Source organism: Vigna unguiculata, chromosome 11 (assembly GCF_037176805.1).
Source record: "Vigna unguiculata cultivar grain cowpea cultivar isolate G323 ecotype 2 chromosome 11, ASM3717680v1, whole genome shotgun sequence".
NCBI classification, from domain to species: Eukaryota; Viridiplantae; Streptophyta; class Magnoliopsida; order Fabales; family Fabaceae; genus Vigna; species Vigna unguiculata.
Window position 1 is genome coordinate 40,219,237 of NC_140802.1, and position 114,954 is coordinate 40,334,190.

Here is a 114,954-nt window from a genome sequence, read left to right on the forward strand (position 1 = left end):
TTTATAAAAAGATAATTACAAAAATAAATAATTTTTATAATTTTAGTATGGATGATTTTTTATTATAAAAAGGTAAAATCGAAAAATAATTTTTCATTATAAATAGTTATTTAAATTTAAAAAACTATGGACGTAGAAAAGGTGAATCATTTATTAATAATATAGATTTAAAAACGTAATTATTAAAAGGTAAAACACAGAAGAAATTATAAATAAAAAAGGTAAATCTTCTTCATTAATAATTTAGATTCAACTTTTTTGTGTTTATAATTTTTTTTTTCAATTTTACCCTTCAATAATTACTATTTTAAATTTAAATAATTATTTATAATAATTTTTTTTCTTCTAATTTTACTCTTTGCACATTTGTGCTTGATCCTTTGAAATTCATTGGTACCGGTAATTGTGTTGAAATTTAGTTTGGTATTACTTAGACAGGACTGGAATAACATAATTATCTAGAATTAGGTTATGTATAATTATGCAGACTCACTGAACAAATCTAAGTTAGAGAGTTTCTAACTTGGTAGTCGCTCGCTTTGTGAGAATATACTCGCTGAGGGAACCTAAAGTCAGGGAGCTTCTGACTTGGTAGTCACTTATTGAGTATATGCTCGTTGAGCGAATCCAAAGTTAGAGAGTTTACTAACTTTGTAGTCACTAGTATACACTCGTTGGACGAATTTTGAAAGAAGGCTTAAATACCTTTTTGATCCTCATTTTCGTAATATTTATTGCGGATGGTCCTCATTTTGACAGAATATTTAAAATGGTCCTCATTTTTGCCGAATGTTTAAAATGGTCCTCATTTTCACAATTCGTGTTTTATTTGGTCCTTTTCTGTAACGTCGTTTAAATCATTAACGGAGGATCGTACAGGTGGCACGGTTTGTATTAGGGTGTGTTACGTGTACTGTACATATGGCTAATTAACGTCGTTAATTTTTCAATTTAGGGGAAATTTTGCAATCAGGGAAATTTTTTCATCTTCGTTTTTCTTGAACTCGAATTTGTAAAGGAAGTAGCTAATATTTGTCATTTCATCATTGGATTGCAGTTGCGCTCTTTATTTCAATTTTCCAGTTAATCATCATCAACGAGTTAAGTGGGTTTAGGATTTTCTAGGTTGTGTTTGCTCGTGGGTTAGGGTTTTCGTAATTCTATTTCGGGGTTTGTTTGCACCAACTGCTGAAACTCAAACAACTCAACGACCAAGGAATTAAGTGGAGAGTCAAGCAGCACCACTACCAACACCAGAAGAATCATCTCAGCAGTTTAGGATGAAATTACAAATTAGGAGGAGACCATGATAGCAGCTACAAACGTCTTAGTTATTTTTTGGAATTTCTGATGTAGAATTCATTATTGATGTACTGCATTTTGACTTTCCTTAAACTTCGTTCAATTTCACTTTTGCCAAACATTGATGTAGTGCATTTTGATGAGGATGAATTAATGTTATGAATTTAATTTCTTCCAAACTTAGATCAATTTAATTTTTCCCAAGCTTAGATCAATATCACTTACTTCAATGCTTAGATTAAGAAGTCATTTTGAACATGTTGGGACTAATATCAACATAATCAAACTAATTCATTTCTTCATTTAACAATAGTACAAAACAGATTGGCCTTTAAAAGATTACATACAATAACAGTACGAATAATACAATAACAACTCAAGTGAACCCTATTACTGATTGCAGCCTCTTCTCAGCAACCTTCAATGACTTCTCCAAATCATTAATCTGCCTCATTTGTGTATGATGATGACATCCTTCTCATTAACACCACCATTTGAAAAAGTTGCAGTCCACCTTATTGGAATCACCACTCTGTAAATCAATAAACCAAAAATTAAAATAGATTGTACCCAAAATTTTCTACCAATATTCTTTGGAGTTTTTGTCATCCTCAAAGCTGCCATCTCTCCGCAGCTACAAATCGGGGTTAATCCATTTCTCGTTGAACCACCAACAGTGCACGAAGTGATACAACACAGTTGCCTCCAACGATTACAACCAGAGGTAAAGGAAGAAGATTGGGATTGTAACATACCTATATAATGGGATTGCAGGAAGAAAAGATTGCAGCAACACCAATTGGGAATGGAGGAACAAGATTGTCAAAACTCACCAACTGCTCAAACATTCCTTACCGAAATCCTAGTTCACTTATTTATCCCCAAATATCTAATTATCACACATGTACAGTACACGTAACACACTCTAATATAAACCGTGTCACCTATACAATGTTCCGTTAATGATTTAAACGGCGTTACAGAAAAGGACCAAATAAAACACGAATTGAGAAAGTGAGGACCATTTTAAACATTTGGTAAAAATGAGGACCATTTTAAACATTCTGTCAAAATGAGGACCATCTGCAACAAACACTACGAAAATGAGGACCAAAAAGGTATTTAAGCCTTGAAAGAATTTACCTCTGAGAAGTTTTAGTGATTCACTCGTTGGGCAAGTCATTTAGTCGTTGGATGAGTGGGGCCTATAGGCACCACTCCCTGAGCAAATGGATGATTTCGCTGAGCAAATGCGTAAGAGTCTAGTAGTCATTCTTATGCTCAATTTCGGTGTGTTGTAGCAGATGTGGATTAATGCTTAGGAAATGGTTGGTGATGAAATTAAATTGAGATTGAATATGTGGTTGTTGAGCATGAAATATAATGTGGTTGAAAGAATTTCAAGAAGAAATTTTAAGTGGTGGTATTTTAGTATATGCATAGATATAAGGACTCAATATGGAGGTATCTTTTCTCTAATAACTACTCACACTCAAGTAGAGTCGAGTATGTTATGTGGTGAAAAGAAGAAGGAGGTATATATATATATATATATATATATATATATATAATTTTTTCAGATTTATTTGTATTAGATTTGAAAAAAATTTAAAATATAAATAAAATTATATAAAAACAAAGAAGATAATAATGTATTAAAAAAGTAAAAAAAAATAATTATATATATACACAAATTTTGAAATGTGTTTGAAATTTTTGAAATCTCCTTAATTTGTTTATGAAATCTGGTAATTTCTTTAACCGTATTTCAAAATTCAGTGCATTTAAATTTTATACGGATTTTACTTTTGTGTATCGGATTTCGAAATCTAGTATTTTCTAAATAGGATTTCACTTTAATTGAAAAATGAATTTCATATTTGTCTATCAAATTTTGAAATTCGATAGTTTTTTAGTTTGGGTTGTGGATTGAGAGAGAGAGGGAGAGAGAGAGAGAGGAGAGAGAAGGGTATTAAATAGTTATTGGTCAAAGTAAGAGGAGTATTATGGGAAAATTAAAAAAATTTAGAGGTTCAAAAGAATTGTTTGGAGGTTCAGGGGAAAAGTCCCAAACCGTAATGAATACCTCACACAAACCAATTTCATTTTTTCTCATTAATTGAGGTAGAAAATTACTCCATGAAGCACATGCAAAAAGTTAATGAGTCAAAATCAATAAACCAAGATAACGGTAAAAGTAAACACCTATACTTTTCTAAGAACAAACCTGCCCTCTCATAAAGGTTAGTCGAGCAATGAGCAGGTCACATATAATTTCCCAAGAATACTACATCACAGTAGTAGTCTTTTTGTTTCTCTCTTAAGTCACACGTGACATAATTGTAAACATCTTTAATCCATCCAGCCAATAAATCACAGTATCCAGAACGATACCTTGGACTGATACCTTAGAAAATCAATAAAACAATGACTCATAATTAAACAATGTTAATGTTCAACTATAATAATAAATTTTTGTCTTAAAATTGATTCTTATTTTGGTTGAAAAGTTTCAAATTGGTTCCACTTTTGAAAACCCATCATAAAATCGATAAAACAATGACCTTGTAAATAAATAGTGTTAAATAGATGTTCAAGTCCAATAGATGAGTATATATATATATATAAAGTGTGTGTGTTTTCGGATTTTGAAATCCGTTTGAAATTTTTGAAATTTTCGTAATTATATTTTGAAATCTGATAATTTCTTTACCCGAATTTTGAAATTCGGTGCATTTAAATTTAAAACAAATTTCACTTTTGTGTACCAAATTTTGAAATTTGGTATCTTATAAAAATGAATTTAACTTTAATTGTAAACAAATTTCATATTTGTCTACAGAATTTTGAAATTCGATAGTTTATTAGTTTTGGAGTGTAAAGTGAGGACAACGATAATGAATAAATAGGAGAGAAGAGAGAGAAGGGTAATTAATATTTATTGATCAAAGTAAAAGGGTATTGTGGGAAAATTTTAAAAATTGTAGGTGTATAAGAATTGTTTAGAGGTTCAGGGAGAAGCTCCCAAACAGTAATGAGTATCTCACACAAACCAATTCCATTTTGTCTCATTAATTTAGCTAGAAAATTAGTTCAGAAAACACATGAAAAATGTTAATGAGTCAAAATCAATAAACCAAGACAACGATAAAAGTAAACACCTATAGTTTGCTATGAACAAATATGTCCTCTCCTAAAAACAAATCGGTTAGTCGAGGATTGAGCATGTCACATATCATTTCCTAAGAATACCACATCACTATTGTAGTCATTTTGGTCTTTTCTTAAGTCAAGTGTGGTACAATTTTAAACATCTTTAATCCATCTAGCCAATAAATCATAGTATCTACCTTAGGAAATAAATAAAACAATAACCTCGTAATTAAACAGTGTTACATGTTCAACTATAATAATAAATGTTTGTCTTAAGTTTGATCCTCAATTTGGTCGGAAAGTTTCAAATTGGTTCCACTTTTGAAAAAGTTTCATAAAATCAATAAAACAATGCCTCGTAAATAAACAATGTTAAACATATGTTCATGTACATTAATAAATGTTTGTGTGTGTATTTGTGTGTTCGGATTTTGAAATATGTTTAAAATTTTTTAGATCTCTGTAACCAGATTTTGAGATCCGGTAATCTCTTTAATCGAATTTTGAAATTCAGTGCATTTAAATTTAAGACGAATTTTAATTTTGTGTATCGAATTTTGAAATTCGATACCTTCTAAAATTGGATTTCACTTTAATTGGGAAACAAATTTCATATTTGTCTACCGGATTTTAAAATTCGATAGTTTAATAGTTTGTGTGGAATGAGGGCAATGATAGTGAATAAATAGGAGAGAGGAGAGATAAGGGTAATTAGTATTTATTGATCAAAGTAAGAGGAGTGTTATAGGAAAATTAGAAAATTTTGGAGGTATAGAAGAATTGTTTGGAAGTTCAAGAGAAGCCCCCAAACAATAATGAATACCTCACATAAACCAATTCCATTTCGTCTCATTAATTGAGCTAGAAAATTAGTCTAGAAAGCACATGCACAAAGTCAGCGAGTCAAAACCAATAAACTAAGACAACGGTAAAAGTAGACACCTAAAGTTTGCCATGCACAAATATGCCCTCTCATAAAAACAAAATCGATCAGTCGAGCATTGAGTAGGTCACATATAATTTCCAAAGAATATCACATCACACTTGTAGCCTTTTTAGTCATTTCTTAAGTCTCATGCGACACAATTTTAAACATGTTTAATCTATCATGCTAAAAAATCACAATATCCAGAGTGATGCCTTAGGAAATCAATAAAACAATGACCTCGTAATTAAACAGTGTTAGACATTCAACTATAATAATAAATGTTTGTCTTAAGTTTGATTCTCATTTTGGTCGAAAAGTTGCAAATTGGTTGCACTTTTGAAAAAGATTCATAAAATCGATAAAACAATGATCTCGTATATAAAAAGTGTTAAACAGATGTTTAGGCACATTAATTGATGTGTGTGTGTATGTATATATATATATATATATATATATATATATATGTGTGTGTGTGTGTGTGTGTGTGTGTGTGTGTTTGGATTTGGATTTTGAAATCCATTTGAAATTTTTAAAATCTCCTTAACCAAATTTTGAAATCCAATAATCTTTTCAACTGTTTTTTGAAATTCGTTGCATTTAAATTTAAGACGACACTTTTGTGTGTCGAATTTTGAAATTTGGTATCTTCTAAAAACATATTCACTTTAATTGGGAAACAAATTTCATATTTGTCTATCAAATCTTGAAATTCAGTAGTTTATTAATTTAGAGGAGTGAAGTGAGGATTTTGAAATCCATTTGAAATTTTTGAAATCTCCTTAACCAAAATTTGAAATCCGTAAAACTTTTCAACTAATTTTTGAAATTCGTTGCATTTATATTTAAGACAGATTTCACTTTTGTGTATCGAATTTTGAAATTTGGTACCTTCTAAAAACATATTTCACTTTAATTGGGAAACAAAAATCCAGTAATCTTTTCAACTGGTTTTTGAAATTCGTTGCATTTAAATTTAAGACAAATTTCACTTTTGTGTATCGAATTTTGAAATTTGGTACCTTCTAAAAACATATTTCACTTTAATTGGGAAACAAATTTCATATTTGTCTATCGAATCTTGAAATTCAGTAATTTATTAATCTAGAGGAGTGGAGCGAGGATTTTGAAATCCATTTGAAATTTTTGAAATCTCCTTAACCAAAATTTGAAATCTATAAAACTTTTCAACTGATTTTTGAAATTCGTTGCATTTATATTTAAGACGGATTTCACTTTTGTGTATCGAATTTTGAAATTTGGTACCTTCTAAAAACATATTTCACTTTAACTGGGAAACAAGTTTCATATTTGTCTATCGGATCTTGAAATTGGGTAGTTTATTAATTTAGGGGAGTGGAGTGAGGACAAGGCAGTGAATAAATAGGAGAGATGAGATATATGAGTAATTAATATTTTTTTAGTTAAAGTAATATGTGTATTGTGGGAAAATTAAAAAAATTAGAGGTGTAGAAGAATATTTTGGAGGTTCAGGGAGAATCCCCACACAATAATGAATACATCAAACAAACAAAATCCACTTAATTAATTGAACTAGAAAGTTATTCCAGAAATCACATGCAAAAAATTAATGAGTCAAAATCAATAAACCAAGACAATGATAAAAGTAAAAACCTATAGTTTGCTGTGAACAAATTTGCCCCCTTATAAAATCAAAAATGATCAGTCGAGCATTGAGCTGGTCACATATCATTTTCCAAGTACACCACATCAAAGTTGTAGTCCTTTTGGTCTTTTCCTAAGTCATGCGCGATACAATTTTAAACATCTTTAATTCATCTAGCCAATAAATCATAGTATCTAGACTGATACCTTAGATTGATACCTTAGAAAATCAATAAAATAATGACCTCGTAATTAAATAGGGTTAGATGTTCAACTATAATAATAAATTTTTGTCTTAAGTCTTACTCTCATTTTGGTCAAAAATTTTCAAATTGGTTCCACTTTTGAAAAACTTTCGTAAAATTGGTAAAACAATGACATCGTAGATAAACAGTGTTAAACAGATGTTCAAGTACAATAATTGATATATATATATATATATATATATATATATATATATATAGGTTAAATATGTTTTTGGTCTCTTAACTTTAAGTGAATTTTGAAATTAGTCAATTTTGAAACTTTGAATCAATTTAATCTTTCATCTTTCGAAATACGTGAATTTAGTCATTTTAATCAAATTATGTTAAGTTTATTTGACATTTCAAGCGCATTTCATAATAGTATTTGACTTAACATAAAAGTAAAAAATGTGTCGAACAATATAAACAACTCAAATACAATCCTAAAATGCGTACGAAACATCAAATAAACCTAACAAAATTTGATTAAAAGGACTAAATTCACGTATTTCAAAAGATGAAAGACTAAATTGGTCCAAAGTTTCGAAATAGAATAATTCCAAAATTCATTGATAGTAGAAGGACCAAAAACATATTTAACCCTATATATATATATATATATATATATATATATATATATATATATATATGTGTGTGTGTGTGTGTGTGTGTGTGTGTGTGTGTGTGTGTGTGTGTGTGTGTGTGTGTGTGGGTGGGTGGGTGTGTGTGTGTGTGTACACGTATGTGTGTATGTTTGAATTTTGAAATTTTTGAAATCTCATAATCTGTTTAACTGAATTTTGAAATTCGTTGCATTTATATTTAAGACGGATTTGACTTTTGTGGATTGAATTTTGAAATTTGGTACCTTCTAAAAACATATTTCACTTTGATTGGGAAACAAATTTCATATTTGTCTATCGGATCTTGAAATTCAATAGTTTATTAGTTCAGAGGAGTGGAGTGAGGGCAACGACAGTGAATAAATAGGAGAGAGTAGAGAGAAGGGTAATTAATATTTTTTACTTAAAGTAAGAGGGTGTTGTGGGAAAATTAAAAAAATTAGAGGTGTAGAAGATTGTTTGGAGGTTCAGGGAGAATCCCCACACAATAATAAATACATCACACAAACCAAATCCACTTAATTAATTGAGCTAGAAAGTTAGTCCAGAAAGCACATGCAAAAAATTAATGAGTCAAAATCAATAAACCAAGACAATGGTAAAAGTAAAACCTATAGTTTGCTATGAACAAATTTGCCCTCTCATAAAATCAAAAAGGTCAGTCAAGCATTGAGCTGGTCACATATCATTTTCCAAGTATACGACATCAAAGTTGTAGTCCTTTTGGTCTTTTCCTAAGTCATGCACGATACAATTTTAAACATCTTTAATCCATCCAACCAATAAAGCACAATATCTAGACTGATACCTTAGACTGATACTTAGAAAATCAATAAAATAATGACCACGTAATTAAACAGGATTAAATGTTCAACTATAATAATACATTTTTGTCTTAAGTCTTATTCTTAATTGATTTAATTAGTCGAAACATACCCAATTTCATTTCAAAGTTTCAAAATGGTAGCCACTTTTAAATTTGTGTCAATTTAGTACCTAAATTTGTTAATTTTAATCAATGTAGTACATCCCGTTAATTTTTCACAAATGTCGTTAAGAGTGAGGTGATGTGGCATAGGATAATTGAAACGTGTCACAAATCTTAATTGTACAGTGCCATTTTTGGTGTTATGTGTGCAGTGGTTTGTTTTTAAATGGATGTCTTCATTTTTTTGCCCTAATCTTCGTTTTACCCCAATCTCCATTTTCCTATGCATCTTCATTGCAGAGCAGAACAAAGGATTTGTTGAAGACAATGTCTTACGGTCGCAGTCATTCTTGTTCTTCTCCTCGTGGGTGGTGTGGGTCATTGGTTGGATCTCCAATTTTTAATATTCAAACACACAAACCCTAAATAGAAGAAAAAAAAACCCTAAACCCCATAATCGCAACATCACAACCTTCAATCAAAACATAGAAACCAAAAATTGGACAGTTGCCCACCTTTGATTGAAGCTGAAATCCACTTCCTTCTCAACAGCAACTTCAATTGTCTTCAACAACGGCTTCTACCTTCACTTTCTCGTCGCCATTAACCCCCCCCCCCAATTTTTTTTCTACGATTTTCACTTTTCATTTCTGATCAGCCCCACCACTAATACACATTAGACAACCCAAACGTGGCACGTCATACCTACATTAGTAAATTACGACGACTAATACCACAGACGTTATCCAACTTAACGACGTCAAAAGAAAAGGGACTGCATCGATACTAATTAACAAATTTGGATACTAAATTGACATAAACTTAAAAGTGGGTACCATTTTGAAACTTTGAAACGAAACTAGGTATGTTCCGACTAATTAAGCCTTCTCAATTTGGTCAAAAGTTTTCAAATTGGTTCCACTTTTGAAAAAATTTCATAAAATTGGTAAAATAATGACCTCGTAAATAAACAATATTAAACAAATGTTCTATTACTGCCATGTGGCACAAAGACAACTTGACACATAACAAATTTGTTATTTTTTAAATTCAAAAAATTTAGAAACTGACACGTGACACCCCTTTTAATAATGTTACTGGACCACTAACGAAAAAGACTCAATTACATCACATTTCCCAAAACATGAACTAAATTGAGATAAGAAAAAATAGAGAGTCTAAAATGATATTTTGCTATGAAAATGGAGATCAAAAACATAATTAAACGTTAGGTTAATTATGCAATTCATAGACCTAAGCCACACAGTTGTTTCTTCTTGCACCTCCTTTCTTTTTGTTACACACCCTTCTTTTTCCCCTTTACCCCATAAAACTTAATAACCCAATTTTGCCCTTCACTATAATTATATCAAAATTCCCAAATTAGATATCTAATTCTAATTGATTAAATATGTTATTACTCCACAAAACTTAATAACTCAATTTTACCCTTCATTAAAATTATATCAAAATTCCCAAATTATATATCTAATTGTAATGGATTAAATATGTTATCAGTCTCTAACAAACAATTGAAATTTATTTATATTTCAAACTTTGATAATTTTTGTTCTTAAAGTTTAAAAATTAATATATATATATATATATATATATATATATATATATTAACTCAATAACATTAATTTTTTTTAAGTTTTAAATAGTGTTTTAGATTGACATTTGAACTATTTATACTTTATGACATGTTTCAACCTTGCAACTTGATACATCGTTTAACATATACAAAAAGTGAACTTTGTTGGAATAAAAGAATACATTCATTTATTTTTTAAATTTAGAAATCATAATATATGAAATTTGGAAAAAAACAAAATTTAATTTCACGATGACCTAATAAGTTATTTTTTGACGAAAAAAGAAAGTTGTGTTCCTCTTCATTTTAAAATGTAAATTTTATATACATCCCAAAATGTAAATTGTATAAAATATTTTTTTTATCTCCTTTCAGAATATACATTCCGAAATAAGTACTTGCATAATGTAATTTTCTTAAAAAGATTTCAAATTGTTTAATACGAAAAGTAATTTTAGGTCTCAAAATATTTTTCAAAATGTATCTTTTAGACATATTCCTAAATGTATATTTTGAAATATGTTTCCAAATTTCCAGATTGAACAATCTCAAAATGTCTTCCAAATTGAAAATTTTGGAATTCATTAAAAAGGGGTATAAGGATGATTTTTATCTTTTTGTTATAATTTTTAATGAGGGATAAATTTGAGGTTATAAAATATCATAGGGGTACAAGAAAAAAAGAGAGGTGCAGGATGTAAAAGCCGAGTCACAAAAACTCATTTTCAGGGGGCCTTTAAACAGGACCAAACTATTATACAAATTTCGGAACAGAAGAAAGAAAGAAAGATGTTTGAAAATTATTTCAATTTTGTAACTTTTATTTTATTCTATTTTCTGAGGAAAATCCCAAAGGCTGCCGCGTGTACTAAAATAAGGTTTTGTTTTAGTTTATGTGAAAACACATTTTAGATGTGTTATTTTAAATAGTGTATAATATCGCTTTTATCGCAATTGATTATTTTTAAGTATCACCTTTCACTTCTATAAGTTGACAGTATAAAATAAATAAATAAAAATCTTAAATTTTAATATTGAGGTTGGAAATTTAAGTGTAAGTCTAAGTCTCATATTAAGTAAAAATAAAAAAATTAAATATTATATAAAGATGAAAGTCCATAAATTTATTGTCTTAAGATTTTTGTTGAGAGCAGTGTCAATATCTTATATATGAATTGAACTCATGTTCATTAGTGTTATATTTCTTCAATAATCCTCCTTCGAAAGATTCAAAGTATTCTACTCAATTAATCACTGGAAATCTATGTTAAATAACCTATTAATAGTTTTATATTAAATTAAGTAACTAACTAAATTTCCAACCACCAAACTAAAGTTTTGCCCTTTAACTTTATGACTTGAGATAGGATAGGAGGGAAACAACTGAAGAAAAAGAAAAGAAAAGAAAAAGAAAAGTGGAGTCTTGCAAAGATAACCCTCCATAGACCCTACTCACTAAAGAATAAAGATAATATTTTTATTTTTCAGCAAAACAAAGCTCTCGTTTATGACAGAAAAAAAAATCCATAAATATTGGCAAAATAAAAAATAAAATAAAAAAGTTCATGGATGTGTTTCAAGCGCCATAATTATGATTCAAATATTCAAAATGTAAATGATGAAGCATACGAAATGTTGATACAAAGGGAAAGTGATAAAGATGTTGCAAACAGAGACTTCTGGTGTCTTCTATAAAACCAATGGTGTTGATGTAATTATGAGTAAAATATTGTAGGGTATAATAAATTTTAACATAAAGGAAATTATATAGACAATTGGGATTAGAATATTGGTGAAGTTTGGATGATATGCACAAATTTTAATTTAGTAAAGTTGAAATCTCATAGGATTCCAAAATAATTACATATAAGATAGTTTTACATTATATAAATGGATACAAAATTTCGCTTTATATTTAGATATTTTAAACTATTTATTTACACTTCCACAAATCTAAAGAGTTTGTCTTGAATACATCAGAAGTATTGATATAATTTCTTGAATCAACTCAAATTCTCCTATAAAATAATTTTTTTTATAAAAAATTGATTATTATATAATTAAAATATTCCTTATAAAAATGGGATAATTTTGTCTCTTAACCTCGTTAGATTTTTTTTCTTTCTAACATTAAAGATAAAGAAGATTTTTCTTATGATTAAGAAGTGAGTACTTATTTATATTATTTATTTAAAATTTATGTAGTAAGAGAAGTTTGTCTTTCTACACAGATAATGAACTTAATTAATTTTGTATAGAAATTAAATATTATAATCACATTTAATTTTAAGTATGAGTTAAGTATATTTTTAGTCCCTGAACTTTGATTTAAAATTGGAATTCGTCCCTATCCAAAATTTTAATATATTTTAGTCCCTAAATTTTGAAAATGAATAAATATAATCCTTTTAAGTCAATTAGGTTAACTTTTTTTTGAAGTGTCGAACATATTTATCAGTAGATACTGAATCAATAATGTGTCAAACGGTGTAAAAAAACTCCAATATTAGTATGAGAAGTGTTCGACCAAAACAAAAAAGTTAACATAATTGGGTTAAAATAATTGTATTCATTCATTTTTAAAGTTTAGGGACCAAAATATATCGAAGTTTTAGACAGAGACAAATTCTAATTTTGGGACAAAGTTTGGGGATTAAAAACATACTTAACCTTTTAAGTATATTATTTTTGTTCAAAATTATTTGTCATTATTTTTTAAATAATTGGTATTTTTTTTCTTAAAGGTATCAATGAAAATATTTATAGAAATGAATAAATTATAAATTTTAAGAAATTTTAAGTGTATCTCAACCATAAAAAAAATTAAGAATGGGTCTGTGAACTTTTATTCCACTCACACTTAAATTTTAAATGATAATGAAGAAAAAAAAGGTTCAAAATACGTCAAATTGAAATGGCACTTTAGTGTAGCCACCATTTTATGCAATAATGAAGTTGTCTCAACACTTTTGGTGAATTTTTGGGATAAGAAAAGAAGAAAAAAAATTAGCATTAGCTTTATGTATAGATTTCGGTTCTTAAATGGCTTTCAAACATAAATAACAACACCTAAATCATGTTTGAATGGTCATTGACAACTATAATTATTTTTAATAAAAATAATAATAAAATAGTAACATAAACTTTTTACAAAATTAAAATTAAGTTAAAAATAACTATTAAGAGAAATTACATTAACAGATTTTGCAAATTAGTTTTTATAATATAAACTTGTTTTAACTTACAATGAAACTCATTTTATTTTTTCTTCTTATAGTTTTTCTTTCTAAAAATGTTTACGATTTTTTTTTTTAATTTTTGTTATGTCTCTTAGTAAATAGTTTGTTTTTTAATATATTGACAAAACGGGTTGAGTTTGACAGTAAAAATAGTATTTTTAGTTCATTAGTCCAATAAGTAGTTTAAATAAATTAAAATAAAAATAAAAAATAATTTAAATATTATTCACTGATTTATATATTATTAATATTATTATAAAAAAATTCCTGAATTCCCTATAACGTTTATAATATTTTTTATAGCAGTATATATTACAATGTCAAATAAAGAAATTTGTGTAATATACAGGCGAGAGTGTTCTTTAAACAATTGCAGACGAAAATTAAATAAAACCTATCGCCTGAAATATTAAAAATTTACAAGTAATTCATTCTTAAATTGTTGCTTTAATAAAATTATAATAAATAGTATTTTAAGTTATTCTTTATGAAGTTAGTAGCATATATAATAATTTATAAGGTCAAATTACTCTGGTTTTATAATTATTCAAGAATTTTTAAGATTACAGTAACTTTTAATCGTTTATATAAACCAAAAACCAAGTTTCTGAAAATTTGAAACTTGCAAAACTGATGATATATGGTGATTATGAAAGTCTCGAAATTCAATAAAGAAATTCACAAGACTCATAACCCAACTAAGAAAATAGTTTGAAAGTCAATTTACAAAATTTCTAATACTTTTTTATTTTATTTTATCGTAATGCTGCTTTTTTATTCATTTTAATAGATTCATTTATTTATATATATATATATATATATATATATATATATATATATAATATATAAAGAATTTTATTTTTTTTCACATTTTAATACAAATTATACTTTTTATAATATAATTATTTATTAATTTTTTAAAATTAACAGTTTCTTTTATCTACTTTTTATAAAACTATTTTTTTTCTATTTATTAATAATTATTTTCTTTATTTATTTTATTTTATTTTTAATAAATATAAATTTATTTTATATATTTACTTAATAACATCATATTATTATCAATTACTAATATAATATCATTCATATTTAAATATTTAAAAAATTATGTAGATAACACCTATATGTATTTTAATCGGAATAAACTACAGGTCTTTAACAATAGACAATACTGAGATAATTGACGAAGATGGATATTGCAAATTTTAATGTTATTTAAATTGTTCATGCATTATTTATAATATTCACAGTGAAATCAATTGAGATAGCAGATTCCACATCAATCTTTAGCAATCTTTTTTTTAGATAAGAATTAAATAATCATCATCGAAATCCATTCAAATCTTCATAGCATGCATATCTCTAAAAAAAACATTATCCTAACTATACTAACAAGATAATATATATTAATGATTATTTATTTATTTACATTTAGTTTATTGACAATTATTTTAAAAACCGATCATATGTGTGTTTAATTTAACCTGAGAACTATATATCTTTCTCTATTTTGATTTATTGATCAAATAATAATCTATCATTCAAACTTAAATATATAATCACTTATTTATTTACAAATTAACTGTTAATTTATCATCAAAGCAACATAAAACGTTGAACATTAACTGCATTATCTCATGTTTAAGAAAGTTACAAGAAATAAAAATTGTAAGTTACTCGGATTCTGTGTTAAGTTTTGTGTGCTATCTTTACACAATCTTTGACATTTACTAATTTTAATATATTTTAAAATATTAAATCCAATTTATGTTAATTTATTTTAAGAACTAGAATAAAAAAACCATTAAAAAATCCAGATTGGATTACGACTTAGTTGGTTGAATAAGAGCAACTAACTGCACTAACTTTGAAAAGATAAATAATCCAATGATAGTGCTTTGGAAGAAGTTAAAAGTCAATTATTTTAATGGGTAATGAAAGACAAGTGTCGACGAATAAGTAAAAGCAATTTACCTTTCCTAGGAAATCAAAAGCAATTTACCTGGAGATTTGTGTCAACTTTCAAAATTAAGAAGATGACTTAATCATTAAGCTTGATATGTAAAATAAAAAATATTAGTTTTATAATTTATTTTGAAAATTTAATTCATATCTTAAAGACATTAACACCTTAACACTGAGAATAATAGTTAAAACATAATAAATAAAAATACGCCAGTATCAACTGAAAATATATACTGATAATATTAAATGCCCAATTTCTTAGAATAATAGCGTTTTAACTAAGATGGCTATGTGGGATATTTTTTTCTCCTATTTGTTGTACTATTTTTGTAACGTCTAGTTCGTTTTTATTTGGACAAAATCGTATAAAGAGACACCCAACAACTCTACTCTCCACTATTGACCTAAAAACATTACATATTTTGGTCTCTATCATTTTCTCTTTCCAACTTTTAGAATGTCCCTTATGGTATGTTGACTTTTAAAGTGTTTAGTTAAAGTATTTGATTTTAATTGAAGATTATATAGATATTTTTAACCTGTTAATTTTGGGACTTGAGTTATAATGTTATCAAATTAATTGATTGACACTATCTTAGAATGTTTGAACTAAATTATACCCATTAAATGCTTGAGTATAACTAACTCAAATATGCTAATGAATCCAATCTTATATGCATTATTGAATGTTGGTATTTGATGTGATTAGTGATATGTGATATTGATTGACTTGTTTTGGTTGAATTGAAAAGGTTATTTGTGGAAGTGATTTGATTTTGTTATGACTATCCATTTTTCTCTATTTGATGGTTATTTTTAATTAAAACGAGTTATTTTAAACTAAGGAAAAGTTAGAATTGCCTAGATAGGCAAGTTGGATAACCTAACCTAGTTAAATCATGTATGTTTTTTCTGATATGATGTTAGGCGGTACCACAAAATAGTTGAACGGTATCCTGATTGCGTCAGGCGCTCACTTGACAATGATCATGAATGACTTTGGTGTCGGGCGCTACCTTAACTTTGATTTTTGGCTGTCTCGCTAAAATTATGATGTTCGCTTCGTTAATCGCTAGATCATACTAGAATTTTGTGAGATCATTCTTCAAATATGGTTCTTCACTTTGACCATTGAAATTGTCAATTATAGGTTCATGGTTAGAGAAATACATCTTGTTGTTTTTATATGCTTGATTGAAATATTGAAATTGAATATTATGCTAATGCAAGAATAAGTAAATGATGAATTATTAACATGTCAATTGAAATAAATAAAATGCGATTGATGATATGTGATGAATTTGGATTGAGGTCAAATACATATGTATGACATAATTTAAGATTATAGGAGAATGTGACATATGAGTTATGGTGTGAATCTAGTAAATGTAGTGACTCCTAAAGACGAAGTACCGTATTTATGTGATGTTAGGTAGTGTATTGAGAGGGATTTTGTATAGATATTACTCTGACTCCACTGGTACCATATTTATATATAGGAAGATATCTAGTTCTAAGAGTGGAAAAAGGTTCATATCTAGAGCTTCTTTGGTAAGAGATTGAACTCGCAAATATAAACTTCACCCTGTCATGTCCTATGGAAGGGATGTTGCCTAACCTTAATATATAACTATAGATCTTGTGAGGTAAGAGAAATGACATGTAATAAATATGTAATTGCTTAAAATTAGTAAAATGATGGTATTACACAATTGCCTAAAAATATAAATGACTATCTAACGTATATCAAAATTCAAAATCAAATAAATCACAAAAATATTTATCTAGTATAAATCAAATTTGCAAATATTAAATTAGGTTAATTTAAATATTTGTTTAATTCATTTGAATCATAACATTTTTAACTAAAACTACATATGATTACAAATTACCAAAGGTTATTATAATAATTGATTTAATTTATATTTTGTTATAAGTGAGTTTTAAGCCTAACTCAATCCCACAAAATCGGCTTGTAAGGTGAGGTTTGCATCCCACTTATATACTATGAGTTAGGCTTAAAACTCACTTCTAACCTAGTATTAGAGCCAAGTTATAGTTTATCTTAATGAGCTTTTTTGGACATTTTATTCCACCTAATGTTGGACCGTTAACGGACCACCCATTTAGATTTATGCACGAGATATATATACCTCAGCGTGAGGGGGGTGTATTGGAAGTCTCACACCGAGTAGAGATAAGGTTATTTAATAGTATATAAGTGAGGTGCAATCTCACATTACAAGTCGATTTTGTGAGGTTAAGTTAGGCTTAAAACCTACTTCTAACACATTTTCTAATCTAATACTATCGAATGAAATTATAGAGCACGAAATAAAATATTGTATTATAACATTTATAACTTTAAATGTTTGATTGTTGTGTGTTATAATAATAATAATAATAATTTGTATTAATATTTAGCTTATGTTGTGCTTGGATTAGAGTGTGGATTTGAGGGAGTGGATTTACGTTGATTTGTAAGTAAAGATGAAGTTGTTTGGATTAAAGAAAAGATGATATGATTTGAGTGGAAATTTTAAGAAAGTTTGTGTATTATGTGATTGATAAAATTTAATAAATTATAATTTTAATAGAGTAAATTGTATGATTACCATTTTACCCTTTAATATAAATAGAAGAAATGATATTAAAATAAAATTAAAAATATTATTTAAATTAGAAAAATATAATTTATTGATATCATTAATAACTTAAAATAAATTATTATTATTCTTAATGATAATTTAAAATAATTTATAATATAGACTATTTAATTTATATCTCCACATTTATTTAAATTTATTTTATATAATTAATTCATTTACAAAAGATGTTTATTTGAATAATAATAATAATTATTATTATTGAATAATACTAATTATTATAATAATTAAAATTAAAATTATATATATAATATACAATATTATCAATATCCATATAATTAATATATTTTTTTATTATATAATACTAATCATTATATGCATGTAACATGTTGGAACCTATGCAGGTGTATAGTCACTCAGAAATCTTTCTTGCATACGGAAAAAAAAGAAACTAATAAATATAATAAATATAAGTAAATTAAATTGTTAAAAAAGATGAACAATAAAGTAATTTTAAAACGATAATCTGACTTACATTTCTTTATTTTAGAGAGTGTCAAATTTTACAACTCACCTACAAATTTACACTCACAAATCAGCACAAACAATCATATCCAAACACAATATTAGTCTAGCATACTTTAGTAACTCAATTTAAAAATATTTATGTTGTTGCTTGTTTATAATTCGTGTTTTCCCAATAGTTGTTATTATTATCATTAGTGAAAATAAAAACTTTATATTTTCACTCTTAAAAAATAATTTAATAATAAATAATAAGTGATTTATAATATATTCTTACCAAATATAAATGATATAAGAAAACGATAAACAAAGTTATAGAAAAATAATATAATAGTTAGATACAAACCTCTAAAATACATAAAGAAAACAATTAATGTATCTTCATTTTATTTTATACATTTATATATATATTTTTCTTATAACTGTCTCTCTACATAATTTAATTTACTTAATTATTTTTAGTAAATTCTCTCTTTTGGATCATATTTTTCTATCTTCAAAAGTCCTTGTTTCACTATTAAATTTTCTGTTGTTCTCAAATTTTTTCAATCTCTCAAACCTGGGTTAATATTCCCCTTCCGGAATTGTGAAGTTTTTTTCTTCACCTAAATATAGTTAACTTTCATTTTGTTTTATTCATATTTTCACCCTTTCGTTATTTTCATTTAACCCGTTTCTTTCTTTCCTGGGTGGAAAACATGTTCTGTTTTACCATGGCTATGAAGAAATGTTCTTTAATGTTCTGTTTTTTCATACGAAATTTAGTATATATAGTATAACAGAATAATAAAAATATTCCCGCAGTATAAACTTTTTTTTTTTTCTTTGATGGTGGAAGAAGAAGGTGGAGTATATTACAAAAATGTATGTAGCGGTAGTGCAGTAATTGTTACGATGGCTTCATATAAAAATGGCAGTAACTATACGTAATCCATTATTGTTGTGTTATGTGAACCAAATTCGCAACCTGCAACTTGCAGGTTCGTTCAGGTTACAATTCTCTCTCATCACGATCATGAAGAACAGCAACACCAACACCAACAATTTTTGCCCTGCGTTGCTTTTTGTTCTCATATTTCATTAGTGTCACTGTCTCAATTCCGCTTCACTTTCCCTTCTTGTACACTTCCCAACCGACACTAAATGGAAGCGGTGGCCGCCGTTTTTCTGTTCGCCGCCGCGCTTCTGTCGGCGGTGGAGGGGTCGCCGGTGACTCTGACACTGGAAAGAGCGTTTCCTTCGAATCATGGCGTGGAGTTGAGTCATCTCAGAGCGCGGGACAGCCTCAGACATCGTAGAATGTTGCAGTCTACTAACTATGTTGTAGATTTCCCTGTCAAAGGCATCTTCGATCCCTCACAAGTCGGGTAATTCTATCACCCCTTTTGCAATCATGCTTTTTTATGTGTTTTTTGGATCAATTTCTCTCATGGGTGTCTTCAAATTTCTTATCTTGGTGATTCAATTACAAATGAAAAATTAAGTGGTTTGGTCATGTATGGCTGGCTCTCAATTCTGAGCTTTCTTTCTATCCTATTTGAATTTCTCTCCTCGCAATTCCAATCTTGTTGTTTCTGTTATATGCTTTGTGTTCTCAATTCAATGTTTTATTTTTTTGAAAAATAAAAATAAAACAAAATAAAATTTTTGGCTTTTTCCACAGGCTTTACTATACCAAGGTAAAAATGGGTACTCCTCCAAGGGAATTTTATGTGCAGATTGACACTGGGAGTGATGTTCTCTGGGTTAGTTGTGGGTCCTGCAATGGTTGTCCTCAGACAAGTGGGCTGCAAGTAAATTTAACTTCCCTGTTCCTTATTTGTTAGTTAGTTGATTCAGTTTAGTACACAGTTTGAATGAGACTATAACAATGTACTTTTGGGATTTGTGAATGATACTGATTGAACATCATCTTTGCTGGATTTGGTTGCAGATTCAGCTCAATTACTTTGATCCTAGGAGTTCATCAACATCTTCATTGATCTCTTGTTCTGACCGGAGGTGCAGGAACGGAGTTCAGTCCTCCGATGCGAGCTGTTCCGGTCAGAACAACCAGTGCATTTACACGTTCCAGTATGGAGATGGCAGTGGGACATCAGGCTATTATGTGTCAGATTTGATGCATTTTGCTAGTATTTTTGAGGGAACCTTGACAACAAATTCTTCGGCATCTGTAGTTTTTGGGTGAGCTATCATGAATTTGAAATAGCCAATCTCATGTAGTAGGTTAAGACTGTTGTTATTGTTGTATTGTGAGTCTCAAATGGCTCAAAATAGCATTCTTATGTTTCAACAGGACAATGGTATTTTGATACCAGAAGGTTTTTAAAAATCATTTGACACTATCTTTCACTATCCTTTTCGTTCTCTCTTTCTTTAAACATACAAAAGTTAACATTGGTTAAGACGATTTTATCTCTATAAAAATTGTCAGATGGTAGTCAAATTGAACCTTTTACCTCTCAAAAAGCACCCCACCCTTATCTCCCCTTTTGAATTTGCTGGTTTAAACTTGAAAAACATCGTCTTATAATGTTTTACTGTGGAACAGTTGTAGCATCCAGCAGACTGGGGACTTAACAAAGTCTGATAGAGCAGTTGATGGGATATTTGGATTCGGGCAACAAGGCATGTCTGTCATTTCCCAACTCTCATCGCAAGGAATTGCACCAAGAGTGTTCTCTCATTGCTTAAAAGGAGATAACAGTGGTGGAGGTGTCTTGGTTCTTGGTGAAATTGTGGAGCCAAACATAGTTTATACTCCACTTGTTCCATCGCAGTACGTTTATTTGTTAGAGTACATGCTACATTTCAAAATTTCTTTATGCCAATTTTTATTTGTGGTTCAGTCATGTGCTGTATACATTCTGCTTAATGGATTCAGTGAAATTTCAACATGGTATTTATCCTTTAGATTATCTGTTTGACTTGAAGATTGAAACTTTTTGTCAAGTGTTGACTTCTGTTGATTTTTTTGTATGAGATGAAAAAAGTTGATGAGTTGATGGAGCTTCTTGTGTTTGTTCTTAGGAGCCTAATAAAACAAATAAATGAAATCAATTTATAACATCTTGGACACTAGTTAGTACTATGTTGTGAAAACTGGTTTGAGTAACTGCTTCCTTGGCAAATATTTCAGGCCTCACTACAATTTATACCTGCAGAGCATCTCTGTCAATGGCCAGTTTTTGCAAATTGATCCTGCAGTTTTTTCTACATCAAGCAACAGAGGTACCATTGTTGATTCTGGAACAACCTTGTCGTACCTTGCAGAAGAGGCTTATACAACCTTTGTGAATGCGGTGAGTTATGTTAGGTAATTTCTTTTCATCCAATCGATTAATAATAGATGATGCTGTGATTCTTCATAAGTGATTAGCAATAGTGGCATTACTTTTTCTTTTTAAGAAATTTATCGATAATTAACAGCAATATTATTGTTGATGCAGATTACAGCTGCTATTCCACAATCTGTACGCAGTGTTCTTTCCAGGGGAAATCAGTGTTACTTAATAACCACCTCCAGGTTAAGTGGAGCTGTTCATATATATTTTGTTGATTTCAAGCATTCTTCTTTTCATGTTTGGATAAAAATAATTTTTTTTGACACTGTTTATCTGTCTCTCTGGCCATACTTTGTTCAGCAATGTTGACATTTTTCCACAAGTAAGTCTGAACTTCGCTGGTGGTGCATCTCTGGTTTTAAGACCACTGGACTATCTTATTCAACAGAATTATATTGTAAGCATTCAAGCTTTAATTTCCTTTTATTCAATTTTCTTAGAAATAATATCTGATTACATGATTTGCAAAGATATCAATAGATGTAAGTATTCAATAATTTGTAGTGGCATAGCAAAATTATTGTGCAGTAGCAACTGCTGTGAAATTCCCTTTGTAGTTATTCGAGATAACATCCCTATGTTTGATTACTTCATTCAAGATATTGTCTGTATTTGAACGTAGAATTCCTTAATAGTTTTGTTCTTAAAAGTATCTTAAAGCATTAAAGAAGAAAGAAGTATTTAAATTGTCTTTTACCTTGACTCTTAAACGATATTGGAACAGTAGTTTTACTATATTTGTTTAAATATTATCATTTGTACACCTTGCTTGGTCCCTTTTGAGTAAAGGTGGGTGTGGAGAAGAAAACTCCTTGCTTTTTCATATAATTATTTCTGCAACTGAACTTTTATCATTGGGAAATTTACGACACATCTCAGAGCAACCATTCGGATATTTATTCTGCATCTATTTTGCATATGCATGTTTTCTCACTTACAAGGGTATCAATTAACCTGTGTGTTGCAGGGTGAGGGTTCAGTGTGGTGTGTTGGCTTTCAGAAAATCCCGGGTCAAAGTGTAACTATTCTAGGAGGTATAGTGCTAGTTTGGAAACTTTAGTTCCTATATGCATGTTTTTTTGTGATATAAGGATACATAAAACAAGTTGATAATAGCAAAGTTAGACCTTAAAGTATATATTTAGAAAGAAAATTTTTATATTGAGTAATTTTTGGTATATGGCCACAAATAGTATAGAATCAAAAATAGAAACCCTTGTACTCTTTCTTATTGTGGGGCTGAGATACTAGAACTAGTATTTTGTATATTCTTGTTTATACATTATTATTCATCATCATCAAGTAACTATCATTTATGATGTAGTAACAACATTGGATTCTTTTGCGGCAGATCTCGTATTAAAAGACAAAATTTTTGTCTACGATGTTGCTGGTCAACGCATTGGATGGACTAACTATGATTGTAAGTTTCACCTACACTTCTTTGTAGACACATACCAAACAACGCGTAAAGATTCTACGTCGAAGGATAAGACTACTAAAACTCAAATTGTAGACCTACAAACAAATAATTATTCGTTATTAGTGTTTGTGAATAAATCATTAACAAAAGGGTCTAACATATAAGTCTCTTATTTAAAATGGTGTCTTCAATTTTGTTTTAGATTTTCAGTCATCATTAGTTTTATAAAGCTAGAAGGGTCCAACGTTATTTAAAGTAAAAAGATGATTCTAAAGTTTTAACTTTAGGTTGTGTTGCATTGTATTTGTATATGTTTGAAGGGTACATCATAGTCTAATGAGGTTTACAATTTAAATGCATTAATATAGGTTCACTGCCAGTGAATGTATCTGCATCAGCTGGTAGGGGCAGAAGTGAGTTTGTAGATGCAGGAGAGCTAGGTGGAAGCACTTCTTTATGTGATGGACCTTACACTTTGATAAGGACATTGTTGCTTGCTCTGTTCATGCACATAACACTAATTTTGTAGCATGTGGAATTGGAATTTCATATTCATTTTTGCTTTGTATTTCTCTTGCCGGTATATAATTGGTGCAATCGGCAAAGATCACACGTTATTACTTTGATCGTCACTTGTTTGTGTTTTCTTTGTGCACAACAGGGTTGTCTGTTTTATAGCTTCAGGTGCTTATGTGAGTCACTCTTTGTCAGCCATGTTTATCGAGTTTTTTTGCTTTTCTGGTACATAGTATTGTAAATTAACATGTTTTTTTTATTGAAGGAAGATACAAGTTATAACACATTTTTGGAATTTGACAAACTCGATTTCTGCATAAAAATCATCGTTGTTAAGCTTTTGGTCAACATAGTTTTTGTTGTAAATGGCTTATTGTAAATTGTAGGAGCCTTCTTTAGAAAAATAATAATGCAGATCATGTGGATGTAGCACTAAATTAACATCATTATTATTAGCAAAAATTAATCAAAAGATGTGTATCCAGTCAAATTATAATTACAGCAATTTACATACACATTTTACCAGATCTATAACATAAAACTTTGATTATATTATACGCACCCGTAGTTATCTACAGCCTCAAAATAATTACATTAACAATGAAAATCACAACTCATGATGTGATAATGCAATTTTGCATATTCCGTCACATCCACATAAAATCAAGAACTAGAACAAAAGCAATCCCAACATATCATTTCAACTTCGGTTAATTCACCTTCACCCATCATAAATTTGAGCATATTTTAATTTTTTATTATCCAAAAATCAGAAATCAATAATATATTTGTTGTGCAAAGTAAACCATTAATTTGATCGTATTCAGATATGACCTACCATAACATTTTAGGATGATATATTACTCATTTTGATTACATAAAAATAATATTTCATGTCTTCATTATAAAACACTATCAATAACACATTTAATTAAATCATAGCGAACAAGAAACTAACTAAAAAACACAACATATGTTGTGCCCTTGCGATGACAATAATTACAATAAATTGAAACGAGAAAAGGTGGAAATATTCGTGCACTCCCAAGAAATGTTAACAAATCATAAATAATAGTTAATAATGAAGCTGAGATTTTTCTTTATAACTTGGGTATTACTATCAGAATTGTTCAAGAGCACCAGAGCTGCTATGTTAGAATAAAAACACAAGATGCCAAAATGTTGTTAACACCAAAAAAGGTACGAAGACAAAGATTTGGAAACAGAGATTTCCACACGGATCTTTACAAAACAACGCCTTCACCTTCAACAGAAAAACATGACGTCGGCGACATTACCCTTGACGGAGGGCAATTTTACCTCAAAGCTGGCTGTAGTACTCTTGCCTCCAGTTGAAGAACCAGCATCAGAGGTGTCACCTTCAATGTAATAGCGAGCACGGAAAGCTGCCAAATGGGCATAGTATGCGGGAGGAACTGCAAGCAAACAATAAAACTCCGAATGAAAGTGTGAATACGTTAATATCGTCAAGATATAGGAAACGAATTTGATGTAACTAACCTATTGAAACTGATCGTGTACACCTTGCATAGCTGAAAAAAGAAATTCAAATTTCAATCAAACTTGACAAGACGATAAACCAAAAGAAACAGCAAAATAGGAAAAATAGCATGGGAGTAGAATTTTACGTATAACACAAATTATTGGTTAAAATTTGCAACTCGTCAGCAGTAAACTTATTCTCATCGAACAATACGTGGTAATGAGTTGGTCTGCTTGTTCCCTGCAATATTCAGAAGGTACAATCCAAGCAGATAACTTGTCAAATGCCTTTAGAAAATAAATAACAAAAGTTGAATGCGCGTCTTAAGAGTACTGCATTACTTGGATTCCAGCATGACTATTCAGATAAAAGTCAAACTCCCGAGGATGACATATGGTTGTGTCAACTACAGTCCCTGTAAGAAAATGTACACAAAATTAGCAAATTCAGGCGTGAACAAACGAACCTGCAATGTAGCCAAACATAACTTGAGATATAAAACCTGGCATTATATTTCCACTTTTATCTGTAGAATCACGACCTCCGTGATCCATAGGGAACAAACGAGTGTGGTGCCTCTTCTGGACCACCACAAAAGTAACCGGGGGTAAGTAATCCGCTTCTAGAGAGTTACATGCCTGAAACAAGATGTATCAAACTCGCAATTAATAAGGATGGAATAAATCTCCAACAACCACGTTAGGCATACACACAAAAAGAGTATTGCTCAAGAGTTTCCTTTGAGTGTGCAATTTGACGTGGATGTTATAAAACATGTTGCTTATCCTCTCTTCAAAAACATCACCCATATCCAACATACCCGTCTAATGGCATCCATCTCATAAAGAAGCACTTGATTGAACTGTCCTTCGCTGACCCCATCTCTGTCGAGAACAATTTGAAAAAGGAATTACATACACAATAAGAGCCTAATAGCACAAATGTCCCATTATGTTCAATCAAACCCAACCTGTAGAATATAATTCTCTCCGGTTTACGACGAGTTGAAAGCCGAAAAGCTCGAAACAACTCCCTGAAAAAGAGTAAAAATAATAATAATTGGGTTGGCTATACAAAAGTGGCCACAGCGACAATCAACAATACCTGATAATTCCTGAATGTGCATTTCCCCCGGCCGGATCCTGAATAAAAAGATCTTGTATAATTTCTTCCCGATGTTTCTGAGCAGACACAACTCCTTTGTACCTTGTTACGAAAGGCCAATCCATGGATGCCACCACCTACACCATTGAGCAATTAAACACAATAAAATCGTCACCCAGTAATGCATCTACAAATCAAATAAGACAGAAAAAGAGAGCTTACTGCAGCAATGGAAGGACTACTGTCCTCTCCAGGCTGGGGATGCGTAACATCTGCACCAAATATTATAGTCGGTACATCGGATACATGAGGTATTCTATTAGCAAATGCATCATTCAATATCGTATTCGTTCCTCCCACCTATATAAAGTCAACAAAGACACGTTTACAATTTAAAAGAAACAAAAGGTTCACAGAAACATATATATTGTCTAGCTTAAGCAACAATATGATCAACTCAAACAAGGTTTTTAAGTGAATAACTTCAACCTTCACATTTATCTTGAGGGCCAGATTTTCAAGATATTGCTTGTTCATTTTGACCACTTGCTTGGGCTGACAACACTGAGATACTATTCCTAATTCTGTTTCACAAATGCGCTTTATTTTCCCTGTCAGAACGAAATGATTACACATGATAGAGCCACATTAAGAGTACAATATTTGATAATAGAAATCACTCACCATAAGAACCCTTGATGTCAGGTAAAATTATTATTAAGAGTTGGAGCCCTACGTTCGCCTGTTTGCACTGCTTATGCAGGTTCATAAGAGCATTCTCTATTTGACCACTTGGAGATGATGTTATAGGCACTACAGGACTTTCTTTGAACCGCTGGCATAAAAATCAGTTCAAATAAAAAATACTCAACAATCTATCCATTAGATAATCTCAATAGCAAACTGTACAAGCTACCTTACCATTCCCTTGCTGTTACACATTTCAGCCAAATTCTGACAAAGTTGATATGGCAGATCCCTGTGTATTCTTCCAGATAGGTTTAGGCAAGTCCAGTGTTCAACAGTGCCACCAGCAATCATTTTCTACAAAATATTACAAGTGGTTACATCTTTTTTTTATGGTGTAGTAAATTATCATAATATTACTTGGAATACAATACTTAGACATTAAATTTACTTTATAATTCCCTGTGTATACTTGAACAATGTATAATATTAACCATATCTAAGGTACATGATAACACAACTTCCACCGGAAAAATAACAAATGATGATGAAGAATGAGATACAAAAAGGTACTAGGCTATGGAACATTGTAATCAATCATACAAACAGCACCGAATTAAACCACATTACTCACACGTATTAATGACCACCAAACACGAAATTATTCACAGATTTACCTTATTAATCATATTCCATTGACCCATCCTTGGCTGAACCTGTGATTCACCACCCGATCCATGGTATTTAAGCTGCAGAAACAAAAATAAAATCAGATATTCTAAACAAAAGAATTGGCCAAAACGTGTCAAGTATAATCATATCATACCATAGGGGGAGGTAAAACACGAGCTTCAAGCAATGCCGGATCCTCCCTGACTTTAATTTGAAAGTGCTGGGCAAATTTGTCCGTACTGAACTTGCTCTGCCTCACAATCTGTCAAAACAGGAAAAAAAAATTACCACGAGTAAAGAACTAAAGAAGCAACACATGCCAATTCATAACGATGCAGGTACCTGTCTGATGGAATCCTCCCTATCACGAGGACGCTGGCATGTTGCCCTTAAAAGGGCGGTTACTTGATCCTCATTTAATTTTTTGGTATATCTCTGTCCAGCCACAATTTGACAAAGCTACAATATATAAAACAAGTACATTGAACCAATGTTAAGTCTCAGCAAAAATATTCATACATAATATATACACTCGTATAAAGATGGAGTAATGCAGAGAGAAACCTCCATTGGCAAAAAAATTGGCTTGGTGTCACTACCAGCTTGAAGAGCAGAAAGCTGGGTATACTGTAATGAAATATTATATTTCTCTTGAAAATACTGAGGAACGGATTTTTTTGTTCCATTGTCATCAGTAAACCTAAAACATACAAATAACAAAATCAAACACTTGGATTATTCATACTGAGATTGCGCACTTTATATATAAAAACAGAGAACAGTTTTGTAAGCTAACTCATGAGCGGACTAAATGAGAATATGATTAAAATGTAAATGAAAAACAACAATTAAAATGAAACCAAAGCAAAAGTTCCTTACATTAAGGCTCTGAGGGGTTCTTTGGAAAGTCCACTAACTTTGTAACGCCTAATATTCTGTCCATGATTAACTTGGACCTTGACTCCTCTCAAAGCTTTCTTAATCTGTATATTAAGAACCAAAAGACATACATGATTTCTAAATTAATTATATACATTTCAACATGCCCGGACTGAAAATCAATCAAACGATCTCAGGAAAAATTTGGTAACAGATCTTTACTCTCAGCACAAACGAAAAGATCATTAGTATGTATTCAAAAGCAAAATATAGCTCAATACGAATAAAGAACCACACAATCTACGAGCACAACAGAAAAAAAATCATTGCTATGCATTTATGAGCAAAATGTAAGTCAATAAGAACAAAGAACCACACAAATTTCCAGAACAATACCTTAACTCGGTCCTGATCATGCAAAGGCCTGCGAAGATCGAGTCTAAAATTCTTAGAAATAAAGTCAAGGACAGGAATGGGCTCATAAAACGCCCTGGCTGACACATCTGCAGCGCAAAAATAATCAGTTGTCAAAGACTGTGTTATTCAAGACACTCATAACTTAACCAGCATTGAAAAGTTAAACCAACCAATATTAAGAGACAGGCCCATCTGAGTTGGGCGGAGACTCTGGTAATACCCCCGCCAATATTCAGTCCCATTACCCAAAGGTCCTTTTGGTCCCAATGCGGGAGAAAAAAAGGATCTCCCAACCACATCAAACCTATATTTTAAAAAACAAACAAATCAGTAAAAGAGAACACAGAATGTTTCAAATCAAAATTCAAACAACACAAAATAAAAAAACAACTTCTCAGAAGGTGTAGCCCGGAGTACAACATCAAGAGCCTGAATCGTTTCCTGTGGGCAGTCCAACTGCCGGCGAGCAAGAAACTGAGTCAGATGATGAAGGTCGGTCTTCGAAGCAAATCGTATTGTGACCCTAAACTCACGTTCACGCTTTTTCCTATGCATTCAGAAACAAAACTGACCATTAGTCAATGAAATCTTAAAAATATATTTACATTTAAATACATGTAAACAATAAGAAATTATTACACATAAAATAATTAAAAAAAAAAAAAACCTATCAGAAGTAGGAGTGGCAGAAGACCCTGGTTCATCGTTATCTCCCAGCTTGACCTTAAATTCCTTAACTTCAAAAGGCAAAGGTCCAGCGGTGAAAAGACTCTTCCGTCCGTCATACGCGGGCATGCGATTTCCCAGAATCGATTCACGGTGTGCTCGAACCAACAAATTAATAATATCTCTGGAGATCTTTTTCGAAGTAATCTCAGGAGAGATCGCTACCTAATCACACAATGAACTCACTCAGACACACATCTCACTTCACTCTCAACCGCATAAGCAACAAAAAACACTAACATGCAGCGACTAAAGCAGAACAGAACAAATACGATTCAATTAACTAACATCGTAGTGATAAATGTCCAACATCGCAACTTGGACTTGAAAATGATTGGCTCGCACTTGGATCTTCTTTCCCGCTCTTCCTATTCCTGGCCGGTCCGGGAATCTCACAGCCTTCGACGACGACGGTGCCGACGGCGCCAATGACAGTTGCTTCTCGAGCGCCGAAGTAACTGCTTCAACCGCCGGAGACGGCGACGTTGTTGTAGCAACCGCTGGCGATCCAGAAACTGGCGCCGGCGAGGATTGAACCGGCGGGGGGCGGGATGGACCCGGCCCCGTTGATGCAGGGACAGGCGCCACCGCTCGGGGAGGAGCGGCGGTGGGCGGGGCCGGAGAAGCAGCGTATGAAGGAGGGTGCGATGTTTGAGTCGGAGGAGACGGCGCGGAATGTGCGCCGCGGCCGCGACCACGGCCTCGGCCTCGGCCTCCGGCAGCGGAAGAAGAAGCCGCGGATTGCGGCGGACGGTTGAAATCCGATTGCTTAGAGCCGCGGCCAGACATTGTTGCAGGTGAGGGAGGTTTGGCAGTGTCGTTTGCGAGTTTTATGGAAAATGGCTTGTCAAGTGATTCCTTTAAGTACTGAACTGCATTGCGGGGAAGGTAACCGTTTGGTATGGAAACATAGAAGCAAGGAAGAAAGAGAGAAAACCAATTGACAAATTTCAAAATTCTCCCATTTCTTTCAATAACAACTATTTTCTGCAAATTAAAAACTGCTTGCAGCTGGTAAAATCTGAAATAACAAATTACAAATAAAAGAAAATAAGATTAATAATTAAAAAAAAAATAGTTTCCAACATTGAAACTCATTCTTTCATGATAGTTCAATTTCTTTTCTTCCTTCTATTTTATTTATTCTTTCACAGGAAACTGACTAGACTAGGGTGTATTTAAAGGAAAATATAAATGTACTTGATAATAATAATTATTATATGTTCAGAATAAACAGCAGCAGAGTTTAATTTTTTTGTTTGGTTTTGAAAGAGTACTAATATATAACTATGTTTGGAATAGAGTGCCAGTTTAAAAGGTAATAGAAATAGTAAAAAATAAAAATTTCTAAAATTACAAGTAAAGAAATAGATAATATAACATAATATTTATATTGTTAATCAATGCTATAGTTTTTTTGTATTTATTATCATTGAAGAAATTAGTAAATGAATTCATTACACAGTTTTCTACATTAATCATTTCAGGAAAAATATTAAATGTGATCAAATTGAAGAGTAAATGTTATTAATCATTTATCATTAATCATTTATCGTCCCTGAATACTAAAATTGCAATGAGAATAGAAAAAATCTATTTCATGTATGACTGTTGCGTATGTAGATTGTTTTTTTTAATAACCATAACTTTGAGCAGAAAACATTCTCTATCCAAATTTAGTTTACCGGAAAAATAATTCCGGTATAATATTTTTATTTGTTTATATTAAATAAATATGATTATTAAAATAATTTGATGAAATAAATATGACTATTAAATAACCTTTTTAGAAGTTAAAAGGTTAGGCAGCTAATTTTAATTGAGGAATTACAAAAGTCTATATGAATAAAAGTAAAGAGATTATTTAAAAATAATACAAGTACTTATAAAAATGATATCCTTTGCTGGATTATTGGCTAAAGTATAACAAATATTCCGTATTTATTTTATTTTATTTTCTTTTATAATAATTATAATTACGTAAAAACCAAACTCCACACGTAGCGGAAAAGGTTTACCCACACTCTCACGTTCAACGATCTTTGTACTCGCGCATGAATCTCTAAGCGTACCTGAGAAGTTTTTTGGTTACACACGTTTCGCGAAAACAGCGCGAGTAGATGTGACTTTCAAAGGAGGCGCGTGAGGAATTGGAAAAACCACTAGGTTATCATTCCTTTGTGCTAAATAGGCGGCGTTACTGGACACAGACACGATTCGCTCACTCCTTGTCGATGTCGACCGGTGATTATGAATCTTAGTGGACCCTACAATTGTTTTTTATTTATATATTATTTATTTATTAATAATAATATTAGACCAATTATATTTATATTTCAATTTAATATTTTTTTCCATAGTATTTAATAAATTTATGTATCAATTTTTCTTTCATTTATTTTGTCTTCTATCACAAATTGACGGTTATATTATAAATATTAGGGTTGGAATTCCAAAAGATTTTCTTAGGCTCTAGAATATTCCCCCGTTCCGTACAACTTCAATTTTTGCTGTCTGACGATAACTTTTCAGTAGTGAAGCCTCGTAGGAAAAGAATTTACTTTTTTCTGTTTCATTAACTTTTTCCTTTTTCTCTCTATTATCTGACGACGTGTCTCGTGTTTCGACGAAAGAGAAAATTGAGGACAAAGATATGTCCTCATTTAATTTTAATTAAAATTATTTTTAAAATAATATTTCAAGCGTTTATTCTATTTTTCTTCTATTTCAAGTTTTCATGTTTGATAAATAAAATAGAAAAAATTCCATCAGCAATGAGATAAAAAAAGTTAAAATGAGAAAGAAAGAAGAATATAACAATTTCCAATCTTAGAATATTTGTTGTCATTTTGTTATGTTTCTCTTTTATTCCTTTCAAACAGTAATTTCTTAAGTTACGCGTATTACTATATGCTTGAATTCTAGTGGACTTTTCATTCACGCGCTTATACAATTAAATATTATATTTAACAAGTTTTATTTATTTCACTTCATTATCATATACAAGTAAAAACGCAATTTTTTAAGAAAATAATAAAATTGGACAAAAGTTCAATTTAGTTAATTAATACATTTAATTTGTTTTGTTATGAATAAAATATGAAGAAGTAGAGTATTGTTGTGACATATTTTATAATAGAATTGAGACTATGGTGTAGAAGATAGGAAGAAAACAAGGTAGTGGTTGAAATGCCACGCTAATTTGTGAGTTCTTAAGTTGGGTGTCCGTACAATTGTCTCCTTGCTATGGAAGTTTTGGTGGGCCAGTTCTAGAAAGTTCGAAAGACGAAGAGGAAACGAAATGTTGACGACGTTAGCGTTTACCAACGTACCTGGAAGGTGAAGCGAAAGAGGTGTGAAACAAACAATGTTGATGTTGGTGTTTGTGATCGTGACGCTTCCCTTTACCTTTTTCTCTTTTTTTTTTTTCTATCTTCACTCGTACTTTTTTTTTTCTTCACTCGTACCAGTATGTTTGACTAGTGGGACTTTTTTTTTTCTGAAAAAAAAAAAGTTTATTATTTATTACTAAAAGAAATTATTACATATAAAAAATGATAAGATTTATATAATAATTAATTTAATATTTTTAATTAATGGATATCGACTGGTGCTTGTTTCGGTATACCTAATAAGTCTTATATTGTTTAAAAATTAAGGTAAAGTGAAATTTAAATACTTCTACCTTTTTCTATCTTTCGAGACATCTTTTAAAAACAAAATCATGACGAAATTGTTGTTTCTAACTTCAGTGCATCTATTTGTATTTCATCTACTAGGCAAACAAGAAAAAAGAATAAATACAAATTATATATATTATTATAAATTTATGCTTTTTATTTTTATTTTTCGAAATAATTAAAGTTCAGTGTCAACTTTTTTTAAAATGTATATTTTTGCATTATATAGTTTCTTTTTAACTTTTAATGTGGTATGTGGATGGATGTGTAGTTAGGCTTCAACAGAACACATGTAAATATGCTCAATATCGTAATGGTAACGTGTGTAGCCCTACGAGATGTTGTTATATAAATAGAGAAATTATTTTGGTTTTAAAAAATAAAAATTTGTTTTTTTTAGTTATACAATTGTGAAATCTGTTTTAGTTTTTAAATGTTTGAAGTAGGGATGGCAACGGGGCGGGGCGGGGACGGGTTTCGCTATCCCATACCCATCCCCGCATAAAAAATTCATCCCCATCCCCATACCCAAACCCAACGGGTATCAAACTTTTTTCCCATCCCCATCCCCACCGGGTAACAGGTATAATCTCGTACCCATACCCGTACCCGTGTTCTAACTACTTCAATATTAATTTTTATAAAAGAAAAAAAATTACGGTAAAGAAAACATAATATTATGAAATATTCAATATTAGGAGGATTTTCTTCGATGCCAAATACCTTAAAATAAATTATAATTGTTTACATTTTATATTAGAATACCAAATAAAATTTCATGTGAACCAAAACATTTGTTAAATTTGCAAACTACAACATTGATGAACTTAGTTGATAAAATTAAAAAATATTTCAAAAAAATATAAAAGGAAAACAAATATTTAAATTAAAATATATTTTAAATGTTTGTTTACTTCAATTTTTTAAATTCTAATGAATATCTTTTTTATACACTAATAAAAGTTATAATATATCACTTGATCAAAATGACACAAAGAATAAATAATAAACATAATAATAAAAGGAAAACAAATATTCAAATTAAAATATATTTTAAATGTTTGTTTACTTCAATTTTTTAAATTATAATGAATCTCTTTTTTATACACTAATAAAAGTTATAATACATCACTTGATCAAAATGACACAAAGAACAAATAATAAACATAATAATAAAATTTTGACATAGATTTTGTATCTTTTGAACTTCAATATATGTTGGATAGTGACAAAAAAATATTCATAGCAATTACATTAAATTTTTATATTGTAGTAAATAAAAGTTATTTATACAATTAAAGTGGAAAAAATTACAGTATGATTAATAGTGAGTTATAAAATAACAAATAATTATATAGAATATATCGAAATATTATTCTACATGATGAAAATAAACAATAAATAAAAATATTAAAAGACTAACAAATGTGTGTTTTAGAAATAATTTGAGAGACTATCGAAAGAAATCGCACAAAGGAAATCAAATGTATAATTAAGGTATGATAAAATGAAAAATACCTTACAGAACTAGAGATGGCAAATAAACCCGTCCCCGTGGGTATTGTCCGAACTCGTCCCCGTTTTGACGGGGAATCCCCGCATTGACTGGGTATGGGTATGGGGAATCCCCGACTTTTTCAGTTGGGTATGGGGATGGGTATGGGGATGTACATATACCCGCCATAATACCTGTCCCCGCCATATCTCCATTATCGTTTAAATTATTAAAATATTCACAATTAATCAAGTAACCCCTATATATATATATATATTTTTTTTTCTATTTTTTATTTCTTTTAATTATTTCATTTGTCATGAAACTCATTCTCATCTCCAATATATTTTTTATCTTATCATAACCTTTATGTAATTATGTTAAAATGATGTATGTTAATTAAAAAAAAATTATGCCTCACATTTGAATATTTATATTATTTTTTAATATTTTTATTTATTATAAATTTTTCTTTCACATGAGAATGTTTATACTCTCAATTTAAGATAATATAAAAAAAATTCTTTACTTATTATTATTATTAATTTTTGTTTAATTTGAAGAACTCTTTTGTTTCATTAAAATAATTTTCGTTATTTTTCAACCATTAATTATATGTTAATATTTGAAAAGTTTTCTTAATTCTCTAAGATATTTTTCGTCTTATCATACCTTAGTTATACATTTGATTTCCTTTGTGTGATTTTTTTCGATAGTCTCTCAAATTATTTCTAAAACACACATTTGTTAGTTTTTTAATATTTTTATTTATTTTTTTTATTTTCATCATGTAGAATAATATTTCGATATATTCTATCTAATTATTTTTTATTTTATAACTCATTATTAATCATAATGTAATTTTTTCACTTTAAATTCTGTTTGAAGTGGTTAAAATTATATATATATTATGATTTTAATTTGAGTTTTAAAAATCATAAAATTATATATATAATGTAATTTTTATTTTAACCACTTCAAACAGAATTTAAAGTGAAAAAATTACATTATGATTAATAATGAGTTATAAAATAAAAAATAATTAGATAGAATATATCGAAATATTATTCTACATGATGAAAATAAAAAAAAATAAAAATATTAAAAAACTAACAAATGTGTGTTTTAGAAATAATTTGAGAGACTATCGAAAAAAATCACACAAAGGAAATCAAATGTATAACTAAGGTATGATAAGACGAAAAATATCTTAGAGAATTAAGAAAACTTTTCAAATATTAACATATAATTAATGGTTGAAAAATAACGAAAATTATTTTAATGAAACAAAAGAGTTCTTCAAATTAAACAAAAATTAATAATAATAATAAGTAAAGAATTTTTTTTATATTATCTTAAATTGAGAGTATAAACATTCTCATGTGAAAGAAAAATTTATAATAAATAAAAATATTAAAAAATAATATAAATATTCAAATGTGAGGCATAATTTTTTTTTAATTAACATACATCATTTTAACATAATTACATAAAGGTTATGATAAGATAAAAAATATATTGGAGATGAGAATGAGTTTCATGACAAATGAAATAATTAAAAGAAATAAAAAATAGAAAAAAAATATATATATATATATATATAGGGGTTACTTGATTAATTGTGAATATTTTAATAATTTAAACGAGAATGGAGATATGGCGGGGACAGGTATTATGGCGGGTATATGTACATCCCCATACCCATCCCCATACCCAACTGAAAAAGTCGAGGATTCCCCATACCCATACCCATACCCAGTCAATGCGGGGATTCCCCGTCAAAACGGGGACGGGTTCGGGCAATACCCACGGGGACGAGTTTATTTGCCATCTCTAATTTGAAGTATGGTTTTAGTTTCTGAATAAAAATTTTGATCAAAGGCTTCCTAAAATTAAAAATGTTAATTTTTAGTTCTCCAAAAATATTTTATTGAAATTAAAAGACTACCTTGTTCAATCATTATCCACCCATAAAAGGTTATTCAGTGAAAAGCAAAGTAAATAGAAGAAAAAAAGGAAGTTTTATATGATCTGAACTTTAGCGGTGGATCTGTGTACATCAAAATAAAGTGTAAGATGTCAAACAAGCCCACATAAATTTTGTATTTGATCTGTATGTTATAAATTTAAATTGGATTAAATGCGTTTTTTTTTTCCTTAATTTTCGGTAAAATTAAAATTTGTTTATTTTTAAAATTTTAAACAAATTTAATCTCCCATCTTTAAAAGTTTTCAATTATCATTGAAGCAATAATAAATCAAACGATGTAAACAACTCAAATATTATCATGAACGTGAAACATTACACAACTTATAAAAATTTAGTTAATATGACCAAATCCACACATTTTTTTAGACTAAATTAGATTAAAGTTTTAATAAAAAAAATAATTTCAATCTTCATTGAAAGTTAAGGGATTAAAAACATATTTAACCCATTTAAATTTAATTATAGGGATTGATAAGTTATTTTGAATTGTTTTCTAATAATAAAAATTAAGTCTTATTAGTAAAATTAAATTATATATATATATATATATATATTGATGAAATAATACTATTTAAATATATAATTATTGATTAGGTTAAATATATTTTTAATCTCTAAACTGTGACGCAAAATTAAATTTTGTCTTTGTCCCAATTTGATACATTTTTTATCCTAAAGTTTAAAAATGAATGGATGTAGTTTTGGTAACCAAACATCGTTAAGGATTGTTGATGTAGCAAATTACGTTGTTACTATTGTATGTGGTCATTGGTTTTAAATCAATTGAATTTATTATAACTATTTTTCTTCGAGCATACTAGCTTACCCTAGTTTGAAATTGTATTTATTTCTACCATAATTGTGTGTTAGATGTGTTAAAATAGGTCAACTCAATTAGTTTTGACTCAGTCCATTTTTGACCTACTATAAACGGGTTGGGTTGACCCGTAAATGGAAAACAGGTTTGTTTATTCAACCCGGCCCATGGGTTGGCAGGCTGGACTACCAGCTTTGAATTTTATTTTTTGAATTGGAGGCCCAAAAGCTTTGATTTTTTTTTCTTATCAAATCGTTTTTTTTTCATCAATTTTTTTTGTTAATAATGTTAATTTTAATTAATGTAATGACAAAACCTGGGATAATAACAAAGATAGACCTATGTGCTTTTACATATGGACATGTTTTATCGCAAAAACAAAAAAAAAAACTTAAAAATAGTTCTACCAAATATAGAGTTTAGGAAAAACATTATAATTATTTAATAAATATGTAAAAGTTAAGAAGATTCATACATTCGAACAAACAGTGAAAGTAAAGTAAAAACATAAAAAAAAAATGACAAAAACAAAAATAAAACAAAACTTGTGTTATGATTATTGGTTTGTTGTAGATAAAATCCCAAAAAACTTATGATTGAACTAAGTGTTGTAGGTGTGTACATATATAACCTCAAATGAAATGTGTTCCTAAATTTAACTGAGGTAAATATATATATATATATATATATATATATATATATATATATATATCATATGGTGTGAACTCGCGGACTAAGTGGATTGGGTTGGTATAGGTTGGCAGGTTTTGTTCTCTAACCCGCTATTTTTTGGCAGGCCTGACCCGTTTTGACAACTCTATGTATTACAAATGAATAAATGATGACGCAGGTGGGGAACTTAGCACTGTGATCTAGTCGTAGAATATAATAGATGTGAACAACTACCAATGTATATCTTATTTCGTATTACATGACATTCTTCATTTCTTTTAAAAAATGTATATTTAAAGAATTGTGCATATATATTTTGAGGAATATCGTAAAACATGATAAAATTGAAAAAATAAATGTTTGTGAAGTTTGTAGGTTTTGTTTGGATACAAGGAGTGTCTAACAACTTTGTTTAAGTTGGAGGGGTGAAAAGATTTCATAACAACTCGTTATATGTCTTATATACAAGTTTTGGCTTTTATATTGTGCACTTCTACAATAAAGAGAAATCAAACAATGGATTGGGTTTTGTAGACTTTAGATTGCATATATCACATTTTAGGTTTTCCTTATTTTAATAAGAACACAACCACCTCCTCCCTCTTTATTTTTTTTCAACATTTCCTTCTTCCTTCCACACAAAACCATGCATTTTCTTGTTCTCTTAACTTTGTTATATAATTGATATAAACTAGTAACTTTATTATTGCTGGATTTTTATGTGTGATGATTTTAATCAAATTGAGATTTTGTTGGTGCTCTCGTATGAATGAATTTTTTCCTCAAATTTATAAATCGATGTTTGAAAATACGAAAAAACTAATAGAAGATAATCGAGTGTTGTTTGGACTATATTATTTGATTAGTAATGATTACGACGATGTTTTAAGACAATAAAAAAATAAAAGTACAAATATATTATTTGGTTTTATATAATATATATATATAGAAAGCCTATAATTTCATTTCTTATTTTAAAAACCAGGGGCGAGCTTAACAGGGTCCCCAATCCGCTGCATAATCTATTGTTTCGGATTTTTTATTTATGTTTTAAGTAAAGTCAGCAATTAGTTTTGTTAGTAATTAAGGAAAAAATAGTTATTTTAATCATTTGTTCATCTTCAATATAAATATATATAATATATTACACGTATGAAAGAAATAAAAATTTATTTATATTACCTTGAGACTTAAAGAAAGAAGACTTTCGCATAAAAAGTATTAATTTAATTTCTTTAAAATCATTAATCAAAATTCACCATTATTTTGAACAGTTTGACTTTAGTTATAAAGTCTAAAGTCCTAATTTTCACTCATGTTCCATGTCTTGAGTAATACTGTAGCGATTTGATTTTTCCTAATTTATTTTCTCTAAACAGTGCATTGATATGTTAATCACTTAAACTATGTAAAATTGGGTTGATATATCTTTTTTTTTAATATAAATTAGGGTATTAAGAAGATTCATAGTTTTTCTATCTCAAAATCTTAATTTCACGAATGTGTTAAGGTATCTGTGGTTTGGTTCTCAGGACCATTCAGAGGCAAAATGAAGAAATGTGGTAAAAAGTCAACCTGACTCAGCATGCATAAGAACTTCGTTTTGGATTAAAGAGACAAACATTATCAGAGCAATATCAGAACAAAAGCAATAAGGCAAAGAAAAACTATATTTGGAAAACATTGGAAGTTGAAGGAAGAAAAAAAAATACAGCGCAGCAGGAGTTTGAAAATGTGTTAGGAATTTCGCTGACTTTTCTGAAAAAATATAGTTTATGATAATTTATTGGAATGAATATACTTGTTTGTCTTTTAAATTTTAGTAAATTTTAAATTTTTTTTATTTTAAAATTTTGGATTAATTTAGTTGTTCATCTATCAAATATATGTATTTAGTTATTTTAATCAAATTTTATTAGATTTATTTGATGTTTTGTACACATCTTAGAATTGTGTTTGAATTGTTTATACTGTGTGATACAATTTTACTTTAATGTTAAGTCAAATATTATTATAAAATGCTTTTAAAATATTAAATAAATTTAATAAAATTTGATTAAAATTATTAAATCTACATATTTCAAAAAATAAAAAATTAAATTATTAAATTTTTTAAAATAGATTAATTTCAAAACTTACTTAAATTCACATGAGAAAAAATAAATTAGGTAACGCCAATTACGCTTAATTTTATTTAATTTGATTTCTTAATATTTTTATCTTCAATTCAATTTTTGTTTTATTTTAAAAATAATAATTTTGTTTTTTAATTAAATCGGTGTTAACAAAAATTAAATCTCTTACACAGCGCCTAGTAAAAAAATTTCATTTGTAGCACTCATTTACTTTTTCCTGTAACATAATGCCAGCGAAGCTTTTCAATCAGTCAATCAAAACTGTGCAAGATTTGAAGAATTAAAGATAAAAGGATACAGCAAGAAGTAACATTAAATGGCATTAAATGGTTCAATCTATTTGATAACTATGTTTTGTTACAGCAGCAGCCAATGCAGAAGAGGCAAAAGGACCAAAGTGGTGCAATTTTTTCAAATTTATTATGATGCTGTAAATTGTTAAAAAGTTATAAAAATGTGTTGTAATTTTTTGTAAAAGATGGCGTAAAATGATGCAGAGTGTTGTAATTTTTTTAAATTTTTCATTGAAGTTACGTTAATTTGGTGTGGTTTTAGATTTTAGTAAGTTAAAATCACGTCAGTTGGTATAATTTTAAGATATTGTAACTTTTTTTTTTAATTTTAAAATATTGTTAAAAATATAATGATTAATAATATATATAAAATAATAGTAAAATAGAGGAAGAAGAATAGCAATTATCGTTTCAGGAAAAAGAAACAAACAACAAAAACATAAAAAAACTAAAAGGAAAAATAAAATATTGATATATGATTATCTTTTAAATTATGTTAACATTATTGTTTTATCCTTTGGTGGTTTCTTTGTTTTTTTTACAATATGCTTTGATTTAATATTTTTGTTTTGACATTATATTTGTGTAATAATAGTCCTTCAAAGGATTTTAAATTTTTTGAATTTTATATGGATTGAAACATTCCATATACTTTTTATATTTTAATTATTTCTTGTTAATAAGAAAATTTTAACATCAACTTAAATAAAATGAAGATTGGATTGAAAGAAAGAAAATTAAAAAAGCACATTAAATAAAATTTTAAAATATTATGATTAAAATACTAATTAAACTTATATATTATATAAATTAAGATAATTTTTATTTTACAAATCAATTTTTTAAGTATGAACTATGTGTAAATTTACTTTTTATCATGATATTAAAGTATCATAACGAAGTTTTACAAAAATTATCATATTACTTATAAATTAAACATAAATGAATTAGAATTAAATTCATTTTTTAATACTATTTTAAAATATCATAAAAGCCTAGAGTTAAGCTTAAGAGAGAAACACAAACAAAGAGCATGCAAAATATGAAATGAAACCACAATATGAGATTTATTTATTTATTTCTAATTGTTTCTGAATATTATATCATTATACAACTGTGTTAACATTTTTATATTTTTCTATTTGTGATGCTAATCTTGCATTGTTTTGGCCACTATGTGCTTGGAAATGTTAGGTTAATCACAAATCACTTTTTACTATTTTTATTTTCAAAATTACCATATCTTATGCTGGTAACATATCTAACCTTTTTGTTGAGTTTCACCAAATACTACACATGTATAAATTAAACTATTTACTAAATTTTTTTCTTATACTTTATGGAAATCATATAAATCGTTATAACTACAATTTGTTAAAGAGAATATATGACTTTCCGTAAAAATAAAAACAAAATAAATGTATAATTAAATTTAAAATGAAACTTAACTTTAAAAGATATCTAGATGACCAAAAATACTCGCTTGTCTAATAGAAATCACAGATTTTCGCAGAAAATTGCCACTAAAAGTGCTATTTTGGCTTATGTTCTCTTTTCATATCTGTGAAGACCAAGACAAAAGTGAATAAAAATCCATGTTGACAATTTTTTTTTTCATAAATTTGACAAAATTTCTATAAATAAAATTAAATAAATTATTTTTTATTTTTCAATCAAAATAAAATAATAAAATAATACTTTTTTATCTAAAAAAATAGTTTGCCATACTTTATTAAAATTTTGTTCGTCAAAACATCGTGATCCTATGAGCCAATTTCTGCAATGATCCATATCATTCCCACACATTAGAAACGTTCAAACGTCATTATATTTTAATGATAGTGATAGGCAGTGTTAAAGGAAAAAATAGTGTTAAAGGTACAAAAGTATGAAATTGTTTGTATTTTTTATGATTAACAAATGAAATTAAACATGCTTTAAAATAAATACATTTTCATAAGAAAAACAGAGGGTAGGAAAAGCGAAGCCCAACATCCAACTAAAATAAATACAAAGAAAACAGAAAACGACAAAAGAAATAAAAGTGATACATAAGCCGAAACAAATCTTAGTTTCACGAATGTGTTAAGATTTTGTGGTTTGGTTTTCATAACCATTCTGAGGCAAAATGTAGTAACCTGGTAAGTCAACCTGACCCAGCATGCATAAGGAACTTCATTTTGGATTAAAAGAGACAAACATTAACAGAGCAATATCAGAACAAAAGAAATAAGACAAACAAAAGCTATATTTGGAAACATATTAGGAAGTTTAAGGGAAGAAAAGAATACAGCACAGCAGGAGTCTGAAAAAGTGGTAGAACTTTTACTAACTTATATATCATGGAGATCTCATTTATTATTTATTAAATTAGACTTAATATATATTATATAAATGAAGATAATTCTCATCAATTTTATACGGATGAATCGTACTTAAACTTACTTTTTATTAATATATTATGATATTAAAATTTATCGTAGTAAGATTTCGTGATTTTTTATAAGTAAAATGAGTTAAATTTAAACCTATTTTTTAATAATATTTTTAATTGCTATGAAAGTTTGGAGTTAGACTTAAACACAAACAAAGGTTATACAAGTTACGGAATAAAACCATAATATGAGATTTTATTCTTTATGTTTTTATTGTTTGAATGTTATATGATTATACAACTGTGTTTACATTTTTATATTTTTTTCTATTTGTGATGATGTTCTTGTATTGTTTTGGCCACTAAGTGCTTGAAAACGTTGGGTTAATCACAAATGCTTGATAATGGTGTTCCATAGTCCTTGCCTCTGTTGTGTAACCTTTTTTCTTTACTTGTTATTTAACACTTTTTGTTTTGTTTTGTTTCACTTCTCTTTGCCTTATTTTTCTCCTACGAGATATGCTTGTTTTTCTAAAATAATATTATTAAAAAGTATATAATATAAAAAACATTATTAATATATGTTATGTTAATTTTAAATTCACTATCAATTTATTTTGTAATAAGTTTATTCTTTTGTTTATTAACTTATAATGTTTGTGAAATTTTTTATTTGTTAAATTGTAAAATTATATTTTTCTATCTTTCCACCTTTTAATACGAGTTAATTGGGTTTAAAATAATTATGAACTGTGATTTATTTTTTTTATTAATTTAAAAAAGTGAAAGTTAAGTACAATCGTTTATGTATCACTTTCCTATTGAAACTATTATAACACTAATATTTAATGTTAATTTTTATTACGATGTTACTAAGATGAACTTTAATTTCAATTAAAAAATAACAATAAAACCACTTAAAGAATTAAACATTATTTTTCTTTTAAGATCTGTATAAGAAGTTTTGCAAGAATAAGTATATGGTTTAACTATATTGGTTGTTCTTAAAAATGCTATAACCTTTTCTTTTAATCCCTATAAAATCTTAATGTGTTTAATTTGTATATTCAAACATTGAGACAGCATGGACAATATAACGAATTTGAAACTAAAGAGAGAATCATCCCATACACAAAGTTTAAACTTCATTACGTGGTTGGTAACATAGAAAATACACATGGCATAAATAATTTTATATGATCAAAGATATGAAATACACAAGACATCGAGACAATGCAAAAAATGGGGAGTGAAACCCGTGATTAATTATATTGATAAAAAAAAAATTGACAACAAATGAAACCACAAATGCTCTTGGTGCATGGAACTACGAACTAAAAGATTAACCATGCAAACACAAACTGTGGACACATACAAAAACACACTCAACTAGAAGCAGTAGTACACAATATACAGCGCATTCGTGGGCCACCCGATTTGGTTTCTTCATCTTCAGCGTCATCGCTAGCATCGTCCTCATAACCATTGTAATCATCATACATTCCTGCCTTTAGGGACGTGGTTTCTTTCTTGTTACTACTAGTGTAAGATGAATCCATGAGACAAGTTGTATGATAACCATGACAGCAAAAGAAAACAATGACCGATACATTCTGAATAGAAAATGGATCAAAACATATACAACATCTTCCACCTCCCCGAGTCTTTGACTTCATCTCCATAGTTCTCAGATTCGGGGATTTCTCAAATAGTTGAGAAGCACGAGTGTCACTCATTTTAACCCGTGTCTCATCTTCTTCATTACCTAAAGAAACTCCATGCCTTGCCTCTTTGTAATACTTGATTAAAAGATTGACACAATCCGCCTATTTCAATAACACCAAGTCAGTGGGATATTGATCAGATTCAAGAATTTGGACTCCAAAGGTCGAGCCAGAGGGAATAGGGAAGAAAAAACACCTTAAGGATATCATTGCACCCATGCCTGAGTGATGTTTCAGTCCTGTAGTCAGTGATAATCTTAACCAGTCGATCCCGGAGCCTATAGAAAGTAGATAGAGATATTACAGTCAGTGAACATAGTGCTTACTGACACATACATATCTGTATGACTTTAGGCCAGCACAAATTCTAATAGTATTTTCGAATACAATCTGATAACAAAGTTCACATTAATTACTTACCGAGGTATTTCCAACCCATTAGGAACCTTATTTACAATGTAAAGGGGATCCAGATTTCCAACCGTGTGCTCCAACAATATGCCCACCTATTAATTACAAAAATCAAGCTTAAAATAGAACGAGAAAGGGTAGAAGTACAGAATACTAGCAGAATTGGTCAGTTATTTCTCTCTTTTCTTTTTTCAATTTCTACTAATCAAGGTTCTAAAGGTTAAATAAAAACAAATTTAGGGTATTATTTTGGTAAAAATAAACAAAAAAATATGCCTAGATTTTTTTTCTGGCATTATATTTGTCTTTTTGTCATTTTTAAAGCAATGTAGAGCACTAATTTACAAAAGAAGCTGATCTTTACATGGATAACAAGTAGTAACTAATCCCACTAAAACATCATATATGTGTGGTAAATCATCATATATTCTAGTACAACACAATGATTTCACATTCAAGCCTGTCAAAAAGTTAAGTTATCATGGTACCATTTCAGGTTTGTGAAGGCATTGCTTGATCAATTCTTCCCAAAGCTCATCATCATGCTGCATGGTGACAAACTCTACAGCCTGCAAAATATCATGACAACTTCAAACATAAAATCACCACAGTTTTGGTTCATGATTTAGACGTTGGTTGAAACCAAACTCATTCAATTGAAAAAGAAAACAATTACCTCCTCTATATCCCCCAAATGGTTTATAATAACAGCTAGGGCTTGTTTTGAGTTTCCCATCCTTCCTAAAATGAAGACTTGCTCCCTCAATAGGTCCCTTTTAATGCAAATTTCATAAGCCTGAAAAACAACTTTCAGAATTTGATTCACAATCATACAGTACAAATTACTGTCAAAGTTTTCCATTGGTTCATCACCTTCTCAAGGGTGTAGTGCTGACTGCTACGGAGAAAAGGTAGTAGCATCTTTGGATCATAGTCTGCGTAGAGTTCTACCTATGCGCATTATACCAAAAAGAAATTATATTAAATGACTGAAAACAATAGTTTAATGACGTTTACAAACCATTATTACAAACCATTATTATACCAGGCAAAACCGATGAGAGAAGAGTAGAGCAGTAAAGACTCGGCAAGAATCAGTATTAATACTAACAACATAACCCAGGCGCCAAAAGGCAAAAAGGCTTCCTGTTGCTATGCGAAGGTATACGAAGGGTCATATTATGCAGTCTTACCCTCGCATGTGCAAAGAGACTGTTTCTGGATTTGAACTCATGACCAAGTGGTCACCAAGATGCAACTTTACGCTGCACCAGAGGTTGTCCTCAGCAATCAGCACTGATATTATTATGCTATTAAAATTGAGAGACAGAAATGGTGCAGCCGGAATACCACATAAATGTATCACAAAAATAGGGCAATTGTCTTAGACTACAAAAACAGGATGCCTTCTTCTTCTCTTAAAAATAAAGTTCCTTATTCCATTCTATTTCCAAAAGAGCCTCTCTTTCATATCACTCCACGTGTTTTTGGTTGTGTATGTTTTGTCCATGACATGTCTCCAGGTCTAGACAAACTCTCAGCAAGATCTATCAAATGTGTCTTGGGTTATTCTCGTCTTCAAAAAGGATATCGATGTTACTCTCCCGAAATTAAAGAGAAGAAGATTTTAAAGGAATTTGAGAGTGTGTGTTCTCTCCTCTTAGGTTTCAATATTTATAGTACATGAGATACAATGGATGAGAGGAAAGAGGAGAATTCTAGAAGATGCTCCTAGGAACTAGAACTAAAGCATGCTCCTAGGAACTAGGACTAAAGCATGCTTCTAGGAACTAGATCTAAAGCATGCTCCTAGAAAAATGAATCTCCTTTAAGACTATTTATTCTAACACTCCCCCTCAAGCTGGAGCATACAAATTGTATGTGCCAAGCTTGGAACATATAAATTCAATCCTAGGACCTCTCAAGGATTTTGTTAATACATCTGCAAGTTGTTCATTCGATCCTACAAATTCTGTGCAAATTTCTTTGGTCATCAATTTTTCTCGAATAAAGTGACAATCAATTTCAATATGTTTGGTCCTTTCATGAAACACTGGATTAGAAGCGATGTGGAGAGCAGCTTGATTATCACAATACATCTTCATTGGTTGAATGTTGCAAAAACCTATTTCTTGTAGAAATTGTTTAACCCATATAAGTTCACATGTTAGGGATGCCATTGCTCTATACTCTGCTTCAGCGGATGATCGTGCAACAACATTTTGCTTTTTACTTTTCCACGAGACTATATTTCCTCCAAGAAAAACACAATATCCCGTGGTAGAACGTCTATCCATAGGAGAACTAGCCCAATCAGCATCACAATATCCAAAAACTTGAGTATTCCCTTTATCCTCATAAAGTAGTCCTTGTCCTGGAGCTTTTTTAAGATACCTTAGAATACGAATGACAACATTCCAATGATCGATAGACGGATTCTGCATGAATTGACTCACAACACTAACTGCAAAGGATAAATCTGGTCTGGTAATAGTAAGATAAATAAGTTTTCCAACTAGTCTTCTGTACCTTTCTGGATCAGAGAAAGCTTCTCCCTGTTCTGCCATTAATTTCTGATTTGGATCCATGGGACAATCCACTGGTTTACAGTCGATCGTACCTGTCTCTTTAAGGATGTCAAGAGCATATTTCCTTTGAGAAATTACAACTCCTTCCTTTGACTGGGCTACTTCTATACCCAGAAAATATTTTAGAGTTCCAAGATCCTTGGTTTGAAAATGATGGCATAAGTGTTCTTTTAACTGAGAGATTTTACCAACATCATTGCCTGTGATCACTATATCATCGACATACACTATTAAGTACACACATTTTTCGGGAGAGGTAAGGCAATAGAAAACAGAGTGGTCTGCCTCACTGCGTTTCAGCCCAAAGTTTTGAACAATGTGGCTGAATTTCCCGAACCAAGCACGTGGAGATTGCTTGAGACCATAGAGAGAGCGACGTAACTTACAAACCAAACCAGACTCCCCCTGAGCAACAAATCCAGGAGGTTGCTCCATGTAAACTTCCTCTTCAAGATCTCCCTGCAGAAAAGCATTTTTAATGTCTAGTTGATGAAGGGGCCAATGACGAATGGCTGCCATTGCAAGAAAGAGTCTGACGGTAGTCATTTTGGCTACTGGTGAAAAAGTATCACTGTAATCAAGTCCATAGATTTGAGTGTATCCTTTGGCCACCAATCGTGCCTTAAGTCGATCAACTTCACCGTTGGGTCCAACTTCAATGGCAGCCTATTAATGAGATAACATGCAGTTAGGATAGCATCACCCCAATAATGAATCGGCATATTTGCACCAAGCAATAAGGTACGAGCAGTTTCAACTAGATGGCTATTCTTCCTTTCTGCTATACCATTTTGTTGAGGTGTATGAGGGCAAGTAGATTGATGCAAAATGCCATGTGAGTTTAAGAGCTTGGATAATTCAGAGGAAAAATATTCTTTAGCATTATCGCTTCTGAAAATTTTGATTATTTTCCCAAATTGATTTCGAATTTCGTTTAAAAAGGATATAAAAATTTGCAAAAGTTCAGAACGATCCTTCATTAAATAAATCCAGGTACATCTAGAAAACTCATCAATAAAAGTAACAAAATATCTGAAGCCAGAAGATGACACACGGCTTGGCCCCCAAATGTCAGAATGGATAATAGAAAAAACAGAATCACATCTAGATTCATAATGTTTAGGAAAAGAAGACCTCACATGTTTCCCTAATTGACATGATTCACATTCCAAAGTTTGGAGACTATTGAGTTCAGGGACCATCTTCTTTAGTTTCGTCAAATGAGGATGTCCTAAGCGGTCATGTAGCAATTTAGGAGATGAAGCAACACAAGATATAGATGGGCTAGAACCAAGGTAATAAAGGCCTCTAGATTCATGTCCTTCGCCAATCATCCGACCCGTACCATGTTCCTGTATGACAAAAGAGTTGGCATCAAAGGTTACTGAACAATTTAATGATTTTGTTAATTGACTTAAAGAGATGAGACTAAAGGGACACTCAGGAACGAAAAGAACAAATTTTAAGTTCAAAGAAGGAGAAAGAGAAACTTGACCAATTCCTTGGGAAGCTACTTTGGATCCATTAGCAAGGGTTATGAAATGAGATGTTTTAGGAAAGGAGAGAGAGGAGAACAAGGAGATATTACCAGAAATATGATCAGATGCACCTGAGTCAATAATCCATGGGTTGTGACTCTCCGTAGATTGTGAAATGCAGGCAGTTGACAAACTAGGAGTTGTAGATGATTGAGCTAGATTGCTGGATTTCAACTTTAAATATTCCTGATATTCTTCTTCAGAGAATTTTGTCTTAGAACTTTCAGCTTTGGAAATATTGGTTGTCTTTCCAGGAAAGCCATGTAGTGAGTAGCAATTCTCTTGAGTGTGGCCCATTCTTTCACAATATGTGCATTGGGGACGCCCTCTAGCACCACGCCCTCCTCTAGCACCACGATTTCCTTTACCACGAAATGAAATCATAGCAGAAGACTCAGCATTCTCTTGGAGATTTCTATGCTTAAGGGATGGAACACGAAGGAGACGTGTTATCAGGTTCTCCATAGAAGGGACTTCTTGACTAGTTAGAATTTGATCCCTAATATGATTAAATTCCGGATTCATTGCTCGAAGAATCATAACCATGTAAAACTTATCCAACTTTCCTTTTATTTCTTCTAATGAGTCCACTTCTAAGAACACCTTTAATTCCTCAACAGCAGATTGAGCTTCAGCCATAAAATTGACCATATCATTGTCAGATTGCTTTAAAGAAGATAGTCGATTAGCCGAATCGTAGAGCCGTTGGATATCATTTGCGAATATATTTTGGGCCTTCTTCCAAAAAGAATGACATGTTTTAAAGGCCCTAAGCGTACTCAAAATATTAGGCTCTACCGATTGCCAAAGTAGAGCACAAAGCTAAAAATCAATTTTCTTCCGTTGCTGAATTTGATCTTGTGGCACTGAGCTTCCATCTTCTTCCAAATGATCATGAAACCCTTGACCAAGGAACCAAAGTTCCACAGATGCAGACCAAGACAAGTAATTTTTTCCATTTAATTTTTCCAAAATTATGGAAGTAGTGCCCGAAAAAGATGGAATACTCCCTGAAGACATGATAAGTTGACAGTAGCTGGTGGACTATCCGAGAAAAAAAACAGCAGAACCGAACAAAAAACAGGGGTTCAAGAAAGAATCTTAGGGTTTTAGGAGAGAGAACCCTAAGAGACTCACCAAAACGCTGTGAAACCAGAAACGAAGGACAGATATGGACTCACGGTGCTCCGGCGAGTTAAACGAAGGTGGTCTGGAGATGATCCGGCCACGGGACGGCGGCGCGTGAGACCCACGCGCCTATGGAAGCAGCGGCGTTGAACGGCGCGTGCCGGCACGTGAAGCAGCGAACGAAGGCGCGACCATCTGGGTTGGATTGCGCTCCTCGAGGCGACTCGAACCTAGGTGATGGCAAAAATACGACGGCGGCGGACGGCGGCGGACGGCAGCGGCCGACGGCGGACAGCGACGGATGGCGAACGACGGAGGACCAGTCCTTTGACAGAGACAGGCAGAGCGGGATCGACCCGCTCTGATACAAACTCTCAGCAAGATCTATCAAATGTGTCTTCTTGGGTTATTCTCGTCTTCAAAAAGGATATCGATGTTACTCTCCCGAAATTAAAGAGAAGAAGATTTTAAAGGAATTTGAGAGTGTGTGTTCTCTCCTCTTAGGTTTCAATATTTATAGTACATGAGATACAATGGATGAGAGGAAAGAGGAGAATTCTAGAAGATGCTCCTAGGAACTAGAACTAAAGCATGCTCCTAGGAACTAGGACTAAAGCATGCTTCTAGGAACTAGATCTAAAGCATGCTCCTAGGAAAATGAATCTCCTTTAAGACTATTTATTCTAACATAAAGTTCAATTAAAAATTAGCAAACCTAGGTTGAATCAGAATAGACACAATGACCTGATGATTCTAGTTCCAGGGCACACACACACACTTATGCACAACAACTAGAGATGTTACATATCCTTATATTAAGGGCGGGACAGTTCCATGTTAGAGAAGCAGAACAGTGTGTCTACAGCTAAAAACCCAAAGCTAAAGATTCGACCACACAAGGCCAAACTCAAGGTGAGAGAAAGTCCCCTCACATCCATGGTTGCATGCTTGTGAATAAAATGTGCAGCTCCTGGATTTCTGGTAGCTCTCAAAGTCTTTTACTTATGGCATTTGCATTTCAGCCACGCTTTTCAATGTCTACCAAACTTTATGTCATGATAAAATTATTGTTTTAACACTTAACATTACAATACACATAAAACCATCCATGAGTTTTCACCTAATTCATGACATGAAATAGTTTTTGACACATCAATTATCGGAGACTCCATAACCTACCAGGTGGATTGATTATATGGATAAACCACCTATGTGTTTTAGTATAAACCTATCATTAACGAAACCATGTCATCTCTTTCCAAGGCTCACAGATTAGTACAAGTTGTGTTTGTTGTTGTCCATTGCCTGAGACAAACCATTTCTTTTATTTGGGCTTGGGACCAGTAACGTAATAATTTTCAACAGGCACATCATAAGAAATTTATCCAAATATAATGTTAAATTTCAGTTGATACAGCAAGAAGATTCTCCCAACAAATAAGATGACTAATGCACAAGGCTCCCCGACAAGTGGAGTCTAAGGAGGGTCCGTGTAAAGAGCCTTATCACCCATGCAAGCAAAGAGAGTGCTTTCAAGATTTAAAAACATGATCTCCAAACTTTTAGCTATCTCATTGACAAGACAAACACTGGATAAACTTTAGAGCAAATACACATGTAAAAATGAGGATGGGACATTTGTCCCTATGACACTTATTCCGTGATACTTCACTCAAATTCGTCATTGGTTAAAATCTTTCATTGGTTAAAACCCTCTCTTGGTAGCCCTTTTTGGGACGTTGACAACTGACTCTAATACCAATTGATATGCACCCATAGACTTAGGGAAGCCACCCTTAAAAGCTAGTTGTTGTTAAGGAAAACAGCCAAACACTTAACTACTCCAGCAAACATTTTATGTTATTTGATGTGGGACCTAGACACCCAATATTAACCAAGTCCCTATCGTTGGATCTGACATTTCCTTGTTCCTGTACATTTGTCTTGGACCATAATCAGTTACAGTCAGAGTTATCACTTAATGAGGTTTACAACTTTATTTTCTATAAGAGAAACAAAGGTAGTAAAGGTTGAGAGGAACTCCAAACGCCAGACACATGGCTTTCATCAATTGTAATTGTAAGTACTAAATCCAGATTAACTTACAGCTTAGATTCCAAAGCTAAGGAAGCTTGCAAAAAGCTAAATGAAAGAAACAAAACTACCTGCATATCATGGAAGTCTTTCCCAGCATGAGGATTTACTTCAAATAATGAATGAAGATATAAATGTAAAAAATATCTACGATCACTCTTATCATCGGCATTTAGAAGTTGCTTCACAACTTCGGGTGGACTTATTAAGTCCCTATTTTGGATCAACAAAGGAACTGCACGCTTGCAATCTAGCATCATTAATTGAACAACCTGCACAGAAAAACATTAAACAAATAAGAGTCAATTAGGTACAGACAGAACCAAACTCATATACTGCTTAAAATAAAAAAATTCAACAACTCTATAAACAATTCTGGGAATAGTGAAATCTTACTCAACCAATTTGGCAAATCTAATATGGTACTTTGTTCATTAATCCTCCTTTGTATGCATTCAATATATAAAAAAAAATATCCGATAGGGCAAACATGGATACCCAGACCTTAATAAACTACATTGAAGCTAGTAAAGAAAAAAAATCAGGTGATTAAAATAGAATGCCAGCAGATATATGAAACATAAATTTGTCAGGTAAGGTACGTCCTATAAAGAAAACACAGAATTCCAAGATTACCGTAACTTCTACAAAGCATAATTATACCTTTCCACGAATTGCATCATGTAGGTTATGTTTATCAATAAAATCAAATACTTCTGGTTTCAAAAGCTGAAAAATTCAACCAAACAAAAAAGGAAAGTCAATTAGCTATAATAACAAATAGACAATATGCTCTAGTATAAAGCATGCGTATAGCATTTAATACATGTCATGGCTGCCTGAATGCAAGAAAAATTTCTTTGAACACTTACATCGGCATACAACAAGAAGGCCTTCTCATATTGCCCATTGATTACATACAACTCTGCCAGTGCCTAGAACAAAATAAAAAAATGCTAACATAAATATGTGGTTAACAGATTAAAAAATGCAAGTTTGATTGATCAGACTGACCTCCTTAAGTGAATCAGTCATGGACGAAGTATTTAGCTGAGGTTCAATGGCTGAAATTACAGGTAATGCAGAATAAATTACAGAAGGCCAGGATTTTACAGTTGACAAGAGATCCTTATGAAAAGAAGAATTTGTAGCCAATGCAACAAGAGCAACCTGTAGAACCAAAAGCAGCATACAAGATTATGTATACCAAGCAAGTTAATTACAGATACTGAGCAAGCACATTAATTGTGACAGAAACCATTTTGTTTTAGCCAACCTCATAAGCAGTGTCACGTAGTCTGGGGTTTTCTGTAGGCATGTAAGGAACTAAAACAGGAAGTTGACGAAGATGTGCAAAATGGAAAACCCATCTGTTTGAAAGCAGTTCATTAAACAACAATTACAAATCAGAACACAGTAACAGACTAGCAAATAATGACATGTTGTACCTCTCCCAAGCTGGAGCTGATCCCCGAAGCAACTTGGGACAGAGAGATGCTGCTTCACTGTATTTTCTTTCCACGATCAGATGATCAAGGTACCTAGATCCCACCTGCAAAGATAGTGGGAAAAATGAAAAACTTCTCATAATAATACTCAAATGGACAAATTCAACTAGAAGGTAACAAAGCATATACACACAATATATTTATCCACTGTGATTTATTTCATAAAAAAGAACTAATATTAAAGAAAAGAAAAGTACAATAAGGGATACCGAAAGCCGGTAAGGTACCCTCAAGAGTAAAGACTTTCAAATAACTAAACTAAAACAAACATAAGAATTACCAATTGCATCAAAATAGAGTCTTGGGGAAACTAGACATTAAAGAAAACGGTCAATCATGCTTCAATACCAATCAAGTTGATTTCAAGTTTTATATAGATCTACGCGGAGCAGGTCAACAGTTTTACTTTACATAATCCAGTCACCACTAATTATATAGGAAATTACTACAAAATTCATTTCATTTCATCTTAAATGTCTATATAGAGTGTCATTGATAGCAAAGCAAATGATAATAAATTAATAGATTTCTAGAAAAACAAAGTAGTTGACGAGCTTTCACAAACATACAATCAACTTAAACAAGTGCCTACATATGCAATTGGGCAAATCCTCATTCTAATTATGTGCCATACATGTACCCTTTATTAGAAGTTAGATTGAAATAGGATAAACCATAATACCTCATCAAGTAGTTCACTTCGTCCCTGGCCAGATTCAACCACAGCCAATGCTTTTTCATGCCACCCATGCTGAAGAAGCCACGCAATATGATCTTCAGTATCCCTGATTATTAAAATGCACCAAATTTTCTAAATTATCTAATTTAACTTTTTCTGATCTTTAGAAAAACTTGGAAAATAAACATGATATTTAAAGGCTTAATTGAACTTTTTATCACTCAACTTTGGTACTTCTGCAAATTTTCCAACCTTTCGTTTATTGTACCATATAAGTAAAAAACTAATCCGTCAATTGGAACTCAGATGACATGATTATAAAACAAGTTGAAAATTCAAATGTTGGCCTATGTAGAATGGTACCGCATGTTAATTCTACTATTAGTGTTGTTTGTCGTAAACATTAACCCTGGCCTATCACCATTGTCAACAACATAAACCCTAACTAACTGTTTGAACTTATCAGTTTTCAGAAGCCAGTCACAATCTAAAAAAACTGGATGGCCTACATCTCTCCCCTCAACACCATCATCAACCTCACCACCTCCATCACCATTCTCTTCGGTATTCCCATATGTCCACACCCTTGTGCTAAAATATATTTTTCGTTTCAGATTTTCGGTACACACCACCATAAGAAGAATCAAAACAATGCAGAGAATGAGCAGCCACGTTGCCGAACAAATTGAAGATGGTTTAGTGGAACAGGCTCAATCTGTTGATAAAGTAAGAGAATTGTTGTTGAACTAGGTTCCACTTTGGGTTGGAAACAGTGACTTGATGCGATCCATGATCAACAAATTTGCAATCCACACATAGGGCATCATTATTATGGACGAAGTCGAGGGCCATGCATTGGAATTAGGCACATAGGAACGTGAGCATTTTTGTTGAGAAATTACTGTTTTACCAATTGCATCTTGATGAGCCCAGGTGGTGACAAAGGGGGAGGAACAAGGTATTTTGGTTAAAGATGAGGACTTTGAGGGTTTTGACTCTTTTGGTGTCGCATTGGAGCCTTAGGTGGAAGAGCTTGGAAGGGTTTTTGTTGAGAGAGTGTCTATGTGGTCAGGTTTTGGGTCAGATCCTGGGGGTTGGACTTGGGCTAGGAGAGTGTGGGTGGGTGGGGGAGGTTACAGATGATGAAGGTTTGAGACTTAGGTGGGTTAGTGAAGTTGGCAAAGATACAAAAGGAAATATCCAAAGTGCGGGGGAGTTAGTGGAAGAGACACTTGGAACTCCAAGAGGTTTGAGGTGGAGTGGTACTGAAGACCCTTTTGAGGAAGAATTAGTAGAGCCACATTCTCAAAAGGTTGGGGTCGGAGTAGAGGAAGGGAGGGTAGTCCCAGTTGAGGTGGGGATTTGGGTGGCAATAAAGGATTGAGAGTGGAGGGATGGGTGGTGTGGGAGTCGTTAGGATGTGGGCTAAGGCTTGAGAGAGGAGAGTAGCCATATATATTTAGATTTAGTGCACATGATCATGCCGACATGGAATTGTATCAATTATTTTATTTATTGGCAACATTATGATTCATAGCGGTTTGCCAATTGAGGGATGGGTAAAATGTGCCTAATTTTTAACTTATGGTACAATGGGCTAAAAAAAAGTTCAGTGGAAAAATTCGTGGAAGTGATAAAGTTTAGTAGTAAAAGTGCAATTACGTCTATCTTAAATGTATTAAAAAATTCCAGCATATTGTTTTAGCAAGAACTTTTAGATAAAGAACACACCCTATTTGTTTTTATTTCAAATGATATAGCTTCTTACAACCACAGCAACAGCATGCATTGCCGGGATAATTAAGGGAGGTTAAAATTTCCAATAACAAAGTGTACAAGTGTGAAGGGTAACATGGACAGATGACAGCATTCAGACATCAATTTTTTTCTCTAAAATGAGTCACAAAAGTAAGTTCCTTAGACTATATCATTCTGAAATTCTATAATCTATGATGTGTGAAAAACAATAATATACGAATATTAAACATAACACAACTATCAATGAACTGGACAACAATGATAACCAAATCAAGCTACTCCAATTAGAATTAGAACATTCGTCCCTGCAAGCAATCAACTGAAAACAACCATATCTTGTCTTAGAAAATACAAAGAAACACAAGACAACATTATCATGCTAAGTGGATATGATGAGGTTTAAGACAACTTTTTATCATAAGATGATTTCTTTTCTTACTAAATTCCTCCCCTTTCCTAGAGGGTGGACATGATGAGCAGTTTAAACTTCAAATATTGTCCTCTTTCAATGCATAATAAACAAAGGAAACATCACATATTATGTATTGGTCAAAAACATTTTGTCAACATCCCCCTCAATACTTTTATGGCCACAAGTCATACACAAATGCAACCAAAAGTTAAAACAGTACAATGGATAAAGAAATTGAAATCAACCTTGGCTTGGCAATAACTACATCCTTCAGAGATACAATATAGTAAAGTGGTTCATCACCTGCAGCCCATTGACCACCAGCATAACTGCTACCTACATTTGAATGAAAAACAATATTATGCAGATTTCAGGAAACAATATGTTACTAAGGTGTATATTAGAAAGGAGGAGCTCAGAGGATTCAGGTCTCTCAGGGAGGGAATGAATGAAGAAAAGATTTTGGGAGACAAAATAAAGGGAATTAAGATCCCATGAAGAAAATGGTAAATGCAACCAGATTACCACTGAGGCAACCAAGGGGAATTGGGGGAGGAAAAATTCATACGTGTTAAAAGAAAAGAGATGAGAAGACAGACGGGAGATGAAAAAAATGAAGAGTAGGGGTGTGCACAATCCCTTGAATACTGTGTCACCTATTTTCTATCAGCTATTTCGTCTCCCACTGTAAATCCCCACTTTGCAGGCAGTGATATCATACTAATGTCTGTATCAGTGGAATGAAATACACCATATTCAAAATAGCTGAATATGCTTCAGAACATCACAAACAAAGTAAGCCAAATGTTAACCTGAGAAGGGAGCATGAGCAAGAGAGTAGTCTTTCGCTCTGTAATGCTCGAACCCATGTACTGGCAGAGCATCTGTTGAAAGCTCATCATTATTCCATGTTACTATTCTTACTTCTGGTCTTTGTGCATTGCCCTGTTCAAAATTATTTTACTCAAGCTCTTAAAAAAGTCAAATTTTTGAATATATACATGAATTCAATAAATCACTTTGTAAGAGATATGTATTCAATACATCAATACAGTTATTTTAAAGGTAACAGGATATGGTATGTACAAGATACATATTTAAAAATGTATAAAAATTCAAAAATAAATATATAATTGCAATTCTACATATACAAAATCAAAATACGCATTTTTTAGGTATTGCCGAAATAGATAAAAAATTAAAAATCATTATCATCACAAATTACTTCCTATATTATTTACAAATTACATATAGGGATGGGATAACAATATCTATTTCATTCTTTTTCTTTAAATAATTCATAGAGAGACAATTTTTTAATCAGCTTCACCAAGAGACATGTTCATATATTACGCATACTTGTATGTTTCATGTAGTTTTATAAGGTATAAATGTTTTAAAGCCGTAGAACCTTCAACAATCTCAGTATAAGATAAGTGAAACAAATAAAAGTATCGGTATTTCACAGGTCTTGATACATCATTTACACTTATTGGAGAAGTATCCAGGAGTACTGACATCATGTATGTGAAGCAAATTGAAGTATTGGCGCTTCCTATTATAATACACAAAATACACTTTATTTTTGGCAAATACAATATAAATTTGATTGCTTTCAACTGACTTTGTTATGCAGCTTGAGTTCATTATTTTCTACACCCCCAAAAAGAAACAGTGCCCTCAAAAATCACAATGACATATAGCCAGAATGAGACATGACACATTAGGTCATGCTTGGTAAATCATTTTTCGGGTAAATAATTATTTTTTCTCTTTTCCAAAAGCTCTTTAGCTGGTATAACAATATTGTTTATCCGAAAATAAATAGAACCAACATGCACTAAATAGTAAATAATGCGCATTCCACATGCCTGTCTGTAATATATATGAAAATGTCTAACTAGTGGGAAGCAACATGGTGCTGATCTGGTACCATTGCTTACATATAACACTGAAGCAATCTAAAATATCCAAATGATCAAATTCATTGTTTGATCTTTCACAAAATGTAATAATAAATAAATAAATTTTTCAGCATGCCTATGCATTATAGACCAGGAAATTACTACTTCAAGTTATGATATTTGGAAGAATTTACCATTAAATGAGTAAAAGACAGAAGAATGAACAAAGAAAACAAGTTGTAGCATATAAACACAGGGAGGAGTTTACAATAGGATAGAAGGTCAGCGTGAAAATTAAAGAATTTCATTTCATTATTACCAATGAGCATAAATACCTGCCGTGAAGGAGCTGAGCTACTAAAATCCTTATCTCCATCTTCTCCAGGAATATATGCTAGAACAACCAAAGCATCACCAAAGGGAGCAAGCCCTGAGATGAAATAGCTGGTTTGGAAAGATGCCACGATATCCACCTGGGCCACACCAGACAGAGGAACCTGTCTGAACGACCCATTCGCTGCCCTTTGGTGAATTGTCCTTATTGAAGCAATTTTGACAGATGTTCCCCATCCAATTACCAAGAGGGTATCATCCTACAGTTATAGAAGGCATTAAGCGCCTCAGTTTTATCAAGAAATATACAGGAACATAGGAAATAATGGCCTTGCCACTGTTCAAATTCTAATGCAACAGAATAAGCGTTCAATTATAGCAGTGGAGACTGCATGGAAGAATGGTATAACTCGAGAGCTTGCCTAAATCAACATTTGACTAACCTGCCAGACCAGGTGAGGAAGTAAAAGCTCAGGGCGTGGGCTTCCTCGTGGTTTTTCAATAAATGTAACACGCTGGTCATTGGCAGTATCATAAACCTTCACTCCTGCATCATTAGCCCATGCAACAAGACTTGCTCTCCATTTCACAGCATGTATTGAACCTTCACCAGAGTGCAAAACCTTTGGGGAATGGTAGGGTGGGGTAGTTTTATCGTCAACAAACAAAAAGTACTGTAGAGTAGAGAATAGATATCTCAAGTATTAAAACATTCTGACAAACCTGATCACGGTAGCCCAGCCATTTCTTTGAATTCAAATATAAATGACCAGCCAAACCTCCAGCGACAAATCTCCTGGACATTTTCTTTGCATAATCTGGATCCAAGGCAACTGCCTTCATCGGCCGATGGTAATCAAACTTTAATTTCTCATCAGTGAAAAGGCTGTTTATCACAACTGATCCATCATCAGAACAGCTTCCAATATATTCACCTTCTGTGTCAAAGCTAAGGTCGTTGACAACAGAAGCATGTGCGGAGAATTCCTTAACCTATAACAAGGTAACTCAATTAGAAACGGATTCCTATAAATAACACAACACGCAAGCAATTGACCATGAGCCAACAGCCGCTACACAAGATTTCAAAGCGTAATGTCAACATAAACCAAAATACATCCATAAACCCATGCATAATCTGATTTTGAAGAGAATATCACGAAAACAACTCATTTGCCACACGAATTTCTCCTTTCCATAAATTTAGTCATGCCAGCTCCAAGTTGAGTAAATAACAGTTCAAATTCACAGAAATTACGAAATTCTGACCCCAGAGCTACGTGTAATCTCAAAGCGCACGGATTCAACAAAAACCAGATTACATCCATAATCCTTAGCATACATTTGAAGAGAGTATCAACCAACGAACTTCTCAATAATACAGATTGCTCCGTTCCATAAATTTTATCTACCCAGCTCCAATTCGAGTAACAGTTCGAATTCACAGAAATTGCGAAATCTCAAAGCGCACAGTGCTAGCATAAACCAAATAATATCCACAATTCCTAGCATACATTTGAAGAGAACGTCAAAGCATGCAAGTTCTCAATCACACGAAATATTTCTTTCACTCCATAAATTTGATCTAACCAGCTTCAATTCCAGTAATAATAGCTCAGATACACAATAATCGGAAGATTCTCCACGTCGAATTACGCAACGAATAGATGATCACACGTTAACTAACCTGATTCCCAAGAAAATCGAGGATGTGAACGGTGCCGCCGTGAGTGCCGAGAGCGATCATCCGCTCCGCGACGGCAATACATGACGCGGCGTCACTCGCTAGCAGCGAAGGTATGCTACCTCCCATTCTCTGGTACTTGAGCCTCGGTTCCTCTTCGTCTTCTTCATCTTCCACTTCTTCTTCGTCCTCTTCTTCCTCTTCATCTTCCTCTTCTCTCTCGTCGTCTCCTTCGACGCCGTTCTCAGACGGAAACGGAGCCATTAGGATAGTTATCGCGTGAGGCCTCGTCCCGAGGAGAATGGTGAGTTGGCCAAAATGCGAAATGAGGGAAAGTGAGAAATTAGATCTGTTTGGTTGTGCTAAGAAAATCTTTTTTATTTAATTATTACCATTATTCCTTTCTTTGTTCCTTTTTTTTAAAAAAAAGATGAAATTTCGTGTTACAAAATTTTTCAAGAAAGAGGAAAGGTTCAAACGGTCCCTCGATAAAGTAAATTATGGAGTAGACGACAAAAACAACGAGGTGTTAGGTGCTGATTAGTTAAGAGGCGTGGTGCACTCCGATCCTCTACGTCCAGTTCTGCCTTCGGCTACCGCCTTGTGACATCAGAGTCCTTGATTAATCGTTACCCAAAAATCCAATGGTTCTAATTTCTGATCCAGGAGAGTATCCAAATAAAATTCTTAGCTTATACAAAAATAACAGCTAAACCTGTAATATAAAAAAAAAATGCATGCAAAGGCTCGTAGGGGATGAAATCAGTAATCAGGAATGAATGACGGTCCATTCTGGACTTTTACTTCTTGCATCCCCACAATTTATCCAGGCACCTCCTCAAATTTTTAAAATGATGTTTTTTCGAAAGGTGACTTTCGAATTATATATAGAAAACTGAGAAATTTTCAAAACAAGATTTTAAGAATGAACTGGCACTGGACCGATAATTTGAGAGATCCCTCAGAAGGGTCTTTCTTCATGCACCTTTTTTTCTTCTTCTTGTACCCCGGTATAAAAGTTTGTAATTCTGAAAAAAAAAGTTATTAGGTTAAATCATATCTTTGGTCCCATTTTCGTAGCAAAATATCAATTTGGTCCCTCAATTTTTTTTTATTTCAATTTGATTCCTACTTTGAGAAATTTGATGTAATCAAGTTCTTTCTGTTAGTGGTGTAGTAACGGCGTTAAATACGGTGTCATGTGTCAGTTCTTGAATTTTTTGAATTTTTATTTATTTTTTTAATTTAAACAAAAAAAAAAATTTGCCACGTGTCAAGTTGACATTGTGTCACGTGACAGTGATAGTGTCACATGTCACTATTATGTCAGGTGTCATTTTCCTATTTTCAATTTGGTCATAGTATTTTAATTTTTGTCTCAATTTAGTTCTAATGTTTGTAAAAATTGTGCAATTTTTTTTCTCTCCAAATTGAAACCAAATTTAATTTCTATATAAATATGCACAAATATTTCTATCAAAATTAATATTTCAAGTAAATATTTTTAATAAGATTAAGTTTATTTTAATTTATATTTTACATTAAATCTATCCTAAAAAAATAATGTAAGATATAGACACCACCCACAATTACAACCAAAACAAGACTATCAACGACATCAACGAGATCATACTTCCTAAGCAACCACCAATGAACATCGACAAACATACTAGCCAATACATGCAGATAACGACCAAATACTACTCTTACAAAACCAACCACCTAATCCCCTAAAAAAATATCCACTACTACACAGAAAAGGCGACGATAAATAACTCCATTACAAACAAAGTAACAAATTTATACTAGGTTTACGAATTTGAAAACTTACGGTGACTACCCACACACTGGTTTAATAACCTTTGCAAAATAGGGGTTCCAAGATGATTACGACTTTAAACAATTGACTTCTACAACATCAACACCATTCAAGCTTCAACAAAACGTCAACAAAAAATAAGGCCTCCAAGATAAAGAACAATTTCAAAAGCACAACTACGATGCACACCATCAACAAAGCTTAAAGAAGTTAGGAGGAGGTTGAGGAAGAGGAATAGGACTTGAAAAAGACGAACACACTTCAAAACAACTTTCAGAATAACACTTTATTTGAAGAAATTTATCTTCTAAACAAACCTTCTTGTCTGCCTTTCAAACTATGCCACAATGGAAATCAATTTCAATTAAAAAAATTTGGCAGTGCCACGTATTGTTGTGAAAGAAGTTCTCAAATTTTGTGTGTCACTATATCATTTTCCTTATACATTGTCCGACCTTTGGACCCGACCGACTAGGTTCGGCATTCCACAGAGAACAACTTTCCTTAAACTTTGGTTGGGGTCGGCTTGGACCGACCTTCGACCAAGGTTTACTCGGTTTGACTTTGCGTTAGCCAACGCAATTCAACATTCAACTTGGGCTAACTTGGGTCAACTCAGCACGACATTCAATCCGGGCTCATTCGGTTCGACATTCGGCCTAGATCGATATTGTTCAACCTTGGGTTCGGACTCGGCTCAACCATCGGTCGAGACTGACTCGACTCGATCATTAGCCCGGATCGATTCGACCGAATCATCGGTCTAGATCGACTCGACTTGACCTTCAATCCAAGCTGACTTAAAATTGATATTCAGCCTGTGCTGACTTGACCATCGGCTCGGAACGACTCTACTTGACCTTCAAATCGAATCGACTTGGATTGATATTCCCCTAGGGTCGGGTCCGACTCAGGGTGATTTTGGTCGGACTGACTTAGTTCGACCATTGGCCTGAGTTATCCCGACTATACCTTAAGTTTAGGCTGAATCGGCTCGACTTTCACTTCATACAAATCGATTTGACCTATAGTTTATGCCAAATTAGCTTGACCTTTGAGTTAATCGATTACGAATTTCACAAGTCAGGTTGAAATTCGCCCCAAGTTGATGGTCGATCTAAGTCTACCTAAGTTGAAGTTTGGGCTGAGTCAGGCCATGAACGAAGGCCAACTTGAGTAATTCTCAAAATGAAGGCTGATCCATGTCTGGGTTGTGACGAAGGGCGATCCTAGTTAGCCCAAGACAATGGTCGATTTAAGTGGGCATGGGCCGATGGTCGAACCGAGTTAGCTCAGACTGATGGTCAATTTTATTTTGTCTATATCAATGGTCAGACCGAGCCGACTCAAGCGATGGTAAGACTGAGTAAGCCAGACCCAATAGTTGGTATAGGCGGTCTAAGTCGACAATCAGGCCGAGTTGGCCCAGGCTAGTGGTCAAGTCAATTTGGCTCGAGCAGATGGTTGGGTTGAGCCAGGCTCAGGGCAAAGGTCGATCTGAGTCCCCTAAGACGATAAGCAATATAAGTTGTGTCAGCTTAGTAGTTGACTTGACTCGGCCCGACTATCACCCAAGTCGAGTTGATCCAGGTTGATGGTTGAGCCGAGTCAACCTAGGTTGAAGGTCATGTTGACTCGACTTGGGTCGATGGTCATATCGGTCCAAATCAAAGGTCGAGTTAAGTTAGTTAGGGCCAAAGGTGGATCTAAGTTCATTTGTGCTGATAGTTGGGCTAAGCTAGAATTGGTCAATTGCCAATCTGATTCGGGCAGGGTCGATTGTCAAACCGGGTAAATGGCCAGGTTGAGCTAGCCTAGGTCGATGGTTGGGTTGAGTTAGCACGAGCTGATGATTAGGTTTCATCGGTGTGAGTTGAAGGTTGGCTGAGTCAGCCTTGACCGATGGTTGGGTCAAGTTTGCCCGAGTTAAAGGTTAAGCCTAATTGGGTCACACCACAAATTGAGTTGGGTTGGCTTGTGTTGAGGTTAGAGCAAAGTTGGCTCGCATTGAAGGTTAAGACGAGTCAACCTAATGTGAAGGTTGAAATCAATCAACCCTAGTTGAAATTTGAGATGAGTTAACTCGAGATAAAGGTCAAACCTAGTGGATCGAGGTTGAATCTTCCGGACTTGACTTGAATCGAAAGTCGATAGGAGCACTCTCGGATTGAACGTTGAGCTAACTTAACTCGGACTTAAAGATATAGTTGAATTTGGCTTAAAATGAAAATTAATTTGCATTATAAAAAAATTGAAATTTAAGATATTTCAATTATTCGATCCAAATAAACTATGTACAAACTGAAATAAATTTTTTTATAAATAATTTAAATACTATGCATTTGAATTTATCGAATTATATAAATTCATCATCAAAATACAAGGTTACTTATTTTAATTATTTGAAATTATTTTAATTAGTAAACTTCAAATTCTATCCTTTTAATTATTTGAAATATTTAAAATTCCTCAATTTTAATTTTTGTTTAATTTCCTCGTGCAAATAACTTATTTTATTTCAAATAATTTCAAATTTTCAAAATAAATGAATCAGTTTTTACTTATCACAAATATCATTAAACTTCAAATTATTTAAACCATACGATTAATGATCGGCAAAATCGCAAAATCCTGAATTCTCTAAAAAATTTAAAGAGATGATTTTTTTTTTGTTGAAAAGTGCTGTCTTCCAAATCATTAGGTACCACCAATTATTTCTATCACTATATTGATTATTCATAAAGATAAATTAAATTTCAGTAGTTTTTCTTTACCACTGTTTTCAGAAATTAATTCAATAATCACATTTTTTTGGTGAGAGAGTGATGAAGGTATTAATGATCTTATTTATTAAAAAAGGCTAATGTTTGTAAGAAAGAAAGGTGAAGATTTTATCTTATTTATACTCATTTAACTGTTAATTACTTGATTACTAGGGGTCTTACATTCCATATACACAAGCAAGTTTGATCTAATTTAGTTGCTTGATTAGCGTAAATTTAAGAAGTAAGTAACCTTTTCCAAGTACTGATCCCAAATCCCATACCACGCGACTTAATTTTTTTGGTAAAGCAACGACAAACAAAACCAGATGCGCGCAAAGTCAGTGTCTGATCCCAAATTCTAATCCACTTTTCGTCAACGAGCGTACCAAGCGAGGGAGCAACGATCACGTTCATGCACTGTACTGTGGCCAGTGAAGTAAAAGCAAGACCCGAAACTCTTCAACGCAAATAAATAACTACGCCATCGCCATATTTTCCAGTTCCGAACTCTCATTTTCATGCCACAACGTTCAGATCTCGCCGAGAGGTGAACGCAGCCGTTTCGCTATGAAACGCGGCTGTGAGTGGTGGATCTCGGCGTCTTAAGTTGAGATGCAGCCGAACTTGTTTCCCTTTGGAAGTGTGCTGGGGAATCCGTTTATTTTCAATGGTGATTTGAGCGAGGGAGGGATCGAGAGCTCTAGGGTTTTCTTCTTGCTCCCGTTCTTCTTGCTCTCCCAGGGAGGAGCAATGGATTTGTCCAAGGTTGGAGAAAAATTCTTGAGCTCCGTTAGGTCCGCGAGATCTATCGGATTGCTCCCTCCCGTTCCTGATCGTCCCGAGGTAAATCCACCTCTGGATCATTGTCGTGTAGAATTGCGTGGTCACCACTGCTACACTCGTTATGCTGAATTTGATTTTTAATTTCGAAACTATAGATGCGTGGTTTTAGTTTTAGATAATGCCGTGCAATTGGATTGCTAAAACGTGTTCTGTGTTTGTGGCTAAGTCAGTGTGAAGCGTTAACTATGTTGCTTTTGATGCATTTTATGCTGGTTTTGGATTTGATGATGTATCATTGCTCGGCGCCTGCTATTTGGTTGCGAAATAACACTGATCAAGACTTAGAACTAGCGATTGCGAGTTTGATTTGGAAAATTAATGAAATCATGAAACGAGTTTTGTCAAGAATATTGGTACTGTAAGTGGACTTGCGAAAAGCCATAGATGTTTAGATGTTTATGGTTGTAGAGAATACCATGGTTTTGGATCGCGGTTGTGTCTTCTCCGCGATCCTTAATATTGCAGGAATACTGTAGTTTTCAACTGCAAACCAAACACACTTGGTGGGCTATAAGTTTTGTGAATAACTCTTGTAATTTCACTCCTAAGCCCACCTACCAGCGAGCCTAACAGGGAAGGCTCGTTGTGGTTATCCTTATGGTCATATTCGTACAGTTAAGAGTTTGAGTCATATTTTCATGTTTTATAAATGTTGTTGAACAGGTTCCAGCTCGAGCTTCAGCAGCTGCTGCTGTAGCTCGTGCTCTTGCAGGGTTACCTCCTCATCAGAGATATAGTTTTTCATCAAGTTCAGAAGAATTGAGTTCAATATATGGAAGCAGACCTCAAGGCCCAGTGGTGGAGGATCTGGAGGATGAATTCTATGAAGAGGTGTTACTTTCTATATCACTCCTGTTTCAAGTTCATACTGATTTTTCTTGCAACCTCCTTTATGTTGAATGACAGAAACTATTTTCATATGGAGGTTCTTTTGCTCAATCTGAGGAGAAACCTTTTTGTTTGTTTATGTTTATTGAGAGATGGCAGAAAATTTTATCTTTTGTAAGTTTCTAAATAATTGCTTGTATCAGGAGACCTTGGGATGGTTGCTAACAGTTGAGAGCACATAACTTTTATTTAGGATTAGTTTTGTATCCTTAGACAGATCACTAATATAACTCTTCATATTAGGAAGTTTTTATACATACGAACTTGTTCCTTGGTTTTTTTAATTAATATTTGTGTATCCATTTATGTAGAACTTGAACTTTGGGTGATGGGAGTCCATAACCCTTAGTGATCAATGTTTCTGTTTTTATTTATTTATTTTTATTGTTTTGTTATTTTGGCTCATTTTCAGAAGAGACACAATTTCTTCACTCTTTTCTCCTCTTACTCATTTTTTTTTCTTATACAGCTTCTTCTTTAGTGTACTACTAATTAACAACTTATATATTTTTGATATCTTAATGTTTGTACTGATTATAGGAATGGGCCAATAATAAAACCCAGCATGAAAAATAGTACTGCTGTATAAAATTTCTCCTGATTATTAAAAATATTCCTATAATCTAAATATTTCTTGCCCAATATCACCGGTATGAAAAATAAGAAGGAAAAATTCAGTAAAATTAACATTGTGCTAAAAATATACTGAGGAAAAACTATCTTTTTGTGCCCTCTAATCTAACGAACTCAAGACTTAAAGGAATGTAAATGAGAAAATCTGTTTGAATTGATATCAAGGTATGCATGTATTTATAGCAAGTTTTTGAGCTTAAATGCCTCATTATAGCTATTAGTACCTTACTAACTTCAATGAAATTTTGTTTGTATTAATCATATTTGATCACCATGAATTGTGGAGTTGAATGGATTCTTTTGAATGCCTTTATGCAGGACTTTGATCCAATTAAACATATTTTAGAGCGTGTTCCAGCTGATGAGAATGAGCTAACATATTTTGAAAAACAGGTGTGGTTCATGTGTCTCAATCTTGCTAACAGATAAAATATTTTTTATTTTTGTTATCTTTAAAGTTAAAATTTTCTCAGTCCTCTACTTAGCCATTCTTCTACTTAACGAGAAATAGTTGTATCCATTCATTGTACTATTTATGAGCTTAAAGAAAGTAGAAACTCTTAATTTTTCTGTACTTGTAACTGATGAAGTTTATCTCTTAAAGATTCCTTTTTGTTTATTAAAAGTAAAATTGTCATTAGCTTTGTTGGTCATCTCTTGCAGCTATTCTAGGATGTACAGATATGAAATGTGTGTTGGATGCAGTAGTATCTGATGGGACTATTTAATAATTTAAAAGTATATAGGATATAATGCATATAAATTCATATCTTGATATGGATAACCTTCATAAAACATGATATATTACGAAGAAAAATATAGTTTCAATTATGCAAATCTAAATTAGGAACATACTTGGTTATCATACCAATCTGAAAAAAAAATTTATAAATTATTGCATCATAAATTACTTCTTATTATTTACTAATAGAAATAGTACTATCTAAAAGAAAATACAATGTTATCTGATTTCTAGCTTCTACAAGCTGACTCTATTTGTATCTATTTTGTACTCACTTTAACTTCTTTTTATCTTTTCATCTGTAACATCTTTATATACACACACACACACACACACACATCACATCATTTCCTGCTGAGTGAATACATACACTGAAGCTTTCATCTGAATTATCTTTGAGTTTCAACTCTATTAATCTCATTCTTTTCTTTATATTATATATGAAGGGAACAGTTTTCCATTTTGTTCATCAATGGTTCCACTTTTCTTTATTATTATACATGCTTATCTTTCTCATTTAGTTGTATTAAATTTTCATAATTTTAAGGCTTGGGTATTTTTCCAATAAGTATGGTGTAGTATTAAAGAGTATTATTATCTGATACAAATACATCAAATAAATTAAAGTATAGGTGTTTCATAACATTCATTGCAAATTATCATTTCTCGCACTTAAGAGCAACTCCAATGCCGTTACTTCACGATTGAGCAATGGGACTAAAACAATATTCCATCAGTGGAGTGCTGTGATTTGGCAGTCAGGTAGTTGGAGACGCCTCTTCAATGGCATGTCCCTATGTCTGATATGTATTGGATATTCTGTTGAAGTGTCCAATTTAAAAAACGTGGTTTTGGGTCTCTGACATGTCTCTCTCTGGTGCAATGTTAATGAGGGCCGGCACAATGGTTTTTCTTATAAGTTAAAAATTTAGAAACTTATTGTGTAAATTTATATTATAATTAGTCAAAAATAAGGAACAAATCCTATATAATTAGGGATATTTAGGTTATATATGTATTCTTAGGAATGCTTTTATTTATTCTTGTATCATATCTTCATATAATGTGGAATTCTTTGAAATTGTTAATTTATCTTTAGATGAATCTCGATTGTAATGTCTTTTCAATGATAATGATCAAGAAGGGTTGAAATGTTTAGATGAATTAGATCCTCGTTTCATTTATATATGTATGTATGTGTATGAGTGTGTATGTTCATATTGTTATATTTGACCAACTTCTTTATAGATGATTTTGAAAATATAAATCTTCATTGTTAGTTTCAGTAATCCATAATGACGTTCAATATAAATATATGTGTGTGTGTCACTACGTCCTACATTTTATAGATTATAAGTGTTGCAGTGTCCGTGCTACATAGCAAGGAACTGCTATGACGTTCAATAACTACTAACCATTTATAGCATGTTTTGGACAGCAGAAATCTTATAATTAGCTGTTTTTCTTTTAAAAGTGTGGTTTTGTAGAATAAGCTGTATGTTTCCGATAATAACTTAAATTTGTAAAGAAACTTTTATTTTGGATAAAATAATTTTTTTTCAAATCTGAAAATTTATAGCTTGTGATTATTTTTTAACAGTTCTTATTTACTTTTCAACTTTATACACACTGATTTTCATATGTCAACGCGGATTTTTACGTTGAGTCCAAAGAAAATTAATTATCTTAAAATCACTTTCAGTAAACTTATCTAAATGGAAAGCTGATTCTGATTATTATCAGTTATTGAAATAATCTAATTTTCGTTGTTGTTCTAACAAATCTCATTATTATCTTAACAGTTTGAATTTTGTTAGTTGATTGAATCAGGTTTGTATTACCCTGCTAAAAGCTATAAATACTCTTATATAAGATATTTGTCTTGGAATTTGTCATGTAGGCTGCCCTTAGATTGGTACAACTGGATAGAGTGGCTGAACATTTATCTCGCCATGTTATGGAGCATCATGAAGTAATGGGTAAGTTGAAGAGGTGAACGGAGAGAATTGGCTATACCTCTTCTGTGCAGGTTTTAGTGCACGAGGTCATTCATGTTAGATATTTTGTTTAGAATTTTTTTCTGCTGTGCGCAGATTTTCCTTGCTTATTACAAAGTTATCTATTTTTTATTGCCAGGGCTACATTGTTGTGATGATAAAATTACACTAACACCCCTTGTGGTTTCTTTCAAATTCATACTATACCTCCCTTTTCCCCCTTTTAGTAACCCCTTAATATATGGCACTGACGCACCCTGTTACCCAAGAAATACAGTACACTTTGTATCCACAAGGGGGTTATTCTAAAGTTAATAAGGTGAGGATATTGTGTGAATTTTGAAGAACCATAGGGGTATTTGTATAACTTGTTCTATTATTATTAGAGTTGTCAATTTGATCCATGACTCATGGATTAATCTCAATCCATTCCTAAAATAAGTCTTCTTTTATTGACCCACTAAATGAGCTGGTTAAGAAAGCCCTAGCCACCAAAGCCCCCTCACAAAAGTGAGTTAGAGTTTGGGGCAAAGTGGGTTTGACCCACTACAACATTAAAATAAAACTTCAATTAAATCCTAAATACTTTTTAGAATTGTCCTATTCCTTTGAATATGTAAATTGATCATTAATTAATTTTTATTATTTACAACTTAATTGCAAGGTTGGGACCCAACCCAACCTAACCTGCCTAGGCATAGCTTGACCCACCTTGAGTTAAGGCTCAACTCGATCTTTCCAAACCTAGACTCAACTTGACCTGGCCTGACAAAGCTTGGCTTAACCTTGGCTCAAGCCAACTCAATGGGACCTCGACTCTACTTGAGCTGTCCCAACTTGACCAAACTTGACTTGAATTCAACTCAATTTGACTTTGGCTAGGCCTAACCCAATCTAAAATGGGCTCGTTTGGACCCAACCAAATTTGATTTGTGTTTGACTTGTGTTGGATCCAATCGAGTACTTGATGTGGGCCTAACGCATCCTAACATGGGCTCGTTTGGGCCCAACCCAAATTTGACTTGGGTTCGACTTGATTCAATCCCATCTTGACCTAGGCTGGATCCAATTGAGTTCAACTTGATGTGGGCCTAACCAAACCCAACCTAATTTGAGCTCGACCAAACCTAACTTGTGCTAGACCCAAACTAAGCTTGCATGACTAAAAAAAGGCCCAACTCGACCTAACCTTTTCTAATTGGGCCCAATTTGACTTGGACCCGACCCAACTTGATCTGAGAAGGCCTAGACTATCTTGGCCTAATCTTGGTCCAACTTGATTGGGCCAACCCAACTCAACCTAGGGTTGACCTGATTCAAATTTACCTGGGATCAACTCAACTTTTCCCGATGTGGGTCTGACCTTGGTTGGGCCTGTCCCACCTTGACTTGACATGGTTTAAAACCGGGCCCAACTTGAATTAGAACAACATAGGCTAGACATGACTTGGCCTTACTTGAACTCAGCCTAACCTAGACTTGGGCTTACCAGCTTGAAATGGTCCCTACTTGACTCGATCTAGGTTGAACTGGTCCAACCCAACTTTGTCCATACTAATTTGGATTTGAACCACCTTGACTTGACTTAAGCTTGACCTGACTTGGTCGGACATGCTCCAACCTGGCTTGGCCTGACTTGAGTTGGGCTTGTCTCAGCCAAACTTGGCCCGAACTAGACTTTGCACGACCAACTCAATCTGGTGTGCCTTGACCTAGACTCAACTTGACTTGGCCTAACTTGGGCCAATCTAGACCAACATGTCATCATGGTGGTTCTAGCCTGGTCTAACTTTACCTAAGCCTGACCTGACCCTGTCCAAACTCATTGGGTTTGGATTGAGTAAATGTTTTTCATGAGTTAGCGTCAAGCCTTGTGGGTGGGGCCAAATTGATAGGTCCAATTAGTATTATAAAATAATTATTAATTTCTCTATACTAATTAAAATAAGTTTCTCTTTGGTGTTTTTGGAAGAATGCAATGTTATTTTTAGTTTAAATACTAAATAATTTTTGTTTCAATTCATTGAGATACTGAGTAGTTTGGTTGATGCAACTTTACTGCTATTGCCAACTTAACATTCTAGATCAGTTTTATATTTATTCATTTTTTAAAAGAATTTTTAGAATTAGGAACTGATACTTACTTTTGGCCAGTGAAGGGGATGAATTTGGTCAGAGAATTGGAAAAAGACTTAAGAATTGCAAATGTCATCTGTATGGTAAGATCGTAACTCATAAGGAGCTGATACTTACTTTTTATGTAGCTCTTTCTACATTGTTTTTAATGCTGTGCAGAATGGAAGAAGACATCTGACATCGTCTATGAATGAGGTTTCAAGGGATCTGATTGTGAATTCTTATTCCAAAAAGAAACAAGCTCTTGTGGTATTTCCGTCTCTCTGTATACAAACTAGCATTAGTTTTTTGTAATGCCTTTATGCTTCTCATGATTTTATTTGATTTTTCCTGAGAATTGATTTCTTGTTATTCACAATTGGGCATGTAAAGTAGTTTAGTCTTGGATACATAGCTCCCCCATTCTTTTGGGGTAGGGGTGGTATGTAATACATGCTTACACTAAGGCCTTAATACCCGTGGTAAATTCATTTATTTCCATTCATAGGACATGCTTCCAACCTTGATTGAACTTCAACGGGCTTTGAACATGCAATCAACACTTGAATCCCTTGCCGAGGAAGGGAATTACTGGAAGGTGAGCATCTCTCTATGTATGTATGTGTGTAAAATGAACTTAACAAGAGAGAACTGTATAACAAACTGAATGGTATTCATTTTATTAAACTATTGAAAAGAGAATCATACACAAGTATCTGTAGCTAACTACCTACAACATTAGAGATAGCTAAACAGCCTTCACTGAAATGGTTACATGACGTAGTTGTTATTGCTAACAACTCTGACTACGAATTACATTTTTTACATTCAAAATATAGCTAATTTCATACTCTAATAACCCCCCCCTCAAATTCAAGGAGAAGATTTTTCTGGAACAAAAAAAATCTTTACATTGAGTTTTGCCTCTGAGAAAAGTAAAACGAGATGAAGAGAGAGGCTTGGGCAGCACATCTCTCCAGTGCTGGAATATGATAGATGAAAAGCTGCTTGGCCAAAATCTTTTTCCTAAAAATATACATCATTCTCCATATGTTCCGTATGACTATGAAACACTGCATTATGAGAAATAGACACAACACTTTGATTGTTACAGAAGAACTGGAGCAGTGAATGGAACTTGCAACTCTTTGAGCAAAGCAGAAATCCACGCTAGTTCAGTAGAATTTTGAGCCAAACTTCTATATTTAGCCTCAGTACTAGAGTGGGTAAGAACTTTATGCTTGGGGGACCCTCAAGATATTAAATTGGGATTAAGATAGATGGTTGCTCTAAAAGTAGAGCATCTGTCATCAACATCAGACGACCAATCAGCATGACAAAAAGGATTTAAGGCACAGAGATTGTGCAGGAGAAGCAGGTCAAAGATGTTGTCTATGAAACAAAATACCTTTAAGGTAATGGCCCATTGAGACTCCAGTGGTTAGACCACAAATTGCAAGACTTTGTTAACATAGCTGATTTCTTGTTGAGTGAGAGTAGCATACTGCAGAGTACCTATCACTGAATGGTATAAAGTAGGGTCTGAAAAGATATCAGGTCCAAACTTGGATAATTTGCAATTAGAAACCATAGGAGAAGAAATAGAATGAGCTGCTGCCATATGGGTTCTGTGAAACAAGTCACAAATTTATTTACTTTGAGTCATAACAATAGAAGGATCAGGTAAGTATTTTATTTCCAGGCCAAGAAAATAATAAAGAGAACCAAGTTGTTTGAGAGAAAAAGCTGCATGGAGATTAGTAGTAAGCTGTTGAATTAGAGCACTAGAGCTCCCAATGATTATGATATCACCAACAAATACCAGAAAATAAACACCTTGATGAGATTGATGTCACAAAGAGAGAAGAGTCACATGTAAAATCAACTGAACAAGAGAAAGCTGTTTAACAAACCGTATGGTATTCATTTTATTAACCTATCAAAAAGGGAAGTGTACTGAAGTATTTATAGCTAACTACTTACAACAAAAGAGATAGCTAATTGCCTTTACTGAAAAGGTTACATGAGGTAGTGGTTAGCAACATGGTAGTAAGTATCGTACGATTCACGATACGAATCGTACGATACGAAACGATTCAACAGCTCCACGATACGAATCGTTTTTGTTCCTGTATCGTGTTCGTATCGTACGATTCGGACTTCGAATCGCATGAATCGTTCCGAATCGATCCGAATCGTAGCATTCACAGAGACAAATGTTCCTCACAATGACACCTCTCACGACTGCGATTCTTGCTGCAACACCTCTTGCAGTGGCGCCGGCGGCCTTTCTCGCCGTGGTGCCTCTTGCGGCGGCCTCTCTCGTGGCAGCCTCTCTCGCGGTGGCTTCTCTTGCCGTGGTGTCTCTCACTACCCCGCAAAGGATGAGAGAGAAGTCAACAGACCTTGATGGCAGCAACTCGCATGGCATCATTGTATCTAACGGTGGCATACCCTCAAAGATAGTCTTAGTGCATATGAAAGACAGAAAACCCTAGGATTTTTAGTGGGTTGGAATTGGGCCTGTTTTAACCTAAATTTTAGCCCATTTCTTTAAAATATCTTAAAATCCAATTAGTAAATGGTAACTTCAACTAAAGTTACAGCATCCCAGAAAAAAAAAAGTAACTAAAACTACTTCATCCTTAAAAAAGTTACTCTAGAAACTATCACTACATCTAAAAAATTAAAAAAAGATAACTTTCAAAATGTTTATGAATTGTACGATTCACGATACGAAACGATTCACGATACAATAAATCAGCTCTCCGATACACGATACGATTCACGATTCAACTACCATGGTTAGCAATGGTTAACAGCTCTGACTACTACTACAGTTTTAACATATACAGTTTAGCTAAGTGCATACTCTAATAATATGTATTAACATATATATTGTGGTCAATTAATCACAACTAACTGATGTTTGTAATTTTTGTTTTTTTGTTCTTCGATCTAAGGTATCTGCTAAGATGCTCATTTATTAGTTTTATCATTATGCAGGCATTTCAAGTTCTATCTGAGTATTTGCAACTCTTAGATAGTTTGTCAGAGCTTTCAGCAATACAAGAAATGAGTCGTGGCGTGGAGGTGAATTTGAATAACTTCTAGGAAGAATTAAGATAATTTATTCTGGAAATTTTTCTTGCATGTTAACAATTTGTCTAATTATTAAATTCATTATTTCCTATGTTACCCAATATATTCCTGATTACAATGCAAGTACTTGTGTATTTAACTGAGGTTCCTTCATTGCATTATTAATGCCAGGTTTGGCTGGGAAGAACGTTGCAGAAGCTGGATGCTCTTTTATTGGGAGTGTGTCAAGAATTCAAGGAAGATGGCTATATAACAGTAAGTTTGTATTAATTTCTTTGCTTTCTACTCATATTGGGCAAGTGTTGAGTATTCAGTGTCTAGAATGGGTAAATGAGCATACACACTTGTTTGTTTTGTTTCTGTTTCGAGGGAGTACGTGGCAATTAAAAACTACTTTAAATTAACCCAGTAAATGAGCTAGTGTAATGTTTATAGATTGTTTGGTGAATGCCGGTGATGTTTAATCTTCTCTTTTTGGGGGGAAATTCAAATAAATAGAATGAAGGGAATATAAATGATGTAAGCTTTATCTAGGAAAAATTAATTAAACTAAATCAATTATGTTTGAGATTTTTATTGATCCAGTTTTGACTTGAAGACTGATTTGACCTATAAGCTGTTTTTCCTAATTTTCTAGCTTTTAGACTTTCACTATTTTTTCCAGAGACAATTTTAAAATTTCCTTGGTGTTCCTGGTTATCTAGATATTGAGTTTCACAAATAATCTTCTATATATTTCTGTTTACTATGTTAGCATTTGCTCAAAGATATGTTCATAGTTTCCATCTGTGGGTTGTTGATATTTGAAGGCTCAGCTTAGCTAGTTTTAAAGTTTTTATTTAATGCTATTAATTGTTACCAATATTCGGAAATTCATTTCCGAAGATCATGTTCTAAAATTGCTTGCCGTATTGTGTTTGCAACTCTTGGCAATTTTCCATCTTTGTAATAAATTGTTTCATGTTGTTGGTGAAGACTGGGTTTGCCACATGGTTCTCCCGAAGTTCTTTTGCGTGTTAATTTATGAGGTTTTGGTATTGGAGATGCTAAAAGGATTTGGTGGTATTTTCAATTTGTGGTTGTTTGTTGCATGCGGCTTGAAAGAAACGCCAGAATTTTCATTGGTCAAGAGTTGTATTTGGAGTTCATTTGGGATCAAGTAGTTTGTTACCAAGCTTCTTTGCCGTGTTGAACTAAAGCTCTTGTAGATCTACAAACAATTGGCATGATGTTTGTTGATCATATTTTTAGTTTTTTTCCCCTTTTTTCTTGGTTAGTTTTCCACCATTCTTTCTTGGTTTGACTTTTGTGTATTTCTTCTTTTCCAATTTTTATAAAAAAAATCGCCAATATTTGATATGACCTGTTGTCCCCACTTTATTGTCTGTGAGCGTGCAGACATTTGGTATTGGAAATATACTATAAATGATGTTAATCTAATGAGGTGATACAGGTAATTGATGCTTATGCATTAATAGGGGATACTGCTGGTCTTGCTGAAAAGATACAGAGTTTCTTCATGCAAGAAGTTATATCAGAAACACACTCTGTATTAAAGGCTATTATGCATGAGGTATGCAATACATTTTCTTGTCTAACTCATGTTCAGTACTATCTGGATTAGAAATTGTTTGGAGGTGAGTGAGTAAATAGTATATTTTCCCTACTCGACATGCAAATAAAATTGAGAGTAGAACTTCTGTTTGTTTTTCTATGTAATTGATGTCTGCAATTAAAATTGTCTTACTACTATCAATTTTATATAAGCTTATGATTGTGTATTGGCTACTTAAGCTTAGTCGTTGTTGAAAGTCCCACATTGACTAGAGATAAGACAATTTCATAATTTATAATTGGGGTGCAGATCTTACCTTACAAGCCGATTTTGTGGGGTTGAGTTAGGCTTAAAATCCACTTCTAACATGATATCAGAGTCATAGTTAAAAAGCCTATCTTAGCGAAATTTCTGTTTCTTGGACATGTTGTTCCACCCGCTATTGGGCCGCTATCGGACCATCCATTTCTAGACCCTCGCACTGGATGTATATATCAGAGCCATAGTTAAAAATCCTATCTTAGCGAAATTTCTGTTTCTTGGACATATTGTTCCACCCGCTATTGGGCCGCTATTGGACCATCCATTTCTAGACCCTCGCACGGGATGTAGTATATATCTCGGCATCAGGAGGATGTGTTGGAAGTCCCACATCGACTAGAGATAAGGTCAATTCACAATATATAAGTGGGTGCAATCCTCACCTTACAAGTCGGTTTTGTGAGGTTAAATTAGGTTTAAAATCCATTTCTTAACAACTGGCATGAGGCACATCATTTTGGCCCACCGCTAACCTCAATGGCAGTGGATAGCTGCAAAGACAACTGTTTATGCGGGAACGAAGATAGAGCTTCCAAGATTGAGGGCTCTAATACTAACTTTAATTATGTAGGGAAGTAAACCATTATACTGATAAGAATGACACCAATACATTTTCTTCACCTCTAAATCAAACCATTTAAAATAAGGAAATTAAAATATGCTGAAATGAATAGGAGATTCTAAATATATTTTCTTCTAATCAATGTGAAGATATTGAGGATATTTTTATCATAATAATATGCTATTGACAACAAAATATTGATCATAGCAATTGATTCATGTTAAATACTAGTTTGGTTGATTTGAAGGACTGCTATTTCTCTTTCAGCCAAAATTTTAAAGAGCTCATTTAATTAGTATGTTGGCTTTTTTTTTTTTTTTGTAGGATGAGGAGGAAGTTTTGCAAAATAGTAGGTACTTCTTCTTCTACAAGCATATCTATCATCCTTTGATGATCATTATTATAAGTATTTTTATGTTGATTTGGCTTCATAGTTGTCATTTCAATTCCAGGCTCACTTACAGCGATCTATGCCTCAGAATACCGGATTCAAAGTTCAGGCTATGCTTATTAAGAACACTGGCTGTTCTATTTGACCTTATGTGTTCATACCATGAAATTATGGATTTCGAGCTGGAAAGAAAGGTAATTTCTGGTTCCTCTGACGCTCTTAAACGCATATCTTTTTCCATTTATATGCCTTCGCACCTGTGCTTTGTGCATCCAAGTATTCAAGTGATCTTGTTCATCTAATTAAAAGTCACACAGACTACTATTAGGTCAATCATGACTTTTAATTTTTTATTATTTTCGTTGCATTGGTTGGAGAAGTCATTCTTTGTTTTCCACTCAATTGCTTAGGCCCTAGTTTTTAATTTCTTACTATCATGAAAGATCTCATTCAACAAGTTAACGAGTAAGTTGGAGAGATACTTTATTTGATTTTGCTGGATGGATTGAGTACATCACCAGTTTGTGATGGAGCGAGTACTCTTCTCACAAACATTTAGTATTTTAATACGTATTCAATCTAGAGGCTGGGAAAAATTTATATTCATGCTTACAGGGTCTGTAGTTGTTGATATGTGCTCTTCAAGCTCATACGTATGATTGATTTAAATTTCAGGACACAGTACGAAATTCAAATAAGTGCAATGAAGAGATTTCCTGCCGTCCAGGCGCTCAGGAAGTTGATTCAGATGTAAGAGCCTGCAACAATTCTTTGTCCAGTTCAGGAGATATATTACATGGTTCATCTTCTAGGGAGGAATCTGTAACAATGAGCTCTCTGACTGAAACTAGTGGTTCACCATACAGTGATTATCATGATCCATTTAAGGAGACTGGAAAGGAGGACAGTGCAACATTAAACATTGAATCCCCTTGGTACCATCTTCGCAAAGAAGCTATAACATTTGTGTCACAGACCCTTCAAAGAGGGCGAAGGAATTTGTGGCATCTCACTGCAAGTCGTGTGTCTGTTTTGCTTTCTTCTGCTGCAGTTTGTACCGCCAGTATTCATCAATTCTTGAAAAATTATGAAGAACTCAGTGTCTTTATTTTGACTGGGGAAGCCTTTTGTGGAATCGAAGCAGTTGAATTTAGGCAGAAGCTAAAGGCTGTGTGTGAAAATTATTTCACAGCTTTTCATCGACAAAATGTGCATGTAAGTACCCTTTAAGGCTTCCCATTTTTCGTGGCTGTTAGAGTCATATAATATTGATTGTGTTTTCTTATGTAGTTCCTTTGAGTCTTGTATGATACGTAAAATGCATTGTCATTTCTTGTGTCCTATCTGTGTATGGTGATGGTGTTCCGGCCATCATTAAGATTAACATTGATGTAAGAATTTTTTTCCATGAATCTTAAATTTATTGACTTGTAAGATTAACATTGATGTCTCATTAATCTTGTAACAGAAGATAATCCGAATCAGAGAAATGTTTTGTATGTTTAGACCCAGAAACATCCACTATATTATTTTTGTTTCGAGATGTAACCCTGCCAGCTATGTCATTTGTGGTTCTGTTGATTTTCTGCTCTTCTTGAAAGTTGAGATTGCTTTGCTAATGTTGTATGGAAAAGTAAGGATGCTTTAGTTTGCTGAAACTATTGCAAAATGTGGAAGCTAAATAATTCATGACAGGGGAATAAACTAAGTAACTCATTGTATATTTTTTTTCTTTGGGTCTTCCAAATTTATGGTGCAGAATCGTTTTTTGGGCATGTTGATATGCCAGGCTTTGCATCTGACCAATGTCCGTTTATATATAGTCTTGGATAAATGATTAAATGATTATTTTTCTCATTTTAGGCACTAAAAATGGTTATGGAGAGAGAGACCTGGCTAAAATTACCTCTAGAAACAGTACAAATGATCAGTTTTGCAGGACTTATTGGTGATGGTGCACCCTTGATTTCTTTATCCAGTGGCAAATCAATTAATGCCGGTGCATTTCATTCCCCTAAATCAGGGAATATGGTTCATACTGGTGCAAGGAAAAATGGGTTTTCTCACTGGATAAAAAGTGGAAACCCTTTCTTGCAAAAATTACCACCTAATGGATTAGTTCATGGTGAATTTGATGATAGAACACCTAGAAAGAACGATTCCAATCACATAAATGGCGCCAGTTCTGTTTCAGAAGATGAAAATGAGGATCTTCTTGCTGACTTTATTGATGAAGACAGCCAACTACCAAGTCGAAGTTCTAAACCCTTTCATTCAAGAACTCTTTCTTCACATGGTAATGATGACGAGAATACAACACAAACTGGATCGTCTCTCTGTCTTTTAAAGTAAGTTGCTTTACAATTTTGCATTAGAAGAATCTGTTACCTTCCACCATCCAGCTTTATTAGTATAATTATCACTATTAATGGATTTAATGAATGTGTTAAAATGTAAGGTCTATGGATAAATATGCAAGGCTTATGCAGAAATTGGAAGTGGTAAATGTTGAGTTCTTTAAGGTTAGTCATTTCTTCCTTAAATGGGCATGCTGTAGATTGCCCACCTTCTCCCTACTTTCTTTAAACGTTACAGAAACAAGCTTCGGGTTGTTTTTTTTTTCCTCTGAATTCTTTTTTCCTGATTCAGTGTATTGATGCAGGGAATATGCCAATTGTTTGAAATATTTTTCTATAATATATATGAAACATTTGGTCAGCAAAACACTGGTTCAAGTGGAAAAAGCTCAACTAACTCTCTTAATTGTAAGTGACAGTGAATTAAATACTAAAAACATCGGTAGCTAAATCCAATTTTTGAGTTGATTAATTATTAGTGATTGAGTTCAATTGTGACATGCAGATCGCTTGAGAACAGCTTTATCTAGAGTAAACCAAGATTGTGAAGAGTGGATTAAGCCTCAATCGTCTTCACCAACATCTTTGACCTCTTCATTTGCACATCCAGAGTTGACACCTACAAACCCGCCCAATGCAAATTTTGGTCATTCCTCGGGGACCTCTTTGGGTCTCACGGTATTTATTTGAAGTTTTATTTTGAGAAAAACCAATTCTCATGAGCTTTGTATTTTTTTTTTCACATGACTAGAATTGTGATGCCTTCTACTATGAATTTCTTTCAATGTTTATTAACTACATGGCATTATTGATTGAATTTTTTCTGCTATGATTGTTTAGAGAAGTCCATAACGATGAGGTGGGAATTATTGTTTTCTGAAATTTGGCTTAGAGATAATATGATACTCATGTTTGATTGAGCATATATGTTGATTGGATTCTCTAAATTGAGGGGAATACTCTCTAGAGGACTAAATGTACTAATAGTTATATAGTAAAAAATCAACAATTGAGATTGTGAGAAGTTTAATGAGTTTGTTATAGATATACTTTCATTTTATTGCAATCCATTACCATAATGTAAATGCACTTTATCTTATAAAGTACATCCCTTCACTTTAGAGGAACTAGAACCTAGGCTTCATGCATCTTGTCCACCACATTAGTACATTTGGCTATCATATGGTAGATAAATAGTGCTAACAATTTCACATGTTGACTTTTATCCTCCTCCATTTGCCTCTCTTAAGAAGTAGACTTTAAGTCTAACTCAACCTTACAAAATCTGCTTGTAAGGTGAAGTTTGCACCCACTTTTATATTGTTAATTTGTCATATCCCTAATCGATGTGGGATCTCCAACACACCCACTTCACGTCGAGGCATATACATTTTGAGTGTGCGACTAGACAATAGTGGGTGGTCCTGTAGCTCGACAGTGGGTGGCACGATAGACCCAACAAACAATAAATCTTGTTAAGATAAACTTTGGATGACTTTGGTATCATCTTAAGAAGTAAACTTTGAGCCTAACTCTATCTTATATAACTGACTTGTAAGGTGAGGTTTGCAACTACTTATATACTTTTAATTCCTCTTATCTCATATCTATGTGGAATCTCCAATAACCTCAAGCTGGCTTGTAGGCACAAATGTAGTGGTTTGGGTCATCACTTCAACAAACTAGATGGATGGCGTAGTGTGCAAACAACATACCAAATCCCACAATTTGGGTTGTAGTATGTGGTTCACAGGAAAACCCAATTTCTAAGTATTTCATTCCCTAATTTTTGTGCTTGAGCCATAATCAATTCTTTTTGCCTCTAGGTTTAGATTCATCTCTCTTCCTTTGTGCCCTACCCTTTCTTGAGCATCTATTTCCTAACTTGCAAAGCACACTTCCCTCTCTCTTCACTGTTGTTGTGTGCTTCATCTCTGGTTGTCTTGTTAGGTGGTGGTGATTGTTGTGTGTTGTATTGTTTTTATACTCAAGTTTTTTACTAGATTCTGGTGGGACTTCCTTGGTAGCCAAAATCAACTTTCTTTGTCCTTTTCTTAGTATGGTTGTCGTTCTTCATTGACTTCCTCATTTGGACACAAAAATGTTTGTTTTCATGATGAGTTGAAAGAAGACTTATATACGAATTGCCACCCAATTTTGTAGTCTGAAGCAACTTGCACCCTTTACACCACTCTATTGTTTGAAGCAATCTTTTGCGCATGGGTTGGTTGTTTCACCTCCACCCTACTTAAGTTTTATATGATTCATTGTGAAGTTGAGAACTCAATCTTTAACCTTCATTCTTCATTACTGATTTTGAAAGGATCCTTCATATGAATTCTCATCAGCATAGTCAATTTCAAACTAAGGACCTAGGTTTGCTCAGGTGCTTACCTTGACATTGGAGTTGTCCAATCATCCATTGGCATTGTCATTTCTTAGTGAAAATATGCCTTAAGCATCCTCACTGAATCTGGTATGCTTGATTGTCACCCAGACAACACTGCTATGGATCCTACTGTGAAGCTTCATATAGGTCAGGGTGAGCCACTGAAAGACCCTAGAAGATATCTTTGTCTAGTAGGAAAACTTAATTACCTAAGTGTCACTCGGTTAGACATTACTCTTGAAGTTAGTGTGATAGCCATTGGAAACCTGACATACATATCCTTCGATACCTAAAAAAGTAGGGTTAACTATGTTTTTTATGTCTAAACTATAATGCGATTTTGGTTTTCATCCCTATCTCAAACTTTGGTTCTGTTAGGTTCCCATACCTGAGAAATGCATGGATGCAGTCCTCTTCACGCAATGGTATTAACTGTTTTTTGATGTGACAAACGGCAAATCGCGTTAACCTTTTAAGATGTTAATAGGAGAGGAACTTGTAGACCACATTCAACGTGATTTGCTATTTGTCACATCAAAAATCAGTTAATGTCATTGGGTGAAGATGACTGAATCCATGCATTTCTCAAGTATAAGGACCTAACAAGATCAAAGTTTGAGATATGGATGAAAACCTAAACCTTGTTATAGTTTGAGGACCAAAAACAAAGCTAACCCTTAAAAATACACCAATTTGTGGTTAATATACAATGGCAAAGGTAATTACAAAATTGTTTGTTACTTTGCTCACCATGAAGCAAGAAGTCCGTTTTTGGATATTGTGTTCTCATTGGAGGAAACTTGATCTCCGAGAAGAGCAATAACAGGATCCAATTTCTAGATCTAGTGTTGAGCTATGAAGCACAAATCCTCATATACAAACACAAGAATGACATGGGCATAGGCGCAAGGACAACAAAATTAAAAATCATAAGCAATGAGACGTGATACACACATAATATTATAAAAAATATTCAACCAGACAAAAATTTAAATAGGATCAAATATGAGAAATAAGATTTACATATTTATATGAACAATTATTTACCTATATTTATAAGTTAAAAAATAATTAATATAAATCTAGTGTCAAATAGAAACGAGAAAGCATACAATAAGAAATTTCATAGTTATTTTAGAAAAATGAGAAAATATATTGTTGTTCTTTACTCCTATATTAACACATTAAAAGTCGCTTAAGAGGGAAGATTTTAAAAGTTGTACCTTCTAATAATTTTGTCACAATATAACATGTTTAAAATTGTATTTGAAGAAATATCTTACTAACATTTTCTCTCTCTATAAACTAAAGATTTTCGTAAAACATTACACAATGAAAAATAGGGTATAAGATTAATTCCCTCTTGTGTAGAAAATACACATAGGGTAATATATTTATAGTGAATGATAAAGGAAAATATGGGCTTAACCCAATACACCTAATATTGTAACTAATATAAGATATTGTAACTAATAATATCTTGTAACAATATCTAACACTCCCCCTCAAGTTGGTGCATATAAATATTATGTACCAAGCTTGTTACGAAAACAATTCTAGATTCCCGTAAAGAGAGTGAAAATATTTGCCAATTGATCACTTGAGTTAACAGACTCAGTCTTGATGTCTTCAGACACAATATTTTCTCGAATAAAATGACAATTAATCTCAATGTGCCTGGTCCTTTCATGAAAAACAAGATTAAAACTAATATGAAAAGAAGCCTGACTATCACATATAAGTGTCATTTAAGTGACATCTCCAAATTGCAATTCTTTAAGTAATTGTTTAAGCCAAACAAGTTCACAAGTGGTTGAGGCCATAACTCTATATTATACTCCTGCACAGATCTTGTCACAATAATTTGTTTCTTGCTTTTCCAAGAAATCAAGTTACCTCTAATGGAAACACTATTTGAAAGTAGATCTTTTATCAAAAGATCTTGCCCAGATAGTAACATACAACTCTAGTATGGTTACTGAGACCATGGATGTCAAACTCATGAGTTAACTTGGTAAGTCATGGCTTTCGAGTCAACTCAAAAGCAAACTCGTTTTTCAAGTGAACTCGGTAAAATATGATGGAGACTCGCTTCACTTGGTCAAACTTACTAGTTTGGAATGATTTGGTGAGTTCAATGAGAAAAAAACTTTTAACTAAAAACAAGGTTGTTTGGAGCGCGTTTGTGGAGAAAACTCACTAGGATTAGGGTTTCTGTGTTTTCTGATTCAAATATAGTCTCCCCCTCAACAATTATTCCACTTGAAATCAAACTACTTGATTGTGACTTGGTTCACCTAGCATTTGCCATGGGACAATTCATGCCATTTGCAACATGAAGTAGCTTTTGGGAGTGAGTTAGGCTCACAATCCATATTCTAGGACAGCATCAAAGTTAAAGGTGTCAAAACAGGAATGGTCCAATGGCCTAAGCATGAGAAACATGACCTAAAATGAACTAGACAATTATGTTCGTTTAGCTTGCAAACCATATGGGCTTAGGCTTGTCTGGCCAATATGTTAATGGGTCGGTCTGTAATAATAATTATATGTAAAAAAATATATAGGGTGATATAATTTATACATGTGATAAGAAAATAATTTATACATGTGATATAAAAAAAAATAAAGTAAAACATATATATGTGATATAATTTATATATATCAAATCACTTAATCTACAAATTAAAATTAGTTTAATAATGCTTCTTAAATTTTAAAATAAGTGGGTGCAAATATTATCTTCAAGTTGATTTTGTAGGATTGAATTAGGTTTAAAGTTCATTTCTAAACGGGGGCACCCTCAACCTATTAGCAATCATTTTGGGTTGACTTATGTTAAGAACCCTTGTATAACATGAGCTCCACATTGGTATGTGAATCTAGTGTGGTTGTTACCTTGATTTCACTCATTGATAATATGCAGCTAGCATATTATCAATGAAACTTTGCATTCTGTGGTGGCTTATTAAGATAATTTTCTTCATTTCTGTAGTTTGAATTTTGATTCAATGAGGAAGTTGTGTAAGATATGTTTTTGTCTTTATAAATCTTTTTAATTGTTTCAGGAAAGATGTGTAGCTGTTGACACTCTATCTCTTGTTGCTCGAATACTGAATAGATCTAAAGCTCATCTCCAATCAATGCTCTTGCAAAGTAATTCAACTATACTTGAGGATTTCTACGTTCATATGGTATGTGGAATCTTAATATTTAACTTAGTGGGTTACACCATTATGGAAATTGATATTGACCGACTCCCCAATGCTTTTTTGACTATTCATTAAAATGATTGTAAAATTTGATGTTGTGGTTAAATGAAGTTGAAATCCTGTTATGTTCCGTTTGTGGGAGGGCTTGGAAAGAAGGTAATGGAAATAGACCAATGTTGTGTTACTAAAAACATGTCACGATAATAGAGTTTCAGTGTAAAACAAATACATTTTTGGAGGGCCTTATTATACTTACACGAAGAGTAAGAATTCTTTCATTTTGAAAATGCATGCATTGGTGGCTTTCTAGTTTAAGAAACTATTCATCATGGTATCGGGAAGAGTGAGGGAGTGGTGAACTCCTATGTCCTTCCCATATCCTAAGCATGTTAGGTTAATCCTCACTAAGGGTATTGTGGTTGCCCCTCTATGCACTTCTTGAAGTTCTGACCCTTTGACATTGTAGAAAACCACCTTTCGTTAAAGCCTTTTTATAAGCATACCTTTATGTATAACATCAAGGTGTTGACTTCTAGTAGATGAATGTTTGGATTTTATATTTAGGATGTATATTTTTTATCTGATAGTTTACTTCTACTTGATTCAGTTGTTCTTACGTATTTTTATATGAAAAAGATTAAGTATGGATAACAACAATCTAATACGTAAGGATTTCTTTAGGTGGATGCTGTACCAGATCTTACAGAACATGTTCATCGGACTACAGTGAGACTATTGTTGCACATTAATGGGTAAGACAAATGTATTGTAAATAGAAGTCTGCAAGGTTGCTTTGGAAGTGTTGCTATTATATATGACTTTTGTACTTTAAAATTGACATCCCCAATGTGAGGCTTTTGGCTTTTGACAAACCATTGGGAAGGGAAGCTATATTATACCAAATTAAATTCAATTTAATTAATATTTTCTACTGCAGAGTTGGACCGAAAATTTTCGTGCAGAAAATGAAACATCCAAATATGTCTAGTGATACATTTTTTCTTTTCTTATGTGAGATATATCAATCATTCATCTTTAGGATTCCTATATATTAAAGGAAATTTTTTATTTAAAAATGTTTTGCTGTAACAATTATTTTGCATGTTGTTTAAAGATCTCAAAACTGTTGTACAATGAAAGGATTGTATCTGGTGACAGTTGTGCTTTGGAATTTATCCTAAAATATTATTTTTATGCTTCTGTTTATTTGTCGGCCCCCAAGTCTTTTATTAAGTTGTGGAAGAAAAAATTCAACCTAATTTTGAATGTTTTCATATTGCGAGATCATTGTAGCTAGTTTAAATTTTATTGTTCTTTTAATTTTTATACATTCTTTTGCAGATATGTTGATCGTGTTGCCAATTGTAAATGGGAATTAAAAGAGCTTGGCATGGAGCATAATGGGTTTGTATTTTTTGAATCGTCTTTATATTTGAATTCCATGTCCTTTTTTTCCTCTTGGTATATTACTTGTAGTTACTATTTTATATCAAAGGTAAACAACTATTGCACACAGGAGTTAATGTACGTGTAAAAATTTATTTGGACTATTGGGATCTTGTTTTAATGAAGTTCTTGAGTATGAACATTTTCTTTTTGTTCCTTGTCAAGATATCTTCAATTTATAACTCTACCAATGGTACTGGATGTGCGGAAAGGTGATTTCATCTCATAAAAGTCTTTGGTATTTGAGTCCTAAGGAAAACTAGTTTTACTTCTGCAATTGATTCTGTTGGAGTTATTGAAATGAAACCATATTCGAGTGCTAGGAGATGTTTCTGTGGAAGGCCACAGAGCAGGAGTGTATGACATGGAAAGCCTGAGAACCTGAGCCAGGGGTCACAGCAGATCCCCTATAATTATAGGTTTGCATCAAACTATGTGGTAGTGCCACATTGCATTTTTTGCAGTTGATATAGTTCCTAGTTGGAGAGTGTTGAGAATAAATAAATGACAAATTACAGGTATGGAGACAAGCTTTGGAAGCTCATGACTTTTAGTAGGTGTGCAACTTGGAGACCTTACCTTCACATGTCACAAGCTTAAGCATCTTTCTTGGGTCCATCAGTGACAAGATGAAGGAATTGAGAGTGATGTGGAAAATCAAAGGATTTAAGTGGAGTGGGTAAATGGATGAGTTTTACAGTTAAGATATAAGGAGAATGGGAGTTTAGAACAATAGTTAGTTAACTAGAGGAACTAGCAGATAGAAACAGGGGAATAAGCATAGATTCAGATTTCTTGTCATTTGTAAATTGAGTGTTAGCTCGTTGTGAATGAGAAACCCTTGAAGGTGAGATTTTTCTCTTATTCCATGTTCTTTTCACTCTATTCAATAAAATTTTTCTCTTCTTTCCCATTCCCATTTCCGTCAGTGACAAAAAGGTAATGTTCAAGCTTAAGGAGAAAATTTACTGTATAGATATAAAATTTGCAATATTATATCAAACTGAATGTTGGGAGATGAAATTTAAAAAAGTAATAATGTCAATGTGATGGAGAGAATCCTATGTTGAATGAGATGGTGTGCTAGACATGCTATCAATAGTAATGAATGCATTTGAGAATAGTTGAGGTAGCACCGAATTTGTAAAAAAATGGTAGGATGTTGGCATTGTTTGTGCTTTTGTGGAGAAATAAATCAAATCGAGGGTAGACCTATAATTGAGGGGATAGAAAGAGATAAAAAAGGTAAAACCATTAAGATTAAGAGTTCAATGAATAGTTTATAGACATGATTAAAATGGAACATTATGGCATCACTTCTTTTAGAATTTGGGTTAGGGTCTATCCTAACTCCACAAAACCAACTTTTGAGATGAGGATTGTCCTACACTTGTGTACCTTAATTTAGACATATTTCTAATCAATGTAGAACCTCCAACAATCTTATCTATGCGGATGGTCCCTCCCACTTATTAGGAAAAGGCTAGGTTGTTGTTGCAAGTGTTATTTAGCTGCAAATATTGTTTCTAATTTTGCTAGAATATTATTCTTGGAATTATGGTGCATCATTTCTGCACTCCTGACTTGTAGATTGTAATGATAGATATGTTGATTTGTTGCTGGGGGAGTTTAAGCACTATAAAACAAGACTTGCTCATGGAGGAATTCGTAAAGAGGTATTGTTGTTATTCATTATCTTCAGAGACAGTTATCAAGTGCACTGAAATCAGCTTACTAAATGAATAAAGGCTTGTATTTGAAATGTCCACTTTAATAAAACATAGAAAAGTAATTCCTTGTGTTTAAACATTAGTTTGTATCCACAAAATTTGCATCTGTATGTGTAGATTCAAGGCCTATTATTGGATTATGGGCTTGAAATTGTGGCAGAAACTCTTGTTGAAGGACTTTCAAGGGTGAAGAGATGCAGTGATGAAGGACGAGCTCTTATGTCATTAGATCTTCAGGTTATTCCTTAAATATTTGATCAATTTTAAGTCCTTTCAATGTTTGTTTGGATTTTTATTTACTGTAGAAGATTATTATTATATTAAGTAGTTATGCAAAATATAATTTAATCTTAATAAACTATTAAATTATGTAATGACATATTTTGCCACTGTTTAAATTACTTTTCCATGTTCTGGTTTCAACGGAATTTTATTTTCAAACCTTACTAGCAATTTAATCTTATTGTGTCAAATTTATATGCGACTAATTCTTTTTCTAAAGTAGAGTTGCAGACAATGATCTATAAATTGATCAACCTTCTTACCCTGTCATTCATTCTGTTTTAGTTTTTATATGCTGGGTTTGAATTTGTTTCTTTTGACAATTCAGGTTTTGATTAATGGATTACAGCATTTTGTGTCAGTGAATGTGAAGCCCAAGCTTCAAATGGTCGAAACTTTCATCAAGGTAACAACGAAGGAAATGGAAACACATTCCCACTATTTTGTTGCATATATACAGATGAATTTTTCCACATTGCAGAATTAGTTGGATTTTGTTGCCTATCTGTTGTACAAATAAGTTGGGATCTCACATGTTTGAATATATGTGATATGCATTTATTACTAATACACGTCTTGGACTTTTAAACCAGGCTTACTACCTTCCCGAGACAGAATATGTGCACTGGGCTCGAGCACACCCAGTAAGCATATCCCCCTTCCGCAGCATTGTTTCATATCTTGATTGCCTTGAGGTTTTAACTAAGCATTCCAACTCTTGCAGGAATACAGTAAAAGCCAGATTATCGGACTGATCAATCTTGTTTCCACTATGAAAGGTTGGAAGAGGAAAACCAGGTTGGATATACTGGAAAAGATTGAATGAGTGGCTGTCTTTTATCGTGCAAGTCAGGCATATAGAATCTTCTGCTCCTTTTCCCCTTTGTCTTTCATTTTTGGCAGAGCTCCGTATAAAGGTATTGCATATTGCTTGGCATTTGATCCCCTATTAATTATGGAGTATTTTCCAAATCTGTGCTTTGGTGTCTTGTAGATAGTCCTCTGGTAATAAGCTGTAATTGTACTATAATTTTACTTAAATATATATATAGAATTTATTTTTTTTCCTTTCTGTTTACTGGGGTAACTAATCACTACCCTGTAGATTATCCGCATCCTCTTCTATCTATCAGAGGCGCACAAATTCCTATTTTAGTTGAACGTGATGTGAGTAAATTGTCATACAAAATTTTTGCATCTATCATTTTCTTTCTAATTATTCATAAATTTTAACCTGATTAATGCCTATGAAGATTGAAGAGTGATGTACTAATGTTGAAACACATGAGAGAATCCATTCTTCGTCTTTTTTACATTCTGGACCTCATTATATTTTTTGGGTCAGTAGTATAAACTTCAGTTACCAGAAAATGAAGTAATGTCCATTTAATTGTTGGTTTCTACCATATTTATCCGGTCTTTACCTGTGATGAACTATTTCAAGTTAGGATGTGGATGTTAGATTTGCAAGAATGGCCAAATACAGGACAAGACGCTAGAGAACAGGAGACTGACTAGATAGAGAGAAAGTTAGGGAAGACAACAACTCGTTTTTTTTTTCCCATTTTATGTGCATTTTTATTTCTGTTTTTGATTCTGCTAAGTAAAGTTGTTACAAAACTACTGCCGAAAGTGGTCTCTTTCGTAACAAATTTGCGGCTATTAATTTTAATCAGCAAATCAAGATATATTATATTAGAAAGGGGATGTGGTATAAGACATACCACAAACAATATACAACCGCATACCAAACTGAAAAATTAACCCACCAACTAACCACACTATTAGAATAGGTATTAAATATAAGTAGGAAGTGGTTGTATTGGAGAACTGTTGTGTTGTACCCATGAGCTGTACCTATATGTGTACCTAGGTCTCTAGTTTGATCTTTACTCTTCCCTACATTCATTGTATCAGAATTTTATCAATATAATAGTATAAAAATGAGTAGAGTGATTAAGCTCTCTAAAATATAGTCTTTTTTATTTATCTCTGGTACTACAGAGGGTTGATCCCACTTTGCTGGTTTTGGTCACCGGCGAAATATCCGCTTTTCGTCTTTGTTTGTCATGTTCGCCGTACTAGTTCTCTTTGAAAACCACTGAATTTAGAGCGCCTTTCCACGCGATGACCAACCTTGCCGATCACGGAAGCTGAATTAACTCCACGGTCTTTATCTGTTTGGCGTGTGTCATCCATGCACCACCACCACCACCTCCCTCTCATTGGAGCGCCTTCGTACCTCCATGACAAGGCTAGGAGGACCTCCTCTCCATTTTGACCATTGGTTCTTTTTCTAGTGTGGTTGAAGGTCCTAGGGTTCTCATTTTGTCTCTCCTGATTGATTTTCTTCTTTGGCAACGAAACTGTTTGGACCTATAGTCTGGAACTCCTACTATTACCTTTAAAAAACTACATGGAAAAAATTATCTGTATTGGGCAGTTTCATATTAACTTTGGTTCCCTTGCTAAGGTTTCCATGATCATCTTGAACAAGACGGGAGTCATGTGCATTACTATTGCAATTTGTGGAACCACAATTATTGGGTAATCTTAGATTGTTTAAAATGTGTAACTCCTTTGAAAAAAGGCTCAAAATATTTTTTCAAATAATATTCAACATCTCTATGACTCGACCAACAGGCTTACTTCTCTTGAACAAATAGACCACGAGATGGTGTTTTTTTATGAGCGAAGCATGATCTACGATTGAAGAATTACAAATGTTCGTGGAAGGTTGTGTTATTATACGAGATCAAGAAGAAGCTAAATTCTATTTGGTGATGATCCTCTATGTCATATATCAAAATTTGAACATGTTAGAGATCGACTTTTAACTTGTCACGAAGATCCATCCATCGAAAGCTTGACAATATATCTTCTTTGTCTTAACACTCTATAGCAAGAATGCTGAGTCGGTGGAATCTTCTGTCATGGTTTCCATACGTGGAAGAGGAGGACGCAATGCTAGAGGAGAACTTGGTGGCAAGGGACGTCCTCAATGCACATATCGTCAAAGTGTGGGTCACATTCAAAAGAACTCCTTTTCAAACGACTTTCCTGACACAATAGCCAATATCTCTAAAACTGAAGTTGTTAAACCCAAATTCTTTGATGAGGAATACAAAGAATATGAGGTTGAAATCTAATAACTAGGCATAATTATTTTGCAAATCTTTGCTTGTCAACGGTTTGCATTTTATAATCATTGGAAAGTCAAAACACATGGATACTTGACTCTGGTGCTTATGACCACTTTTCTAGTAGTACCTCTGTGTTCTTTATCCCTTTTCCAAAAAATTCTCATTTCATAACCTTTATCCCTTTTCCAAAAAATTCTCATTTCATAACCTTAGCCGATGGTTCTAAGTTTCCTCTTAGGAGTTGGTCAAGTTTTCCCTTCTCTTACCTAAATTCTAAAATTTGTTCTTTTTCTTCTCTTTTATCTTCTCAATCTTATTTGGCTTAATTGATAATTTGGTCCATATCGGAAGTTTCACATCTACTAGAGATAAAATAATTTTATCCTCTCAATCTTATTTGGCTTAATTGATAATGTTGTGTTTGGATTGGGGTGTGGATTTGGAAGAGTGAATTTGCATTGATTTGAGTTGATTTGTAGGTAAAGATGTGATTGTTTAGATTAAAGGAAAGATGGTATGATTTGAGTGGATACGAGTGAAAAGTTTATAAAAGTTTGTGTATGATGTGATTGATAAAATTTATTAAATTATCATTTTTAATAGAATAAATTATACGATTACCATTTTACCCTTTAATGTAAATAGAAGAAATGATATTCAAATAAAATTAAAAATGTTATTTAAAATTACAAAAATATAATTTATTCATATTACAATTAATAACTTAAAATTATTATTATTATTCTCAATTATCACTTGAAATAATTTATAATATAGACAGTTTAATTTTAGCTCCACATTTATTTAAATACTTTTATTTTATAGAATTAATTTATTTACAAAAGATATTTATTTGAATAATAATAACATTATTATTATTATTATATAATACTAATTATTATAATAATTAAAATTATATATTTAATAATATACAGTGTTATTAATATTCATATAATTAAATATAAGTAAATTAAATTGTTAAAAGAGAGGGACAATAAAGTAATTTTAATACGATGATCTGACTTTCCTTGCACATCTCTTCATTTTATAGAGTGCCATATTTTACAACTCACCTGCAAATTCACACTATCAAATCGGCGTAAACAAGTAGATCAAAACACATTTTCAAGTCATTTTCCATCCGCATGAATAGTACTCATGCGGATCCAAACACAACATAAAAGTTGGTTTTGGAGGATTGAGATAGGCTTAAAGATTACTTCTTAACATGATATTAGAGCCATGGATTAGAGTTTATCCTAACAAAGTTTGTTGTTTGTTGGGTCTATTGTTTCACCCGCTATCGAGTCACTTTCGACCACCCATTAATGTCTAATCTCACGCTTAAGATGTATATGCCTCAACGTAAGGGGGTGTATTGAAAGTCTCACATCGATTATAGATAAAGCCAATATACAGTATATAAGTGGGTGCAAATAAGGTCCACTTCTTAGTCGTCCCTATTTTTAGTCTTATATTTAACTTTGGTCCCTATATTTTTGGGTTAAATATGTTTTTGGTCCCTTAACTTTCAATGAAAATTAGAATTAGTTCTTTTTCGAAACTTTGAACTAATTTAGTCCCTCATCTTTAGAAATGCGTAATTTGACGTTTCAAGCATATTGCATGGTAGTATTTGAGTTATTTAGTTTGATACATTTTCGCTTCAATATTAATTCAAATACTATCATGAAACACGTTTCAAACGTCAAATAAACTTAACAAAATTTGGTTAAAATGATTAAATTCACGCATTTCTAAAGTTACAAGACTAAATTGAGTCAAAATTTTGAAGAGGGACTAATTCCAATTTTCACTAAAAGTTAAGGGACCAAAAACATATTTAACCCTATTTTTTTTATTCAATTGAGTCCCTATATTTTTTTAAATAGAGTGAATTTGGTTCCTTTTGTTAATTGGGTGTTAATGCTGTTGAAAAGGTGTCATTTGTCAAACTCTGTAGAAGGTGTCACGTGTCAAGATTTGGAACATGTCACTTGTTAAAATTTGGAACGTGTCACGTGTTGAACAAGAGGGGTCCTAAGGTAGAAGATGACCCTTATTTTGACACGTGACACCTTTCGTGCAACATTAATGTCAATTAAATAAAAGAGACCAAATTGTGTCTATTTAAAATATATTGGAACTCAATTGTGTAATATATATATATATATATATATATATATATATATATATATATATATATATATATATATATATATATATATATATATATGGTCTCAAGCAAATCACCATATGCTTGGTTTGAAAAAGTTGTCTACCTTGTTCAAACCTTTGGGCTAAAACCTTGTGAAGCAAATCATTTAATCATTTACTATCACACCTTTGCTTGGAAAATGTGTCTACTTAATAGTATATGTTAATGATATAGTCATTACAGAGGATGATGCTAATCAAATATCTCAGCTAAACGAGTACTTGTGTAAATATTTTTAAACAAAGGATCTTGGAAGCTAGGTATGCTAGGTATTGAAATAGCTTAGTCAAAAGATGTTATAATCTCTTAAAAGAAATATGAGACAATATGATTCAATCTTTTCACCCATCGATTGATGAGATCAACATTGTGTTTCACTTGAACACTTGTATTTGCCCCTTTCCTCCTCAACATTACTCCTCATCGTGCAAGTCTGGACCTTATCTTGGCTTTTGCTTCGTTTTCCTTTTGTTCAACTTGCATTGGCCTTTCCTTCTCCAAACTGCCTAAAGATGTTATTTGTTAAGATCTAGCCACCATTTTGTGTTGTAGACTCTGTTTTCTTATCTTTGTTTCTAAACCTTGGGATGTTCATATTCATCTTTTCATAACCGAACATGGTAGTGTTTAGTTCCTTCTTTAACTTCCTTTTGTTACCCACCTTGTGAATCTCACAAAAGTGAACTTGTTTTTCCATTTATCTAGTTTCTTCTCAATTAATATATTTTAGACTCTTCTTCACCTTGGGAAAATCTCCCACAGATCTATTTTCATGTATCTCTCTAGTATTTTAGAGAAGAAAAACATGGTTGTGTCCCTAGAAATATTCCCGTATAACCGTCCTTATCCTTTCTGTCATAACTTTTCTTTAACTTCAGCTAGCCACCTACAACTCTCTTCTCTTGCTCTCACTCTTCTCTCGCTCGTCCCTGTTACAATTTATGAAAACATAGCAATTGTTGAAAAATTTGCTATGTCATAGGACACTTGATTTCCAGGATTAAAATGATTGTGAGAGTGCACGTTTAAAAACTAAAATGGATAATTTTTAAGATATACAAACCAAAACGTAAAAATTGTGTACAATTGATTAGGATATCTCTAAATCTCATTATATTCAAATCAACAAAACCGAAACTTGAAATCAATATTCCTTGTGCAATTGTGTTGTTTTACAAATCAATTTTTTGTTCTTAGATATACGTTTAAAAAGTAATTATTTTCTAGTAGGTCGATTTAAATGCATGCTACATTATAAACGAAGGTATATCAATAACCATAATTTTCTTTATTAGGTAGGATAGATTACACATTGAGTCGCAAATCCAGTGCTATAGACAAATAGTTGATTTCTAATTTTTTTAATAATTTGTCTATCACACTTTTCACAAGTATTGTATTAATTTTTGTTTCATACATTATCACAAAAAGTGAGGCGTTGTGTTAAAAACCCCTTTACACCTATCCATCATAGAAAATATTATGTTTTGTGAAAGACATTAACGAAACATTTTACATTTTGAAGGAGTACATTATTATTTCAAGACAAATCCGATCACAAATAATTTTGTTTCTTATTTAGAAACAAAACTGAAAGATAAATGTATGATCGAATTTAGAAAGTTATATATCATTGTGCAATGTAAAAGAAGAATGACATTGCATAATCAACAGCAAACGAAGGACGAACATTGACAAAAAAATTACCAATTTGAATATATTAAATTGGTTTATTTTCTAACAAAATATTACACTCTTTAAAAAAGTAACATCAAGTAACAAAATTGTTTTTTCAAAAAAATTAATATAAAGATATTAAGTAGTCTTATTTTCTAAGCAGGATAACTATGTTGTCTCTTATTTCTACGTTGTGTCATCTTTTTTGTTCTAACTTACTTGTTGACTCCAGTTTCAACGCTAAGGGACAATACACTCATGAAACAGTGCTGCTGATTCAAATTATGCAAGCATAAAAGAAATAAATAAGTAAAATATAAACGCACCCCCCTCACACATGAGGCAATCTCAAATTCCATGGTGGTGTTGTCATTTTCACAATAGAGGGTGTTTTATTCTTCTTTAAGAAATTTAGCCACACATAGTGAGTGAGAAGGAACAAAAGATAAGTAGACGAGCTAGTGGCGCATAGGCCACAGAGATCGAAAGGGACAAAGGAATAGCTACTTGAACTTTCTTATACTGCTAACTTCAACTTGGTTTCGCAAAGGACATAAACTTACACAATATTGTTATGAAAGGATACCATCGTGTATAACCCGGTAAGAGATAGAGACAAAGGAAGCTGCACAAAGTTTAAATTCGATAGAAAAGTCTAAATTATAGGTTTAATTACTCTTTTAGTACTGGTTTTTCTTCAAAAATATTAAGTTAGTCTTTCAATTTTTTTTAGTTTCAATTTAGTATCGACTTTTAAAAAATTAACACAATTTGGTTATTTTTGTTAAATTTTTTAAAATAAATCAAGTTTTTTCATCAAGATTGAAGTTGTTAATAAAGATGATTTGTTTTGTTTGTGTAATTAACATAATCTTAGTATCAATTTTGATAAAATATTTTTTATTCACTCCAAGAAATTTAACAAAAAAAATCAAATTATATCAATTTTTAAAAAATTGGGATCAGATTGAAACTAAAATAAATTGGAGGACCAACTTAACAATTTTTCAAAAAAGTAAGATTCAAAAGAATAATTAAACCTAAATTTTAATACCGATTTATGTTTACAAAATTTACAAAATCAATTTATGAAGTAAATACTTTCTCTTTACTTGTATACTTTGTTTTCTAACCATATCCATATCATGAAATTGTTCACAATAAAGAAATATACTAAGTGGTATAGCTTTATAAAATATTAATTAATTGCATTTATGTCCTTTGTTTTTTTTTTTTTAAATAACTACTCATTGGTATTATGAAATAAAAGAGTTATTATAACACCAACAGAAAAGTAATGAAAATAGTATGATTAATAATGTCACGAGATTGGTGGTATAGCTAGTCATGGCCTTAAGATCATTCCGTATATAAAACATTTAAACAACCTTCAAAAGAGTTTGGCAGACTTTTTTGTAATTGGTGTCCATTGTAACTTGAATTTGTAAAAAAGGGTCTCTCAAATTTTTTTTTTTGCGAAAAAAGTCAAGTTGTTATGGGACAAGACGACATTAAAGGTGAAGTCATCCTCCCTTCAACCGATTTCATTTTTCTTTTTAAAAGTAATGTTGTGAGAGCGAAAGCCAGTTTCTTTATATAAAGGATTGAAGTCGTCATACAAGCCAACGATTTCTTATACTACTTAATTAAAGAGTACCACTTGGTGGTGATGCCAAATGTTGCAAATTTAGGGTATATATCCATTATCAATTCTGAACACCTTTTTAAAGGACCATCCTCAAGTTCACGTAATTTTTGTACATGTGTCTGTGCCACCACAACAAAAAAACAGTTTCCAAAACCCCACTTCCATGTTTGCATAATTGCATTAATCATTATTAAAACACTCATTAGCCATTGCTTGCATACTACGGTTGGATAAATCTTTGAGGGTAAATATGAGTATCAAGTTTCGCATAACAAGACTTTGTCTTAGATCATTGACAGTTAACTGTCAAATTGTGTTGTTCCATGTGCATAAAATCCAAAATATGATCTATATATGGCGCACATGCTTTCTTCCGAGACTCATATAGCTCGCATATTTTTGGCTTTTTAGCATATTGTTCTTCTCTCTTTCCATAAGATTGAAGTCGTCACCCAAGCCTGCGGTTACTTATTAACCGAAACCGGTGTATATAAGGATAGTCTTCGTTAGCAATTAAATGAAACTATCAGAAATTGATTTTCACTCTGACGATATCATTTTGTTTTAAAAAAAGAATGAAACCGGTCAGGTATGAACGATTTCACTTTTAATGTCATTCTCCCCACGACGAGTTGATCCTGTTTCAAAAAAAAATTCAACATATCTTATTTTATAAATTAATAGTCAAAACGACCCAAAAATAAAAAAAGCTGAGTTTGACATTTTACTAGCTGTGACCTAGCTCGACTTGAAATGATGATGCATTTTATAAAATGTGAGTGATCCTAGACAGAAAAATGGTGAATTGGATAATCTGTAAGGTTGCATTAAGCTCCAAAAAATTAGAATATTATCTATACCTTTATTACAACTTTTAGAGTAAACAATTGTTTTTGGACACATGTATATGAGTTGCCAGAGGTAATAAAATAAAATGTAAATAGGCCTCAATCATAATAGTGGTCCTGACTATGTCCCTTAAAAGAAAAACCTTTGTTCTTGTTTTTGGGATTCGTGAGATATTAGATACCACTGATCTCTCTAGTTCCTTTCAGGTTTCATCAATGTAATGCCCGAGCTTCAAATTTCAATTAAAGATGATAAATAAATTTATTTTTATAAAGTGTCTGAACACGTTTTAATTTTTATAAGAACATATTGTAATGACTAAGCACAAATGGAAACATAAACAATATCTAAAAACGTCATTATCATTAGGTTTCTTATCCTGAGACTTGTTTAGAAATACCGAAAGTATAATTCAATTTATTTTTATGTAACTAATAAAATACAAAAAGAAATCTATTTATTTATATTGTGCGTCAGATTGATTTTTATTTATTTTTATATTCTTGTTGTCTAATGTAAAAAAAATAAAAATAAAAACAAATATCCGTATAAATATTTTTCTAAGGATGAAATCTTCAATTTAGTGTAAACAATTTATTTTCTTATTTTATTTTTAATACTATTTAAAAATTAGTATAAATTTAAAAAGAATAATGTCAATGTAAAAACGAATAAGGGGGAGAAAAAAAATAAAAAAACAAATAAATTGTCCCTTGAAAGAGAGTTACATCTAAATTTAACCAAAAAAACAGCAACTATTAAAAGAGGGAGAAACTACCGAATAATGGAAAGATAGTTTAAGTGAAAAAAAGAATAGTAATTGCTCATAATTTAGATATAATTAAACTCTAAATGTTTAATAATTATTTTTTTTCCTAACAACCTAACTTCAATATAACATATCTATAATCTACAACTTATAATAATATACAAGAGAGATTCTTCAGTTTGATGTTCCTAATATATTTGAAAGTTATAGTACAAAATTCAAGAAAATATATCAACGTTAAATTTAAAAGAAAAAATAACTTAAAGTAAAGTGTAGAAAAAAAATAAAAAAAAAAATGATAAACTGCTGAGGATAGTTTCACCTAGATCTAACAAAAAATAAAAGTGACCGTTAAAAGGGGAACAAAAGAAAAATACCAAATAATGGAAAGAGACTTCCATGTGAGAAAAAGATTACTCATATGTTAATATAACTAAATGACAAAAAGTTTAATAATTAAACTTTTTATTACAACTTAATTTCAATATAATATATAATATATTTAATTGGCTTATTTTATATGATAAATCCAATTACATAAAATAAAAATAATATTTACTTATGTATAAAATCATTATAAGAAACTATAATAAAAAAACATATAGATGACACAAATTTCCATCCTAGTAGAGAAAACATAGGATATTTGAAAATTTCAATTATTTGTCTATTACAATGGAAATTTCGTAAAATATATTAATATTTTCTTAGAAAGAAAAACAAAGAACTTTATCGCTTAAAAATATTTAAAAATTATTTTGCCTTCCCGTGATCTCTATCCACAAAAAGATTTATTTATTTATTTATCTTCTAGAAACAACTAATCATTTTTTACACTCTTTTTCTTTGAGCCTCGTTTTTTATTTCTTTTTTTGTTTCGATCGGATATTTCACTTATTTTTCTTTCTTTTTTTCATAACTTTCTTTCCTATACATTAAGAAGAAATAATTGTTTACCTTTAAAAATCAGAATCGCGAAGGTACCCATCCCAAACAAAAAAAAAAAAAAAAACCTTCTCCCTTTATTTTTATTAAAAGTAATGTTTTCTTTTTTTACAAGATCCAATCCATTACATTTTACACACTAATTATTTCTATATTAAAATATTTTACTTGTAAACATTTAAAAAATAAAATAAAAAAGAATTAAACGATTATGAGTATATTATAAATTTAAATAGAGGAAAAAAAAACAACAAAATAGAAGACATTAGGCAAAGAATTAGATGGTAAAACAAATTAACAATGAATAGCATCAGTGTTAAATGAGTGTTTTTTATTGCAATCCAATGCTTTATCCTATTCTAATTTGTTTTTTTTGTTGTACCTGCTCCATCTTCCAAACTCTAATCTTATTATTTATTTTCCATGGAAATGTCAAGTAGCTGGTGACTGTGTAATTGCACCCACCATCTTTAGTGCCACACAAGGTTGATCAGTGGGTACCTGAAATTAAAAACCAGTGTACTCTTTATCAGACAAAATAAGTGAAGCACATAGACACAAATCTGGTTTTTTCAGAAGAGACAATTTCATTGGATCTCATAACTCAACAATCTGACACCAATGTTTCCCACAAAAAGTTGTAATAAAATAGTCACCATCCCATTTAATCTCATTCTGAACTTTCATAAATGTCTGCTACTAATTCAACTGAAATCTTTCTCATTTTTATAACTCTTTTTAATCAAACATTTTGGGTTTCGTAAAAAATATTATATTCATCTTTCAAGTTTCATGCATGTAGATTATGAAAAATCTATTGAAAGAAAAATATTACTATATTCCAACTAAAATGTCCTTATTTAATACTAGTAACCAAATATTGAATAAAATTATATTTTAAAAAAAATATTAATCACTAATTACAATTTAAATTTTCAAAACATTGATTACTTTTTTAAAATTATATTTAGTATCATTATATAATTTGATATCTCACCTAAATTGGTACCTCTAAAACCCAATTATCATTTATTATTACTTTAAAATATTATTAAAAGGCAAATATCAATTACTTTACAAATAGAAAATACTAAAATATGTAAAGCTAAAGATAAGAAAGAAAAGTTTGATGTAGTTTGTTAATATGGCCATATCTTGTAGTATTAATTAAATTCTCTTTCTCTTTTACCTTCTCGGTTTTAATATAAGTTAGTGATCACTTTATATATAACACATTTTATAATTTATATGAACTATAATTTTTTGAACTACTACTTTGTTGATTTTGTTTATACATAATAGTTGTTAAAGTTCTTTCAAAAACTTAGGAAAGCATTTAATTTTTTTATTTGTAATGTAATTTTAAATAAGTGATCCATTATAACTTATTTTTTTATTTAATATTCAAATAACTTGCAAAACGTCATAAAATAGAAACGAGAAACATAATTAGGAAAAAAATTATATTATCTTGATATTTTAAAAATGATACACAAAAAATACTTCTTTATTAAAAAGGCAATGATAAAGAAACAGAAAGTATAAAATATATTTCAAAAAACATTACTGATTTATATTAAGAATTTTCCAATAAAAGAAACACTTCGATACTTTTCTCGAGAAGATATAAATGAAAGAGAATATTAATTACTCTTTTATCATTTATAATTATAATTTTCACCTTATGTTTAATATATATATATATATATATATATATATATATATTTCTTGTGATATAAAAATAAAAAATAAAAAACTACAAATATTTTGTCAAAGATACTTTTTAATTAAAAATTCAGCAAAATCAACTTAATTTAAGTGCTTTATATCAAGTACATGTGAGAGAATTTTCTTTTCTATTTTCTCTCAAGAATAAATGCTTAAGATCTATACTGGTATCAGGAAAAGGAAAATTAATGCTTCATTGATTGTGTAAACTAGCAATTAATAGGACAGTTTTTTTAACCAAAACATCAAACGAAAAGGTATGGAAGGTAACCTTTTAAAGCACAGAAAAGAATAGAAACTAAAAATGTTAATTTTTGAAAATAACAAAGACAGATTAAGTAACAAAAACATTAATTTTGGGAAATTTTGATTGTTTTTTCAATGAGATCGTGTTTCTAAGGAAAGTAAAGCAAAAGCATAAGAAAGATAATACCTCAATTTTCTGACATCACACACGTGAAAACTAAAAGATTTTTTTAAAAGATAAAGAAAGAAAGAAGAATAAGGAATCTTTGAAAGCAAATTTATTGTGTTGACAGCTACAGATGAATTGATTCTTAGAAAAATGTGATCCTAAGATGATTCTCATTGAAAGCAAAGGAAGCTACTTTAAAAAAAAAAAAAAAAAAAAAAAACACATTCTTCAAGTAAATTAGGGTTTCACATTTCCAATTTTATGTACAAAAACATGACACATTGACTTTTACTAATTTTTGCTATGATTATATATGTATATATATATATGATTAAAATAAATTATTAATTCCAATAAATCGTACTTTGATTTTCTTACATAAAATGCCATATTGTTTTCAAAATAAAATTTGAGCAACGAAAGTTATGGTAAATTAAAATGATAACTTTTATTAGTCAATGTATTACTTCATCACTCGGTAAATAATTTGTAAACATGATATATAACTATTTTTGGTAGTGAAAATCGAAGTGAACCTCTAGTATTGCTAGGAAATGGATTTTAGACTTTATAGTTAGTTAGTTAGTTTCTTTTCATATTAATTTTTCCATTTAACTTCACTCGAATTTTGGTTCTTTAGGAATTAACTATGTCCTAACAATGAAGTCCAAGATGAATAAGAGTTCAAAAAAAAACTAATACTTGAAGAAACTACAAAAACTAAAATTCATATAAAAAACTCCAAGCAGCATTTTCCTTGTATTATATATTTACGTCAATCACAAAGAAGATAAAGTATAATTAATTAAAAGAAAAAATTAAAACAATTTTAATTAAAAAACTTTCTGCAAAACTTGTTTTTTTTTCAGAAATATTTATGAAAAAGTATGGAGAAGATAATTGTGGTTGACTTACAAAATGGCCAGCTTTGAGGATCCAATAGAAGAATAGATTTTTATATGATTGAACAAAGCCTTTGGTTGTTGATTTGTCACTTCCACAGTAGAGGGGTGTTCTATCTTTGGCCAAGAAATTTTTAAGCCCTTCCCACCTATAACAAAAACATTGATCAAAGAAAGAAAAAAAACATTAAAAAACTTTGATGTTTGTTATGAATCTTAACAATCTTGAAGGCTAAATAAGAAGAAAAAAATATGCATATACTTCAGTTTATGAACCCAAGCATCAGTCCCTTTGGTTGAACAAATCAGATCAACCTGTAATAATGAGACACAATATGATGATAACTATATTAAAACATAAAAAGTAGCACATGATTTGGATAAACTTCAAAGATAAAACAAAGTCGCTGAAACAATCATATACAATAATCTGATTAATTTGGAACAAGTGTTAAATTAAATAATTAGGGTGACCTGTTTTTATATATAATCTAATCATGAACATCATTAATTGTTATTAATTATCATAGAAACTATCAATGAAAGTTTTGGAAAGGGGCCTTACTTGTCCATTGTACACTGTCACGTTGACCCCTTTGGCAAGCAGTTCATCAACCTTGAGATTTTAAATCAAAGAACAGTGAATATTCAGGAAAGAAAAAGAAAAATTGTTACCAAACTTTAAACTTAATTTAAACCTACAAAACTATATTATAAAGTAGGTTTGTTTTCTTTATATTCTGTAAATTGGACTCATTGACTTCATTACTAGTCATCACTTAAAATAACCTTAATTCAACACCAAATAATTAAATTATAACTTAAAATTTACACTCATTTATATAATGTGAATTAGACTAATCATTTATATACTGTGAATTGGACTAATTAGTCTCTTTACTGTTTGATGTAAGATCTCAAACCCTACATGATAATCATAAGAGGGAAGAACTCAAGAAATTAAGCTTACCAGAAAGGTTGATTTTATGCTCAAATGGACTATTTATGGTACGATTGTGAACATGATAACATCTAATTGTATTATTGAAGGTTAAAACCATAGTTCTCTGCATGTTTTAATGCTTATATTTTCTTCTTACCTCATTGATTCTTGGTTTCATGAAATCACCTGAAAGGAAATCGAAAACTTCACCAGATTGCCCTCCCCATCTGTCAGCACAGAAGCTAAGTGAGTGATCAATTTGATTGGTTTGAAGTGAAATTTGGAGAACCCTTTTTGTTCTCAAAGAACTAAAGACTTACGTAACATTCTCTGGGATGATCTTTAACTTTTTCTTTATGACACCGTTTAGTAATGTATCAAGATCAACTTCACCACCAGGAGTTCTTGACCTTGACCTCAAGGAAGTGAGATACCTGGAGTACCTCTTCATTGATATTTTTTTATATAACCCTAATTCCAATGTTGCAACATCATCACTTCCTGCATCCTCCAATAAATTGTAGAAGTCCTGAAGTGAACAAAAAGTTATAGAATTTCTTAGGAGTAATGGCAAGAAGAGAATAAAGCACAATGTGGGTCAGACAGGGAACAAGGATAAATAAAATGTTGAATGAAGACATCATGGTACCACATGGTTGCTCTCGATGGAAATCACAGATTCAAGTTCACTCCATGAGTCGGTGGCTTCGACAAATTTACCATCCTCAAGTTGTTGCTTGATCCTCTCAGCAATACTGATCTCTAAAATGGGTTTGTTAGATAACACAGAAAATGACCATTCCATAGAATGTTACTTAGTTTCCATTTTTCTTTTGTTATCTGTGTCATTCATGTTTGTTTCTACTTGAGAAGATGGAAAACTGATTTTACCTGTTTGATTTTTGCAGGCCAGTATCGTCAAGTCGTGAGAGGTCTTTAAGGAGAGGACCCCATGAGAACTGCAATTGCAATATTGAATTCAATATTGAAAACTTTGAAAGTTCAACAAAAACTGGTGGACAGATAAATTCTATTTATTGTGAGTACCACAAAATCTTCAGGGGAGATCCAACTGTCTCCTAATGCCACACCTAAACAAAAGGAAAATAGTTACCCCAAATCATCAATTTCTTGGACTTCTTCTGTTCTAATATTGTTTATGATGGGGAAAACAATAACAAACAATATACCAGAGAATGCAGCGGATATAATTTCCCCTAACTTGCAAGAATCTATGAGGAGCAATAATCAAAGAGCAGCAATAATAAACCACCAAAAGCACAAATAAAGGCACCAAGATTTTTAACGTGGAAAACCCCTCAAATCAAGGGTAAAAACCACGAGTCGTCCAGACCAAAGAAATAGCTTCACTATGATCAACAAGAGTACAAAAGAGTCTTAATCAATAGCACAAATTAGTGCCAACACCCAACCAAATAACAAAGCAACAAAGCTTTCAAATAGAGAAGAACAAGAGAGGAAAACCTCTACAAATCACTGCTGCAGTGCGAAATTAATATCTCCCAACTCAGACCTCGTATCAAAGATCCGACCGGTCAGAATGAAGAGCAATGAGTTCCGAACCTGCTGTAAAAATTTCAGCCCGATCCAACGGTGAACGAATCCGCAGCGCCGAATTTACTGCGACAGCTCTATGAAAAACGTGAACAGAATTTTCCCTCTACCTCTCCCTCTATGTGTTAGGGCTTTCAGTGTATTCTAACTCTATTGTTCTGCCTCTCTCTTTATTTTATAGCCTCCTCTCCACTAGGTTTAAGTGAGACATGGGCTTCTCAAATTTTGGGCCTTTTCTCCACATAGGAAGGGAGCCCAATACCCAACAAATCTCCCCCTCACAACTATGTGGAGATAACCGCCAAACCGGCGATCTCACAACAAACTTCAAACTTTCCTCTTGGCAATGCTTTAGTCATCATATCAGCACCATTATCATCTGTATGAACCTTTTTCAACTCCAACAACTTAGCATCCAAAGCATCACGTATCCAATGATACCTCACATCAATATGTTTGGATCTAGAATGAAAAGTTGGATTCTTACCAAGATGGATAGCACTTTGGCTATCAACAAACAATGAATAGTTATCTTGCCTAAAACCAAGCTCCTGCAAGAATTTCTTCAACCATAACACCTCCTTGCATGCTTCAGTAATAGCAATGAACTCTGCTTCTGTAGTAGACAACGCTACACACCTTTGTAGTCTTGATTGCCAAGCCACAGCTCCCCCTGCAAACTTTATCAAATAGCCCGAAGTGGACTTTCTGGAATCAATATCCCCAGCCAAATCTGAGTCTGAGTAACCCATCAAAGTAGGTTTATCACCTCCAAAACAAAGCTTCATATCAACTGTACCATGAAGATACCTCAAAATCCATTTCACAGCATTCCAATGCTCTCTACCTGGGTTTGACAAAAATCGACTAACTGTACCAACAGCATGTGCAATATCTGGTCTTGTACACACCATCGCATACATCAAACTGCCCACCGCAGATGCATAAGGAACTCTACTCATATTGGTCTTCTCAACTTCATTTGAAGGACTCTGTTTAACACTCAGTTTAAAATGAGTAGCAAGAGGAGTACTCACAGCTTTAGCATTTTCCATCTGGAATCTCTGCAACACCTTCCTAATGTATTGCTCTTGTGATAGATAAATCTTCTTTTCTCTCCTATCACGTGAGATATGTATGCCAAGAATCCTTTTAGCAGCTCCCAAGTCTTTCATGGCAAAAGACTCGCCAAGTGTCTTCTTTAACCTGTCAATTTTGGAAATATCTTTTCCAACAATAAGCATGTCATCAACATATAATAACAGGATAATAAAGTCATCATTAGAAAACCTTTTAACAAAGACACAATGATCAGAAGTAGTCTTCATGTAACCCTGCTCACACATAAAAGACTCAAACTTCTTATACCACTGCCTTGGAGCCTGCTTCAAACCGTATAGACTCTTTCTTAGTCTACACACATAATCTTCCTTGCCTTTAACAAGAAAACCATCAGGTTGCTTCATGTATATCTCTTCCTCCAAATTACCATGAAGGAAAGCTGTCTTCACATCCATCTGCTCAACCTCCAAATCAAGAGTAGCAGCTAAACTTAGCACAGTTCTGATGGATGACATTTTCACCACAGGTGAGAAAATCTCATTGAAATCAACACCCTTTTTCTGTCTGAAACCTTTCACCACTAATCTGGCCTTGTACCTTGGAAGCGTAGAATTTGAATCTTGTTTCACCCTGAAAATCCACCTAGTTTCCAATGCCCTTTTGCCCTTAGGCAATTTCACCAAGTCGTAAGTGTGATTATCATGCAAAGATTTCATCTCATCTTGCATTGCATCCAGCCACTGTTTCTTCTCTTCACTATCCAAAGCCTCTTCAAAACACTCAGGTTCTCCACCGTCAGTCAAGGTTATGTACTCATCACAGGAATACCTTGTAGAAGGTTGTTTTTGTCTATTAGACCTCCTGAGTTGGACTTGAGGTGATTCAGGTATATCACCAAGATCGTCATCATCATCATGTTCCTCTTGAGCATCATCAATTGGAACCTCTACTCCACTTCCAAACTGTTGATCATCAACATCACCATGTTGCTCATTGTCTTGAGCTTCCGTTTCAACATTCTCCAAATTGTGAGCGGGCAACCTCATCGGATTACCATCAGTGAGATTACTATCTTTCTCGGGTGTGGTCTTCTCCACCTTATCAATGTCTTCAATGGTCTGGTCTTCCATGAATTGTACATCACGACTTCTAACAAGCTTCTTCTCAACAGGATCATAAAACCTGTAGCCAAATTCATCCTCACCATAGCCAATAAAGATACATTGCCTTGTCTTTTTATCTAACTTGGATCTTTCATCCTTAGGAACATGAACAAATGCCCTGCAACCAAAGACACGCAAATGATCATAGCTAACATTCTTACCAAACCAAATTTTGTCTGGCACCTCAGTATTCAAAGCAACTGCGGGACTGAGATTAATAACATGCACAGCTGCAAGCAATGCCTCTCCCCAAAAGTGCTTAGGCAACTTTGCTTCTGAAAGCATACATGTAACCCTTTCAGCCAAGGTCCTGTTCATCCTCTCCGCTAGACCATTCAACTGAGGAGTTTTAGGAGGAGTCTTCTCGTGTCTAATACCATGCTGCCTGCAATAAACATCAAAAGGTCCACGGTACTCACCACCATTATCACTACGGATGCATTTCAGCTTCTTGCCTGATTGCCTCTCAACCATAGCATGAAATTCCTTGAACTTTTCAAGTACTTGACCTTTCCGCTGAAGAGCATAGACCCATAGCTTCCTGGAACAATCATCAATAAAAGTAACAAAGTAAACTGCACCACTAAATGACTTTACCTTTAATGGGCCACAAACGTCAGAATGCACCAATTCAAGTAATTCTGACTTCCTTGAGGGTGGATGCTTCTTAAAAGATACTCTGGTTTGTTTACCAGCCATGCAATGAGAACATTTCTCCAATTCTGCATTTCTCAATCCCATAAGCACATCCTTTTTAGCTAAGCAGTTAAGCCCTTTCTCACTTATATGACCAAGCCTCCGGTGCCACAAAGATGCCTCCATATACATAGCATTCACACTGTCTTTAGCAACCAAAGCTTTAGTCCAATACAATTTAGATTGTTTCTCCCCTCTGGCCATAACCAAGTTACCTTTAGTGAGCTTCCATTTACTAGAACCAAAGTGATTGTCATAACCACAATCATCAAGCAACTGCACAGAGATTAAATTAAAACGGACATCCGGAGCATGTTTGACTCCTTTAAGCAACAACTGCACTCCCATGTTGGTTTGCAGGCAAACATCACCAACACCAATCACTTTAGACTCACCATCATTACCCATCTTCAACACTCCAAAATCACCAGAAGTGTAAGATGTGAAGAACTCCTTCCTAGGTGTAACATGCAGTGTAGCACCACTATCAATAATCCACATGCTCTCATCAGATACAAGATTAACGGACTCAAAGTCACGAAGAAGAACAAGATCACCATCTGTAGCAGTAGTGACACGATCATCATCATCATGATCATTCTCTCTCTGTTTGCCCTTCTTGTCTTTGTTCTCCTTTTTCCACTTAAAACAGTATTTCTGAATGTGTCCAGTTTTATGACAAAAATGGCACTCTAAATTCTTGTATCTTGACTTGGACTTGCTCCTACTCTTCTCTCTACCACCTTTATGTTCATTTTTCTGACTTCTCCCCCTAGCTTCTGTAACAAGCATCTCAGACTGAGATGAAGAACCATGTGCCTTCCTTCTCATCTCTTCATTAAGAGCACCGCTCTTTGCCATCTGAAAAGAAACAACACCATTCGAGGCAGAGTTCGTAATTGAAACCCGAAATACCTCCCAAGACTCTGGTAGAGTATTAAGCAACCATAATCCCATAACTTCGTCATCAAACTTTATGCCCATTCCTGACAATTGATCTAGGAGCCCTTGAAACTCATTTAAGTGATCAGAAATAGAAGAATTCTCCCTGTACCTCAAATTCATCAAGCAATTTAACAAATACAATTTATTATTGCCCGACTTAGAAGCATACAAAGACTCAATCTTCTCCCACAAAGCTCTGGCATGTGTCTCATTAGCAATATGATTATAAACATTATCTTCAACATATTGCCGAATAAAACCACATACCTGTTGGTGCTCAAAGTCCCATTCTTCTTCAGACATAGAATCTGGCTTCTGTGTAGCAAAGACCGGAAGATGCAATTTCTTGACAAATAATAAATCTTTCATCTTGCCCTTCCACAAATGATAATTTGTACCATTCAAAGCAACCATCTTTGCATTTGCCTCCATCATTCAAGCAAGTAAATATAGCCCAACCAAGAGCTCTGATGCCACTCTGATGGGGAAAACAATAACAAACAATATACCAGAGAATGCAGCGGATATAATTTCCCCTAACTTGCAAGAATCTATGAGGAGCAATAATCAAAGAGCAGCAATAATAAACCACCAAAAGCACAAATAAAGGCACCAAGATTTTTAACGTGGAAAACCCCTCAAATCAAGGGTAAAAACCACGAGTCGTCCAGACCAAAGAAATAGCTTCACTATGATCAACAAGAGTACAAAAGAGTCTTAATCAATAGCACAAATTAGTGCCAACACCCAACCAAATAACAAAGCAACAAAGCTTTCAAATAGAGAAGAACAAGAGAGGAAAACCTCTACAAATCACTGCTGCAGTGCGAAATTAATATCTCCCAACTCAGACCTCGTATCAAAGATCCGACCGGTCAGAATGAAGAGCAATGAGTTCCGAACCTGCTGTAAAAATTTCAGCCCGATCCAACGGTGAACGAATCCGCAGCGCCGAATTTACTGCGACAGCTCTATGAAAAACGTGAACAGAATTTTCCCTCTACCTCTCCCTCTATGTGTTAGGGCTTTCAGTGTATTCTAACTCTATTGTTCTGCCTCTCTCTTTATTTTATAGCCTCCTCTCCACTAGGTTTAAGTGAGACATGGGCTTCTCAAATTTTGGGCCTTTTCTCCACATAGGAAGGGAGCCCAATACCCAACAGTTTATAAGAGAAATTCACTCTTAATCCAAGTAACAAGTAAAGACTGTTTTCAATTATCATAAATTGAAAACAAAGCCACCAACACAGTGAGCTGTAAAGTTGGTAAATAACCTTTCTCCTTATGTAAATGATCAGACAAAAACTGTTTTTGGTTAGTCCAAAAACACCAATCTAGAATCTGATCTTACAGATGCACATAATTGAAGAGAAGATTACCTCCAAGTCTAAGCTTCAATTTCCCAGCTTCTATAGCTTTCACAGCAGATAAACCGAGAGTGACAGCAAATTTGCCACCATATGACTCTGCCACGATGAACAGAGGGCTCTTCTGCAGTTTCTCATCCCTGTTGAACAATTCAATCAACAATGTAGTCAAGTCGGTGGCTGCTTCATCATCTGTTTTCACAAACAGTTTTTTGTCCTCCACAAAACTGTACCCGGTTCCAACTGGATTGTCCTATATGGTTCACATCACCAGAAGCATTAAATTGAGTTAACACAATCGAGAGCCACCGAGTAAAAAGGTTCATAGAAACTCTTTTCACGATCATTACCACAAACAGTAGATCTGCTTTTTTCAACCATGTGGAATTCCGTGGCTTCAATTCTGTGTTCAAAGGCCCAACCTCCTCAAAATTTCCAATTCCAACCCCTGAAGCACCCTGCTCAATGTTTGAAAACCTCAAAATCATGTTTTTGCTCATATCACACAACCAAATTCAGTAACACTTACAGGTCCTCCTTGCAACCACAGAACAATTGGCCATGGCTTCGAGGGATCTTCCACTCTATAGGGACTTCTGTAAAGCCACCAAAACATGTGTGCTTCTGTGATGACAACAACAACAACACAACAAGGCAAAACAATTTACAACTATCAATTCAATATCACTCTAAACTCCTTTCTCCACACACACACACACTCTAAATATCAACAGCAACAACCCAAAACAGCTCCACTACATGAAAACACAAAAAATAAAACAAAATTGTTTTGTGATAGTGTTATCATTTGGTGTGTCCCAATGAATTAAGATTGGTAAATTTGAAGCAGTGGCTTACTGGGTCTGACTTGAACGTATCCCCATTCCTCTGATCCATCTTGGGTTTTGAAAGCTGCAACCTTTCCTCCGTGAAAGAGCAAAGCAATGAACAGGAAAATGCATAGTAAATGAGGGAGCTTTTCCATTTGGAGAAAAGAAAAGGAAGCAGAATAAGGTATGAGAGGCAGAGAAAGAAAGAAAGAGTGAAGTGAAGCAAAGGATTCGGCAATTTATTTATACAACCTAAGTGGTTAGTCAAAGATGGTTGATTTGGAAGAAAGAAGCGTGTTTTGTCATGTCAGTGTCTATCTCCAACAGAAAACAGAAGGTGTGAGAGTCTTACGTATGCATCACGATTAAAAAGTGGGTTAAATCTCAAATGTTACAACAACAAAAACAACAACATCATAGGGGAGTTCACTCTTTTCCAGGTAAAACTATGCTATCCTTAAAAGCAAGGTTACACTGTGTTCTTCTGAAACAAGTTTGCCAGAGTATGTATAACTGCAACCCATTGTAGGGCCATTAAGAGGATATTTAAGAGATTGAGTTAGAAAAAGAAACCATCAGAAAAAACCTCTTTTTGGGGGGTTTATGGAAGGTAAGAGAACATATTGAAAGTAATAAATGCTATGAAAAAATGAACAGAAAAAGATAAATATGATTAAAGAATGAAAATGAAAAAAATAACTTACATTAAGATATGTTATAACATGAGAATTTAAATATATCCAGTTTGATGTATTTAGTTATTATGCTTTCTATTAAATAAAAATTATATTTCTTCCATCCCACACCAAGTTGTTAATTAAATTAATCTTTTAAAGTAATATTAGTTAATTCGTAAAACTAATATCCTCTTTTATTTATTAATTAGTAGAGTTTTTCAGTCTTTTGTGAAAAAAGGTTAAGCGATACTTTTTAATATAATTTTAGAAGTAAGTTTGTACAAAGTTTAATAAAAATGCAGACGGTCATGAATGATTTATTCTTGATTTTGTTATAAATTTAAGAAAGTTTTGCTATTCTTAGTGAAGAGAGAGAATTATTTCAAATCAAAATGAGATTAAAACATTGAACTCCATAAACAGTTGCCTAAATTTGCGATATGGATAATTATAGGAAGGTTTTTATTATATAGAAAATTACTTATTTTCAACTAAAAATCGCAATAAAATATTGAACTCCATTAGCATTTTTCTAAAACTGTATGAAGAATTTTGAGTAGGTTGATGATCACGATATGGAATTATCAAGAAAACTATCCAGAAATATTATTTTGATGAGCAGATCAGATTTTCTAGCTAGACGAATCTTTCAAATTAAGTTCTTCTCTTACTTTTATTTAAAAAAACAAACTACTTTTTTAAATTTAAAAGTATGGATTCCATTTAAAGTAGTTAATGTGCGTAACTCGTTAACACACAAATAATGACGAAACAAACTGCTCCACAAAATTGTTTTTATTTTCATAATTTAGTTAAGGGGTTTAGAATTTGAATATATGTGACGACCAAATTTTATTTTATATATTTTTTTATTATATATATATATATATATATATATTATATTTTATATTATATTTATACAAAAATTTAATATATAATTTTATAATAACATATAACATAATTAAAATATTTACATGTACATATATTTATATATCTTACCGTACTGTATGTGTCTTAAATTTACATCATTTGG

The 114,954-nt window shown here is 32.3% G+C and overlaps 5 protein-coding genes across 10 annotated transcripts; 2 read left to right on the top strand and 3 right to left on the bottom strand.

Moving 5' to 3' along the window:
• Positions 1–19,600: 19,600 nt before the first annotated feature.
• Positions 19,601–24,298, top strand: LOC114168648 (aspartic proteinase 36-like). Its single transcript, XM_028053543.2, has 10 exons — positions 19,601–20,098; positions 20,395–20,524; positions 20,665–20,915; positions 21,283–21,510; positions 21,871–22,033; positions 22,181–22,257; positions 22,376–22,472; positions 23,043–23,109; positions 23,427–23,498; positions 23,867–24,298. Exons 1-10 carry the CDS (start codon positions 19,875–19,877, stop codon positions 24,025–24,027), a joined length of 1,470 nt encoding a protein of 489 aa, XP_027909344.2. The 5' UTR covers positions 19,601–19,874; the 3' UTR covers positions 24,028–24,298.
• A 768-nt stretch (positions 24,299–25,066) lies between these two features.
• AGO5 (Argonaute family protein) lies at positions 25,067–30,954 on the bottom strand. Its single transcript, XM_028054344.2, has 22 exons — positions 30,292–30,954; positions 29,945–30,168; positions 29,669–29,824; positions 29,448–29,581; positions 29,257–29,363; positions 28,861–28,964; positions 28,546–28,681; positions 28,324–28,440; positions 28,136–28,243; positions 27,987–28,058; positions 27,544–27,666; positions 27,307–27,457; positions 27,112–27,233; positions 26,845–26,982; positions 26,623–26,759; positions 26,489–26,551; positions 26,339–26,402; positions 26,021–26,156; positions 25,860–25,933; positions 25,664–25,758; positions 25,536–25,567; positions 25,067–25,450 (listed from the first exon to the last, which is right to left on the bottom strand). The coding sequence occupies exons 1-22, from the start codon at positions 30,790–30,792 to the stop codon at positions 25,281–25,283; spliced, it is 2,964 nt and encodes a 987-aa protein (XP_027910145.2). The 5' UTR covers positions 30,793–30,954; the 3' UTR covers positions 25,067–25,280.
• A 13,739-nt stretch (positions 30,955–44,693) lies between these two features.
• VPS41 (vacuolar protein sorting 41) lies at positions 44,694–61,584 on the bottom strand. 3 transcript variants are annotated; one of them, XM_085668479.1, is made up of 20 exons: positions 61,224–61,573; positions 60,260–60,529; positions 59,980–60,159; positions 59,539–59,796; positions 58,112–58,244; positions 57,545–57,635; positions 55,133–55,235; positions 54,391–54,494; positions 54,219–54,312; positions 53,957–54,112; positions 53,815–53,877; positions 53,606–53,671; positions 53,014–53,214; positions 49,322–49,534; positions 46,468–46,545; positions 46,271–46,390; positions 46,083–46,163; positions 45,604–45,689; positions 45,380–45,461; positions 44,694–45,285 (listed from the first exon to the last, which is right to left on the bottom strand). In XM_085668479.1, exons 1-20 carry the CDS (start codon positions 61,482–61,484, stop codon positions 44,845–44,847), a joined length of 3,081 nt encoding a protein of 1,026 aa, XP_085524605.1. In that variant the 5' UTR covers positions 61,485–61,573; the 3' UTR covers positions 44,694–44,844. The 3 variants fall into 3 exon arrangements, with proteins under 3 accessions (XP_085524605.1, XP_027911880.1, XP_085524604.1); XM_028056079.2 differs by lacking the exon at positions 49,322–49,534 and having other exon boundaries at positions 61,224–61,571; XM_085668478.1 differs by lacking the exons at positions 44,694–45,285; positions 45,380–45,461; positions 45,604–45,689; ... (1 more) ...; positions 46,271–46,390; positions 46,468–46,545 and adding an exon at positions 46,559–48,848 and having other exon boundaries at positions 61,224–61,584.
• A 4,468-nt stretch (positions 61,585–66,052) lies between these two features.
• LOC114168269 (coiled-coil protein) lies at positions 66,053–91,436 on the top strand. Of its 4 annotated transcripts, none has more exons than XR_014986587.1 (25): positions 66,053–66,647; positions 67,311–67,478; positions 68,487–68,561; positions 70,811–70,889; positions 73,062–73,126; positions 73,203–73,292; positions 73,531–73,620; positions 76,029–76,115; positions 76,296–76,379; positions 77,578–77,697; positions 78,887–78,915; positions 78,997–79,147; positions 79,629–80,168; positions 80,817–81,301; positions 81,412–81,475; positions 81,616–81,718; positions 81,816–81,988; positions 86,768–86,893; positions 87,593–87,663; positions 88,253–88,315; positions 89,961–90,033; positions 90,248–90,324; positions 90,698–90,775; positions 90,963–91,013; positions 91,094–91,436. XR_014986587.1 is itself a non-coding variant. In XM_085669147.1 (25 exons), exons 1-25 carry the CDS (start codon positions 66,417–66,419, stop codon positions 91,193–91,195), a joined length of 3,318 nt encoding a protein of 1,105 aa, XP_085525273.1. In that variant the 5' UTR covers positions 66,057–66,416; the 3' UTR covers positions 91,196–91,436. The 4 variants fall into 4 exon arrangements, 3 of the variants coding, with proteins under 3 accessions (XP_085525273.1, XP_027908821.1, XP_085525274.1); XM_085669147.1 differs by having other exon boundaries at positions 66,057–66,647; positions 90,205–90,324; XM_028053020.2 differs by having other exon boundaries at positions 66,057–66,647; positions 79,015–79,147; positions 90,205–90,324.
• Positions 91,437–101,895: 10,459 nt separating this feature from the next.
• On the bottom strand, positions 101,896–113,642 carry SCPL51 (serine carboxypeptidase-like 51). Its single transcript, XM_028053177.2, has 13 exons — positions 113,273–113,642; positions 112,944–113,038; positions 112,765–112,872; positions 112,427–112,667; positions 106,654–106,697; positions 106,498–106,565; positions 106,256–106,361; positions 105,927–106,135; positions 105,764–105,833; positions 105,229–105,279; positions 104,926–104,978; positions 104,677–104,812; positions 101,896–102,119 (listed from the first exon to the last, which is right to left on the bottom strand). Exons 1-13 carry the CDS (start codon positions 113,397–113,399, stop codon positions 102,051–102,053), a joined length of 1,377 nt encoding a protein of 458 aa, XP_027908978.1. The 5' UTR covers positions 113,400–113,642; the 3' UTR covers positions 101,896–102,050.
• Between the last annotated feature and the right edge of the window lie 1,312 nt (positions 113,643–114,954).

What these genes read in the sequence shown, in the direction of transcription:
- LOC114168648 (XM_028053543.2), top strand. Translation starts at nt 19,875, where the DNA reads ATGGAAGCGGTGGCCGCCGTTTTTCTGTTCGCCGCCGCGCTTCTGTCG. An exon ending in TTCGATCCCTCACAAGTCGG is followed by an intron (nt 20,099 to 20,394) that starts GTAATTCTATCA and finishes CTTTTTCCACAG; the next exon opens with GCTTTACTATACCAAGGTAA. An exon ending in ATACAACCTTTGTGAATGCG is followed by an intron (nt 22,034 to 22,180) that starts GTGAGTTATGTT and finishes TTGTTGATGCAG; the next exon opens with ATTACAGCTGCTATTCCACA.
- AGO5 (XM_028054344.2), bottom strand. Translation starts at nt 30,792, where the DNA reads ATGTCTGGCCGCGGCTCTAAGCAATCGGATTTCAACCGTCCGCCGCAA. An exon ending in GCCACTCCTACTTCTGATAG is followed by an intron (nt 29,825 to 29,944) that starts GTTTTTTTTTTT and finishes CTGAATGCATAG; the next exon opens with GAAAAAGCGTGAACGTGAGT. An exon ending in ATGATCAGGACCGAGTTAAG is followed by an intron (nt 28,965 to 29,256) that starts GTATTGTTCTGG and finishes CTTAATATACAG; the next exon opens with ATTAAGAAAGCTTTGAGAGG.
- VPS41 (XM_085668478.1), bottom strand. Translation starts at nt 61,484, where the DNA reads ATGGCTCCGTTTCCGTCTGAGAACGGCGTCGAAGGAGACGACGAGAGA. An exon ending in GAAGTGAACTACTTGATGAG is followed by an intron (nt 54,495 to 55,132) that starts GTATTATGGTTT and finishes CTATCTTTGCAG; the next exon opens with GTGGGATCTAGGTACCTTGA. An exon ending in TACGTGACACTGCTTATGAG is followed by an intron (nt 54,113 to 54,218) that starts GTTGGCTAAAAC and finishes TTGGTTCTACAG; the next exon opens with GTTGCTCTTGTTGCATTGGC.
- LOC114168269 (XM_085669147.1), top strand. Translation starts at nt 66,417, where the DNA reads ATGCAGCCGAACTTGTTTCCCTTTGGAAGTGTGCTGGGGAATCCGTTT. An exon ending in TAAAGGCTATTATGCATGAG is followed by an intron (nt 77,698 to 78,886) that starts GTATGCAATACA and finishes TTTTTTTTGTAG; the next exon opens with GATGAGGAGGAAGTTTTGCA. An exon ending in TTATGTCATTAGATCTTCAG is followed by an intron (nt 90,325 to 90,697) that starts GTTATTCCTTAA and finishes TTGACAATTCAG; the next exon opens with GTTTTGATTAATGGATTACA.
- SCPL51 (XM_028053177.2), bottom strand. Translation starts at nt 113,399, where the DNA reads ATGGAAAAGCTCCCTCATTTACTATGCATTTTCCTGTTCATTGCTTTG. An exon ending in ATTGAAGCTTAGACTTGGAG is followed by an intron (nt 106,698 to 112,426) that starts GTAATCTTCTCT and finishes CCTTTTGTTTAG; the next exon opens with GTGTGGCATTAGGAGACAGT. An exon ending in TCTCCCCTGAAGATTTTGTG is followed by an intron (nt 106,566 to 106,653) that starts GTACTCACAATA and finishes TTGCAATTGCAG; the next exon opens with TTCTCATGGGGTCCTCTCCT.